General features: G+C 35.3%; 5 protein-coding genes and 1 long non-coding RNA gene across 7 annotated transcripts; all 6 read left to right on the forward strand.

Moving 5' to 3' along the window:
- The first annotated feature begins 410 nt into the window (after positions 1-410).
- On the forward strand, positions 411-5,037 carry LOC115924233. Its single transcript, XR_004064225.1, has 3 exons — positions 411-488; positions 1,140-1,286; positions 4,574-5,037. It is a non-coding gene; the product is annotated as an uncharacterized LOC115924233 (long non-coding RNA).
- A 5,423-nt stretch (positions 5,038-10,460) lies between these two features.
- LOC100893078 (titin) lies at positions 10,461-24,480 on the forward strand. 2 transcript variants are annotated; one of them, XM_030986204.1, is made up of 10 exons: positions 10,461-10,655; positions 15,043-15,148; positions 15,772-15,959; positions 16,524-16,692; positions 17,133-17,719; positions 18,239-18,337; positions 21,014-21,140; positions 21,552-21,635; positions 22,333-22,479; positions 23,504-24,480. In XM_030986204.1, the coding sequence occupies exons 2-10, from the start codon at positions 15,044-15,046 to the stop codon at positions 23,633-23,635; spliced, it is 1,638 nt and encodes a 545-aa protein (XP_030842064.1). In that variant the 5' UTR covers positions 10,461-10,655; position 15,043; the 3' UTR covers positions 23,636-24,480. The 2 variants fall into 2 exon arrangements, with proteins under 2 accessions (XP_030842064.1, XP_030842065.1); XM_030986205.1 differs by having other exon boundaries at positions 17,136-17,719.
- Positions 24,481-45,734: 21,254 nt separating this feature from the next.
- On the forward strand, positions 45,735-55,786 carry LOC115924234. The gene is made up of 10 exons (XM_030986206.1): positions 45,735-45,834; positions 46,307-46,510; positions 47,660-47,793; positions 48,437-48,703; positions 49,229-49,455; positions 50,023-50,458; positions 50,958-51,264; positions 51,867-52,080; positions 54,210-54,401; positions 55,272-55,786. Exons 1-10 carry the CDS (start codon positions 45,799-45,801, stop codon positions 55,745-55,747), a joined length of 2,493 nt encoding a protein of 830 aa, XP_030842066.1. The 5' UTR covers positions 45,735-45,798; the 3' UTR covers positions 55,748-55,786.
- Positions 55,787-67,482: 11,696 nt separating this feature from the next.
- LOC115924189 (translation initiation factor IF-2-like) lies at positions 67,483-76,302 on the forward strand. Its single transcript, XM_030986065.1, has 8 exons — positions 67,483-67,632; positions 67,687-68,022; positions 70,236-70,633; positions 71,556-71,654; positions 72,277-72,391; positions 72,709-72,792; positions 73,477-73,623; positions 74,239-76,302. Exons 1-8 carry the CDS (start codon positions 67,483-67,485, stop codon positions 74,332-74,334), a joined length of 1,425 nt encoding a protein of 474 aa, XP_030841925.1. The 3' UTR covers positions 74,335-76,302.
- Positions 76,303-85,993: 9,691 nt separating this feature from the next.
- Positions 85,994-91,674, forward strand: LOC100893001. The gene is made up of 5 exons (XM_030986066.1): positions 85,994-86,177; positions 87,868-87,970; positions 88,957-89,141; positions 89,942-90,104; positions 91,498-91,674. Exons 2-5 carry the CDS (start codon positions 87,869-87,871, stop codon positions 91,672-91,674), a joined length of 627 nt encoding a protein of 208 aa, XP_030841926.1. The 5' UTR covers positions 85,994-86,177; position 87,868.
- Positions 91,675-97,835: 6,161 nt separating this feature from the next.
- LOC115918664 lies at positions 97,836-101,060 on the forward strand. The gene is made up of 4 exons (XM_030986394.1): positions 97,836-98,183; positions 98,483-98,566; positions 99,155-99,262; positions 100,110-101,060. The coding sequence occupies exons 2-4, from the start codon at positions 98,486-98,488 to the stop codon at positions 100,290-100,292; spliced, it is 372 nt and encodes a 123-aa protein (XP_030842254.1). The 5' UTR covers positions 97,836-98,183; positions 98,483-98,485; the 3' UTR covers positions 100,293-101,060.
- The last annotated feature ends 7,644 nt before the right edge of the window (positions 101,061-108,704 follow it).

A 108,704-nucleotide genomic window follows, 5' to 3' on the forward strand; every position in this document is an offset into this window, starting at 1 on the left:
GGGGGGGGGTGGTCGAACCCCCCTCAATTTTTTTTTTGTGTGTTTGGAGGAAACCCCCCTCATTTTCTTTTCTTTTTAATAAGAAAAAAAGTAAATAAAAAAAAATATGTGCTAATGGGTGACCCAAAACAGGTGACCTTACCCCCCCCCCCCCACCAACGGAACGAAACATCTATCGGCCAATTTTTCAAATTTTCGGGACAAAAAAAAGTGCTCTTTTCTGATCGTTTCCACACCCTTTCTTTCACAATGTAAGGGCTTGACCAGAACTCAACCTTTTCTTTAAGGCTCTTCATAAACATTTTTTAATATAAATAATCTACTGCTAATTTCATATATCTTACAAGGATACCTTTATCATTATAATGACATATATGCTTGTATATTTTCTTCCAAATATTTAGATAGTTCTTACTATTGTACGGGGTGTTGTTTGTATTGCAAGAGCGGAAGGATGTGAACTGGTCATCAATATCAAAGGAACCCAGGTATATATCATACTTGAAATTATTGGATGTTATTTCGTACCATTAATGAATAAACATATATTGATAACATAAGTCGATATACAAAATACATAAGCAGGCGTAAATCTATTCATTGGATAAAATGGTATTATGTTTGTATATTCATCTATTTTTGTGATTCTAATATCATTATTTAATACAGCCTCTCTATCAATAAATGTTAATTCATATAGCTGCGTTGAATATCCATGTTATTAATTTGCAGTAATTATATTTTACTTTTCATCCTGATTATAACATGATTATAACCTTATCATGGTTATTGGAAATGAATTCGCTCATAAACGCCTCATTCAAGCTACACTGTTGCCCATTAAGCTGAATTGATGTTTTTATACCTCTTTCCATAAAACGATTATGACAATATGATTAATATTTTATGTCTTCTCAGGACCTTATTGAACAATCTCTATGACAGTTAAGATTAATCAATAAAGCTTCGAGAACATAAAAACTTTGCCTGTCAATAACAAACCATTTCACCGAAAGAGGTAAGAACAGTTATTCCAATTTGATGGGCTATTATGGGCAACAATGTATATTAGTTTTGACAAAATTTGATCATTTTATAGTTAAATTTCTTCAACCTTTTGTTTCCTCCATCGGTCATAGACGGTTAGACTGGACTCAATAGATTTGATTCGCAGAGCCTTTACATCGCCTTGTTATCTTCATTATGCTGAGATGCCAGAGTTATCCAACCTCACCATCACAGAGATTAACAACATCCCCGTGCCCATCGGCTCTCAAGCAAACCAGGTAATTTCAATATCCCGTTAACGGTATTAAATAAACGGAAATAAATTATATTCATTAAAATTGGGCAAACGGGGGAGGGGCGTAGTTTTGAAGATGCCCATAGAAGTTGTGTCGATGCCACATTTATCCTGCCTCATTGTTATTTGAACAAATGTGTTGGCACTCCGCCATCAGAAATAATATTGGTCAGAGATCTAGCAAAAGATTTTTGTTAACAATGAACTTTATAGGGAACTAAGCAAATAAACTTCATCCTTGATTGACTTAATCAACAAACAGATATATTTCACAAACACATTTTTGTCCCGTACACACTAAGAAAAAAAGGTGCGAGTATGCACCTTTAGGGGTGCAAACCGATGCAACACTGGCAGCATCTTTAGGGGTAAATCCTGCACCCTTTTTAAAGGTGCAATCCTGCACCCTTTAAAAGGGTGCCAGATTGGACATATTAGTACCCTTTATGGTTCAATCCTGCACCTTTAGGGGTGCAAACCGATGCAACACTAGCAGCACCTTTATGGGTTCAATCCTGCACCCTTTAAGAGTGTGCCAGATTGCACCTTTTAGGAGACATGTTAGTACCCTTAATGGTTCAATCCTGCTCCAGTACGGGTGCAAACTGATGCAATAGCAGCACATTTAGGGGTTCAATCCTGCACCCTTTAAAAGGTGCAATCTTGCACCCATCATCGAGGAATACTCGTAAAATTTGCACATACACAAATACATATTAAACATGCATGATGTTTCTTGGTTAGTAATCATATAATCAAAATATCTATTTATTGCTAAAACGTGAATGTAATTGTACCATGATCAGACAAATTAATCTATTGGTTAATGATTGCCGAAGGAAAATACAAATCACAAAATTGATGTACATTGTCATAATTTGCTTAACAAATCATGATAAATGTATTTTTATGAGAACACATGGAAAGAAATCATGAATATGCATGTCTAACGCCCCCGCCACGCCGTCTTCTATTATGATGAAATAATAGAATCGAGCTCCGAGTGAAATCAGGTTTTGTATTGGTCCGCTAGCTATATGACTTCCACTCGGGGGTGGGGTTAGTCTCAAATAGACCACTGTATCAGTGTATGATATTATATTATTAAAATATAAAATACAAAGAGACAAATCCATAAATAAAGTGCTTGGACACGATTTAGATTACGATGTCACTTGGCAATTATTTAATTAATATGAATGACAAATCTCATCCATCAAATCAGAATAATAGAAATAATACAACTTATATATATAAATGTTGCAATAAATATAATTGCAAAGTATTCTTAAGAGTTAAAGGGCGACTTATTTCTTACTTAATTAATTACAGCCTAATTGGGAAGGGAAGGGATAGGTTAAGGGAAATGAGGTTAGTAATTATGGCCACTTAGCTCGCTGATATTTCGATCGAGGACTTGACTTGGAAGGGATGCGACTGGGACGAACTTGGACGAGACTTGGAAGAACTTGACTTGGAGGAACTTGACTTGGCGGGAACAAATCTGGACAGGATATGGCAGGAGCGAAGCTGGACTTGACTTGGCGGGACTGGAACTTGACGGGTACGGGAACGAAGTTGGACGTGATTTTGGACTAAATTGGATACAGTTCTTTATAATGGTGAACAGACACTTTCCCAAATGACTGGAGCTGGAGTTGACGTTGAGTTGACTTTAAAATACGGAAGGTGTATTTTAGAATTTGCTCAACCTCTCGAAGTGTCTAAGTTGTCGTTCGACTTCTCTAAAGTCCAAATCTTAAAGTATATCGTATACTGGATATTTGAAGCACTGATGATTATTAAAGATGTATTAAGAGGAGAAGGGTTTCGGGTGAGGAGGTTCCAGGTGGGGGTTTCTAAGTGAGGATTTCATGCAGGGGATGGGGGTTTTATACCTAATTACATATTCACAATCTCGATTCTGAGATCTCCTCCTACAAAATATTCTTACCCTAAACTTAACTATTTCATTATTATTACTGTAGGTGACTGGGCGGGCATAATACTTGATGGACACTCAAACAGTGTTCCTGAACCATTAATCCTAACATTGTGATTGGGCGAAAGTAAAAATAAGAGGAAGGAGTAGAAAATACAAAAGCTCATTGGTCAATTGGGGATATTCCTGCTACCACTTCTTGCGATGACTCAGCTCTTTTACCAAGAAAACAAATGTCTTGTCTTCCAGCCCAAACTTGTATTTGTAGAGTGATAATTTATTTGCCTGTATACCACTATTTGCCTGTTTATAATCAGTCAACACAAACACTGGTTGAATATGGGCTTTGTCTACTACTTATCTATACTAAAAGTTATGACTGAAAGTCTTTCTCTACAAACATCCTATTCTTGGAATCTTTGGACCAGTGGAAAATGACCAGGTATCATCTCACTGTAGTTCGCTGACCTCAAGTAGGAAGAAAGATGATGAAATAGGAGAGGGAAAGAGAAAGAGAGAGAGAGAGAGAGGGTATCGTCTCACTGTAGTTTGCTGACCTCCAGTAGAGAGGATGATGCAATAAAAGAGAGAGAGATGCAATAAAAGAGAGAGAGAGAGAGAGAGAGAGAGAGAGAGAGAGGGGGGGGGGGTGTTTACCTGGTTTAAAGGGAGATATCTCTACTTCGCTACACATGCAATATGCAAACTTTTATTTTGCACCCTTTTTTGGTCGAAAGGGTTCATTTTTGTGGGAAGGGTTCAAAATCTTATATTGCACCCTTTTTTTTAACCCCTTTTCCTTAAATAGGGTTCATTTTTATGTAAAGGGTGCAAACTCTTATTTTGTACCCTTTTTTGCACCCTTTTTTCTTAGAGTGTATAGAAAAGAAAATGCAAAGAAAAACTTGCGGATTTAGAAATGTGAGTTCAGCTTGAAAATTGTCAAATTAACGGACTGTCATTGTTTACTTTCCTTCTTAAATGCATTTAATGTTATTCAATATAATTGGTGTTTGTCATTAGAGGAGGGGCGTGGGGTTATCACATACCCTTTACAAATGCTGTAGGTAATATTTGTAAAGATTTTTGTTCCATAATCTTTGTAAGCAATTGTTTTTACGATTTCTGGACAATGTTAAAAATTAGTCGGGAGATTCTATTTGAATATTGCAGGACGCTGTTTTTGGCCCTCGTCAGTTAATTTTTCAATGTCAAGACATTTGTTGCTTGCTTGTTGGAAAACTTTCGTAAAAGATGTTAGGCCCCATCTCATTCGCAAGGTTTGGCAGCGCCTCATGTGATTTTCTGGTTGATTTATTTTTCTGCAGATTGACAAAATTATGAAGGAAGCCCTGGAGACCTCAAGAGGAATAATAATACTTCGTGCTGTTCCACAATCGTTGCTGGACGATTTGGCCGAATAGGATGATTATATGCAGGAAGAGCAAGCACATGACATCTTGGATGAATAATATTGCACTATTAAAAATTCAATAAGATATTTCTTCGAAAACTAGAAGATCTTCATTCTAATCCCCAAAGATCTCCCCTCTTAAACTTGGAGATCTTTCTTCTACAGGAGATGTCTGTACATCAGGGAACAGCGTTTAAAGGTGAAATTCAGAGAAAATCACAAATATGTCAACTATTGTATCACTAGAAACTGGTAAACTAACAGAGGGCCATCGTACAAGTTATAGGTCAGCTACATATTGGGTTATTTATAAAAATACAAATACAACCACCTCCATAGCAGCTGGGATATACGAGAGACTCGCCGGAAAAATAACGATGTTTTAATGACGTCACTATATGGACCACTACTGGCCAAGCAGACGACATCCCATAAAGAATGAACATCATTGCAAAGCCATTATTTGTCAAATCAAAGAGTATCTCTTTGGTCAAATTATAATGAGTTTAGTGTATATACATGTAATGGCATGTCAAACCATTCAAAAGGGGATATGACCCGATTCTGATAACTAAAATCTTTAGCTTGTAAATACACAGGATAGGGGTTAATTAACAATCAAAGAAACCAGACTTTCAAATTGAAAAAAAAAAAAGCGGAATGATATTAAGGACGGCATTTGTTCCCTTTTGAAACGCCGAACATACCGAGGTGTGTGCAGCTGAATATACAACGGCGTCTTATTTTGTTTACAAGCGACAGATTCTTTTATTTTTGTATCGCTGCATTTGTCTTTAAAATAAAACCATGCGCGGGGTTAAGAGTGAGGCAATAGATTATACATTTAGCCAGACGGTAGTGAAGTACGAGAAAAGAGAAGATAAAACACAGGCACTGAAAATATGTGAGATGTCATGGGGCATCTTCTGCTTGTGCAAATCATGTCCATACTGTGATCTCACGCATCTCAGCTGCGTTCGGAGAGCTCTTCAGGTGCTATGCCGGGGCTGTATTTAGGCGTTTTGTAATTTATAATATTCATTAATTCGAATGTTTCCAAGCATTGAATTTTGATAACCTTGTCGAATCAAAGTTTCAACTTTTCAAAAATGAAAATAAAGTTAGTTTTTAAAATCAATGAATATCTGCTTTAACACTCGTATGCTGGTGTTCTATGGCAAGCTTTTGATGCCATGAAAGCTAAAGTAAAAATAGATTTGTAGAACGCATAGCATACGGAGCAGTGCCCTGTATTCATCAATGTCCGTTTCATCGCTGTGATACTATGCAGCGTGGTTGACTCAGCGCCTCTTCAGAGACATGCTGGATATAATGATTTCCCTTCTGTTTCTACGATCTTGGAGAACAAGCAACCCATCACTCAATATCTTGGAATCGGTTCAAGAGAAATATGAAGGGTTCTCATTTTGGCAATGAACATGGGTTGTTACAATTTTATAGCTTTTGTTTTTGTAGGGTTACATTGTTATTTTAGCGCCCCTATATAAACTTGATGGGGGACATTTTCAAAGGTAAAAACCAGTTATGGTCATGCAACTGCATTGTAAAAGAAACGTTGTGAAATCGATCATAAAAGGTTGATCATCTAGCATAGATGTACTGCAAGGTTCTGGAAGCATCAAAATGATAAGAAATTTGGCCCAGTCTTCATAAAGTTACAGCCCTGTACACAGACAGATGTATATGGGACTAAGCACACGTGCGCGACACGTGCGTTTTTATCTCTCACACACCAATAGATGAAGTAATTTACCAAATATATCAATTAGTAGGCGGGTTCCGGCAAATTTTTTATTATCATGTATTATTCAAAACATATTCTTTCATATGATTGGTAATAAGAGCTTTCATTTCATTTTTTGAAATTGGGGCGTTTCCATTTCTGGTCTTTACCTTTAAGCGCTATGTAATTGCTAAGAAATAATTTGCGAATGGTATTGTTTACAGTCCATTAGGTATCGTATAACCATGTAACTAAATAAGTAGACAAAGGAAAGTTTATGACTTTGTTGAGTAATTGGTGTTATTAATGAATATCAGATGTAATATACATGTTCAATAACACGCTATTGAAGGAAACCAGTGTAATTCACAAGCAGTGGAAAATTAGAAATAAAAAGCATCGAAAAATGAAAAAGAGGAAGTTATATCTTCGATCATGGTTTGACTTTAGTTGTAAAGAAAAATGACCAAAAAAAAAAAAACGACACTGAATAAGAGATTACAAGTTGGGATGGATTGAATAACTCTATAAACACGGTTGGAATTCTTTGGTTATATTGATTTGTTTTAAATGAACGATTAAACATAACACTTTGTCCTATTGAATGAAAAAAAAACTATGTCTCCATTCAGCTGAATAATTCCAATGGACTATATCGTCATATCATATGAATCGCGAATTGTATTGAGTGTTGAAGGCTTTTGTTTTTGTATGTTTATGGTTCGAAACATATATATTGTTAAATATCAGATGTATTGTACATTTTTAGTAATACTCTAGACGGAAACCAGGGTAATTCTAAAATAGAATCTTAGTCTTGATTGGCTAGGGGAGTGAAGGCAAATTTAAAACATAAAACCGGTTGAGAGGTTTTCACGAAAGATCTAAGTACTACTATGTGAGGAAAACTGGGTTTTCAACAAATTGTAAGTGTTTAGGAAATTATTGTGGATTATGTTTTCTCCCATATCCATGCTTAAACTAATACTCAAAGCATTTTAATGTTGTAGGTGTATTAAAAATGTGTGTAAAGAGACAATTCAGTCGGTGTTATCATTGGATTCTTAACATGCAAACAAGCCTGACATCACCCCGTATTTTCTCTATAAAGTACATTATGCATAGAAATGAGGGGGTCTATATTGGCATTTCCTTTTTTGTTTGTTCAAATGTTGTACATACCTAGATGATTAGATGTACCTGGATACCACAAATGCGATAATTTCGTTAATACAAAGATTGTTGAAATATTGAGCTGATTTCACGTGTGTACATAATTTTATCCCAGTTTTACGCTGATCTCATAACCTTATGCGTTAAAGGGTATTATATTATATTCAACGAGGCGTGTTAATCTTTCAACTCATGAAAATATTCGCACTATTGATCTCATAACCATTCATTATTGTAGATATGGCCTACTCTTCTTGTATTATTTACTGTACTACGTCTTCAGGAATAGTAAAGTATATATCATTTATTCATGTAGGTAGAGATGTAAAGATCATATTGAAAGTGAATGAATAATATACTGCATTTTAATACATTTAATGAAAACTTGTAATAACATTAAATGTTTACTTATCAATCATATAAGAACTGCATGAAGAAATACGTGATGAAACCTGTCCTCATAATGTAATTATTTTTCTACCATCACTTTAATAATTTTTTCACGGTTGTGAGTATTCTGTCTGGTGTATTCTTATATTGTTATTACAATAAAGACATATATATTCTTGAATGATTTTCCAAAATTGCCTTCGATAAATGACCATTTTGGTTTTAGCATAATTATAAAAGAAAATGCAAAGAGTTGAGAAATATACAAAAAAGTGCCTCGTTATAGGTAAGAATACCTGGCTAACACGGTGATGAATAAGAAAAAAAGTAATGGGAATAGTGTGTGTGTGTGCGTGTGTGCGTGTGTGTGTTGTGTGTGTGTGAGAGAGAGAGAGAGAGACAGAAAGAGAGAGAGATAGAGAGGGAGGGGAATATAAATAGAAAGAGAGAGAGAGATAGAGAGAGAGAGAGAGAGAGAGAGAGAGAGAGGAGATAGATAAAGAGAGAGAGAGAGAGAGCCATCCGCCCTCTCGTAGACACCTGTAAACATCCTGCCTGGACACAAGTCCACTTGGACTTGACAGGTGTTGAGCAAAGATCCCAGTTAAAGTCCTTCGATATGACATGAAGTAGTGGGACAAATTAGCATATTGATTATTTATTCATAATATGTATATCTGATACCCAACCAGTCAATACCTCTATATCATGGCCAATCTTGTGATCAATCAGGAAAAGAAAAAAAGATAATTGTATGATTAATGGCTGTCACGCTGAAGGAGGAGGGGGGCACCATAGCAGATTGTAATGTTTAATTTGATGTATTATTAATTTATTTTTGAATTCTTTATATATTATTATCATTATTATTATTATTATTATTATTATTATTATTATTTTTTTTTTTTGGGGGGGGGGGGGGGGAAGTGAGAAACTGCGATTACGATGAGCGTTTACGATGAGCGTTTCGAATCGCTCATTCTGCCTTCAAAATTGAGCTTAAACGCACCCTTAGACAGGCCTTGCGTGTATGGTGTATGTAATAGTTATCGCTTTTTAGGGACAATCATTGTCAAAATTCATGATGGAATGCAACACTCTTTATTGAGTTGCCGTCCATTCACGCGTTAACTATTCAACATGGATAATAGTCTTTACTATTTATGTCTCTTGCTTTATTTGAACGGAGAGCTGTTCAAATAAAGAAATGCGAACTATTGAAACAATTTCTGAAACGGCTTTCCAATATTCTGAATAAGGAAATGCTAGAAAATATCAGTCGATGTTCTAGGCACATGAATCGAAGCAGAAATCGTTTGAGAAGACCAAATGATTTAATTGAATTTAAGAATCATATACATGTAAAAGCGAAAATATAGAATAGAATATAGAATACATCAAATATACGTAATACAAAGAAAAATATTATATTTTCTGGACCAAAAAGAGGCAAATTTCTGATAAATTGGGCCCACACATAAAAATCACGCACACACACACGCACGCACAAACGCTCTCTCTCTCTCTCTCTCCCTCACCCCTCTCTCTCTCTCTCTCTCTCTATCTCTCTCTCTCTCCCCCTCTCTCTCTCTCTCTCTATCTCTCTCTCTCTCCCCCTCTCTCTCTCTCTCTCTCTCACGCACACACGCGCGCGCGAGCGCACACATGATAGGCCTACAGGTGACAGAAGGTTAAAAATTCCGTTACACAAAGAGGGTCATAATTCGAAAATGAAACAGAGTTTTATTTATATTTCCGAACCCTATTTTTTTTTGGAATGATATATTTCGCATTTTCGGAGCTTTGAACCCTTTCTTCATTTTCGAAACAATGAACCCCATTCAATATTCTGAATTCATGTCATTAATTGACCATAATGACATGAAATCAGCAAATTTAATGGGGTTCGTTGTTTCGAAAATGAAGAAAGGGTTCATAGCTCTGAAAATGCGAAATATACTTCAAGGCATGGCCGTACAGAGGAATATTTCCTGTTGGGAACCGGAGGAGATGCAATGAATTACTGAAAATTTGTTGCATTTTCTTTTTTTTTTTATTTTTTTTTATTTGTGCGGGCCGCCACCTACGCTAGCTCCACTGTGCACAGCCATGATTCAGTGACAAAGCAGTGGCCTCGTAACTGTGAGGCCCCTGGATCAAAACCGTGTCGATGCGCTATATTAGTGCCCTTTTGTGAGGAATTGACTGCGCACTGGATTATCGGTATTTACGCAATTTATATTATGTCAGGTCATTGAAAAGGTAATCATCTAACATAACAAAACAGAACACATTACAAGACTATTTTTAATAAATTTGTAACCCCCCCCCCCCCCACATTTTTCACCGATTTGGTAATGATTATCTTTGACTTGATGCCCTAGTATGAATGATTGTGACGTGCATGGATGCATTCATAATTTGTTTTTGTTGAAGTCGCACAATTTCGCAACATTACTTCCTCTTCTGATCTCACGCAGTAGCCATAGTCGGGAGTTCTTCTCACTTTTTGTTTGGAAGCCGCTATAACAAAACGATTCCTTTCTCAATATCCTGGATCACGTATCAATTACTTTGCGAATATTTTGGATTTGGGGGAAAATGATGGATGGTGACTTTCTTACATGCGAGGGATCTTGAAAAATTGGAATTAGACCCTTTTCTACTTAGAGTTTCTACTAAATATCAGGTAATCATTGTTTGTTTTCAACCGAGAAAATTGATATAAAAGCTGTACTATTACTCTATGATTCTTTATTATGTGTACTGAAATAGCCTACTATGAGATCATTATTATCATATTAGAGTGTAGATTCTCAAGTCACTTTTGGAAAGATGGAATAGGAATGACAGGTGTTGTAAACATGTTTTATTTTAAACCAGTACGTTTTGAGGAGATCTCATGAGAAAGGCTCAAATTAATTTAAAAGGGCTCTTTTTTAATACAAACTTCCATTTATTTGTACCCTTGGCCATGATACTCCTAAATTCTTTGCTATTCCATCATTATCATTTTTTTAAGTCGGATATCTCCCTCTTACAAATTTACAAGTAACATTAATCCCGTCATGACATTCTCTCCATTTCTTCCCGTTCTGTTCATTATTTCCTCCTCATCATTCAGAGCAACCTTATTTCTATTTCATTTTGTATTTTGTCTTTACCGTATCCTTCCGCAACATCTATTTGCTGGTCTTTTTGAATCACCAGATTTCAGAGAATGCATGCTTTTCACAACGAACATTTTCTCCATGTTTCGGTCCTTGTGCGATCGCCAATAGCTCCAGCATATATGGGGCGCCAGGTTGCACACCGGTACTACCGGGGCGCCACGGCGCAGTATAGTACTGTTGACGGCTGCACTACACTGCGAGCTTCATTTTCCGATGAATAAGCGTACATTTGTTTACAATATGGCGGCTTGGGCCTCAAGACACCATAAAATTCGAGCGAGAAATCCTGCACGCTAAACTAACTTCCAATGTTCCATTTCATTGGTTTAAGGTTTGAAAGTTCAAACACAATATTATGTGAAAGATATAACAGACAAAATAATCTATATTTTATAATTGATGTACTAATGATCATGTCATTATTTGTTCGGGGGAAATAAACATAATTGTTTCAGCTTTATGTCTTTGAAAAAATATTCGTTTGGTTATTAGAGATAAAATGTACAATGTTGATCATAGAGGTGATATATAAATTTTTTTACCCAAGTTTATGGAATGATTTTGCCAATGAATTATTCTTAATAGATTTAGATGATAGTATACATTCTCAGATTTTATTGGAAAATAGTTTGCAAGTATTTGTTTTACGTGACTGCTAAAACATGTGTGTGCTACTTTGCTTAGTAACTAGGGGACCTACGGCTTTAGGTCATAACTGACAGTAATGGGGATTAATGCCTCACACAAGGGCACTAATATAGCACATCGACACGGTTTTGATCCTGGGGCCTCACAGTTACGAGGCCACTGCTTTGCCACTGAATCATGACTGTGCATGCGCAGTGGGGCTAGCGTAGGTGGCAGCCCGCTCAAATGAAGAAAAAATAACACAAAGAAAATGCAACAAATTATCAGTAATTCATTGCATCTCCCCCCCCCCCCCGATCCCCAACAGAAATTTTCCTATGTACGGCCATGCCTTGAACCATAATGACATGAAATCAGCAAATTGAATGGGGTTCGTTGTTTCGAAAATGAAGAAAGGGCTCCGAAAATGCGAAATAGGCCTAGGTCTATATATGATTCCGAGAAAAAATAGGGTTCTGAAAATGAAATAAAACTTTCATTTTTGAATTATGAACCCCTTTGTGTTGAATTTTGAACCCTCTGTCACCTGTAGGCCTATCATGTGTGAGCGCGCGCGCGCACGCATGTGTGTGTGTGTCTGTGTACGTGTGAGAGAGAGAGTGTGTGTGTGGGGGTGTGTGTTTGCGTGTGTGCATGTGTGCGTATGCGTGTTTTTTTTTTATGTGTGGGCCCAATTTATAAGAAATTTGCTTCTTTTTGGTCCAGAAAATATAATATTACTCTTTGTATTACGTATGTTTTATGTATTCTATATTCTATTCTATACTTTTGCTTTTACATGTATATGGTTTTTAAATTCAATTAAATCATTTGGTCTTCTCAAACGATTTCTGCTTCGATTTATGTGCCTAAAACATTGGCTGATATTTTCTCACCATTTCGTAGGTCGGAATATTTGAAAGCTATTGCAGAAATTGTTACAAAGGTTCGCCTTTCCTTATTTGAACAGATCTCCGTTCAAATAAAGCAAGAGACTTTTTTTTTTATCGAAGAACAGAAAAAGAGACTATTATCCATTTTGAGTATTCAACGCGAGAATGGCGGCAACTCAATGAAGAGTGTTACATTCCATCATGAATTTTGACAATGATTGTCCCTGAATAGCGATAACTATGACATACACCATGCACGCAAGGTCTGTCTAATACAATAATGCACCTCCTCTTCCCCTTTAAAGGGCCCATGACATCGAAATACAAGTGTATACCTGTTGCTGTGCAGTCCTGCATACATCTCATATTTTGATACGTAAACTTCTGAATTTGTTTCATAGATTTTTAAAGATTTGTTGAAATAATTGTTTTTCAAACTTGCTATTAAGCTCCACCCCAAAAACCTGCAGATCTCAGATCTGCAGGTTTTTGGGGTGGAGCTTAGCAAGTTTGAATAAACAAATATTTAAAAAAAATAAAAAAATCTATGAAACAAATTCAGAAGTTTACATATCAAAATATAATATATGTATGCAGGACTCCACACCAACAGGAAAACACTTGTATTTCGATGTCATGGGCCCTTTTAGTTGTTTAATTCGTACTCAGATGAGGCAAAACCAGTATTCTTGACGGATACCATAGGTGATCTCATTTCTTCATTTTTGGAGAGCAGAGTGTCGTGTAAATGTGAAACGCTGTGATTTTGGAGGTTAAATTATTGATTAACAATTGCTTTTTAACTTGCGGCTAGATTAACATCCTGTAGCAGACAGTCTAAAAAAAATTAAGCAGGTATTTATATTTGGGTAGTTATGTTTTAGTGTTGTTTTATTAATTTGTTTTTGCTACTTTAAAGCCTATCTACACTAGTTTGGCCAGGGGGATTAGACCTCCCTGCGTGGTCATTGGCAGGTGGTTATCTTATCAAATCACCTCTCAATTGACATAAGGAAAGTAGAACAAGTTGGATCAATGGGCACCGCTTAGGAATTGTTGGCTATATAGAGGGCGCAGGTAGCTACAAGTAGTGCAGGCCCACTTTAATATGGCTATAAACCACTTCCAAGTTTTAGGCCTACTACGTGAATCCGACTAGATAATGGCTTTTACATTATTACAGATTTCATACTATAAACCTACTGCATAGATTTAGTTAACAAATTTCCTATAATATGTGTCTATTATTATGTTCATATTATTTATTTTTTGGTTTTTATTGAATTGTTTTGCTTTGCTTTTGCTTATAAGTCTGTGTTTGATTTTTCACTGACAAACATTGCCAGGCAAAGTGTTCGCGAATTCAAGGCGAAACTCTAAGATGAAGGTGCGCAAAGCTACCGGGGAAGAAGAATCCGATGGTATAAAGGGTCCCATATACAGCTGCGTTCCTTGTCAGATTAAATAAAAAAACATCATTAGAATTGTGGTCGGAATATTGAAATATCTCGCACATGTATATCTGGATAAAAATACAATAAACAATATACTTTACTTAACATGCCTTATTATTTTTCCTCTACTACATTACGATTAATATAAATTATTTATGCTTCGTTACTTGATCTAGATTCCTCATACATGTACACCCTGATTGCTAAATGTCTAAGTCTTATTCGGCGGGTTTTTTTTACCTTGAATGCTGTTGATTTTCAAATTCTAAAAAGTTGTGACAAGAATCATATTAGAATTATTATAAATGCAATCATTCTCAGTAATGGTCTAAACGAGAGGGAAACATGATTATATACGCTTTTGTTTTTATCGTGAAAGCTTTTTATTTTAAAATTCTAAAAAGTTGTGACGAGAAACGTATTGGAATTCTTATGAATGCAATCCTTATGATTAATGTTCTAAAAGAGAGGGAAACATGATTATATACGCTTTTATTTCAAATGTTTTGCCATATATTTGCCAAATAATTAACGAATGAAACGCGGCTATATCTATAAGAACATGGTCACAATTACGTACATAGTTTTATGAATTTCCCGATTATCTTTTTGCCCTAAATCGTTTCCTTCTCTTTTCCTAATTTTGGTTGCTTTTTAACTTCTCTTTGCCATTCATCTTTTCTTCTCCTTTACGTTTTTCCCCTCCTCCTCCTCCTCCTCCTCCTTCTTCTTCTTCTTCTTGTTCTTCTTCGTCTTCTTTCTTTTATTATTTTAATCCTTCTTCTCCTCTTTCTTCTTTCCCTCTTCTGCTTCTGCTTTTTCTTTTCTTTTTTCTATCTCGATCCCTTTTTCTTTCTCTTCTTTTCCCTCCTATTATTAAAAAGAAATAAAATGTATAACAAGAATTTTAAATTCCATCTAAAATCTAGAATGTCGGATGTTGGGGCAAACCAAGCTGAGATACCGATGGCCATCTTAAAAAGCTTCTATTCACACGGAAATGACGACAAGGCTTATTCAAGTGATGACTTCGAAGTAAGCTGCACTATCTTTCTTTCATATTTTCATCGTATTCGTTCTTTCTGAATTTCCATACTTTGATTTATACGATAAGAATTGTCCGTTAGCATACAGTTTGGTGTTAAGAGAACCTAAAAATAAACATTAACTCCATTTCAGAGTCATAACAGACTTAGATTATTTTTCATTCTATAATGTCTAATTTTACATGTATACTAATATCCATAACATCGGATGTGAGTAGCCGTATAAAAAATAAAGAAATATTGCTGTTACAATTTTTCTAATTTCAAACATTCTTCTGGAAGGCTTGCTTTTTTGAGAAATGCACTATTTTCGAGTACTTCTGTATGACAGAGAGGCAATGTGTTTGCAAGAAATGGAGATAATTCATCAACATTTTTTAAGAAAAGAAGATTTACAAGAAAAGTACATTAAAGAAGGCAACACCGTTTGAGAATATGTTTATATAAAAATGAAACAAAAAAATTATATATAGATTACTAGGTTTGGTTACTGCCTCATTAAAACAAATATTTTTCAACTATTGTGTAAAAAAAAAGAGCTTATTCGCGGTATTCCTTTAGATTGACAGCATTTTTGTTTTAAATAACTTTAATTTTTTTTTAATTTTATAGAGATATAAACGTAAAAATTATTGTAGTGAGTTACAAGGAGGTCGACTCAACTTCTACGAGAGTGGTGAACCTAATTACAATACGACTACCGCTGTGGTGAAGGTCGAGAAGAGAAGAGGAACTAACATACTCATTCTAAGATGTGGACCCGAAGGTCGTATGGTTATATTCTTGGAATTTGACTCCAAGTAAGAATCTCAGAGTATATAGCATTAACTTTCTTCTTCTTCTCCCACCCCTTTATTCTTCTCCTTTTCTTATCCTTCTTCTTCTTCTTCTTCTTCTGATCTTCTTCTGATCTTCTTCTTTTCTTCATTATCTTCCTTTTTCTTCTCCTTCTTCTTCTTCTCTTTTTCTTCTTCTTCTTTATCATCATCTTCTTCTTCTTCTTCATCTTTCCTTCCCCCTCGTTCGTTAGAGCAAAAGGATCTCCGCCAAATGAACTGGAGACAATTGTTCCAAAGATAAAGGGTTAGACTAGAGAGGATTTTGGGTTAGATTGTTTGTACAGGGTTACCTTTTAGACTTCAGTTAGCGTAGAAATTAACTCTGAGCTAAGTGCAGCGATATACATGTATACATTAAACGTTCGTATGTAAAGCTCTTTGAGAACCCATTCTAATTTGAATTTCGCTAGATGAAAGCATTGTTTTTATTTGTATTATTAAATCACACACAAATATCATAATATATAAACGTAACTTGATAAGCCAAGGGAGTATGTTGATTTTATGTGCAATCTTCCATTGTAGGCAATTAACGGACGAATGGCAGGAGGCACTCTGTCGATATACTGGCCAAACACATGTTCCTAACCCTGCCTTACGGAGAGTAAATTCTGAGCGACCAGCAGTAGCGAGAAGGAGGAACAGGAGCCGGGCAAGAAGTCGAACAACCCTTCCTGATATCATCGTTGAACAGGTGAGTGGAAGCAGGGTGGGGCCAGGATTTGACAAGCAAAAGAGAAATGAATGGTTATCAGATTTTATATTTTCCTTATGGGTTAAAAATTTGAAAGGGGTGGAAGTTTTTCTTTGAGTACTTAAAGATATTCTTTCTAATGAAATAGGGGCACGATGCGGGACAGTATTGACCCCAAACCACCAGCGATGAATATTAAAATAATTACGTTTGCCCAATGAGCTAGTCTTCTGACTCACAGTTCGTTTCATAATAATGAAGTGAAGACCTACTTTTCAGCGCATCTGATTTCAATGTTCACTAGATTTTCTTTCTATTCTGCTGTTCAAAACAATATGACAATCGATAACAATTCATAACTAATTTAAGTCAATTTCTCTGGAGATACATTTTTTAAGTACTTAAGACTAGATTTTTTTTTTAATGTGTCCCCTTTGAAGCAGGTTGATTCAGATCCCCAAGAAGCTCCTCTTGAAGCTCCTCAAGAAGCACCTCCAGCTCCTCTAGTAGCTCACTCGGAAACTCCCCAAGAAGCTCCTCTTGAGGCTTCTCAAGAAGCACCTCCAGCTCCTCTAGTAGCTCCCTCAGAAACTCCACATGAAGTTCCTCAAGAAGCACCTCCAGCTCCTCTAGTAGCTCACTCGGAAACTTCCCAAGAAGCTCCCCTTGAAGCTCTCCAAGAAGCTCCTCTTGAAGTTCCTCAAGAAGCACCTCCAGCTCCTCTGGTAGCTCCCTCGGGAACTCCCCAGGATGCTCCTCCTGAAGCTCCCCAAGAATCTCTCCAAGAAGCTCCTCTTGAAGTTCCTCAAGAAGCACCTTCAGCTCCTCTGATAGCTCCCTCCGAAACTCCCCAAGAAGCTCCTCTTGAAGCTCCTCCAGCTCCTCCGCTAGATTCCCAGGAAGGCCTCTCAGCTCCCCCTTCTCCACCGGGTTCACCCACCGAAGATCGGGTCATAAGCTTGACCAGTGACACGAGTGATACAGATTCCGGCCCTGACAGCTTGCGATCACGTGATGCTGATCTCAGGTTTGTAATTCTCATCATTATTCATATCATATGAAGTTTAGTGGTCATGCACATTTCGTATTAAATCAATCACTTTCTGGCACTGTTTCCGATAAATGCACAAAATAACAGTTCAACTCCATTTGATATGAAAACACGAGTAGTGTATGTGTATGTAGTACATAAATTTATAATTTTATTTATTATACATTTGCATTTTATGCAGGTACAATGCAGCGTTTAAAATATAGTGCAGTATTAAAGATCAAATATATTTATCTTTAGAAAACTAACAATATGTAGTTATCTATAGTGCAGTATCTATATAAATGCATAATACACAGGTCATATTGGTTCTTGTTTTATAATCTTGTAACAGATTGTGAAGGCCTATATTTAACTCGCTTACATCTTTTTGTTACCTCTCTTTCCTTCTCTTCGTTGTCCTCTGTGTATTCCTCACCCTTATAATACTGTCCTTCATCTTTATCATTGTTTATTGCATTTATCTATTCTCTCTCTCTCTCTCTCTCTCATCAGTCCAACGCTTACAGACTTGGCCAATAACTCGGAAGAGAAAGAGTTCAACCTTTCAGATCTGGAACAACTCAAAGTCAAGGACTATAAAGGCCATGTTATGTAAGTAAGACCCCTTTCATATGGGAATGACCCCCTATCAATACACGTTGTGGTTCTAGTTGTTATTGTGGTTGTTATTGGTGTTATTGGGGTTTGGTTTTTGTTTTATTTATATTATCAGCAGTAGGAGTAGCAGCAGCAGCCATAGTAGTAGTAGTAGTAGTAATAGTAGTTGTAGTAGTAGTAAATGATTTTGTTGTTATTGTTAATATTGTTGCAGTATTATCATCATCATAATAATACTAGTCATACGTATTACTCTTATCAAGACGAGGTTGAGTAACATTAAAAGTGAATATCAGTTTGTAACCTTATAATTCCCAATGGTTAATAACAATGTTACATGAAATTACACTTGAAATTGCTCTTGAAGTACTCTCACATTTGAAATATTATTTTTCAAAAACATTATATACATTTAATTCGTTATACAACTTATTTGTGCAGTTCTCTGAACCTACATTTAGCGAACAGTGTTTTCGTGCGTGATTTTCAGTAAATTTTATTCAATTTGTAATAAACATTTGTTATATTTATATTAAAAAAATAAAATAAAATCTCGTAATAATCTGTCATTCCTCTTAACTAGATCATTCACCATTGATAATAATGTCTTAACCAACTATGTAAGTTATTTGTTATGTTCATCGAAACGACCTTTTAAGAGAAAAAAAATATTTATAACCTCCATCGTCAAAAACTATCAGCTCCGGAATGCGTGACTTCTATCGAATGCCCAAGCAAATCCGGACATTTCTAAAATGTTAACCACCTTTACAGATATTGTACTTTCATTTTATTTTGATCATTCTAAAAAAATAACCGGGTTGATAAACAGTCTAATAGTAATACGGTCATCTTTTGGAATAGACCCACATTTCAGTTAATTAATTTTCTCTCCATTACCCCTACTTTTTAACTATATAATTCCGTATATATTATGGTTCCTCTATACCGTGCGCCCCCCAAACCATATAAAAACCTTCACCCCACATTTCAGTACCATTTAGCTGAAGAATAAGTAGCCGACATCTTGGACATTCCTTTTTACAACAAACGATATTTGAATATTCAATTTACATAATCCCTACCTGGGTATTAAGTAAATCAATGAGATGTTCAACTAATCTTACAATAATTGAAATGGGGGGTGAAGGATTTTATTCAAAGTCACAGATGTAAAAAATAACAGTTTGGTAACATGGAAATTACAACATGTACCATCACCCCGTCCTGACTTCCATAAACACACCACTGAGTCTACCAGGGAAAGTTACAATGCTACAATAAAAAATGCAATTCCTGTTCACTCATGCATAAAGGTTTGATTTAATAAACCATGAAATTCTCTCAGCAAATCATGAATGTATCATATCATCCTCAATTCCGTAAGCTCCAAAGGACTTACCTCTCACAAATTGGAAGGCTAATTCTTGCGCAACCTAATTTTCATATACACTGCAAAAACCAGGGTGTTAAATTTCTAACACTAGTATGGTTTTGAATTTTTTTTGTGCTCGGTGTTGAAAGTATCATCACGTGATTTCGTTTAAGGTGGTTGATTGGTCTAATAAGTTTTCACAAAGTGTACGCGCGCTTAATGATTACTTTACACGTGTTCACAGAAGAATATATTTACCATGATTTGTTAAGCAAATTATGACAATGCACATAAATTTTGTGATTTGTATTTTCCTTTGGCAATTATTGACCAATAGATTATTTATCCGATCTTGTTACAATTACATTAACGTTTTATCAATATATATTGATTATAAGATTACTAACCAAGAAACAACATGCATATTTATTATATATTCGTATACCAGCCTGTATCATGAGATTACTTCAAAATGATCTATGTGATGGAGTTAATGCAATGGAGATTAGAATATACCCATTGGTGGACAGTTGCCAACATCGATTATGAATTATCAGTTTACCACTGGTTATTCTACCCTGGTCGATAATGGTCGATAATAGGAAATATGGAATATGGGACCATTGGATCAACAAGAATATAAACACCAAAAGTGGAATTGAATTTTTTATGATTCCAGATATTGTTGTTAATCTACACCAGCAGCAGTTGTCAAATATTACCACCAAGAGTGGAATTGAATTTGTTATGATTCCAGATATTGGTGTTAATCTACACCAGTAGGAGTTGTCAAATATTAACACCAAAAGTGGAATTAAAATTATCTAATTCCAGAAAATGGTGTTAAGTATACACCAGAGGAGTTGTCCGATATAGATACCAAGAAAGTGTTAAATTGAACACCCTTGGTGTTAATTTTAACACTCTGGTTTTTGCAGTGTACCCTTTACAAAAGTGAGCAGTGCTCACCCAAGCATGAATTATTTCCGGACTTTTTGGTGTCATATGAAAGTTGAGTTTATGAGCTTTCCATATACAACTTTTACCCCAGAATCTTTTTTTTTTTATTCGGCAGCCATTTCAAAAGTGTATAGTTTCTTTGGGGGACGCACGGTAGATGTAATTGTATGAACAGTCTATGTTTGACAAGCCTCTGGCAACTTTTGTTTATGAAGTATGTATAAAATAGATATTATCTGTAATCATTGAAATTCTTTTGCAATTAGAACAGTGTTTTGCATATCTAATTAGGTTTTACACCTTCTTTTATTAAATTTATGCTTATGATTATAAAGTGTGGCGAAAGCAATTCCTCCGTGCCAGCTACATCTTGGAGACAAAATAGGGTTGAGGAATGACCAAGGTCGCCCTATGAACGCCCGAGAAATGACCAAGCTCATCCAAACATCGCCCGAACAGACGGTTCGTAATATATTGTCAACATTCGTCATGATTTTATGTTTAAATCTTAAACCACTTGTTCCTTCTATGTGCACGTTCTCATCCTACCTCTTGTTCTTCTTATACTTCTTCTGTATCTTTTTCATCTTCTTCTTCTTCTTCTTCCTCTTCCTCTTCTTCTTCTTCTTCTTCTTCTTCTTCAATTGCTAGATGTAAAGAGAAAGCGTCATTTCTTGAATAAACCCCTTTCTGTTATCCTTCGTCCCAAATAAGAAAAACAAATCGAAATGTTATTGCGTTTGTCGATGACTTTATGCTCTTCCTAGACGAATACATTCTAGTCATTTACTTGCCAATTTCATGTTTCTTACAAGGATACCAATATCAATATAATGACATATAGACCTGTTTATTTCCTTCTCTAATATTTAGAAAGTTTTTACCATTGTACGGGGCGCTGTATGCATTGTGAGAGAGGAAGAAAGTGAACTGGCCATCAATATCAAAAGATCCCAGGTATATCACACTTAAAATTATTGGATGTTACTTCGTACCGTGAATGAATAAACATAAGTTGATAAGTCAATATACAGAATACATAAACAGGCGTAAATCCGTTCATTGCCATAATATGGTATTATGGTGATTCCAAAATTATTGAATTACCACAGCCTCTCTTTGAATAAATGTGTCCTTTATTTAATTTATTTAGCTGCGTACAATATATATATATATATAACACTCATGAATTTGTAGCAATTATGTAACTTTTTATTCGTGATCGTCTTTTTCTATTCACTACTGAGAAGATAACTATTTAAGAAAGTCACGAATACATATAACCTTATCATGCTTAGTAGAAATGAATTTGCTTGTAAACGCGTCATTCAAGGTACACTGTAGCCCATTAAGCTGGAATATTTTTTTTATTTTTTTTTACCTCTTTCCATGAAATGATTGTAACAATATGATCAATATTTTATGTCTTCTCGGGACTTTATTGATCAATATCTGTGACTCTTTAGATTGAGCAATAAAGTTTCGAACAGATATAAACGTTGTCTGTCAAAAATATACCATTTCATTAAAAGAGGTACGAAAATGTTTCCAATTTGATGGGCTATCAAAGGCAACAATGTATATCAGTTTTGGTCAAATTTGATACTTTTATGATGACATTTATTCAACCTTTTGCTTCTTCCACCGGTTACAGAAGGATAGACTGGACACAGTAGATCTGATTCTCAGAGCCCTCACATCGCAATGTTCTCTCCCGTATTCTGAGATGCCAGAGAGATCCAACTTCACCATCACAGCGATTAACAACATCCCCGTGGACATCGGCTCTCAACCAGACCAGGTAATTTCAATATTTTCATAAGATGTTCGTTGTACTTGTTCACTATTCAATCATAAATCAGACTACTTTAACAACAAAACAATAACATTAATACCCATAAATCCGAAAAAAGAAAATGACCAACATCCCCACAAAAATCACCCGATACAACAGAATTTTATCCAAATATCCTGCGCGCGGGGGGAGGGGGGGGGGGAATCATTCGCTTATATGGTTAAAGGTAGACCGAAGTTTGTTTTGCCGTTGTTTTTTGTTTGTTTGCTTGCAATTTTTTCAATTTTTTTAAAAATAGTACTTTTATTTTCTAAATTCTGTTAACGGTATTAAATAGACAAATAAATAATATTCATAAAAAATAGTTTGATAAACGGTGGGCGTAATTTTGAAAATGCTTATAAAAGTGTTTTTGATGCCAAATATATCCTGCCTCGTCGTTATTTAAACAAAATATGTTTTGGCACTACACCATCAGAAATAAAATTTCATAAAGAACTAGCGAAAATAGCATATAAAAAAGACATTTAAAGGGAAATAAGCAGGCAAATTTCACCCTTCATTGACTTGTAAGTGAATCAACAGACAAAAATATCTCACAAACATATTCTTCGTCCCTGTTTTCCAAAAATGTAAAGTAAAACTTGCAGATTGATAAATGTGTGCTCTTGAGGACACCTTGACAATTTTTAGATTAATGGACTGTCAGTATTAACTTTCTTTCTTAAATGTGTTTCTTTAATTTGATTTTAATTGTGTTTGTCACTAGGGGAGGGGGTGGGGTTATCACGCACCCTATACAAATGCTGTAGGCCTATTTGTAAAAGAATATTTTTCATAATTTTTGTAATCAATTTATTGATATGTGGACAATCTTAAATTTGAAGGCAGCTGCTAAATAATTTCGCAACGTATAGACTTTATTGTTTGCTCAATGGAAAAATTTCAAAAAAGATGTCAGTAAATTGAGCCCCAATCTCATTTTTGGCAGCACCTTATTTTATTTGATGGTTGATTTCTTTGTCTGCAGATTGCAGAGAATATGAGAGAAGCCCTGAGGACATCCATACATCAAGAAACATCAAAGTATCTATTGCTTCATTTTGTTCCACAAGCGTTGCTGGACGCTTTGGCCAAAGAGTACGATGATACGATGATGTAAAATAAATTCTGTGGCAATGATTGTTATTCGTTTCATACAGAGCAATGCCCTGTATAAATCAATGCCCGTTTCATTGCTGTGAAACTATTCAGTGTGGGTGATTCATGGCCTCTCCGAAAAACCTGCTCGAGATCCATTCTGTTCCTGCAACTTCCTAGAACAAGCAACCTATAACACAACATCTTTGAAACATTTCAAGAAAAATATGAAGGGTTCTCATTTTGTCAGTGAACATGGATTATTACATATTTTTCTAATCGGCTTTCATTTGTGCAGGGTTATATAATTGTTTGGGGCTCCCCCATACTTGATGGAAGACATTTTGAAACGCTTTGTAATTGTAAAGATATAATTTCCGAATGGTATTGTTTAGATTCCATTAGGTACCTTGTAACCATGTTGAACCCAGCATATTTATAACGGGATTGGAAACAGACAGCAAAACATAAACTTAGAGAACATGGAACCCATGCACGAACTGCCAAATAAATAAAAAAGTGAAATCTTCTTACCTTTTGAGTAAGAAATCAGGCTAATTCACAAGCATTGGAAAATAAGAAATAAAAAGCATCGAAAAGTGAAAAAGAGGAAGTCATATCTCCGTTCATGGGTTGCCATTAGAATGCTGATTTGTAAAGAAAAAAAATGACCCACAAAGATAATTATGGAGTCTGAAAATTAGGGATGGATAGGATGACTTTATGAACACGGTTGGAATTTTTTGGTTGAATCGATTTAAACAATAAATAAATAAACAAACAAAATATGTTGTCTTATTGTATGAAAAAATCACTATACGTCTTCATTATCTGAATGATTCCAATGTACTATGTTGTTTTACTATATGAATCACGAATTGTATTGAGTGCTGCAGGCTTTTGTTACAGTATGTTTATACGTATTGTTAAATATCAGAAGTAATGTACAGTATTACATACTCTAGACGGAAACCAGGGTAATTCGCAAGCAGTGGAAAATAAGAAATAAAAGTTATTGAACAGTAAAAAAAGCGAAAGTTACAATCATTTTCAAAAGAGGAAATTAGTCGATTGGCTTACTGAAAATCAGCCAATCATTGGCTAGAGGAATGAATGCCAATTGAATACATTAAGCCATTTGAGATTTTTTTTTAGCGAAAATTCAAAGGAGTACTATGTGAGAAAAACAGGGTTTTCAACAAAATTATAAGTGTTTAGGAAATTGTTGGGAACTTTTTTCCTCTCATATTCATGGTAAAGCTAATACTTGAAGTAAGTCTCTATCTTTTTTATGCTGTAAGGTTTTCTTAATAAATGTATTTGAACAGGGTGTGTCGAGACTACATGTATATATATATATATATATATATATATATATATATCTAAAAATGTATTCAAAACTGGTGTGAGGAATTTATTTAGTATGTGTTATATATCTCAGATGTTTTCATACAATACTTTATATTTCGTATAAATAGTTGCAGGAAATGGCAGTTTTTATTGTTTAATAGATGTATTCACAGAGGTTGCGAGGATACTATTCAGTCGGTGTTATGTATCTAAAAAAGAAATTCTATACTTTTATAGATAGTCGCAAGAATTGAAAGGTTTTTTACAAATACAACGGTACAAAAGCCCTTATATTTACTCAAAAGATTATTCAGATCATGTTTTTAAAATTATATGGAGATACTGGTGTAAATAATCATTTTCTATTGATATGATAAGAATATTATGTCTATAAAGCTGTAGTAGACATTTTATATCTCATTCTGCCGAAGCTTCCTGTATTTCATTTTACTATCTGTCTGTCCAACTTCACGATCATGAGAAAACCACTTTAACGGTTGCTTAATTTTTATACTTTTCATCTCCTTCTTTCAGTATTATCATTGGATTCTAAACATGCAAACAAGCCTGACATTACCACACATTTTCTCTATAAAGTAGATTATGTATATATTATGAGGGGTCTATATTGGAGTGACGATTCTTTTTGATATATTGGCATTTTCCGTTTTTAGTTCAAACGTTTTACATTACTTAGATGAACATGTACCTGAATACCAATGATGCGATCATTTTGTTGATACAAAAATTGTTGAAATATGGAGCTGATTTCAGGTGTATACATACTTTTAAATCTAGTTTTACACAGATGTCATAACAATATGAGTTAAAGGGTACTATTCTTGTATTATTTACTGTACTTCTTCTTCAGGAATAGTAAAGTCTATATCATTTATACATGTACGCAGAGGTGTAAAGATCATATTGAAAGGAAATGAATGATATACTGCCTACCAATCTATGAAAAGAAAACTTGATCTAACATTAAATGTCTACTTATAATTCATATAAGAACTTCATGGAGGATTACGTGATAAAACCTATCCTCATACTGTAACAATTTGCATACCGTCACTCTAAAACCCATTTCATGGTTGTGAGTATTCTGTCTGGTATATTCTTATCTTGTAATTACAATAAAAGCGTATATATTCTTGAATAATTTTCCCAAATTGCCTTTAAAAAATTATTATTTTAGTGTTAGCATAATTATGTAAGAATGTTGATGGTAAAGTGCACAGAGCTGAGAAATATACATGTGCCTCGTCAGAAGAAGTTAAGAATAACTGGCTAACACCGTGATGATTAAGAAAAGAGTAGTGTGTTTGTGCGTGTGTGCGTGTGTGCGTGTATGTGTGTGAATGTGTGTGTGTGTGTGTATGGGAGAGAGAGAGAGAAAGAGAGGGGAATAGAGAGAGAGAGAGAAAGAGAGAGAGAGAAAGAGAAAGAGAGAAAGAGGGAAAGAGAGAGGGGGAAGAGAGAGAGAGAGAGAGAGACAGACAGACACATAGGAAGAAAGAGAGAAAGAAAGAACGGGAGAAAGAAAAGAAAGAAAGAAGAAAAGGAGAAAGAAAAGAAAGAAAGAAAAAAAGGAGAAAGAGGAGGATGAAGTCGCCTAAAATAACAACAGTAGCACAACAATGCAAATAAAACTCCTTTTGTATTTACATATCTCTTGATGTATTATGGCTTTCTTATTCTCAAAATAATTATTTAAAAAAAAAGGAATTTTATAAAGGAAATTCTAAAATAAGATTAGACGGGGGCGAGGGATGGAGACATCCCACTTCAACAAACAAAATACATACATTATACATACATACAAACAACGTTTTTTGTTTGTTCATCTATATCCAGGGTAATATTTTTTGTGAACAAATGGTTTCAAATTTCCAAAGTTCAATCACCTCTAGCGATGAGGTATGATACTGATTACTTAATCAAGGTCTGGTACATCCTCGATATGATGTCTGATTGAAAACGATTCCTTATGAAACACACAATTACTATTTTTGGACCATGGCTTCAATTCATTGGACTCAGAAAATCAGTGGTGTGCGTAAATATGTTATCCTCATAAGGCCACATTTTATCTACTTTATCTTCTTTATAATCGAACAATTTAAGTTGTTTAAAGCATAAGGGAAGTATATATATATATATATATATATGTGGATATGGAAAATGCGGATGCCAATAAATTAATATGTTTGCTTTTCCTACACCATCCGCCCTCTCGTAGATACCTGTAAACATCCTGCGTGGACACAAGTCCACTTGGACTTGACATGTGTTGTGCAAAGATCCCAGGTAAAGTCCTTCGATATGACATGAAGTATTGGGGGAAAATTAGCATATTGATTATTTATTCATACCCAACCAACTAATACCTCTATAATTATCATGGCCAATCTTGTGATTGATCAGGAAAAGACAATAATTGTATAATACTATTAATTAATGATTGTCACACTGAAAGAGGAGGGGGGGGGTACTTTAGCGGGTTGTAATGTTGATTTTTGTTTAAGGGAGGGGGGGGGGGGGGAGGAATTGGTGTGTACTAAATATTTGTTCAAAAGGCCAAGCATCGGTATTTACGCCATTCAGTTTATTTCAGATCATGGAAATAAAAATTCTGACGTAAAAGGTTGTCATCTAACATAATAAACTATATACAACGCATATCTAAGGAAACAAAACACATCACTTGAAGAAGAAAAAAAAATCGATTAAAGATATAATATTAATGAAAGAAAGGAAAAACAAGCATAAACAACAAGAGCGATAAAAATGAGCATTTCATACGAAATTTTTCTGGTTTTTCCCTCTGCGTTTTATATCTGCGACTCTTCCCCCTTTACAAATGGGCAGAGATTCCCCTTAGTATTTCAACAACAAAAACAAAAAAAATTAAAAATTGCCAACAAAAGAAAAACAAATATTCTATTTTTAAACAAAAACCTGTAACCCCATTGCACACTTCTTCGAGAATAGATTTTTTCTCCCCCCTAATCCGTCAAGTCAAGAGAACATTATTTTGATAAATATTTGGGAATTCCCTCACTTTTTAACCCATTTCGCAATGATTTTCTTTGATCCTACAATGAATACAATTTAAATGCATGAATGGTATCATAATTGTTTGTCTAAGTCGCACCATTTCGCATTACTTCCTCTTTTGACTTCACGCAGTAGCCATAGTCAGGAGTTTTTCTTACCACTTGTTTGGCAGCCAATTTAACGATACGATTCGTTCCTCAATCCTCCCCTTTCTCTCACATGGTGCATCCGCAAGCCTACTGTATATCATGGATCAGGTATCAATTTTGCGAATATTTTGATTTTTTGGGGGAAATAATGAGATGGTGATTTTCTTTCTTCGATTGTACATGCCAGGAATTTTGAAAATTGGAATAAGACCATTGTAATCATGGTTTGTTTCCAACCGAGAAAATTTCTATAAAAGTTGTATTTACTCTATGAATTTTTATTACGTGTACTTTCGTACTAGAATAGCCTACTATAGAAGATCATTATAATAATATTTCAGTGTTTTAGAGCGCGTAGCACTGCCGTAAAGTCTCAATACGCTTTGGGAAAGATGGAATAGGAATGACAGGTGCTATAAAATGTTTTTAAACCAGTACGTTTTAAGGAGAGCTTATGAGATTTAATTATTGTACTAATGAGATTGATCATAAGCATGTCATTAAAATTAATTGTTCGTCGGAAATAAACATAATTATTTTAGCTTTTAAAAAAATAAAATATTGTTTGGTTATTAGAGATAAAATCTTTGTGACATATTTTGAGAAATGGTAAGTGTATGTAATCACATTCCGCCCCTCGTGCAAACTCTGTACATGTTGTGCTGCTGTATTTGTTGTAACCTTATTAAAAAAAATTAAAACAAATTTCCATTTCTGAAATATAATAGTACTAAAAAATGCTTATACAACTAGGAGAAGCAAACAATGGAAGATGGTTGCTGTAAAGTAGTCCTTCGCATGATGCAAATAGATTATTGTGTGCTGATTTTGCTCTCCTGTAATTATACACTGGAGCAAATTCGTACAATATAATTTTTAAAAATATTTATTGATGATGTTACATTTAGAAGTAAAACAATAATGGCGGAGCGCCAAATGTGTCAAGTCTGACAAACATGAGCGCTATCATTATTTAGACAGTATGCGGGAGAGAATGTTAATCTACTGGGAGGGATGTGGAATACGTCACGCCAATGTACAAAATTTACAAACTGTATTTCAATCTGGTCATTATTTAAAAAAAGTTTCGTTTGGCCCGGGGAGTTGATTGTACTTGTACTTGCATTTTCCAAAAGAGCATCAAACATAATGTCCGAATGTCGAAAACCAACTGAATATGTTAAGTATTGGCTGAGATATGACCATCTAAATAAAAAGATGTCCCATCGGAACTCACTGTTATATTGCTCTGGCTCGTAATGTTATGAACCAGATCAATATAACGCTGAGTTTATTTAGGATATCTATTTATTCAGCCAATACTCAGCCAATACTTAACATATTCAATTGGTTTTCGACATTCGGACATTATTTTTTATGCTCTTTCGGAAAATTAACAAAAAAAAAATTGAGAAATTCCAAAAATAGATTTTTTGATGACGTCACACTTCACCACTCTATATAGAAAGTCCTTTGGCTCTAATCCATTTCGCTACATTGTTTAATTCGGTATTTACATTTTGTATCAGTTGATATGGGTCTTGATGAGAAAATAATATATTTGAATTGTCCGCAAACAATATATAAATTAATGTTTGCGATGATCTATAGAAGTCATTGCCATAGATGATAAAGAATAGTGGACCGATGATCGAACCCTGGGGTATCCCACAACTGACTTCTCTTCCACTAGATTTATGGTTATCAATTATAACAAATTGTTTTCTGTTTGTAAGATAGTCCCTGAACCAAAAGGCTTTTCCTCTAATTCCATAATGGTATAATTTATGTAGAAGTATTTTGTGATCTATTGTATTGAAGGCCTTGGAGAAGTCCAGGAATATACCTATTGTGTAAAAATTATCATCATATGCTTTTGCTACTTTTCGATTAGTGTTAAGAGTGCATGTGTTATATTGTGTTTCTCTCCGAAGCCATATTGCCATATTGCATATTCCATTGCACTCATAATATCGAAATTATCAATGAATATTATAAGTCTTTTATACATATTTTTTTCAAGTATCTTGGAGAAAGTTGTTAAGACAGAGATATTGGACGGTAATAACTGAGTTCGTTTGAATCACCCTTTTTAAATATAGGAATTACTTAGGCCGTTTTCATAGCGTCTTGCACAATCCCTGTTGATAGTGATACGTTAAATATATGTATTAGCGGAACATTCATGTCGGGGGAAATCTTTTTTCAAGAGAAAATTATTAATACCATCGAGTCCAGGACTTTTTATATATATTTTTTTTTATTTCTTTACAATGTCGATTACTTCCATCGAGTCAGTCGGCAAGAAATCTGATAATTATTATCTACACTATGAATCATTCGTGATAGTGAATTGCCTATGTTAACCACATAGTCATTAGATGACTCTAATTACTTGCTTATAGTCTGTTATGTTACTATTTATCCTTTTGAGTAGACTTCTTCTTTATTTGTATTTTTGTTGAGAACACGAATAATAACTTTCCATGTGGCATTCAAGTCGTATCTATTGGTATTTATTTGAGAATCAATTTTTTTTTTCATTCCTTAAAATGGTAGTAAGTATTTTTTGTATTTTGTGAATTTTACTCGAGTTTGAGGGGAATGATTATATTCATATTTGTAATACAGGCTGTTTTTCTTGTTGATACATTTTATTAGATATTAGGTTATCTGCGATCGGTGGTTTGTTTTATAGTTGGACTCTGTACGTTTTTGCTCTGGAATAACGTGTCAAACCGAGCTAAGAAGAGGGCCACTATAAAGAGATCATTCGGATATGATAGCAGTGCTAACTCAAGAGATCACTTCGAAGTAAGATTTACCATGTTTCTTTTATATACATTAAAAAAAAAAAAAAAATCAAGTATATGCGTCACCTGTACCTTGGAGGCGAAAAGCGAACTGAATCACTGTAACCCTTAGGTCTCTCCTCCCGGAATAACTGTTGTGCAGGTGGACCCCTACGCTTATGCGAATAGTGCAGCGTGTCCTTAAAGTGCAAAGGTGGCGACTCTCCTCTACATGGAGCCTCCATTTAACGTCCTATCCAAGGTACGGAGTGTTTCCCACCGTGACATAGCCTGCGTCTGTAAAACATGGAAGGGGCACGTGAACACACAATGCAGACTTCAGTCATCCGCCTGGGTTGGATTCGAACCCACGATCTTTGGTTCGAAGGCAGACGCTTTACCGACCGAGCCAAAGCGACTCCCAGTCTTTATGAATATCATACTTTATGAATTACGCTAAGAATTATCCGTAAGCAACAGTTTGGTGTTAAGAGAAGCCTAGAATAAAGATAAACTCCAAATCATCGTCATAACATACTCAGGTTACATTTTCGTTCTATAATGTCTAATTTTACATGTATACTTATGTCCATAAAATCGGATATGAGTAGCTGTAAACCCCAAAAAAGTATGGGGAAAAAAATGTCAAATTTTTATAATTTTATACATAATTCTAGAATGCTTGGACTTTTGAGAATTGCATTGTTTTCATGTACTTCTGTGTGAAAGATAATTCAAAATGTAAGCTAGAAACGGAGATAAATTATCTTCTTTTTTTAAAGAAAAGAAAAGTTACAAGAAATGTACCTTCATGAGAACGCAAAACTGTTTGAGAATATGTTAACCTAAAAATAAATTGAAAAATAAATAAATAAAGATTACTTGGTTTGTTTACTTGCTTTCACTTCCTCATTAAAACTAGTATTTTTTTCATCTAATTTTGCTAAACAAGAGACAGTGTTACTCTTAATTGACAGCACCTTTTCATAACTTTTAACACGTTTTGTAGAAGGCTAATGAAGAATACTGTGAGTTACAAGGAGGTCGACTCAACTTCTACGAGTTTAATAAACCTGGTGACAATACGACTACCACTGTGGTGCGAGTCAAGGAGAGAAGAGGAAATAACATACTCATTCTAAAATGTGGGCCCGGTGGTCGTGAGGTTTTATTCGTGGAATTTGACTCCAAGTAAGAATTTCAGAGTATATTGCATTAACGGTTCTAGGACACCTACCCCCTGGACAACCATCCACCGGATATAACCACCCCTAGGATAACCACCCTCTAGGACAACTACCCCCTAGGACACTTACCACCTAGGGCAACCACTCTCTAGGACGACCCCCGGGACAACTACCCCCGGACATGCAACTACCCCCCAGACAACTCCACCCTAGGACAACTACACAAGTTCAAGTTCAAGTTCAGGTTTTATTTCAATTCAAGTCCATAAAAAACATATAAGATACAGATTATATACAATATAGAAAACACAAAATACACACAAAATGGAAACATGTCTACAAATATATCGGAATTATAAAAAGTTAAACAGCAATAGAAATGAATTGGGGAAACTGCAAATAAAACCATAAGGTTCTGTCGAGGCAGCTCCCTGTTATTAAAAGATACATATACAAGTTCCAACAATTGGCTATAAAAAGTATAACAATAACAAAACAGTGTACAAAACATAGGAGACGTATTAACATGCAAATATTATTATAGATTTAAAAACAGATGAAGTATTTTTTTAGTTTAGATTTAAAAGAGTTTAAGAAAGCAGTATCACGTATATCTTTGGGGAGAGAATTCCATATTTTCGGGCCAGTGTGTCTAAAAGTAAATAAGGAATTTGTTGATGGACATTTTTCAATAAAATAGTTATCAGGATTTCTAGTATTATAATAATGAACATATTTTTTACATTTCATCATAGTGGTAAGATTAATCGGCAGTTTATCAGTTTTATGTTTAAAAACCATGAGTGATATACAATATTGATTCAATTGAAAAATATTTAAAAACTGTAGTTGTTGAAATAATGGTATTGAATGGGCATCGAAATCAGACATAAGACATATTCTTACAATACGTTTTTGTAATATATGCAGTCGTTGTAATCTCGTTGGGTATGTGTTGCCCCATACAACATTACAATACATTAAATACGGTAAAACCATTGTATTATACAATAAAATCAAAATATTTTGTGGCAAGATATGACGTAATTTGCTGATGACACCAATATTTCTTGAAATTTTGTTTGAAATGGTAAGTATATGAGCATTCCAAGTTAAATTTTGGTCAATAATTACACCTAAAAAGCTAGTGGGACAACTACCCCAGGACAACTACCACCGGACAACTACCCGCGGACAACTATCCTAAGGGGTAGTTTTCCTAGGGGGTAGTTGTCCGGGGGAAGTTGTCCGGGGGTAGTTGTCCTAGGGGGTAGTTGTCCTAGGGGTGGTTATCCGGGGGGGGTGAATGTCCAGGGGGTAATTGTCCGGATACGAGCATTAACATATTCTTCTTCTCCCATCCCTCTCTTCTTCCCCCATTCTTCTTCTTCCTTCTTCTTCTTCTTCTTCTTCTTCTTTCCCTTCTTCCTCTCTTTCAGCCTTTGCAGGGTACCAACCTGTTCAAACAAAGTATCTGAAAAAGAAAATTTCCGACTGTAGACGCTAATAGAAATAACAACCGATAATTTGCGTCGTCTCTTTAGTGGCATATGCATTACAAAACATTTAACATCGGATTAACAATGGTTTTGTGTTTATTCCATGGACATATATTATGCCCATACAATTTTAACAAGGGGTTTCCCCAGGCACCTAGGAGAAGTTTTTCACCTAAGCAACATAAAAAAATAATGAAAAATAAAATAAAACAGGCTCTCACATTTTTTTTAATTTTGTTTTTTTGTTTTTTTGTTGTTTTATTATTATTATTATTATTATTATTATTATTTTTTTTTTGGGGGGGGGCATTCTCTTTTTGTGAGAGAAGGCTCGAACTCTCAGAAAACATAGTTTGTATGATTAACAAGCCAAAGCCGATTTAGATTCGTTGAGCAATGAATACAATCATAGTGCGTGGTAGAAAATGATGGAATCTTATTTATTTGTATAATAGTGTACATAATATTACATTCGTATGTATAAAGCTCTTTGAGAACCCATTCTGAGTTAAACTTAAATTATGAAATCACAACAAATTTCATAATATACAAACGTAACTTGATAAGCCAAGGAGGAATGTTGATTTTATGTGCAATGTTCCATTGTAGGGGAGTAACAGACGAATGGCAGGATGCACTCTGTCGATATACTGGCCAAACAAATGTTCCTAACGGCCCTGCCTTACGGGGAGTGAGGCCTGAGATCAGACCGGGTCCCCCCCTTAGAGGCTTGCGACCACTCGATATCGGGTTTGTAATTCTTATCAGTATACATATAATGTTTATGGTCATGAACAAAACTTTAAAAAAGCATGTACGTTTCGCATTAAATAAATCACTTTCTTGCAATGTTTTTGATAAAGGCACGAAATAGCAGTTCAACTTCATTTAGAATGAAAACATAAGTAGTCATCGCACAGTTTATGTAGTACATAAATTGTAATCTAAATCATCGTACATTTGCATTTTCATGCCAGAACGATGTAGAGTATACAATATATTCCATTAATGATCAATAATATATTTTTGAAGAAAACTGACATAGTGTGGATATTTACATTGCAGTATATATATATACATGTATATATAAATTAATATTACCCACGTCATATTGGTTCTTGTTTTATAATCTTTTAACAGATTGTAAAGGCCTATAGGGTAACTCGCCTTTATCCGTTTGCTACCTCCTCTCTCTCTCTCTCATTCTTTGTCCTCTGTGTATTCCTCACCATTAATTTATCCTTGATCTTTATAATTGTTGATATTAATTATCTGTTCTCTCTCTCCCTCTCTCCCATTAGTCCAATGCTTGCAGAGTTCAACCTTTTAGATCTGCAAAACCTCAAAGTCATGGACTATAGAGGCAGTGTTATGTAAGTAAGGCCCCTTTCATACTGCACCAGAGTAGATCAAGTCCAACGTTACCTGGGTGAAAATGAAGTGTGAATGACCCCTATATATATATACGGTGTGGTTCGGTTGTTGTTGTGGTTGTTATTGGTGTTCTTGGTTTGTTTTTGTTGGTATTAATGTTATTATTAGCAGTAGGAGAAACAGCAGCAGCAGCAGCAATATAGTTGTACTATTTACATTTTTTTGTATATTGTTGTTGTAGTATTATCATCATCATCATCATTATTATAACAAGTCAACCCAAAGCGTAGCATCCCCTCGCAGGGTACAAATTGCCTATATACACCAGAACATTGGACTATGCTATAATATAGGATTTTCCGGCCAAATTCGCGTGTTTGTCATTCGAATTAATTTACTTTGCATTTAAGTTAGCGCAGATCGGCTTTGCTATGCCAATTATCATTCAATTTTTCAGTTTTTGTATTTAATTTAGGATTTTGGTCGAAGGGTTTCAATGATCTGTCATTCAATTTAGAAACTGCTCAACTAGCATTCAAATTAATATTCACTTGTCGAAGCGTAATTGTTATCATTCAAATTAACATCTGTCATTCGTATTCGTAATATTTTTATTCAAGTGAGGAATGTTAGGGGGAAGAATTGCAACAAACTTTTACAGTTTTTAAATAATGCAGTTAAAATGCATGATTTGCCAGTGGGGTCTAAGCTGTTATTCTATTTATTTATTTTCAGGACAATGCAGATGGGTGTAGTCAGACATGAAGTAAAGAAGGGGCGAAATCAAGGGATATGGCATTTCTGCACGGACATGTTCATATACCCGGGAAAGGTGGGGGTACCCTCAATCGCCCCTTTTTACTACAGACTCGGAATTTTACAAAAGTAATTCACATCGTCTCTTATACCCAGCACACCCCTCTGTTTTTCTTAAAGAGTTTCATAGTTTACTTGCCCGCCAGCAGATCGATGGCTAAAGACATGGCTAAATAATGAATCATGTTCAAATTGTTGACTCTAGTCCCTACCCCAGTCACAATATTGTACCCTTCTTCCATAATGAAATTATGATGAAATTATGATAAATTTATGATGAAACATAAGACAAACAACTTCCTTACATGAACATTTACAAAAATATTGAGACCATCAGGTCCGTAGATGGAAGTCGTTTTTTTCTTCTTAACAATCAAACTTAAATGCTGATGAATATCAGATAAATCTAATAAGTATAAGTGTATAAATGCAAGAAAATGAAATATGATGAAATGCACATGAAAAAACAATCTTGAAAGAAAAAGAATGAGCTATAAAAAGTGTGTAATAAACGAGAAATGTATATTGACCATCAATTTAAGTGCACAAAGTGCTAATTTGAATGCTACAAATGAATTAGAATGCTAAAAGTACACCGTCGCGTTGTCAGAAAATCGTGTTGCGCCAAATCGAATTACCAAATAGCGAAAGAAGCACATTGTTCATTAATTTGAATGAAATTATGTAGATTCTAACGAAAATTCCATAGATTTGAAAACTAGAAAAGGGAATATAAACCCGAGATATACCTGACTGCACTAAACCCGTCGAATTTGAACGCAAGACAAATTAATTTGAAGGACAAACTCGCGAATTTGGCCAGGAAATCCTATATTACTAGGCAAGGAAGTTAACCACATTTTCACATATATAATTTGGTGTTTTTGCATATTTAATGAGCTATGACCTTTCACCTTTGACATACTCAGAAATCGAACTTAGGCTGTACATGTACATGTATTTTGATACCATGTACCTTCATATTAAATTTCATTAAAATTCGTCAAACATTACTCAAGTTATCGAATGGAAACCAGATTCGCATATTTAATGAGCTATGACCTTTGACCTACATACTCCGATATCGAACTTAGGCTGTGTTTTGATACCATGAACCATCATATCAATTTCATTAAAATCCGTCAAACAATACTAAAGTTATGGATCGGAAACCAGATGTGCATATTTAATGAGCTATGACCTTTGACCTACATACTCGGAAAAGGAACTTAGGCTGTGTTTTGATACCATGTACCTTCATATCAAATTTCATTAAAATTTGTCAAACATTACTCAAGTTATCAAATGAAAACCAGATTCGCATATTTAATGAGCTATGACCTTTGACCTACATACTCGGAAACGGAACTCAGGCTGTGTTTTGATACCATGAACCTTCATATCAAATGTCATTAAAATCCGTCAAACAATACTAAAGTTATGGATCGGAAACCAGATTCGCATATTTAATGAGCTATGACTAGGCTGTGTTTTGATACCATGTACCTTCATATCAAATTTCATTAAAATTTGTCAAACATCACTCAAGTTATCAAATGAAAACCAGATTCACATATTTAATGAGCTATGACCTTTGACCTACATACTTGGAAATGGAACTTAGGCTGTGTTTTGATACCATGAACCTTCATATCAAATTTCATTAAAATCCGTCAAACAATACTAAAGTTATGGATCGGAAACCAGATTCGCATATTTAATGAGCTATGACTAGGCTGTGTTTTGATACCATGTACCTTCATATCAAATTTCATTAAAATTTGTCAAACATCACTAAAGTTATCAAATGAAAACCAGATTCGCATATTTAATGAGCTATGACCTTCGACCTACGTACTCCAAAATCGAACTTAGCCTGTATTTTGATATCATGTATTTTCATATCAAATTTCATTAAAATCCGTCAAACATTACTAAAGTTATCGGATCGGAAACCAGATGTGTATTTTTTCGCATATTTAATGAGCTATGACCTTTGACCTTTGACCTACGTACTCCAAATTCAAACTTAGCCTGTATTTTGATATCATGTACCTTCATATCAAATTTCATTAAAATCCGTCAAACATTACTGAAGTTATCGATCGGAAACCAAATTTGTTACGGACGGAAGGACGGAAGGAAGGACGGACGGCGGCGTTACTATATCCCCTCCAACTTCGTCGGCGAGGGGATACTAATCTTATTATTCTTATCGAGACGAGGTTGGGTTACGTTAAAAGTGAATATTAGTTAGTAAGTTTATTATTTCCAATTGTTAATAACAATGTAACATGAAATTAAACTTCAAATCGCTCTTGAAGTACTCTCACATTTCAAATATCAGTTTTTAAAAACATTAGGCCTATATACATTTAATTTATTATACAACTTATTTGTGTAACTCTGTGAATCTATAACTGTGCATAGTGTTTTTGTGTGTGATTTTCAGTAAGATTTATTCAGTTTTTTTATAAAGATTTGTTATATTAAAAAAAGATATTAACAAATCTCATAATAATCTGTCATTTCTCTTTACTAGATCATTAATCATTGATAATGATTTCATAACTAACTATGTTGGATATATTTTATGTTGATTGAAACGACCTTTAAAGATAGTCCTTTTTGTTCACGGTAATAGTTCTGTTCGAAATCAACATTTGTACACTGTACTCTATTGAAATCAGTAAGTACTTTGTTTATCTATTCTTAATATTATGGAAATCACTTACATGGACCATTGAAAAGATTATTTAAGAAAACGGAATGAGAGTGTGTCATAATCATTACCACGGTTACCATTTTAGGGTTAGTTAGATTCATAACGTTCGTTTGTCTAAGCTTTTTAGCGATGTAATTATATATATTTACACGGCAAATGGATACATAAAAAGATACTAACAATGCTTAGCAAACCACATTGAATAGTGTTTAATAATGCCCAAGCGAATCCGGGCATCTCTACAATATTTACCTCCTTTACAGTTATTGTACTTTCATTTTCATTTTGTTCGTAATTTGACAAAATGTTGCCAAACAGTCAAATAAGGTCACGTTTTGGAATAGGCACACATTTTAGTTAATGCATAATCTCTCCATATCCCCTGCGTTCTCAACTATATAATTCACCTGCTTTGCATTATAGTATCTCTATATATGTAATTTTACAAACATTCTATGTCTGGCAAGCCTCTTGCAAGCTTTTAGGCCCTCAAGAGCAACTTTTGTTCAAGAAGTATGTATAAAATGAGTTAAAAGATCTGTAATTATTAAATTTCTTTTGGAATTAGAATGGTGTTCGGCATAACTGATGAGGTTTTCACCTATTTTTGTTAAATTTATGCTTATGATTATGGAGTGTGAGGGAAGCAATTCCTCTTTGCCAGCTACATGTTGGAGACACAATATTGTTGAGGAATGCCCAAGGTCTCGCGATGAACGCCCGAGAATTGACCGAGTGCATCCGAACATCGGTTCGTATTATTTTGTCAACATTCGTCATGATTTTATGTTAAAATCTTAACCACTTGTTCCTTCTATGTGCATGTTCTCCTCCTCTTTTTATTTATTTTCTTGTTCTTGTTCTTGTTCTTGTTCTTGTTCTTTTCGTTCTTCTTTATTCATCGTCATCTCCCTCTTGTTCTTCCTCCTTCTCTACCCCTCTTGTTCCTCTTCTTGTTCTTCTTGTTCTCTTTCTTCTGGCTTTTTTTGTCAGTAGGTAGCTGATGTAGAGGAATATTTAGTGAAATTTGATGACGACGCAATAATACAAATTCTATATAGAATCAAAAATATAAAAGCTCAAATTTTATTCTAGACAGTCCATATTATGCCAAATGTAAGAGAAAGCTTCATTTCTGGAATAAACCACTCTCTTGTAAACTTCGTCCTTGAAAAAAAAAATTATTTTGCTGATGACTTAATGCTCTCCATTAACAATTACAAAAGAAATCTACCTGCCAATTTCATATATCCTACAAGGATAACTATATAATTATGATAAAATATAGGCTTGTATATTTCCTTCTCGAATATTTAGATAGTTCTTACTCTTGCACGAGGCGCTGTATGTACTGTAAAAGAGGAAGAAAATGAACTGGCCATCATTATCAAAGCATACAAGGTAATACAGAATACATTACCAGGTATCGTGTTTGTTTATAAATCTATCGTATTATGTGATTACAATCGTACTGGTTTACCACCGCCTTTCTGTGAATAAATGTGTTCTTTATTTTATTTATTTAGCTGCGATGAATATATAACATTCATTAATTTGTAGTAATTATTTTTTCCTCTTTATTAGTGATCGTCTTTTCTATTCATTATTTAGAAGATAACCATTGAGGAGAGGCATGCATAATTATAACCTTGTCATGCTTATTAGAAATTCATTTGCTTGTAAACGCCTCATTCAAGCTACACTGTTGACCATTAAGCTTGAATATCTTTTTCTTACCTCTTTCCATGAAATGATTTTGACAATATGATTAATATAGTCTTCTATAATATATAGTCTTCTCAGGACTTTATTGATCAATATCTATTACTCTTTAAGCAGGGCTCCCACTTAGCCGAGTTGGAGCCTCGAGTTGTGGCGAGCTGGCTCGATCTTATGGCAAGCCGTTTTATCATTAAAACATATTTCTTGATACCAAGAAATCAATTCTTGATATCAAAAAATAATTTTATGTTTTAAAGCAATGGTAATTCTTGATATCAGGAATTGAATTCGTGATATCAAGAATTTGATCTCGTGATATCAAGAATTCGATTTCGTGATATCAAGATATATGTTTTAATGATAAAACTGCTTGTCATAAGATCGCGCCAGCTCGCCACAACTCGTGGCTCCAACTCGGCTAAGTGGGAGCCCTGCTTTAGATTGATCAATAAAGTTCCGAGAAGATATAAACTTTGTCTGTCAATAATAAATCATTTCATTAAAAGGGGTAAGAAAAATTATTCCCATTTGATGGGCCATTATGGGCGACAATGTATATTAGTTTTGATAAAATTTGATCATTTTATGGTGACATTTCTTCAACCTTTCGCTTCCTCCACGGAACACAGACGGTTAAACTGGACACAGTAGATCTGATTCGCAGAGCCTTTACATCACATTGTTCTCTTCATTATGCTGAGAAGCCGGAGTTATCCAACCTCACCATCACAGAGATTAACAACATCCCCGTGGCCATCGGCTCTCATCCAGACCAGGTAATTTCAATATTCTCATAAGATGTTCGTTGCACTTGCACACCATTCAATCATACTTCATCAAGGTTAAATCAGACTACTTCAACAATAAACAATGAAATTAGTACCCGGTGGGCACAAATCTGAAGAAAAAAAAAATCACCAACTTCCCCACACAAATCGTCGCTGTTTTCACGAAGTGACGGTAGTGAAAAAAAATTGCATTCACTTTGCGTTACGATTTTCCTCACTACCGTCACTTCGTGAAAACAAGGACGAAATCACACAATACAACCAGAATTCAAATCAAAATATCCTGCGGTGGGGGAGGGGGTTCCACATCATTCTATAACACGGTTAAAAGTAGACTGAAATTTGTTTTTAAGTTAGTTTTTGTTTGTTAGCTTGCTCTTTTTCTTCCTTTTTTTAAATAGTATTTTTGTAATGTAAATTCTGTTAACGGTATTAAATAAACGAAAATAAATCATATTTATAACAAATAGTTTGGCAAACTGGGAGGGGGGCGTAGTTTTGAAGATGCCCATAACAGTTGTGTCGATTGGGCATATATCCTGCCTCATCATTATTTAACACATGTTTTGGCACTTTACCATCAGAAATATCACAAGATAAAAAACTGGCGAAAATAGCATGTTTACAAAGAACTAGCGAAAATAGCATGTACCAAAGAACTAGCGAAAATAGCATGACTTGTAACAAAGAACGGGCGAAAATAGCATGTCCCAAAATCCTAGCAAAAATAACAATGTGGGCTTTTTAGGACACTTCGAACATTTTGAGGTTAAAGGACTGTCATTGTTTACTGTCCTTCATAAATGCATTTATTTTAATTTTTTTTTTTTTTTTGTCATTAGGGGAGGGGGCGTTGGGATATCACGCACTCTCTACAAATGCTGTAGGCCTTTTTTATAGACTATTTTTATGATCTTTGTAAGCAATTGTTTTTACGATTTGTGGACAACTTTAAATTAGTCGGCAGATTCTATTATGTATATCGCGGGACGTTGTCTTGTACCCTCGTCAGATATGTCACAATATCGAGACTTGTATTGCCTGTTTATAGGGAAATTTTCGTAAAAGATGTAAGTGAATTGAGCCCCTATCCCATTTAAAAGGCTTGGCAGCGCCTCATGTTATTTTCTGGGTGATTTATTTGTCTGCAGATTGACAACATTATGAGAGAAGCCCTGGAGACCTCAGGAGGAGAGCTAACGCTTCATCTTGTTCCACAGTCGTTGCAGGACGCTATGGCCGAATAGGACGATGATACGCACGAAGAGAAGGACATTGAGGAAAACTAGAAGTCCACTATAAAAAAGCAGAAGATCTTTCTTCGAAAATCAGAAGATATTCCCTCTTAAACTTGAAGATCTTTCTTCTACAGGAGCTGTCTGTACATCAAAGAACATTATATCGACTTTTGTTTAAATAAACAAACAAGCAAAACCTTTGTCCTATTGAATGAAAAGAAAAATGTCTTTATTTATCTGAATGATTTCAATGAAGTTTATCGTCATATCATAGGAATTGCGAATTGTATTGAGTGTTGCAGGCTTTTGCTATAGTATCTTTACGGTTCGGATCGTATGTATTGTTAAATATCAGATGTAATGTACATTTTCAGTTATACTTCAGACGGAAACCAGGGTAATTAGGAAGCAGTGGAAAAAAGGAAATAAAAGGCATTGAAAAGTTAAAAAGTGAAATCAGGTTCCGCCTACAAAGACGACATGCAGTTTGATACAAATAGAAAACATAATCTTGATTGGCTATTGCATGGAGAGAATGCCAATTAAATACATAAGCCGGTTGAGAGTTTTTCACGAAAGATCAAAGGACTGCTATGTGAGAAAAGCTGGATTTTTAACAAATTCTAAGTGTTTTTGAAATTATTGGGGAATTCTTTTGCCATATCCATGCTTCAGCTAATACTTGAAGTAAATCTCTAACCTTTATTCAACGTACATTCTTATGTTGTATGATTTTTTAAAAATAAATAAATGTATTAAAAAAGGGTGTAAGGAGACTACATATATATATAAATGTATTCAAAATGGGTGTGAGGAGACTATTTAGTCGACGTTATTTATCTCAGATGTTTTCATCTAATACTTTGATAAATAGTTACAGAATATTGCATTTTCTATTTGTATATAAATGTATTCAAAAAAGGTGTGAGGATACTTTTTAGTCGGTGATATGAATCTAAGATTGTTTAAATCCTATTATTTTATAGAAAATGACATTTTTTAACGATTACTATGATACGGGAGCCCTCGTATTACCTCAACAGATTATTCAGATCATGTTTTTAAAAATATATGGAGATATTGGTGTAAAGAGTAATTATCTATTGATAAGAATATGTTGTTTAAAAATCTGTAGTAGACATTTTATATCTCATTCTGCTGGAGCTTTCTGTATTTCATTTTACTCTCAGTCTGTCCTATTTCACGATCATTAGAAAACCAGTATAAAGATTGATTAATTTTCATACTTTTCATCTTCTTCTTTTAGTATTATTATTGGATTCTTAACAGGCAAAAAATCCTGACATCACCACGTATTTTCTCTCTGAAGTAAACTATGTATAGATATGAGGGGTCTTTATTGGATTGATGATTCGTTTAGATATATCAGTTTTTTTCCCTTTTTTGTTCAAATGTTGAACATTACTTAAATGAACATGTACCTGGATACCACAAATGCGATAATATTGTTGATACAAGGATTGCCGGAACATTGAGCTGATTTCAGGTGTATACATACTTTTATCCTTGTTTTACACCGATGTCATAATCTTATGTACTATTATCGTATTATTTAATGTACTACTTCTTCAGGAATAGTAAAGTCTACATCATTTATACATATAGGCAGTGGTGTAAAGATCATATTGAAAGTGAATGAATGATATACTTCATATTAATCTATGGAATGAAAACATTACATGTCTACTTATCAATCATAAAAGAACTGCATGAAGAAATACATGATGAAAACCTATCCTCATAATGTAATTATTATGCCTACCATCACTTTAATATCTTTTTCGCGTTTGTGGGTATTCTGTCTGGTTTATTCGCATATTGTTATTACAATAAAGACGAATATATTCTATAAATATTTCCCTAAATTGTCTTTGAAAAAATGACTGTTTTGGTGTTACCATATGAAAGAATGTTGATGGTAAAGTGCACAGAAATGAGAAATGTACATATGCCTCGTTATAGGTAAGAATGACTGGCTTAGAAGGTGATGAATAAGGAAAAAAATGGTGGGAAGATTGTGTGTGCGAGAGAGAGAGAGAGAGAGAGAGTGATAGAGAGAGAAAGAAATAGATAAAAAGACAGGAAGGAGAAGAGAAGAGAGAGACAGAGACAGAGGGATAGAGAAAGAAATAAAGAAAGAAAGAACAGCAGAAGAAAAAGAAGAAAAAGAAGAAAAGGAGGAGGAGGAGGAGGAGAAAGCCGCCTAAAATTACAACAATAGTACATTTTAGTTCGAACTCCATCTGGTTGACTCTTAACAATGCAGATAAATACCCTATTGTATACACATATGATCTTGATGTATTGTGGCTTTTTGTTTTCACATCTCCTTTTTTAAATCTTAAAAGAATTATTTAAAAAAAGGGAATTTGATAAAAGAAATTCATAAAGAAGATTAGGCGGGGGTGAGGGATGGAGACATCCCATGTCAACAAACAAAATACATACATAATATATACATACAAAAACACATTTTGGTTTGTACATTTTTATTCAGGGCATTATAGTAATTCTTATGAGTTACTTGTATACTCGTCCAAATTTCCAAAGTTCAATCACCTCTAGCGATGAGGTATGCTACTGTATATTTAATCAAGGTTTGGTACATCCTCGATATGATGTCTGATTGAAAACTATTCCTTATGAAACACACAATAGACTATATTTGGACCATGGCTTCTATCCTTTGGACTCAGAAAAATAGTGGTGTGCGTAAATATGTTATCCTCACAAGTCATGACATTTAATCTTCTTTATCTTCTTTATAATCGAACAATTTAAGTTGGTTAAACCTGAGGAAGTATATCATTACTAGTGGAACCCGTGGAAATGAAAGTCTATTGGGATTAGGATGAGTTTGACTGCAACAATTAGATTGGAAAGGCAAAAATAATCCCTATCTGGACTGACAAATTTGTAGAATTTTGTTGCAAAATGCAATAAATCCATTTTGGTGAATTCTAGATATTTGTGTTTAAAAGTTGCTGCTTAAAGCTAAACTTTAGTACTGGTAATGCGATTGCATTGTGAAAGAAAAGGTGTGAAAGGATCAGAAACAGTTTATCATGTAGTATGTAAGTATTGGTGTGCACTGCAAGGTTCTGGAGTCATCAAAATCATAATAAATTTGACCGAGTCTTGGTAAAGTAACAAACACTCACATAGAAAGCTATATATGGGACAACACACATGGTGTCGGGGAGCGTTATTTTTTTATGCGGCACAGATTGGGGCATGGTGCGTGTTAAACCTATGGGAAGTACGTTCTTCCCCTTCTGAATAGTGTCTGCACGCCGAGACTAGTCATGTTTCAACTTTCGACGAATCGACACACGTACATCATGACATACACGCTGTCGAGGGCTAGGGTCGCGGAGAATTGCGCCACTTTTCGAAGTCAATTGCGCTGCCGCTCTATCGCATAGCACTGCGAAGAAGTTTGAATATCCATCGCGAACTATGTCATGATGTGTTTGGATAACGTTCCTCTTCGTTTAAGGGTAAGTTTTATTGACTAATTATTGTGATATTCTCCTTATTGACGTGCTGCCTTCTCTTCAGATTTCCAATTTCATTTTAATTGTTGATGTAATGATTTTCCATACGGTACGTGGATTACATGTAACACTATTAAAACAGACTCACTCTAGCCTAGTCTAGGCCTAACTAAGTTAGAGTAGGCCTACTACTAGCAGCTAGCGTGAGGGTGACACACATCAATGCCAATGAATGGGGTTTTGTAATAACGGCACTCAAAGAATTATGCCGACACTTCATCCCAAATTGTCCGTTAATTAGCTAAACTCTAGGCCCTAGGTGTAGTGTAACCTATTTTTGTTATAAATTTGTTCATAGGCCTAGCCCTAGGGCTAAGTTTATAGATTCATAATCAATTACTTCTTCATTTCTTGTCTGCGTTTGTGTGTGTTTGTAAATTGTAATCATTTTATTCTTTGACTTTTGCACATGCAGGCAATATTGCCAGACGATCTAGTTCAGGACATACATGTATGTTCCTTCAATGATGATGATGGTCCCAACTTTTCGGCAACCTTTCGCCTGAAGACGAAAACAATTGATAGTTGGCAGCAGTGGCTTTCGGCTTTTCAAGAGACTAAAGTCACATGGAGGGTAAAAACAACCATGCCAGCATGTGGTCGATCTGTGATATTCAAGGTAGGACACCAACCATGTCCATTTCATTAGATTGAATTAATTATACTTTTTACCATTACCATCCTGTTGTATTTATTTATGTCTTACTATTCCTGAACAACAACTTTTTTGTTTTTTGTTTACTGTTCTTGCATTCTTTGATATGTTTAATGTCACTACATTGTTATTTATCTGTGACCAGTGAGCAACAAATTTCCATGTAATGGACAATAAGATAGATAGATAGATAGAAATGGTTAGTAAAAAGATCATCGCAGCCAATGGCTGAATTGCGATCCATTTCACAAGGTTATAATTGCAATTCAAATTGAAATAACACAAAATATGACATAAATCAATAATCAAACATATAGACATTTCATAAAAATTCATTGATTGTATTCATTTTTGTTAAAAAAAGAAAGAGATAGGGAGAGGTGTAGGAGAGGGAGAGTTGGAGTGATGACAAAGAGAGAGGAGAGAAAGAGAGAAAGGAAGAGAGAGAAGGGGGACCAAAGAGAGAGACGGAAAGAGAGAGAGAGAGAGAGAGAGAGTGAGAGTTGAAGAGAGGAAGAGACAGACGAAGGGTACCCTATCATTACAGATGAGGGGAGATGGCAAGAAATATTCAGTAATGCAGAAAATTGAGATAAAAACTATCAAAATTCATTCACATAGTTCAATCATGGACTGTGAAATTCTAAAAATACAATTTATATATAAGTAAAAGGTCAACTATAGGCAATCCATACTTCTTAAGGCAACAAAACATAAACAACTTCCTATTACACCTTTTTGTGAGATCGGATACATGACTATCCCACTTTAGGTTTGATTGTAAAATTATTATTAAATCAATTCAGTTCAATTTATTAAATTCATTTTTGTCAAATATTATGAACTTAAATGTTATGTTTTATGTTGTATGTTATGTGATATAGGTTATGTGTAATATGTTATTTAAATACTGTTGTGTCAAATACTTATAATATTGTAAAAAGGTTATTGTAATTGATTGTCTTGGTTATTGAAAATGAAATGTAATTGTAAAGCTAATGGAAACAAATGCTTCTTTTTTCATGTTTCACTTGTCCTGTGTATCTTTCGATATGAAGTCATTTTTTGTATTAGCGATTGCATAAATTTTGTATTTTTATTTTGACTCTTCAGAAACAGTACAGATGCCAGCACGGGCAACAAAGAAACAAACAGTACTCACATTTCCACCAAAAAAACACAAATTGTGTATCAACTATGACAGTGACCATCAGGAAAACCGAGTATTCAAGGAAAAGGCAGAGCAGGTGGGTAAAACTCTAGCATTGCATATTCATTTTTACAGAGGGTCTAATTACAATGATTATCCTGTTTAATATCAATATATGACTGATTCAGTTCTATTTTATCAGTCGGAGGGGGTGGGGTGTAAAATCTTGCCTTCAGGGTGCCGTTGCATAAAACTTGCTATTATAGTAACTTTGCTATTATAGAAACTTTTCATGGAATACTGGATTTTGATTGGCTCTTGAGCAACGTTACCATGGTAGTTACCTAAATGAAAGCATACCTAAATCATACCTCAATGAAAGCCCTACATAAAGTCTGGGTGGGAAAAAGCAACAAACTTAATATTTGATTTAATAAATTGATTTGTTTCTGATGTGTTTCCAGCAATGAGTATTACAATACTGTAGTGGACAAATTTACCTTAAATATTAATTCTGCGAAAAGGGATTAAAAAACTTTTTAACAGAGAGTGGGATGTTTATTGAGAAGTGAATACCGGTAAGCTATATCTGACCATATCTGACTATACATTACCATTCTATACTTTAAAAAAAATGGGGAAAAAATGAAAATAAAAAATAAACATTCTATGCTAATGATTACCATTTTTTTTCTTCTTTTCTTTTCATTTTTTTTTTCTTTTTTTTCTTCTGCATACAGGAGTTTAGATACCCACATGCCGGAATGGCCAACTCAAGTGGTGATAGCCTGGAACCACAACCATGTATTGGACATCCCCGCCTCACTCAAATACAGGGATGTGGGTGAGGATGCAGTGAAGAACCTTCAAGAACTGTTCGAGCAGGGGCATTCTCCACAAACCGCTCTCACCATATTGCATAGTGATATGCAAGTTGATGACCCTGAGGGATATATCACAAAATCTGCCGACAGGGCTGTGTGTCCAGACCTCCAATTTTGTTATAGGTAAACAATTTTTCCTATCATCATCATCATTACCATTCATTATTAAATGTTACCATTAATGATAACGCAGTTGATAAAATATCTGATTTAAAATGTATAATACAAATAAAAAGGAATAAATATTTCTCTTTGCTCAAATTTATTTCAAAATGTTTGTTCCAGTTGTAATTCCATTTAATTTCAAATGTCAAATACATTCAATTAAGACCAAGTATTGCACATAACGGCACACAGTGGAGGTGCCTTGGTCAAGTGGTCTAAGGCCCTTGACTGGAGATGCGAGAATCAGGGTTCTCTCCCTGGCATGGCACTTGATTTAACTCAAATACTCAAGTAAATAAAATTACAATTATTGCAGGTTCTCTGTGACACTGTTGTACAGAAGTTGATATGTCCAAGGATACTATCTGGCTCATGACATATATTGAAATGCTTCCTGATGGTCTTTCCTTATCGGTTGCCTGAGAAATTTGGAATAATGAATGATATGTGAGTTTGTGTATTGTGTTTTTTTCTACAATGCAGACTGTACTACCACATTTTTAAACAAAAATATGGAGCTGGGAATGGACAAGAGATGATTGATGCCATTGAAGAGAGAGTGTTCGCCCCATACAACGCTGAGATGGGAATGAAGTGTGTGTCCATGACCAAAGAAGATGACCACATCATCATAGCCATTTGCACACCAATGATGAGGAGGGTACACACAACAAGACAGAGTGGAGAGATGGTTTTTATAGATTCAACAGGTATTTCAGGCCTAGTATTATTATTACAATGATATGCTTACAAGTAATTTGAAAAGTAAGATATATTCTTTTGCCGACATGTAACCTTTTTAGGTGGCTTTGATCTTCATGACTCCAGCCAAATTGTAACAGAATATGGTAAAAAAAATTCTTTCCAAATTGACTTGAATTGCAATGGAAATCAACATTAATTTTTTCTCACTGGATGTAAAGTGGAATAAATGAGGTATACATAATTATGTATTATTATTATTATTAATAATGTAGTGAACAAAATACAATACAGTAAATCCTAACAGTCAATAGTGGGTCTGGCTTATCATGCTTATGAAAAATGGATACCTCTTGCGAGGTTGGATGCTTTATTACAATCACCATTTCATACTTAGTGTCAGTGGTCATTATCTATAGAGCCTGCTGGAGAAAGATCTCATCTTGTGCAAACTTGGCCCACATTATACATGTAATACTATAACTCTAATGCAATTCATGCAGTACAAAATTGTTGATCATGTTATGTGGGTCTGTACATTAACTGTTGTAATGACTTCAGAACTCATTTTGCAGGTAATATTGATCGCCATGGTAGCCGATTATTCATACTCTTGACACACAACAGTGCTGGTGGTCTACCTCTGGGTATTATGATAACGTCATGTGAACAGCAGAGTGTGATAGAGAAGGGTTTGAACCTTCTCACTGAGGTGATGCCTCCTGATTGCTTCAATGGTAGAGGAGCTGCTGGGCCGAACATCTTCATCACCGATGATTGCACAGCTGAGCGGACAGCACTGCGGAATGTCTACCCCTCCTCCACCTTGCTGTTGTGCATATTCCACGTCCTTCAAGCAGCATGGCGCTGGTTGTGGGATAGCAAGCATGGAATTCCCAAAGGTTCAAGACAACCCTTGTTCCAGAACATCAAGCGCATAATGTATGCATCTACCCCCGAAGAAGCTGCCACAATACACTCAGATGCTTCTGAAGACCCTCTTACATTAAGGTATTACAGTTTGACTTCAAATATTGGCCTAATCATAATCCATGGAAAGAATAGAAACAAAATATATGTAAGCAGAAGTGTTCTGATTGTATTTCAATGAAACCATGATGCATTATATGATGTAGTGATGAATTTATTAGATTTCAGATTTTTTGGAGTAAAGAGGTGAAAGGTCACACATCTGTTTTGATATAATTTCAGCTAATTACAGTGACAAACTGCAAACTTATATGATATTTCAGCCAAATTCGGGGCACTTGTATACTATGATGCAACACAAAAACTGATTGAGACTAAGGTCTGTTATATCTTAGGAACCTTTATCATGAGATTGAGTAAATTCATGCATAAGGCATACATTTGCCTGTACAGTGCAACATTTTTCATACCAATAGAAACTGTCAGAACACATTTGAAATGGACATTAGAATTGCACACACAACAGTGCCTTAATTGTTTGTAAATTTGCTCATTCATCTTCTAATTTCATTGTCTACAGATATCCGAAGTACCTAGAATACCTGAACGCATTGTATGAGAGGCGAGCCTTTTGGGCACTGTCATTCCGATCATCCCTTCTTGTCCGCGGAAACAATACGAATAATTACGCGGAAGCTGCGATGAGGGTGCTAAAAGATAACATTCTTCACAGGACCAAAGCCTTCAACATCCCTCAACTAGTGCACTTCATCTTGTCTCGCCTTGGACCGCATTATCAGAGAAAACTTGTTGCTGTTGCAAACCAGAGACCCATGATATCTACTCGAATGAAGCCTACAAGCTGCAAAAAGGAAGATATCTCAAAGGTATAAAGTTATATACTTTGGCATGATATCAAAGGTGTTGATTTTGTACCTGCACCTTGAATGGCATAAGATTTGATCCAAAAATTCAAAATTGTGATTTATATGTTGTAAACTTTTAGAAATGTAAACGATAAATCATTTGAAAAATTGGGCCATTAATCACATTATATTTTGTAATATTAATGTAATTTTCAAATACTGGTATGCAGTAGCTTTTATGTTCTAATTTTGAATTTGGTAGACTCCAACCGTATCACAGATTGCTTTACAATTATCTAACTGCACTGGTGTGAGTTTTTGACCTTGTACGCTTTGATCAGCAGGTATTCATTTTCAAAAGGTGATAAATGAATTACACCTGGTAGTCAGACTATTTTTATGAGTTGTATAAAAATCAAATTCAGTGAGCAAGGCGTCGCAGTATTGCATGTTGCATTAATGATTTATGTGAATCTTTACATTATAAATGATTTTAGATTATTTGGTCAATAAGTTCATGTCAGGGTGTGCAAATAATGGACACAATTATTTACAAAATGATTGCTTGATCCTTCCAAGTGCTAATTTCATGCTACTTTTGCACATTTTTAATATCACTTCAGACTGGAGAGATGACATATGAAGTGAAAAGTAGTGATGGCTCCAGTTCCTATTGTGTGGATATGAGTGTGGGAGTGTGTTCCTGCCCTGCTGGCGTAACTGGAGATGCGTGCAAACACCAAGCTGCCATTCACTACCATCTCAAGGTTGCAAGTGATAATTTCCTACCCAGTACACCAGAAGAGCGAGCTATCATGCTTAACATAGCAACTGGAGGTGAGTTTTTTTTTAATGTGAAATTTATAGTACTCATGCATGTAATGAAGCTACTTTCCCCTTTGTTATAACTTGTTGAACTATAAGAGGATTATAACACACATTTTCCATACAGGGAGCCAAACATGCAAGCCTATATACCTTAATTAGGCTTTCATCGAAAGGGTGCGGCGCGGTGTGGTGTGCTCAACGCACCCATTCGATAAAAGCGGGGGGGGGGGGGGGGGGGGGGGGGCTTTTCTCGAAAGGGTGCGTCGACTAGTCTTTCGCATCAGTCGTTTAAAATGAGGATCTGGGTCACAAGGTAATGGAATGGTCTTGATTACAGATCGAGTGGTCTCTTTCGTTATTACTATGTTGATGGGGGAGACAGAGAGAAGGGAAAGGGAAAGGGAAGATAAAAGGAAAGGAAGAAGAATAAGAAAAGAGGGGCTCTTGCCTCCCCCCCCCCCGCCAAAAAAATAAATAAGAGAGAGAGAGAGAAGGAAAGGGAAAGAGAAGATAAAAGGAAAGGAAGAAGAATAAGAAAAGAGGGGCTCTTGCCTCCCCCCCCCCCCCCCCGCCAAAAAAATAAATAAGAGAGAGAGAGAGAAGGAAAGGGAAAGAGAAGATAAAAGGAAAGAAAGAAGAGGAAGAAGAAGAAAAGAGGGAAATGGGGGCAAAGGGCTCTTGCCTCCTTTCTTTTCTTTCTTTTCCTTTCTTTCCTATTCTCCCTCTTTTTTGTTTTTCTTTTTCTTTCTTTTCTTTCCCTTTCCCTCTCTTTTTTCCCCTCCCCCTTTTCTCTTTTTTCCCGACGGCAGCGCAATTTTACCAACAATATCCTGACAAATGTCACACCCCCACACCCCCTTTTGGAGACGCCCCTACCTACGCCACTGTTGGCGACCACAAGGCTATCAATACAAATTAAGACATATTAATGAAGATTCTTTTTTAATGTTGCAGAGAGTATTTTCTCTATGAACTTGTTTAATGGAAGGACAATAAATAATATTAAAAACATGATTACTATAGCGGTATAATGATGAGAGAGATGATTTAAGTCATACTTTTTTAATATCTCTTATTTATTTTTTGGCGGGGGGTGGGAGGGAGGAGGCAAGAGCCCTTCACCTTCCCACGTTTCCCTCTTTCCTTCTTATTCCTCTTCTTTCTTTCCTTTTATATTTTCTTTCCCTTTCCCTTCTCTCTCTCTCTCTTATTTATTTTTGGCGGGGGGGGGGGGGGGGGGAGGCAAGAGCCTTCGCCCTTCCCCGTTTCCCTCTTCCTTCTTATTCTTCTTTCTTTCCTTTTATCTTCCCTTTCCCCTTCCCCTTTCCCTTCTCTCTGTCTCCCCCATTAACATAGTAATAACGAAAGAGACCACTCAATCTGTAATCAAGACCATTCCATTTTATTTAATACATTTTCGATATACTTAAATTGGCAACTATTACCTTCTGTCCCAGATCCTCATTTTAAACGACTGATGCGAAAGACTAGTCGACGCACCCTTCGAGAAAAGCCTCCCCGCTTTTATCGAAAGGGTGTGTTAAAACGGTACTCCGCTCTCAACGCATCCTTTCGAGAAAAGCCCCCCCCCCCCCCCTCTTTTATCGAATGGGTGCGTTGAGCACACCACACCGCGCCGCACCGCACCCTTTCGATGAAAGCCCTACCATTATGCTCGAATTATAACTTGATCAGTAATTATGTTTATGTAAAGTTCTTGTATTGTACCTCTACATTGTTTCTTTCCTTCCTTCCATCTCTTTTTCTTTCTTTATTTGACTTGCTTGTTTTTTTTTTAAATCCCTCTATTCAATATTTGTTTTTGATCTTCTTCTTTCTTTTTCTTTTGTCTTCTTTTTTTTTGGTCTTTTCTTTTCCCTTCTTCTTCTTTCTTCCTTCTTTCTTCTTCCCTTTTTTTTCTTCTTCTCCTTCCCTCTTCATTCCATCATTGTTGTTTTTCTTTTCTTCTTCTTTTTCTTCTTCTTCTTCTTCTTCTTCTTCTTCTTCTTCTTCTTCTTCTTCTTCTTCTTTTCTTCTTCTTCTTTTTAGGTTTATATATATATATATATATATATTTAGAAGTATTTGTTTCTGTTTCATGAAATATAACAAGAACCATTAAATTTCTTTGATTATAGGTGATGCTGCTGCCCTACCACATAACTGGCTAGGTGCACTTCAAGACGATGGTATTGCTCCCCTTGAGGTTGAGGGAACCACTGACCAGCCAGATGAACAACTGGAAGAAAGACCACAGAGAGACTCCCTTGAGGTTGAGGAAACCACTGACCAGCCAGATGAACATCTGGAAGAACCTATTTCCTCACAAGGTTAGTTTTCTGTTGCATTTAATGAAATAGTAGTTGTCAAAATTGTTCCAAGTAATTAACTAATGTCTAAGGAAGGAATGATTCAATTTTGAGTTCATATCTAGATTTTAAGTATATTGTCATTGTTAAGATTTCACTCATTTTCTGGAAAAATGACAGTGACTAGATGGAAGCAGTATGTCTTTTATTCATTTATGTATTAATTTCTTCATGCCTTCCCTAATCTTCGTAATTTATTTAATTTTTTTTTTGGAGGGGGGAGGGGGAAGTAGGTAGTTATAATACTCCATCTGTACACAATTAGTTACCTCTTGATGCATGCCCCCAGACAGTACACTTACTCTCCCTCCCATATTAGCAACATATTGACTCGTTCCCAGATGAATCACCTCTAAAAACTATACCTCCCCTACAAATTTATTTGATGAACATCCCTGAAAAAAAATCAGTTACATGCATTTTTTCCTTATCCCTAGGTAGTTGTCAGCTGAAAAATATATAGGAAAGATCTGGACATAAATCCCTACACTGTTTATACATTCTGTTTGATAAAGAATATATAGGAAAGATCTGGACATAAATCCCTACACTGTTTATACATTCTGTTTGATAAAGAACCAGTACAGCTGTCCCCATCCCATAAGCATGTAGTTTATTTGGGTTTGTTCTCCCATTTTGATTTCTTCAAAAGACACAAAGTGGATGAAGATAGTCATATGAAGTTACTGTAAGAAATGGGATAAATTTGCACTTTCCTTTTTGCCTGTATTGAAAGGAGGTAGTTGTTCTGGGGGGAGGGGGGCAGGGGAGGGTAATTGATGCATGTTGTAACAAAATAATCTGATTATCATCATTTTCATTTTTCCACAGATGGTGACACGTCACAAGAATGTGCAAATCTGGCAGTGATGTTCGACACACTGAAGAGAAAGCTGGAAAATAATCCAGAGACATTCAAGGAGCCAGTCAATGCCATGTACCATACTTTCCAAAAGATGACTGATAATAATATGGTGTCAGCCATGTTCATGTTTGGAAAGTATGGGACAACTAACTTGGCTCCCCGCAGGTTCCTTGGTTCATCATTAGGATCACACGGACCAAACATTGGTGTACAACCAACTGCGATTGCACGACGGAAAGCTGCAATGGGGGGAAGGAGACGTCTGACATCTGGCAGACCAACCAAAGATGCTGCTGTAGCTGAACATGGCTACTCTAGGACGAGGTCAGAGCGTGTGCTGGGCGTGCATCAAACAAAGAGATCCAGAGTTGCCGCTCCTCACTCGCTGAGTCATGCTACAAGCATGAATGTAGCTTTGGGGAAAACGCACAGTGCGCAATAAAAGTGTAATTGGCAAATTAAGTACACTCAACTAAAAAAAGAAGAAAGTAAATTCACTTTCCCATTCAGATTTTTTACAGAAGCTTCAATGAAAATTCAATGCAGCATTATAGCATGTATCAAATTAAAGGAAATGTTATGGCCATTTAAGCTAGTAGGTGAACCAAAAGAAAAACTCTAGGAATGAGTGAGCACATTTGATTGATTATTTTTCTTCCAAGGTACAAAAGTAAAAATTGCAAAAATTGACAGTTTGTCATTCATTGTAAATGCCCTTCTACAACAGTGGGAACGATAGATCAAACTTACACATTGAGAAACTTGGCTAAAATCACACAATTGAGCCTTTATTCTCTGTTTCTACTTCCAACCCCCCCCCCCCCCCCCTTACCCTACAGCCTGCCCCTCCCCTCACCATTAAAAAGAACAGAAAAAAGAGAGAAGCTTTTGCTATATCCAAATTTCAAATATGTTTTTAATGCCACTTGTAAGTGGGTCCAATGGTCTCGTTACCAAAATGTTTGTGGACAGTGCACTGTTATAAATGCAACATATTCCCTACATGTTCATTTTATTTTATTCCCACAGTGTATACTTGGGTTAATTATGAAAATTTGATTTTCCTCCTGTCATGCTTTAAGATAGACCTGTGATATATATTAATGCTCTGACAATTTGAAATGATTTTATTTCTGAGAAATTGTAACTATGAATTGTCATAGTAAAATATGGGTCAGGCCACATTATAAATAACAATACAGGTATGACATTGAAAGATTGATGAAAAAATTATGTGATGGCCCCAAACTACTCTGTATAACTGGCTTTAAATCTCCATCTGTTCAGTTACCAGTTGCATCAAAACGTTGGAATTGATAAGATTACCATTATTTGCATATTTTCATGAATTTAAAGTGAGGCTTTAAAAATCTGTGCACTCAGTAATTTTAAAATGCCTACACAGCTGTAAAGTTTTAAAACTTGCCACTAAGTATTCTAATGTGTAATAATTGTTATGCCTCCGTTACGAAGTAGCAGGAGGCATTATGTTTTCGGTTTGTCCGTCCATCCGTACGTCCCATTCTCGTGATCGCGTTATCTGAAGAACCGATTGATGGATTCCTGCCAAACTTTGGTCATGTATGTATCTTGCAGAGCCGATGAACTGATTAGATTTCGGGGTCACAACGCCAAAGGTCAAAGGTCACAGGGCTCATTATGTATGCAAAAACAGCTCGTGATCGCGTTATCTCAAGAACCGATTGATTGATTCCTGCCAAACTTGGGTCATGTATGTTACTTGCAGAGCTGATGAACTGATCAGATTTTAGGGTCATGAGGTCAAGGTCAAAGGTTATGCGGCTCATTATGTATGCAAAAATAGCTTGTGATCGCATTATCATTAGTACAGATTGATGGATTCCTGCCAAACTTAGATCATGTATGTATCTTGCAGAGCCAATGAACTGAGTAGATTCTTGGGTCATGAGGTCAAAGGTCAAATGTCATGGGCTCATTATGTATGCAATAATAGCTTGTGAACGCACTCTCATTAGAACTGACAGATGGATTACTCTTTAACTCAGGACGTCTTGCAGAGCCAATGAACTGAGTAGATTTTAGAGTCATGAGGTCAAAGATTAAAGGGTCATATATGTATATGAGAAATTGCTTGTAATCACAATATTCTGAGAACCTGTTAATGGATTACAATGAAACTTAAATTTGAAAAATTTCTTCTGTTTTGGTTTGTAAACTGCTATGACGGAGGCATCATTTTCGACTGCGCGCAGTCGAAGTTCCATCTAGTTAGACATACATGTATGACCTATCCTGAAACTATAAGGTTCATAAATGAACTTATTAATCACTTTTGTAAATGGTACGGCTTTTAGCGATTCATCCTTGTTTTAAATGAAACTTTTAGATATTCATCAACTTGACTTACAGTGTTTGTCAGATGAGCAAAAGAGCATACTTGTATGGGGTTGTTTCCTCAAGTGATCTGTATTATAAATCACAGCCTATGATATCATTAACAGTCAAATCAGTTGGAATGTTTAAGACAAAATCTTAAAACTTCATACTGTTTGGTTTATAATTATTATTATTATTATTATTATTGATAATATTTGAAGTAGTAGTAGTAGTAGTAATACCATTTTCATTATTATTATCAATATTATTGTTGATATCGTTCTTGTTATTACTGTTCTATTAATATTACAATTGTTCCTATATTTGTTTTTAAATTTCATCATTTCCGATTTATGATAATTACTTAATTCCTTTTTTATTTATTATTATTAATCGTATCAGACATCTGAGCGGGGCAATTTTTAAATGTTATTGCCCTCAAGGTTTAATTTGTATCATTTCTTCAAAATATAAGATCACTGCTAGCTATAGCCTTGCAATTTGGCAAATGGGGTTTGCATGGCACTCATTCGTGCGATTATACGAAGACATAATTAATGTCAGACAGTACAAGAACGACAATTAAAGGAAACACAAGAGTCAGATTTTTGTTATAGTGTTTTATGTCAATGAACAAGAGTGAGCATAAGAGAGAGAGAGAGAGAATGTGTGTATGTGTGTGAGCGAGAGAGGGAGAAAGATGGGGTGGGGGGGGGGGGGGGGGTGGGAGAGGAGTGGATGGATGGCGGTGGGGAACTTTTGCAAGGAGTAGTTGGGCATCATGCCATCTGAAAGACCATTAATTATTTTCCTTTTCCATGTGAAAAACGAAATAAACAAAACATTAGCCTAAACAAATTCTTGATAACATGAGCCCCTTCTGTTTCATAGGAAAGAATAAGACAATTAATAGTATTCATAACAGAATTTTTTTTATTTTTTATTTTTTTTATTGGACATTGTGCTGTCATAAAACATGAAATAATGAATTACATAGCTGTCTGATGATGAACCTTAATTTACATTTTTATAAGATCCAACCCATTGACAGAAATTCAATTACAGTATCGTTCAAAACTTTTATCAAACAAGTAATGCAGCATGGCCAACATGATGCATGATGTATTTGAAAGGTGTTGTGGAAATGTCACACCATACTCAGGGATACCCTGCTATACTCTTGCATTACAGCCTTACAGGCATAACATATTTTGTAATACATACACACAACCAAAGCAATTAAAAAAGCATCGTGATATTGAAATACTTGTACACTGTTTAACATGTACTGTGTGTGCATGCGTGCATAGTATGTAGCGCTACTTCATCACGCACACGACCACTATTAGTCTGTAAATCAAGACCCCTTTAAAAAAAAAGCCCCAATCTGTGCCGCATAAAAAAATAACGCTGTCGGGGATGGTACTACCTTGGTTTCCTTGTCTTTCTATGCTCATTACTCAGCCAGTATACATTTTCTTCTAAAATTGTTTGGCACATGTCATTTATTTGTAATCTTGAACATTCAGTGTAAGTTTCGTTTGATTCTGTGAGAATTATTATTTTTTTTTTACCAGTACTGGAGTTTATCTTTAATCAGAATAGAAATAATAAGGGAAATGTTGCTCCTGACGATAACTTGCAAATAACAGCTTCATAATTATGTCAGACGTGCTGTATCATTGAAGAAGATTTATTTTTGAATTATATACTTTTGTGGCCTTAGTTCAAAATCATTTAAAATGGCAATTTATTATTTTGCCACAAATTGCCGATCAAACTTCCTTTGTGTAGTCAGTCCCGTACCCAACTTCTCGTGTTAGCCGGGATTTCACGCCTTGTCGGCTTTTTGTTAGCTCGACTTGTTTACGGATTTTTGTGCATACCTCCTTTCGTCTACTCCTTTGTCCGCAGTGACCTTTATTTCACTACCCGGTTAGAAAGCCTTTTTCTTTCACCTAATTTGTAGTCGTCTTCTTATTACTAATAGGGACTTTTAGATTTGCGTGGAATGATACGTGTGACGTCCATTCAAGGCAGTGCATTAAAAGGACGTCGATCGCTGGTTTCTAGCTGGTGCAGTGCATGGTAGATACATGTACACGAGCCGGGGTATACTTTTTTTACATCAGGGCAGAGGACGAGTGAGAATTTGGGAATAATTTGATGATTTTATGCATTTATATCCCATTTAAACAAGCAAAATACTTTTTTTTTAAAATCATTACACATTTTCTTCTTTAAAAATCGGTAAAAAAAAAAAAAAGTATATATATCAAAAAGCCGAACGTAGATTTTAAGTTTTTTGGGTCGGTCGCAAAGGGCAATACAACATCTTTTTTGTAACGCCTTGTAGAACCAACTGATTTCTGGGGAATAAATACGGACGCCTGGTATAAAGCTATATTTGTTCATGGATCACTGGTACTGAATGGGTGGTATTTGCGAGCACTTCCGGCGATATAAGTCTGTTTGTATACAGGCGGCCTTTGGGCGTAGCAGACTGCAAGCCATCCAGGTTGTATTTGTCAATGGCGCTTGTTATGGAAAATCATATTTTGCAGCCAAACGGCAGGCTTTCGCGAAATACGAACCCGGCGAGGCACAGCTTCGGCACCTCAGGTACACGTACGTTCCCTCATAGGGCGCGTTCCGAGGAGCGGCGGCAAAAAAGTTTACGGCGTCGAAAGGCCCCAAAACCTCCTGCTATTTTTTATATAGAATTCGGATTTGGATATGGAAAAATGTGGGTGCCAATACATTAATATATTTCCTTTAAATCCCACGCAATCCGCCCACTCGTAGACACCAGTCCCTTAAACATCCTGCGTGGACACAAGCCCCGGACACAAGCCCACCTAACATGACAAGTGTTGTGCAAGGATCCCAGGTAAAGTCCTTGGACATACAGGAAGTAGTGGGAAAAAAATTAGCCAAACTAGTGATCAATCAGGAAAAGAAAGTCATTGTATGATTAATCATTATGGCTGAAGGAGGAGGGGGCACCATAGCAGATTGTAATGTTTATTTGTAATGTTTTACTTTGTTTTTTTCGGGGGGAGGGGAGCGGGAAATTGGTGTGCACTGGATCATCGGTATTTACACAATCCAGCTTATTTCAGGTCCTTAAAATAACCATTCTGACGTAAAAGATTATCATCAAACAAAATAAACTATAAACAAGGCATATGTATCAACTCAGAACACATTACTTTAACAAATAAATCTATTAATGAGAGATATTGATGAAAGAAAGGGAAAACACGCATAATAAACAAGAGCGATGATAATTATAAGCATTTTATATGAAAATTGCCTGGTATTTCCCTCCGCGTTTTATATCTGCGACTCTTCCCCCTTCACAAAATGGCAGAGATTCCTCTTAGCATTTACGATTAAAAAACGCCACCAAAAGAAAAATAAATATTCAAAAAATACCCCTGTAACCCAATTGCAAACTTCTATGACAATAGAATTTTCTTCCCCAATATATATGGGGGATTCCCCTAACTTTTCATCGATTTCGCAATGATTTTCTTTGATCTGATGCCCTAGTATGAATACATGTGAGATGCATGAATGCTTTCATAATTGTTTGTTTAAGTCGCACAGTTTCGCAACATTACTTCCTCTTTTGACTTCACGCAGTAGCCATAGTCAGGAGTTCTTCTCACTTTTTGTTTGGCAGCCGATTTAACAATACGATACATGGATCAAATATCAATTTTGCTTATATTTTGCATTTTGGGGAAAATTATGAGATCTTGACTTTCTTTCTTCGATTGTACATGCCAGGGATTTTGAAGCATTGGAATTAGGACCTTGTCTACAAAGAGTTTGTAACAAATATCAGGTAATCATGGTTTGTTTCCATTCCACAAAATTTATATTAAAGTTATATCTACTCTATGAATTTTCATTATGTGTACTATTGTACTGGAATAGCCTACTCGAAGATCATTATAATCATATTACAGTGTTTTAGAGCGCGTACCACTGCCGCAAAGTCTCAGTGCAGTTTGGAAAAGATGGAATAGGAATGACAGGTGCTGTTAATTTTTTTTTTAAACCAGTACGTTTTGAGGAGAGCTTATGAGATTTAATCTTTGTACTAATGAGATTGATCATAAGCATGTCATTAAAATGAGTTGTTCGTGGGGAAAAAAGATAATTATTGTAACTTTTAATCTTTCTTTTTGTTAACATTTGTTTCGGTTTTAGAGATAAGTCATCCAATGAGATATGGTAACGGTGATGGTGATCACATTCTGCCCTTAAAGGTAATACAAGTTTTGGTATGGGGTCCTGAATTTGGTTCAAATGAACATATTAGAGGCATATGCGATCCTACAATAATCAATGATCGTTGTTGCGGTTGAAATCGAGTGATGAAATTGTGAATAATAATAAACTCATTATGTATAGCCCCCTCACGAGATAGATATTACTTAAGCTTCAAAACAATGTTTCTCGACTGAAATCGACCGATTTTCTTTTCCCGTATGAAAATTATATTTAAAAACTGCACATTCCGAGATTTTCATGGTCGCAGCTACCATTGTATGGCCGTAGGTGATATTTGAAATTTATCGGGAGCACCGACGAATTTGATATTTTAATTTCTCGAAATCCTTAGCGTTTTAGAGCCAATTTTTTTTCAAAGTTGCTTATTCTAACACTAGGTTTCACAATGGTAATGCAAATTTTATATTTGTTAATCAAATCCTGTTGAAATATTACCAAAAGTTTGTATTACCTTCAAGTGCGCAAACTCTATTATGCTGCTATATGTTTGTAACCTTATTCAGAAAATGAAAACAACTTTCTACTTCTGAAATGTATTGATAATAAAAAGTGATTATGCAACTAGGAAAAGCAACAATGGAAGATGGTGGTAAAGATCAGTATTGGAAACGCCCCAATTTCAAAAAATGAAATGGAAGCTCTTATTACCAATCATGTGAAAGAATATGTTTTGACTAATATATGATGATAAAATTTTGCCGGGAAACCGCCTACTAATTGATATATTTAGTAAATTAGTTTATCTATTGGTGTGTGAGAGATAAACGCACGTGTCGCGCACGTGTGTGAAGTCCAATATACATCTTTCTGTGTGCAGTGCTTGTAACTTTACGAAGACTTGGCCAAATTTCTTATCATTTTGATGATTCCAGAACCTTGCAGTGCACACCAATACTTATATGCTAGATGATCAACATTTTCTGATCGATTCCACAACCTTTCTTTCACAATGCAGTCGCCTGACCATAACTGGCCTTTATCTTTAATGTAATCTTCTGCATGATGCAAATATATTATTGTGCTCAGGTACTGAGTTTTTGTGCTGTATTTGCTTTCCTGTAATTATAACTCTTGAGCAAATTCGTACAATATAATAACTTTCATTTATTGATGATTTTACATTGAGAAGTAAATAAATATTTAGAAAGTAAGCAGGAGAGAATGTCAGTCTACTGGAATACGTCTTGCCAATGAAATATATATATACCGTATTTCAATCTTGCCATTATTTAAAAAAAAAAGGTTTCGGTGGGCGCGGGTGTTGATTTTCATTTCAGAGGTAACTAGCTTTGAGGGCGAAGTCATGTAGCCTACTATATTGCCCAGGTGTTATCAATATGAATGTATCGAGGGCAATATGGTCTCTTCTAAACCGTGATAATGAGTTTTTGTTAATAATCATTATTGTTTTACTTTTTTTTTAATGATTAGTATTACATACATTATAGGCACATTGAGGCTTTAATCAGTGCTGATGTGCAAATTTTGATCTGTAAATATTGAATTATATACTTCGCATTGGTTTCTGTATAACTTCTAGTTAGGCACTTTATATCGCAACGGTCACTCGTTCAGTTTTTATGCAATATTACTTTCAGGACAAAAAATGACGTAGAATTTTTTTTTGATTAGATGTACACTCTTATTTCCACGGCGTCAAATTTCACTCTAAATGGCGTCAGCTGGGAGTCAACTCTATTCCTAGTTAAAGTGACACGGATTCCGAATCAATTTGACTCGGATTGCGTGGCATCAGCTGAGAATTGATTATTACCATCAATCTTGGATAACCTGTGAAACCAGTCGATAAAGGTGCTTAAAAGACCAAATAATTACTTTATTTATCACCAGCATCGGTTAACGGATAAAAAAACTCGTTGCTTGGACAAGTGGTTATTTGGTCATAAACACTTGATTTACAGAGGTAAGTGGAATCACGTTACTCCAGTCGCGTGACAAATTGGTGCTTTTTAGGTTAGATGAAAAACGTGAACAGGAGTACCTTTTTTGTTTAAATGAATTCACATGTCGATAACGTTTAAATCTAGTTCAAAAGGCAACATACTTTAAAATCACTTAAAATGCACTCCCGAATGAGGTTATTTTTTAGTGTTCTATGTATTGGGCTGTCTACTCAAATTATCTCCTTTTCCTTCCATACTTCTTTTCTTTTTTAACTCCTTCTTACCTTTCATCTCTTCTTCTTTATATTCTGTTTCTCCCAGACTCCCCTTCCTCCTCCTTCTCCTTCTTCTGCTCCTACTTCTTCTTTTTTTTTGTCTTCTTCTTCTTCTCCTCCCTTTCTTCTTCTTCTTCTTCTTCTTCTTCTTCTTCTTCTCCTCCTTCTATTTTTCTTCTTTTTGTTTTTCTTGTTCTTGTTCTTGTTCTTCATCTTCGTTGTCGTCGTATTCTTCTTCTTTCCTTTTAAAAAAACTCATTCTTGTTGTTCTTCTTGTGCTTGTTCTTTTTGTTCTTATTCTTGTTCTCTTTTTTTCTTTATCTTCATTTTCGTCGTCGTATTTGTATTCTTTCCATCTTTTTTCATTATTCTGGCTCATTCATATTGTCCTTTTGTCATAACGTCCACCTCTATTTCTTCCTCTTCGTTTTCCTCCTCTTACTCAGAAGAAAAAAAAAGGGATAACATAAATCATAAATTCCTTTTAAAAATCTAGAATGGCGGATTTGGTGACAAAGCGAGCTGAGATGAGTGCCCTGGTAAAGAAATTCCAATCATACAGAAATGACAGCATGGCTTACTCAAGAGATCACTTCGAAGTAAGAATTACTATCTTTCTTTTCATGTACACTTTTCCTTAACAAAATTATCATTAAGTATTGTCGTCATCTGTACCTGGGAGGCGAAAAGGAAACTGAATCACTGTAACCCTCAGGTCTCTCCTCCCGGAATATTGATTGCGGGTGTGCAAGTGGACCACTACAATGTGGTTCCCCCTACTCTCATACGAATAGTGCACTGGGCTCTTAACGTGCAAAGCTGGTGCTTCTCCTCTACACAGGGCCTCCATTTAACGTCCTATCTGAGGGACGTAGTGTTTTCCACTGGAAGATAGCCTGCATTTTTGAAACAGGGCAGAGGTACGTTAACACAACGCACCCGCCTGGGTTGGATTCGAACCCACGATCTATGGTTCGAAGGCAGACGCTTTACCTGAGCCAACGCGACTCCTTCTTTGCATACATTTTTTCTTTATAGTATTCTCTCTTTTTAAATATGATACTTTAATAGTTAACAATAAGAATCATCCGTAAGCATATAGTTCGGTGTTAAGAGAACCCTAGAATAAACATTATCAGCGTCATAACAGACTTAGATTACCTTTTCATTCCACAAAATAATGTCTAATTTTGCATGTGTACTGATGTCCATCAAATCGGATATTAGTAGCAGTATAAAAGAATAGTATAAACAATAAAAAGATATTTATGATAAAATGTTATTATTTTATACATAATTCTGAAGTGCTTGCACTTTTTAGAATTGCAGTAATTTTAGTAACAAGAAAAGTACCTTCATAAGAACGCAAAACTGTTTGAGAAGATGTTCACCTAAGAATTAAATAGAGAATTAAATGAATACAAATTACTTGGTTTAATTACTTGCTCTCACTCCCTCATTAAAACAAGTATTTTTGTTCAATTATGCTAAACAAGAGAGCTTATTTGTAGTGTTTCTCTTAATTGAAAGCACATTTTTTTTCATAACGTTAACTCGTTTTTTAAAGAAAAATAAACGTGAAGAGTGCTGTGAGTTACAGGGAAATCGACTAAACTTCTTCGAGAGTGTCAAACCTGATCACAATACGACTACCACTGTGGTGGAAGTCGAGAAGAGAAGAGGAACTAACATACTCATTCTAAGATGTGGACCCGGTGGTCGTACGGTTATATTCTTGGAATTTGACTCGAAGTAAGTAAGAGTTTATAGCATTATCATCTTCTTCTTCTCCCATCCCTTCTTCTCCTTTTCCCACCGCCATTGTTCTACTTCTTCTTCTTCGTTTCCAGCCTATTTAGAGTACCAATCTGTTTAAAGAAAGTATCTGAAAAAGAAAATCTCCGCCTCTAAATGCTAATAGAAATGAAAAACGTTGATTTGCGCGGTCTCTTTAGTGACATATGAATTACAGCAAAAAACAATAGATGGGCAATGTTTTATACTTAAGCGGATTAACAATAGTTGTGTGTTTATTCCATGGCCTATTAAGCCGATACAAGCTTTATCTAGGGGGTTTCCCCAGGCACCTAGGAGAAATGTTCACAAAGCAACAATAACGAAAAAGAAAAAATGAAAGAAAAAAGGCTCTCACATTTTTCAATGAACACAATCATAGTCAGTGGTAGAATATGATGAAATTGTATCTATTTGTATAATAATGTACTTATAAAGAGCTCTTTAAAAACCCATTCTAAGTTGAACTTCGCTGGACGAAAGCATTATAGTTATTTTTTAATCACCAAAAAATATCATAATTTAGAAACATATTTTGATAAGCCAAGGGGGAATGTTGATTTTAATATGTGCAATGTTCCATTGTAGGAGAGTAACAGACGAATGGCAAGAGGCACTCTGTCGATATACTGGCCAAACACATGTTCCTAACCCTGCCTTACCAAGAATAAAGTCTGAGCTATTGCCACCAGCTGTAGTGAGAAGGAAGAGGGACAAAAAAGCTCGATCAAACTTTCCTGATATCGTCGTTGAACAGGTCAGTGTAAGCAGGGGTGAGGCCAGGATTTTGTACATAGAACGGGGGAGGGGGCACAATTCAGAAATGAAAATTGGTTAAAAAAGAAAAATCTTTGACAATCAAAACTAAATTATTAGTTAGCAGATTAGACAGTTTCCTTATGAGTTAAAAATTTGAAAAGGATGGAAGCATTTTTCTTTGTGCAATCAAGATATACGATATTCTTCCTAAAGGAAATAGGGGCATGCTGCGGGCCAGTATTGCTCCAAAGAGTCCAAACCAAGCAGCGATGAATGTTAAAATAACAGGTTTGCCCAATGAGCTAGTCCTCTTGACTCACAGTTTGTTTCATAATTATTATAGTGAAAACCTAGTTTTCAGCTCATCTGATTTCAATGTTCGCTAGATTCTTTCTATTCTGCTGGTAAGAACAACATGACAATCACTAACAATTCAGACTTAATTCAAGTCAATTTCTCTGGAGTTAGTACTTCGTTCGTTCGTGCAAAGAATATCAGGGAGTACATCATCTAGATAGGAAGATCCTTATGAAGCCAACAGATTGTCTCATCATCGAGCTCACGAAGTCCGGAAGCGCCGTGGGGGGGATTTGTAGATCGGACAATCATCAATGACGTGATCCATAGTTTGGATCTCTCCACAGTCGCAGTTTGGTGATGATTCAGCTCCAATTTTATGTAGGAAATATTGTGTACGGCCAACTCCAGTTCTGATACGGTTTAGGTTGACCCAGGCTTTTCTTGGGAGGTCGCTGCCACTTGGTTTTGCACAGGGTTTTGGGATGAACTCTTTCAGGTTGGTAGTGGACAAGTTCCACTGGTCTGACCAGCGTTTTGCTATCCAAGTGGCTAAGGTGGAGGAGGGCTTCTCAGGCCGCAGCTCAGCAGCCTGTGTTGCAAAGTGTCTTCTAGGGAGACGCTGTCCTTCAAAGGTAGTACTTAAGACTAGATTGAAAAAAATATTGAATGTGTTCCCTTTGAAACAGGTTGATTCAGATTCTGAAGATTCTGAAGTTGAAGTTTGCTCGGAAACTCCGGAAGAAGCTCCTCTTGAAGCTCCCCAAGAAGCTCCTCTTGAATCTCACCGAGAAGCTCCTCCGATAGCTCCCTCGGAAACTCCCCAACAAGCTCCTCTTGAAGCTCCTCCAGCTCCTCCGCTAGCTCACCCGGAAGGACCCTCAGCTCCTCCAGCTCGACCACTAGCTCCCCACTCTCCACCGGGTTCACCGAGCGAAGAGCGAGTCCCCAGCTTTACCAGTGAGACGAGCGAGACAGATTCCCGCCATGGCAGCTTGCGATCACGTGATGCTGATCTCACGTTTGTAATTCTTATCAGTATAGGCCTACATATGAAGTTCAGTGGTCATGAACAATACTTTAAAAATACATGTGCATTTCGCATTGGATAAATCACTTTCTTTCAATGTTTCTGATGAATGTACAAAATAATAGTTGAACTTCATTTAAAATGAAAACATAAGTAAATATCGCACAGTGCATGCAGAAATATAATTCATTATATACAGTTGCATTTCCACGTAAATACAATGTAGAGTATATATGTAGAGTATACAATATAATCTAGTATTAATGATCAATTATATATTTTTTGTAGAAAACTGACATTATGTGAATATCTATACTGCGGTATCTATATAAATTAACATTACTCACGTCATATTGGTTCTTGTTTTATAATCTTGTATAGGTACTATGGCCCATTTGCAGCCAGCATCAAATTCTGTAGAACTTTGCAGGAATTATGAATATTTCACGTATGCCCTATCTATATATGAAATTTAAACGTTAACAGTGTCCTATTATTCAAATTATGCAAGGAAACCCGTTTTTCTTACTGTCTAGCTTTTTTCTTTGGTAATAACATAGATAAAAACGAGCTCTAAAGTCGTTTCGACAACTGATGCTCGTTTTTCTCCACTAAAAGACTTTTTCGAGCCGTCTCGTTTTGAGGGAAGTTCTTTAGTATCCTTTTTTCAAATACAGTTGGAATTTATCATTTTCATTTTTTGACCTGCAAATGAGACATGGTACCTTTAACAGATTGTAAAGGCCTACCGTATATGTAACTCGCCTTCATCTGTTTGTTACCACCTCTCTCTCTCTCTTGTTTTTGTCCTCTTTGTATACCTTACCCATGTATTATCCGTTATCTTTATAATTGTTTATTTTATTTATCTGTTCTCTCTCTCTCTCTCTCTCTCTTATTAGTCCAACACTTGCAGACTTAGCCAAGAACTCGGTAGAGAAAGAGTTCAACCTTTCAGATCTGCAACAACTCAAAGTCGAGGACTGTAGAGGCGATGTTATGTAAGTAAGGCCCCTTTCATACTGCACCAGAGCAGATCAAGTCCAAGGTTACCTAAATAAAAATGAAGTTTGAATGACCCCTTTAAATACACGTTGTGGTTCTGGTTGTTGTTGTGGTTGTTATTGTTGTTATTGTTTTTTGTATTATTATTATTATTAGCAGTAGGAGTGTAGGCAGCAGCAGCAGCCGCAATATTATTAGTACATTGAGTAGTAGTTGCTCTCGTTGTTGTTCTTGTTTATTGTTGTTGTAGTTTTATCATCATCATAATAATAATAATAATCATAGGAATTATATATATAACGACGAGGATGAGTTACAAGTGAACATTAGTTTGTAAGCTAACATTTCCAATTGTTAATAACAATGTTACATGAAATTAAACTTAAAATTGCTCTTGAAGTACTCTCAAATTTAAAATATTAGTTTTCGAAAATATTACATACATTTGTGCAGTTCTGTGAAACTATATTTGTGTTTTTGTGTTTGATTATTCAATTTGTTATAAAGGTTTGTTATAATTAGAAATGTATATAGGCCTATATATATATTATATAGTTCGGCATACCTAATTAGGTTTTACACATTTTTTTTTGGTTCAATTTATGCTTATGATTATGGAGTGTGAAGGATGTAATTCCTCTTGGGCAGCTATATGTTGGAGACAAAATATTGTTGAGGAATGCCCGAGGCCTAGCGATGAACGCCAGAGAATTGATCGAGCACATCCGAACATCGGTTCGTAATATTTGTCAACATTCGTCATGATTTTATGCTTAAATCTTAAGCCACAAATTAATAGTTAGCAGATTAGACAGTTTCCTTATGGGTTGGGAATTTGAAAGGGATGGAAGCATTTTTCTTTGTGTACTCAAGATATACGATATTCTTTCTAATGGAGGCAGGGGCATGCTACGGGCCAGTAATGCCCCCCAACTCACCAGCGATGAATATTAAAATAACAGGTTTGCCCATTGGGCTAGTCCTCCGGACTCAGATTTCGTTTCATAATTATGAAGTGAAGACTTACTTTTCAGCGCATCTGAATTCAATGTTCGCTAGATTCTGTCTATTATGCCCTCCAGAAAAAACATGAGATCAATACAAATTCATAGTTAATTGAAGTCAATTTCTCTGGAGATAATTTTTTTTAAAATACCGAAGACTAGATTGAAAAAATTAATAAATGTGTTCCCTTTGAAGCAGGTTGATTCAGATTCTGAACAGGATGAAACTCCACCTGAAGGTCTCGAAGAAACTCTTCCAGCTCCTCCGGTAACTACCCCGGAAACTCCCCAAGAAGCTCCTCTCGAAGCTCCCCAAGAATCTCCTCTTGATGGTCGCCAAGTAGCTCTTCCAGCTCTTCTGGTAACTACGCCGGAAACTCCCCAAGAAGCTCCTCTCGAAGCTCCCCAAGAAGCTCCTCTTGAAGGTCGCCCGGAAGTTCCTCCAGCTCGACCAGTAGCTACCCCTTCTGCACCGGGTTCACCGATCGAAGAGCGAGTCCCAAGCCTTACCATTGGGACGAATGAGACAGACGATTGTGATGATGCACAAAATGATTCCGGTCCTGGACGCTTGCGATCACGTAATGTTGATCTCAGGTTTGTAATTCTTATCAGTATACATATGGAGTTCAGTGGTCATGAACAATACTTTAAAAATACATGTGCATTTCGCAATGAATAAATCACTTTCTTTCAATGTTTCTGATAAATGTACAAAATAATAGTTCAACCTCATTTAAAATTAAAACATAAGTACATATCGCACAGTGTATGTAGAAATATAATTCATTATGTACAGTTGCATTTCCATGTAAGTACAATGTAGAGTATACAATGTAGTCTAGTATTATTGATCAATTATATATTTTTGTAGAAAACTGACATTATGTGGATATCTATACTGCGGTATCTAAATAAATTAACATTACTCACGTCATATTGTTTCTTGTTTTATAATCTGTTAAATGTACTATGGCCCATTTGCAGCCAGCATCAAATTCTGTAGAACTTTGCAGGAATTATGAATATTTGACGTATGTCCTATCTATGAAATTTAAACGTGAACAGTGTCCTATTATTCAAATTATGCAAGGAAACCCGTTTTTCTTACTGTCTGACTTTTTTTCTTTGGTAATAACATATATACATGTAGATACAATGAGCTGTAAAGTCGTTTCGACAACTGATGCTCGTTTTTTCTCCACTAAATACTTTTTCAAGCCGTCTCGTTTTGAGGGAAGTTCTTAATTAGTATCCTTTTTCAAATGCAGTTGGAATTTATCATTTTTAGTTTTTGGTCTGCAAATGAGACATGGTACCTTTAACAGATTGTAAAGGCCTATATGTAACTCGCCTTCATCTGTTTGTTACCACTTCTCTCTCTCTCTCTCTCTCTCTCTCTCTCTCTCTCTTTTTTGTCCTCTTTGTATACCTTACCCATATATTATCCTTTATCTTTATAATTGTTTATTTTATTTATCTGTCCTCTCTCTCTCTCTCTCTCTCTCTCTCTTATTAGTCCAACGCTTGCAGACTTAGCCAAGAACTCGGTAGAGAATGAGTTTAACCTTTCAGATCTTGAACAACTCAAAGTCAGGGATTTTACAGGCGATGTTATGTAAGTAAGGCCCCTTTCATACTGCACCAGAGCAGATCAAGTCCAAGGTTACCTAAATAAAACCGAAGTGTGAATGACCCCTTTAAACACACGTTGTGGTTCTGGTTGTTGTTGTGGTTGTTATATGTTGTTATTGTTTTTTGTATTATTATTATTATTAGCAGTAGGAGTGTAGGCAGCAGCAGCCGCAATATTATTAGTACATTGAGTAGTAGTAGTTGCTCTCGTTGTTGTTCTTGTTTATTGTTGTTGTAGTTTTATCATCATCATAATAATAATAATAATCATAGGAATTATATATAAAGACGAGGATGAGTTTCAAGTGAATATTTGTTTGTAAGCATATCATTTCCAATTGTTAATAACAATGTTACATGAAATTAAACTTAAAATCGCTCTTGAAGTACTCTCACATTTAAAATATTAGTTTTCAAAAATATTATATACATAATACATTCGTGTAGTTCTGCAAACCTATATTTGTGATTTTGTGTTTGATTATTCAATTTGTTATAAAGGTTTGTTATAATTAGAAATATTTATATATAGATATTATATAGTTCGGCATACCTAATTAGGTTTTATACATTTTTTTGTTCAATTTATGCTTTTAATTATGGAGTGTGAAGGATGAATTTCCTCTTCGGCAGCTACATGTTGGAGACAAAATATTGTTGAGGAATGCCCGAGGCCTAGCGATGAACGCCAGAGAATTGATCGAGCACATCCGAACATCGGTTAGAAATATTTTGTCAGCATTCGTCATGATTTTATGTTTAAATCTTAAATCACTTGTTCATTCTATGTGCATGTTCTCCTTTTCATCTTCCTACCCCATTTTCTTCTTGTTCTTGTTTTTCTTGTTCTAGTTCTTCTTCTTCTTGCTCTACTTCTACTTCCACTATTACAAATAAGAGAAATGTTATTATTTTGCTGATTACTGAATGCTCTTTATAAACAAATATCTTTTTTAATAATCTACTTGCCTATTTCAAGGATACCTATATCATTATAATGACATATAGGCTTGAATATTTCCTTCTCAAATATTTAGATAGTTCTTACTCTTGAACGAGGCGCTGTATGTACTGCAAGAGAGGAAGGAAATGAACTGGCCATCAATATAAAAGGATCCCAGGTATGTATATATCATACTTGAAATTATTGGATGTTACTTCCTACCATGAATGAATAAACGTCAGTTAATAAGTCGATATACAGAATCAATAACCAGGTATCATATTTGTTTATACATCTATTTTACAATGTGATTACAAGAGTACTGGTTTAAACTACAGCCTCTATGTGAATAAATGTGTTCTTTATTTTATTTATTTAGCTACGATGAATATACAACATTCATTAATTTGTATTAATTATATTTTACTTTTTAATCGAGATCGTCTTTTTTATTTACTACTGAGAAGATAACCACTGAGAAGAGGCATGAGTAGTTATAATCTTACTGCTTATTAGAAATGAATTTGCTTAGAAACGCCTCATTAAAGCTACACTGATGCCACTTAAGCTGACATAATCTTGTCTTACTTCTCATGAAATGATTGTGACAATATGATAACATGTTTATGTCTTCCCAGGACTGTAGTGATCAATCTCTATGACTCGTTAGGTTGATCAATGAAGTTCTGAGAACATATCAACTTTATGAGTCAATAATAAAACATTTCATTAAAAGATGTAATACAAAAAAAAAAATCAATTTGATGGGCCATTATGGGCAACAATGTTTATTAGTTTTGACCAAATTTGATCCTTTCATGGTGGCATTTTTTCAACCTTTTGCTTCCTCGACGTAACACAGACGGTTAGACTGGACACAGTAGATCTGATTCGCAGAGCCTGTACGTCGCATTGTTCTCTCCCTAATGCTGAGATGCCAGAGATATCCAACCTCACCATCACAGAGATTAACAACATCCCCGTCGCCATCGGCTCTCAACCAGACCAGGTAATTTCGATATTATCATAAGATATTCGTTGCACTATCAAGGATAAATCAGACTACCACTTCAACAACAAAAAGATATATACATTTACTACCCGCTGGGCATAAATCCGAGAATGAAAATCACCAAGATCCCAAAACAAATCACCCAACACAACCCATAATTCACATCCAAATATCCTGTGATGAAGAGGGGGGGGGGGCACATCATTATGTTAAAAGGTTTAAACTTAACTATCCCTTTAGTGGACTGTCAGTGTTTACTTTCCTTCTAAAAATGAATTTATTCTAATTTAATTTTGTTTTAGGGGAGAGGGTTTGGGGTTGCCACGCGCCATCTACAAAATGAAATAGGCCTTTTTTGTTAAGGCTATCTTTTAAAATCTTCGTAAGTGATTGTTTTTCCGATTTTGGGACAATTTTAAATTAGTTGGCAAATCCTATATGAATATCGCGGGACGCTTTTTTGGACCACTTTCAGTTAATTTCACAATATCAAGACTTTCATTGTTTTCTTATTGGAAAATTTTCGTAGAAGTTGTCAGTGAATTGACCCCCGGCCCCTTCAAAATGTTCTGGCAGTGCCTTATTTTTTCTGGTTGGTTTATTTGTCTGTAGATTGCAGGGAGTATGAGAGAAGCCCTGGAGACCTCAGGAGGAAATTTAACGCTTCATCTTGTTCCACAGTCGTTGCTAGACGCTTTGGCCGAATAGGACGATGATACACACGAAGAGCAAGCACGTGATATAGTGGATGAATAGCATTCCACTTTTAAAAATCAATCAGATCCTTCTTCGAAAACTAGAAGATCTTCATTCTAATCCCAGAAGATCTTCCCTCTCAAACTTGGAGATCTTTCTTCTAAAGTTAGAAGATCTTTCTTCTACAGGAGCTGTCTGTACACCAGGGAACAACGTTTAGCACTCGTATGCTGGTGTTCTATGGCAAGCGTTTAATGCCATGAAAGTTAAAAAATTGATTTGTAGATAGCATAGCATACGGAGCAATGCCCTATATGTTGACTCAGCGCCTCTCCAAGAGACATGCTGGATATAATGATTTCCCTTCTGTTTCTGCGATCTTGGAGAACAAGCAACCCATCACTCAACATCTTAGAATCGGTTCAAGAGAAATACGAAGGGTTCTCAATTTGGCAATGAATATGGTTTGTTACAATTTTTGTTTAGCTTTGATTTTTGTAGGGTTGCATTGTTATTTTAGCGCCCCTATATAAACTTGATGGCGGACATGTTTAAGCGCTATGTAATTGCAAAGAAATAATTTGCGAATGGTATTGTTTAGAGTCCATAAGGCATCTTGTAACCATGTAACCAAATAAGTAGACAAGGGAAAGTTTATAACTTTGTTGAGTAATTGGTATTATTAATGAATATCAGATGTAATATACATGTTCAATAACACGCTATTTAAGGAAACCAGTGTAATTCACAAGCAGTGGAAAATTAGAAATAAAAAGCATCGAAAAATGAAATAGAGGAAGTTATATCTTCGATCATGGTTTGACTTTAGTTGTAAAGAAAAATGACCAACAAAAAAAACCCGACACTGATTAAGAGATTACAAGTTGGGATGAATTGAATAACTCTATAAACACGGTTGGAATTCTTTGGTTATACTGATTTGTTTTAAATGAACAGTTTAACATAACACTTTGTCCTATTGAATGAAAAAAACTATGTCTCCATTCAGCTGAATAATTCCAATGGACTATATCGTCATATCATATGAATCGCGAATTGTATTGAGTGTTGAAGGCTTTGTTTTTGTATGTTTATGGTTCGGAACATATGTATTGTTAAATATCAGATGTAATGTACATTTTTAATAATACTCTAGACGGAAACCAGGGTAATTCTCAAATAGAATCTTAGTCTTGATTGGCTAGGGGAGTGAAGGCAAATTTAAAACATAAAGCCGGTTGAGAGGTTTTCACGAAAGATCTAAGTACTACTATGTGAGGAAAACTGGGTTTTCAACAAATTGTAAGTGTTTAGGAAATTATTGGGGATTATGTTTTCTCCCATATCCATGCTTAAACTAATACTCAAAGCATTTTAATGTTGTAGGTGTATTCAAAATGGGTGTAAAGAGACTATTCAGTCGGTGTTATCATTGGATTCTTAACATGCAAACAAGCCTGACATCACCCCGTATTTTCTCTATAAAGTTCATTATGCATAGGAATGAGGGGGTCTATATTGGCATTTCCTTTTTTGTTTGTTCAAATGTTGTACATAATTAGATGATTAGATGTACCTGGATACCACAAATGTGATAATTTTGTTGATACAAAGGTTGTGGAGATATTGAGCTGATTTCAGGTGTGTACATACTTCTTTCCTAGTTTAACACAAATGTCATAACAATATGTGTTAAAGAGTACTATTCTTGTATTATTTACTGTACTTCTTCTTCAGGAATAGTAAAGTCTATATCATTTATACATGTACGCAGAGGTGTAAAGATCATATTGAAAGGGAATGAATGATATACTGCCTATCAATTTATGGAAAGAAAACTTGATCTAACCTTAAATGTCTACTTATAATTCATATAAGAACTTCACACTGTAATAATTTGCATACCGTCACTCTAAAACCCTTTTCATGGTTTTGAGTATTCTGTCTATTATATTCTTATCTTGTAATTACAATAAAAGCGTATATATTCTAGAATAATTTTCCTAAATTGCCTTTAAAAATGATTATTTTGGTGTTAGCATAATTATGTAAGAATTTTGATGGTAATGTACACAGAGCTGAGAAATAAACATGTGCCTCGTTAGAATAAGGTAAGAATAACTGGCTAACACGGTGATGATTAAAGATGAAGTTGAGTTCTGGTCATGCGATTGCATTGTGAAAGATACGGTGTGGAATCGATCAGAAAAGGTTGATCATCTAGCATATAAGAATTTGTGTGTATTGCAAGGTTCTGGAATCATCAAAATGATAAGAAATTTGGCCAAGTCTTGGTAAAGTTACAAACACTGTACACAGAAAGATGTATATGGGACTACACGAACACGTGGCGTAAAAAGCCGCCCCCCGATTTTTACGATGTTACATGCATATTTAGAATATGAAGGCATTTGAAGAGCCATGCTTTTCAGTGAACGTGTCTTATCTGATGTTCTTCCACACTTGCATAATAAGAATGAGTAACGCTCACAAATTATCTTTCACCTCTTCCCAGAACTCAACCTTCTCTTTAAGAAAAGAGTAGTGGGAATAGTGTGTTTGTGCGTGTGTGCGTTTGTGTGAATGTGTGTGTGTGTGTGAGAGAGAGAGAAAGAGAGAGAGAGAGAAAGAGAGGGGAATAGAGAGAGAGAGAGAAAGAGAGAAAGAGAGAGAGAAAGAGAAAGAGAGAAAGGGGAGAGAGAGAGAGAGAGGGGAAGAGAGAGAGAGACAGACAGACACATAGGAAGAAAGAGAGAAAGAAAGAACGGAAGAAAGAAAAGAAAGAAAGAAGAAAAGGAGAAAGAGGAGGATGAAGTCGCCTAAAATTACAACAGTAGCACAACAATGCAAATAAAAACTCCTTTTGTATTTACATAATTATCATCTTGATGTATTATGGCTTTTTTATTCTCAAAATAATTATTACAAAAAAAAGGAATTTTATAAAGGAAATTCTTAAATAAGATTAGGCGAGGGCGAGGGATGGAGACATCCCACTTCAACAAACAAAATACATACATTATACATACAAACAAACAACGTTTTTTGTTTGTACATCTATATTCAGGGCAATACTTTTTGTCAACAAATGATTTCAAATTTCCAAAGTTCAATTACCTCTAGCGATGAGGTATGCTACTGTATATTTAATCACGGTCTGGTACATCCTCGATATGATGTCTGGTTGAAAACGATTCCTTATGAAACACACAATAGACTATTTTTAGACCATGGCTTCTATCCTTTGGACTTAGAAAAATCATTGGTGTGCGTAAATATGTAATCCTCGCAAGTCACGACATGTATGTTTATTATCTTCCTATAATCGAACAATTTACGTCAGTCAAACCACAAGGAAAGTATATATAAACAATGATGATGAAAATTGTGTGCCAATAAATTGATATGTTTGGTTTTCCTACACAATCCGCCCACTCGTAGACACCTCTAAATATCCTGCCTGCATGGACAGGTGTTGTGCAAAGATTCCAGGTAAAGTCCTTCGATATACAAAGCTAGGGTTATAATTTCCAAAGCTCTTATAAAGATGTTATTTCATAACGTATTATGCGCTATATTATTATTACATGAAGACAGTAGTGGGAAAAATCAGCATATTGATTATTTATTCACATGTGTATATGTAATACCCAACCAGTCAATACCTTTACATCATGGCCAATCTTGTGATAAATCAGGAAACAAAAAAAGTGGCCGAGCGGGCCTTGGCCCACTCCCCTGGCAACAAAAAAAAAGTTAAAAAAGAAAAAAAATTGTTACCAGAAATTTACCTTATTTTGTTGTTGCTAACATAATTAACTATAAACAAGGTATATCTTACAAAATATAAAACATCACTTAAAAAAAATTAACGATAGATATTTATGAAAGAAAGGGAAAACAAGCATAAAAAACAAAAGCGATGATATGCGCAATTTTCGGGTCTTTCCCTCCGCGTTTTATATCTGCGACTCTTGCTCCTTCACACAATGGCAGAGTTTTCCCCTATTATTTACGATTAAAAAATGCCAACAAAAGAAAAATAAATATTCGATAAAGTACCCCTCTAACCCATTGCAAACCTCTATGTCAATAGACTTTTCCTTCACTACTGATCCGTTAAACGAAAACAAGAATATTTTTAATATTTTGAGAATCCCCTAATTTTCTACCGATTTCACAATGATTTTCTTTGATTTGATCCCCTGGCAGGAATACATTGCTTCGAAAAGCCTGACCAAGTAGACTATCATTGTAAGAACTTTAGACCGTTAATGAAGGACAAAAATAAAACTTCGTTTAGATACGAGGCGATAAACCGCTGCGGTTTATTTTTACTTTTTTATATTACCTTACGCTTTAAACATTATATATCATTATGAATAATCTACACACATTTGTTAATGGTTGGGCTATTTCATATACACCTACCCCATTTTAACCCTACCCCTCCCTGCTCAGAAAACATGAAATTCTCTCACATAATATTTTCGATTGTTGTGTGAAAATAGTTTCTTTCAGAAACAATGTGTTGAACTCATGCATTCATAATTGTTTTTTCCTCACGTTATTTCATGCAGTGGCATGAGTTTTTCTCACTACTAAGTTGTTTGGCATCCGATATAGCAATACGATTCCTTCCTCAACATCATGGATCAGGTATCAACTTTGCGAATAGTTTGCATTTTGGGGGAAATTATGTGATTTTCTTTCTTCGATTGTTCATACCAGGGATTTTGAAAAATTGGAATTATAACCTTGTCTAAAATTAATACTATTGAGGCTACATATTAAATATATTAATTCTCCCCCCCCCCCCACCCGCTCACTGCACGTGAATACTTCTTCTTGTAAACTACCGTACATTCTGTCTTTTTTTTTTTTTTAGGTTACTACTGTTCCCTAACCACAACCTACCATCATGATCATACTTACTTCTTTAATTGCGAGAGCAATAGTACCAACTAAAGGTGAAATTATGGAAGAAATATATCCACTAAACATTATTCTGATTGTTCTTATGACGGTTGCTCTAGTAATGATTCCTTTCATCATTTATAAAATAATCTATTTGGCACAATCTAAGCTCATGAGTCGTAGGATAACGAAAAGAAAAGGAGTTGCAGAAACAACATATGTGTAAGTGGGAGGGCGTGCATGTTTAGCTGATGAACATAAACCTAGAAAACAAATAAAACGGTTTGATACTGTGATCTGATGATGAGCTAAATATGATTCCTTGCTTTTCATAATAAAACATTTGTAGAAGTTGCGTAGCTTGAATTAAAGGTCCCCATTACTGTCCTCCTTTTGAGGAATTTTGCAAAGGCTGAGACAATTTTTCAAAAAATGGCCTCATATTTACTCAAAAGATTAGTCAGAAGACGTTTTTAAAAGTATATGGAGATACTGGGGTCAAGAATGACTATCATTTGATAAAAGTATTAAGTATATAAAGCTGTAGTAGACATTTTATATCACATTCTGCTGGAGCTTTCTGTATTTCATTTACTCTCTGTCTGTCCAACTGATTAATTTTCATTGTATTGAGGATTCCAGGCTTTTGTTATATTATGTTTACTGTTTGGAAAATATGTATTGTTGAATATCAGATGTAATGTACATTTTCAGTAATATTCCTAAACGGAAACTAGGGTAGTTTGCAAGGTATTAAAAAAATAAAAATGAAAAAATGAAAATTACAATCATTTTCAGAACAGGCATTTAGTCGATTGGCTGACTGAAAACCCGCCAATCAGGATCTGCTTACACAGACGATGGTTTGATACAAATAGAAACTTCATTTTGATTGGCAAGGGGAGTGAATGCCGATTGAATACATACAGCGGATTAAGAGTTTTCACAAAAGATCAAAGAACTGCTATGTGAGAAAAGCTGGGTTTTCAACAACTTGTTAACTGTTTTGGGAAACTATTGCGGAATTTAATCCCATATCCATGCTAAAGCTAATCCTTAAAGTAAATCTCTATCCTTTAATCAACATAGAATTTGTTACGTTGTAGGTTTGCTTTAATACATGTATTCAACAGGGTGTGAGGAGACTATATATTCGGTAGGTGTTATTTATCTCAGATGTTTTCACTTAATACTTTGATAAATAGTTGCAGGAAATAGCAGTTTCTGTTTTTAAATAAATGTATTTTTTTAAAGTGTGTGAGGAGACTATTCAGTCGGTGATATGTATCTAATATTTTTTGTTATCCTAGAATTCTATAGATAGTCGCAGGAAAAGACAGTGTTTTACAAATACAATGATACGAAAGCCCTCATATTTACACAAAAGATTATTCAGATCATGTTTTTAAAATTCTATGGAGATACTGGTGTAAAGAATTATTTTCTATTGATAGAAATATTTTGTATATAAAGTTGTAGTAGACTTTTTATATCTCATTCTGCCGGAGCTTTCTGTAATTCATTTTACTCTCGGTCTGTCCAATTTCACGATCATTAGAAAACCACTGTAAAGATCTATTGATTTTCATCTTCTTCTTTCAGTATTATCATTGGATTCTTAACATGCAAACAAGCCTGACATCACCCCTATAAAATATATTATGCATAGAAATGAGGGGGTCTATATTGGTATTTCCTTTTGTTTTGTTCAAATGTTGTACATACCTAGATGATTAGATGTACCTGGATACCACAAGTGTGATAGTTTTGTTGATACACAGATTGTTGAAGTATTGAGCTGATTTCACGTGTGTACATAATTTTATTCTAGTTTAACACAAATGTCATAATCTTATGTCTTAAAGAGTACTATTTTTGTATTATTTACTGTACTACTTCTTCAGGAATAGTAAAGTCTATGTCATTTATACATGTAGGCAGGGGTGTAAAGATCATATTGAAAGTGAATGAATGATATACTTCATATTAATCTATGGAATGAAAACTTGTTAACAAATTAAATGTCTACTTATAATTCATATAAGAACTGCATGGAGAATTACGTGATAAAACCTATCCTCATTTTGTAATAATTTGCATACCGTCACTCTAAAACCCTTTTCACGGTTGTGAGTATTCTGTCTGGCATATTCTTATCTTGTAATTACAATAAAAGCGTATTATATTCTTGAATAATTTTCCTAAATTGCCTTTAAAAAATGATTATTTTGGTGTTAGCATATGTAAGAATGTTAATGGTAAAGTGCACAGAGATGACAAATGTATATGTGCCTCGTTAGAATAAGGTAAGAATAACTGTCTAACACCGTGATGATTAAGAAAAAAGTAGTGGGAATAGTGTGTATGTGTGTGTGTGTGCGTATGTACGTGTGCGTGTGTGTGGGTGTATGTGGGTGCGTGTTCTTTTAAGTGCGTGTGTGTGTGTGTGTGTGTGAGAGAGAGGGGGGAATAGAGAGAGAAAGAGAGAGAGAGAGAGAAAGAGAAAGAGAGAAAGGGGGAGAGAGAGAGAGAAAGAGAGAGGAAAGAGAGACAGACAGATATACAGGAAGTAAGAGAGAAAAAAAAAGAACGGGAGAAAGAAAAAAAAAAGAAAGAAAGAAGAAAAGGAGAAAAAAAAAAGTTTTTTGTTTGTACATCTATATTCAGGGCAATACTTTTTGTCAACAAATGATTTCAAATTTCCAAAGTTCAATTACCTCTAGCGATGAGGTATGCTACTGTATATTTAGTCACGGTCTGGTACATCCTCGATAATATGTTTGGTTGAAAAAGATTCCTTATGAAACACACAATAGACTATTTTTGGACCATGGCTTCTATCCTTCATTGGTGTGCGTAAATATGTAATCCTCACAAGTCACGACATGCATGTTCTTTATCTTCCGTATAATCGAACAATTTACGTCAGTCAAACCACAAGGGAAGTATATATATAAACAATGATGATGAAAATTATGTGCCAATAAATTGATTTGTTTGGTTTTCCTACACAATCCGCCCACTCGTAGACACCTCTAAATATCCTGCCTGCATGGACTGGTGCTGCGCAAAGATTCCAGGTAAAGTCCTTCGATATACAAAGCTAGGGTAATAATTTCCAAAGCTCTTATAAAGATGTTATTTCATAACGTATTATGCGCTATATTATTATTACATGAAGACAGTAGTGGGAAAAAATCAGCATATTGATTATTTATTCACATGTGTATATGCGATACCCAACCAGTCAATACCTAAAAAAAGTTTAAAAAAAAAAAAATTGTTACCAGAAATTTATCTTTTTTTGTTGTTGCTAACATAATTAACTATAAACAAGGTATATCTTACAAAATATAACACATCACTAAAAAAAAAAATTAACGATAGATATTTATGAAAGAAAGGGAAAACAAGCATGAAAAACAAAAGCGATGACATGCGCAATTTAAAAGAACATTTTCGGTTCTTTCCCTCCGCGTTTTATATCTGCGACTCTTGCCCCTTCACACAATGGCAGAGATTTTCCTATTATTTACGATTAAATATGCCAACAAAAGAAAAACAAATATTCAATAAAGTACCCCTCTAACCCCATTGCAAACCTCTATGTCAATAGACTTTTCCTTCACTACTGATCCGTTAAATGAACACAAGAGTATTTTTAATATTTTAATATTTTCTACCGATTTCACAATTATTTTCTTTGATTTGATCCCCTGGCAGGAATAAATCGCGTTGATAAGCATGACCAAGTAGGATATCATTGTAAGAATTTCAGACCGTAAATGAGGGACAAATTAGATGAAACCTCGTTCAGATACGAGGCAATAGGCCTACAGCGCTGCGGTCTATTTTCAGTTTTTTTTATATAACCTTACGCTTTACACATCATTATGATTACTCTACACATATTTTGTAATGGTTGGGCAATTTCACATCCACCGACCATAATATGGTAGGTATTATAATAATATATATACATATATTATATATAATAATATGGTAGGTTAACATATTATGTTAACACCCCCCCCCCCCCCCATTTAATTAGATGGACTTGCGCAAATCTTCTGTAATTTCTGCTACGTTATCGGACCCAACTGCTCTTCCATCTTTAATTCTGTGCAAAATTACTCTCTTAAAAAAAAGAGAGTGAATTTTCACTCTATTTTCACTTTCTTGGGAGTGACGTCCGTGATCACTTTTTTTAGGAGTGAAAATCGATTGATTTTAGAGTGCTCTCTAAGAAGAAAAGAGTGAATGTTTACTCTATTTTCACTACATTTTCACTCTCCAGTGGAGTGACGTCCGTGATCACTCGATTTTTTGTTTAGAGAGTATGCCATCCTTATTTCATCTTCTATGATAGAAGGTCCATCCATGGGTTTCTCTTTAGCAGGTCTAAATGATAATTCAGCCTGATTAGATCACATTATGGAATAAAGTAATTGCTTTTTTACTACTTGTATTAAAGCTGTCTTTTTTTAAAATTCATTTTGTATCGTTGGTAATGATTTCAGATATTTTATACATAGATTATCATAAATCCAGGTGCTAAGCTAACATAGTTAAACGAGAATACCACAAGATATGTTTATGAATTAATAATCTCATAAAGGATACCAGTTTTATTGATCATCTTTCTCTTTTTGCAAGATCAGGTAATTCTCTGTCGAGCATAATTTGGTGCGAGGGGCGGGGAGGGGCTGCAGCTTAAAAACAAGCTGTCCCTCGCCATGGCTGTTTGAGGAATACTGGTTATCTGACGAGTTGTCGGTAGAGTTTGATACAAAAACGCCCTCGTGTTCTAGAATTTCTCTATACACTCTTAATGTCAGCGAGTAAATTGTGCCGAGTAAAACAAGTTGAGTAACAAAATGAGCAATTCAGTACTCAAGCTGGAGTAAGACCTTGATTTTAGTGGTACTCGTCACCCGAGTAATTTGTTACCTTCGATAAAGAGTAAATCAATGACTCAACATTGAGTACGAATTTCGTTTGTATCAATTTTGAGTAAACTACGGTTGGGTATTACGCTGCGGCAGGTGATAAATAAATCAACATTGATCTCTTACCCGAATTTACCTCGGGTGCGAGTGAAAGTTGGATCGATGGAAAGTGCAACTAGCTGTCAATATGCATGTGACACCTGTTCTACACATTTTTACATAATAGCAGCTGTATGTTCCTTTGTCTACCTAAGGAACTGGATATTTTGTACTCTTTCATTGTCCGTCATGTGCATGTCTCGTGCATAGTGACACGACATTTGCTCCTGCGACAATTGCTCCGGGCTTTATTTCGTCTAAGATGTAGGGTTAGGGTTAGGGTTTCAATAGGGTTTTATGTTAGGTTTAGGGTTAGGTTTAGGGTAGGGTATAGTGTTGAATCCAGGGTTGAAGTTAGCCATTCGATTAGTGTATGAAATTTACAGCGGAGCAATTGTCGCCGGAGCAAATGTCATGGAATCCTCGTGCATGCATGTGCGCGTGCAGAAAGATGCGAAAGAACTGAGATACACTCTTAGAAAAAAGGGTGCAAAAAAGGGTGCAAAATAAGAGTTTGCACCCTTTACATAAAAATGAACCCTATTGAAGGAAAAGGGGTTAAAAAAAGGGTGCAATATAAGATTTTGCACCCTTCCCACAAAAATGAACCCTATCGACCAAAAGAGGGTGCAAAATAAAAGTTTGCATATTGCATGCATATTCATGATTACTTTCCACGTGTTCACATAAAAATACATTTATCATGATTTGTTAAGCAAATTATGACAATGCACATCAATTTTTTGATTTTGTATTTTCCTTTGGCAATCATTAACCAATATATTATTTTGTCTGATCATGTTACAATTACATTCACGTTTTAGCAATAGATATATTGATTATATGATTACTAACCAAGAAACATCATGCATGTTTAATATGTATTTGTGTACGAGCAAATTTTACCAGTATTCCTCGATGATGGGTGCAGGATTGCACCTTTTAAAGGGTGCAGGATTGAACCCCTAAAGGTGCTGCTATTGCAGCGGTTTGCACCCCTAATGGAGTAAAAACATGTACTTAACTTAGTACATGTTTTTACTCAATATTGATTGAGCAACTAAGCGTTACCCAGAAAACAAAAAAATCGCTCAAACAATTTGAGTCAAAACATGTACTCGTTAATTGAGTAAAATTTGGCTCAACTCGTTTACGTTTCTACCCAGTACTGAGTAAAAAAGGAAACCGCTAAACAAAGAGTAAATATTGAGTAAAGGTTGACTCATTCAAACTGAGTAGAGATTTAGTCTTTTATTGAGTAATATTTTTACTCAACAGATGGGTAGATTTGTTACTCAACACATGCTGAGTAAAGTTTACTCAAAAGTCGGGTGGTTTCCTTTTGACCACCCAAAAGAGTAACATTTTGACTCAAATTGAGCAGTTTTTTTTAGAGTGTACAATTGATGTGTTTATGTACTTTGTTATTATGGGCCAAAGGTTCTAGTTCTCTTAATTTCATGAAATCTAAATAAAGCAAAATAACTTATTTTTAAAGAAACACAATAGTGAAGACTATTATTCTACTTTTCAACGCGTGAATGGACAGTAGCCCACATCATGAATAGCGATAACTATTCCATGCAAACAAGGACTGTCAAATAACATTGTCGCACTTCCTCTTCCCCTTTAAGCCGCAGGGTTAGATTTTGCAAAACCAGCATTCTAGAGTAATATGATTCATAAGGTGTTTCAGTATCGTCGTATAAACACATTGGATTTAATACGGATACCATAGGTGATCGTTTTTGTTGTGCTTTGGAGCTGTGCGTCATGTACATTGTAAAATGTGAAACGCTGTGATTTCGGAAGTTAGTTATTGATTACATTGGTTTCAAACTTGCGGCTGGATTTAACACCTTGTATCAACTGTTTTTAAAGATCGATCAGGTATTTATATTTTTGTAGTTGTATTTTTGTGTTGTATTATTCTTTCGTTTTAGCTCCTTTTTTATATGGCTAAAAACCATTTAAAATTTAGGTCTATTTCGTGAATTCGCCTAAATAACGACTTCTATTTTTTAACAGATTTAATTGTATGTACTTACTGCATAGATTTAATTGACAATTTTTCCTATTTTTCTCTATTATTATGTTAATTAATTTATTTATTTGTCTCTATTGAAATGTTTTGCTTTCCGTTGCTTCGGTATTCTGTGTTTGATTTCACTGTAATGTGTTGTTAAAGACTTGTAAGTTATCGGCAAAGTGTTCGGGAATTCAAGGCGAAACTCGGAGATGAATGTGCGCCAAGCTGCCGGGGTAGAAGAACCCGATGGTAGGGTCACACACAACCGCGATCTGGCGTTCATTAGAATTGTGGTCGGAGTATTGAAATATCTCGCACATTTATATTTTGATGCAAGTACAATATACAATATATTGTATTTAACATGCCTTATTTGATTTCCTCTTTCTACATTATTATTATTATTTATTTATTTATTATTATTATTTTTTTTTTTTTTGGGGGGGGGGGGTGGGGTTCCAATTTTTCAGGAAATATTTTGCGCCGACTCAGCCAGCCGCTGAATAAGCGGGGGGATGAAGCAATTTGTTAGGAAATATTAAGCGGTGGCTTAAAAAACAATAAAAAAAGTGGAAGGATTTACCATCATAACTACATGTACTTGAAAAATGTACTAAAATTATGATAAAATAGATTTCTTTTTATGTCTCACACAAAGTTTAACCCCTCTCTCTCTCTCTCCGTCCATCTCTCTATCTCTGTCTCTCTCTTCCATTCCAAGTTTTTTAATCTTCTGGCTCAATTCTTCTTCATTGATTTACTTTTCTCATTCCGCGTTCTACTTCTACAAACAAATATTCTTTTTTACCCCTCCTCCTCTTCCTCTTCCTTCTCGTGCATAATCTTTTTCATCATTATCTTCTTCTTCCTTTTCTTCTTGTTCTTCTTTTTCTTCCCCTTCTTTTCTTCTTCTTTTTCTTCTTTTACTTCTCCCCTTCTTTTCTTCTTCTTTTTCTTCTTTTACTTCTCCTCCTTCTTCTCCTTCTAACTTCTCCTCCTTCTCTCTTCTTCTTTTTCTTCTTTTACTTCTCCTCCTTCTTCTCCTTCCAACTTCTCCTCCTTCTCTCTTCTTCTTTTTCTTCTTTTACTTCTCCTCCTTCTTCTCCTTCTAACTTCTCCTCCTTCTCTCTTCTTCTTTTTCTTCTCCTAATTCTCCTCCTCTTTCTCTTCCTCTTTCTCCTCCTCTCCTGAATTTCTTCTTCTTCTTCTTCTTCTTCATCTTCTCCTTCTCCTGTCTTCTCCTTCTTTTTCTTCTTTTCTCCTCCATTTTTTCATCGTCTTCTTTTCTTTTTCTTTTTCTTCTTCTTCTTCTTATTCCTCTTCTTCTCCTCCTCTTTCTTCCACTCCTTTTTGTTCTTCTTGTTCTTGTTCATGTTCTTCATCTTTGTTGCCGTCGTTTTTTCCTTCCCTCCCCCTTCTAATTATTCCTCTTGTGCTTGTACTTTTTGTTCCATTTTGTCTTGTTCTTGCTCTCCTTTTCCTGTTTTCTTATTTTTACTAAAAAGAAAAAAAAATGGTTAACATAAATTTTAAATTCCATCTAAAATCTAGAATGGCGGATTTTGTGACAAACCGAGCTGAGATGAGTGCCCTGGTAAAGAAATTCCAATCATACGGAAATGACAGCATGGCTTACTCAAGAGATCACTTCGAAGTAAGAATTACTATCTTTTTTCATATAAATTTTTTCTTAAAAAAAAAAAATATCATTACGTACTGGCGTCACCTGTACCTGAATCACTGTAACCCTCATGTCTCTCCTGCCGGAATAATAGATTGGGGGTTGTGCAGTGGTCCCTATATACTCTTATACGAATACTGTGGTGGGTTCTTAACGTGCTAAGGTGGTGACTCTTCCCTACATGGGGCATCCATTTAACGTCCTATCCGAGGGACGAAGTGATTTCCACTGTAACACAGCCTGCGTCTATGAAACTGACACAACTCAGACTTCACTCATCCGCCTGGGTTGGATTCGAACCCACGATCTTTGGTTCAAGGCAGACACTTTACCTGAGCTAACGCGACTCCTCCTTTGCATACATTTTTTAAAATCGTATTTTTCTGTTTCTGAATATCTTAATTTGATGAATTACGATAAGAATTATCCGTCAGCGATGGTTCGGTGTTAAGAGAACCCTAGAACACTAAGTCCAAGTCAGCGTCATAAAAGACTTAGGTTACTACATGTATACTAATCATGATGTCCATAAAATCGGATGTGAGTAGCAGTATAAAAGAATAGTATGAACAATAAAGAAATATTCATATTAACATTTTATCATTTCATACATAATTCTAAAATATTTGCACTTTTTAGAATTGCATTATTTATGATAAAGAATTCAAACTGTAGGCTAGAAATGGAGATAAATGATCAAATTTTGTTAAAGGAAAGAAAGTTACAAGAAAAGTACCTTCATAAGAACGCAAAACTGTTTAAGAATATGTTAACCTAAAAATAAATATGAAAAATAGGTAGATAAAGATTACTTGGTTTAGTTACTTGCCTTCACTCCCTCATTAAAACAAGTATTTTTTTTTCAAGTAATTATGTTAAACAAGAGAGCTTATTCGCAGTATTAATGCTAATAAATATTGAAAACACCTTTTTTCATAACTTATGATTTTTTTTTAAAGAAAAATAAACGTGAAGAACGCTGTGAGTTACAGGGAGGTCGACTAAACTTCTTCGAGAGTGTCACACCTGATCACAATACGACTACCACTGTGGTGGAAATCGAGAAGAGAAGAGGAACTAACATACTCATTCTAAGATGTGGACCCGGTGGTCGTACGGTTATATTCTTGGAATTTGACTCCAAGTAAGTATTTCAGATTAATCTTCTTCTTTTTCCCCTTTTCTTCTCCTTCTTCTTCTTCTTCTTCTTTTTCTTCTTCTTCAACTTCTTCTTCTTCTTCTTCTTCTTCTTCTTCTTCTTCTTCTTCTTCTTCTTCCCCTTTTCTTCTTCTTCTTCTTCTTCTTCTTTAGTCTATGCATGATACCAACCTTTTCAAACAAAGTATTTGAAAAAGAAAATCTCAAAATCTAAACGCTAATAGAAATGAAAAATATTAATTTGTGCGGTCTCTTTAGTGGCATATGCATCACAAAGAAATAAAGATAAGCAATGTTTAACTTAAGCGGATTAACAAGGCTGTGTTTATTATATTGACATGTATTATGCCCACACAAGCTTTTATCAAGGGGGCTTCCCCAGGCACCTAGGAGAAATTGTTCACCTAAGCAACAATACAACGAAAGATAGTAAAAAAAAATTTAATAAAACAAGGTCTCACAATTTGAGAATCTTTCACTATATTTGAGAGAAAGGCCCAACTCTCATAAAAAGTATTTTATATGACTGACAAGTCAAAGCCGATCTAGATTCGTTGATCAATCAATATAATCATAGTGCTATAAAATGATGACATTTTATCTATACTTCTATAATGATTTACATGTATATTATAGAGCTCTTTGAGAACCCATTTGGAGTTGAACTTCACTATGAAAAAAAGCATTATTATTATTATTAAATCACCCCAAAAATATCATAATTTAGAAACGTAACTTGATAAGCTAACGGGGAATGTTGATTTTATGTGCATTGTTTTATTGTAGGAGATTAACAGACGAATGGCAGGAGGCACTCTGTCAATATACTGGGCAGACACATGTTCCTAACCCTGCCGTACGAAGAGTGAGGTCTGAGCTACCAGCTGTAGTGCGGAGGAGGAGATTGAAAAAAACTCGATCAACCTTTCCTGATGTCGTCGATGAACAGGTCAGTTTAAGCAGGGGTGGGGCCAGGATTTTGAACACAGAACGGGGAATGGGGCACAATTCAGAAAAGAAAATGTGTAAAAACCCAAAAAGGTATAGACTTATACATGGAATACTTCGCTCAAAAAATCTTTGGAAAGCAAAAAGGAATAAATGGTGAGCAGATTTTATAGTTTCCTTATGGGGTAGAAGCATTTTTCTTATCGTACTTAAGATTTACGATATTCTTTCTAAAGAAAGTAGGGGCATGCTGCGGACCAGTATTGCCCCCAACCCACCAGCGATGAATATTAAAATAGTAGGATTGCTCAATGAGCTAGTCCTCTTGACTCACAGGTCGTTTCATAATTAGTGAAGACCTACTTTTCAGCGCATCTGATGTCAATGTTCGCTAAATTCTTTCTATTCTGCAGGTCAGAACAAAATGACTATTAATAACAATTTAGAATTAATTAAAGTCAATTTTTCTTGATATTCATATTTTAGGTATACTTAAAAGTGTACGAGGGAGGCATAAAGCAAGAATAATGTACAATTTCTCAGTACGATATGAACATCGCCATTTTCTTGATAACGTGACGTAGTAAGCGAAGTCGTTTACCAAGTAAATGTATTCAAATTTATGGATGCTTCCTTCGCAGGTGTGTGTTGTGATGAAGCATTTAACACATGCTATTATCATTTGTATTACAATAATATTGTCAGAACGCAAATTGCATAAATAAGTTCGTGGTCATCTTGGATGAAGGTTTCTTATTTTTAAATAGGGACTTTTAGATTTGCACGACGAGAATGTGGACTGCCACATGTGACATCCTTTTAAGGCAATGTGACGTCCTTAGGCACTGCCGGGCACTGCCAGTGCCTTAAAAAGACGTCACATTGCCTTAAAAGGATGTCACACATAGCAGTTCACGTTCTCGTCGAGTAAATCTAAAAGTCCCTAATGAAATAGATTTGTCAACAGACACTGCTATATTTAAGCATTTTTAAATGAATTAGTTACAGTTGCTCCCCTGTTATACAGTTTTCACCAAATACAATTTCTATCTTCTCAGCTATGATTTTTCCTCTTTAGTTTGAAAAGTAAAGGTTTTGTTATTGAACTAAAAAGTATTTTCAACTAAAGCTTAGTGCATGGTACATGTAAAAGTTCAGCTGGTACGTCACATTTTCAAGAAAATGGCTGCGCCCATGTCATGCTAAAAGTAATCACATCATGCCAAGAATATCTTGATTTATATATCTCTTGTATATTTTCGTAAGGAATATTGTACATCAAATGACAGGAATACGTACATCTCATTTTTCAGAATACTTACACTTATTATTTGGGGAAAGGTTTCCTTTAAAACTAGATTGAAAAATTATCAAATGTGTTCACTTCGAATCAGGTTGATTCAGTTTCCTCTGAATCGGAATCGGATTCAGATTCTGAACAAGTTGAAGTTTCCTCGCAGTCGGAATCGGAATCTCCCCAAGAAGCTCCTCCAAATTCCAGCCATGACAGCTTGCTTAATGCTGATCTCAGGTTTGTAATTCTTATCAATATTCATTTAGTGGTCATGTAAATTTCATATTAAATTAATAAGTTTCTGGTACTGTTTCCGATAAATGCACAAAATAACAGTTCAACTCCATTTGATATGAAAACATATCGCACAGTGTATGTAGTACATAAATTTTAATAATAATTCATTATACATTTTCATTTTCATGCAAGTACAATGCAGAGTATATAATATAGTCCAGTATCAATGATCAATAATATATTTTTTGAGAAAACTGACATTATGTAGATATCTATAGTGCAGTATCTATATAAATACATATTACACACGTCACATTTGTTTTTGTTTTATAATCTTTTAACAGATTGTAAAAGCCTACATTTAACTCGCCTCCATCTGTTTGATACCCCTCTCTCTCTCTCTCTCTCTCTCTCCCTCTCTTTCTTGGTCCTCAGTGTATTCCACACCCTTGAATTGTCCTTGATCTTTATAATTGTCCATTTCATTTACCTCTCTCTCTCTCTCTCTCTCTTACAGGAACTCGGTACAGAAAATGTTCAACCTTTCAGATCTGCAACAACTCAAAGTCAAAGGCTGTGGAGGCGATGTTATGTAAGTAAGACCCATTCCATACTGTACCAGAGCAGTTCAAGTCCAAGGTTATCTTAATAAAACTAAATTCTATAAACACACGGAGTGGTTCTGGTTGTTGTTGTGTTTGTTATTGGTGTTTTTTGTTGTTGGTATTTTTAAAAATTATATTAAAAAAACGACATTATTCAAAAATATCATAATAACCTGTCATTCCTTTTTACTAGATCATTAATCATTGATAGTAATTACATAGCTAACTATGTCAGATATTTGTTATGTTGATTAAAAAGAACTTTCAAGATAGTTCTTTTTATTCACGGTAATAGTCCTGTTCGAAATCGACATTTGTACACTGAAACTATATTGAAAACAAGTATTTTGTTGATCTATTCTGAATATTATGGAAATCACTTACATGGACCATTAGAAAGATCATTTAAGAAAACGGAATGATATCATAATCATTAACACGGTTATCATGTAACCTTATAATTCAGTATTTTTACTCTCTCGTTTCTCAGAGTTATTCCGATATACTTAAAGCTTTACAGATATGATATTAGCGCGGCCGGCCATCGGTTTCAGGCAAACTATGCACCCAAGCAAATCCGGGCATTTCTAAAATGTTACCTCCCTTAAAGTTATTGTACACTCATTTCCATTTTGTTCATAATTTGACAAATGTTTCCGAATTGACAAAAAGTCCAATACGTTTACCTTTTGTAATATAGACCCATACTTTAGTTAATGCATTTTCTCTTTATAACCCCTGCATTCTAAACTAAATAATTCTCTTGCTATGCATTATGGTATCTCTGTAGATGTAATTTTACAGACATTCTATTTCTGGCAAGGCTCTGGCAAGCTTTTAAGCCCTCACGAGCACCGTTTGCTCAAGAAGTATGTATACAATATTAGTTAAAAGATCTAATCTGTAATAACTGAATTTCTTTTGGATTTAATATTGTGTTCGGTATACCTAATTAAGTTTTACACCTTTTAATTTTTTTATTTATGCTTATGATAATGAAGTGTGACGGAAGCAATTCCTCGTTGCCAGCTACGTGTTGGAGATAAAATAGTGTTTAGAAATGGCCGAGGTCTCCCGATGAACGCCCAGGAATTTACCGAGCACATCCAAACGGTTCGTAATATATTTTCAACATTCGTCATAATGTTATGTTTAAATCTTAAACCACTTGTTCTTTCTTTGTGCATGTTATCCTCTTCTTCTCCTTCTTTCTCCTCCTCCTCCTCATTTTCCTCCTCCTTCTTCTCCTTTCCTGGCTTCTGATGTAGAGGAACATGTAGAGAAATTGCTTTATTCAAATTTGATGATGACGCAATAATGTTAATTCTATATAGAAGCAGAAATATTAAAGATCAGATTTTATTCTAGTTCATATTATGCCAAATGTATCATTTATCGAAAAAACACTTTCTTGTAAACTTCGTCCAAAATGAAGAAGAACAAAAAATCACTAACCCTTTCCCTAGCCCTAACCCCATTTCTCAAATAAACCAGTCCTTTTTTTCTCTCTTTTTTTTTAAACGCGATTTTTTTTTTTCTTTCTTGCTGATGACTTAATGCTCTTCATAATCTACTGACAATTTCATATATCTTACAAGTATACCTATATCATTATAATGACATATAATCTTGTATATTTCCTTCTCAAATATTTAGATAGTTCTTACTATTGTACGAGGCGCTGTATGTACTGAAAGAGAGAAAGAAAATGAACTGACCATCAATATCAAAGGATCCCAGGTATGTATATATCATACTTGAAACTATTAGACGTTACTTCGTACCATAAATGAATAAACATAAGTTGATAAGTCGATATACAGATCCATAAACAGGCGTAAATCCAGTCATTGGATAAATATGGTATTTTGTATGTTTATACATCTACTTTATAATGTAATTCCAATAACACTTCTTTAATTAATGTATATATAACACTCATTAATGTGTAGTAATTATATTTTACTTTTTATTCGTGATCGTCTTTTCTTTCCACTACTGAGAAGATCAACATCGAGGAGAGGCATGAATAATTAAAACCTTATCGTGCTTATCAGAAATGAATTTGCTTATAAACGCCTCATTCAAGCTGCTATACTGTTGCTAATTAAGCCGGAATAATGTTTTATTTCCTCTTACCATGAAATAATTGTGACAATATAATTAATATTTCATATCTTCTGAGGATTGTATTGATCAATCTCAATGACTCTTTAGATACTCCTAGAATCTACTCCTAGAAGAAAAAAGAATCTAAGGAAATAGATATACTTACTCTGTGTAAAATAGCAACGAATAACAAATAGAACCCCCATATTATTCTTAATAGATTTTAGAACCAATGAACTCCGGTGAAGTTCCCAATAGTCCAGACGGTGAGCTCGAACCACCATTAAAGATAAACTTTAGTAATGGTAATGCGATTGCATTGTGAAATAAAAGGTGTGGAAAGGATCAGAAACAGTTGATCATGTAGCATGTGAGTATTGGTGTGCACTGCAAGGTTCTAGAGTCATCAAAATCATAATAAATTTACCGAGTCTTGGTAAAGTAACACGCACTGTACACAGAAAGCTATATATGGGACAACACGCATGGTGTCGGGGCTAGTACTACCTTGATTTCCTTGTCTTTCTATGCTCATTACTCCGCCAGTATACATTTTCTTCCAAAATTGTTTGGCACATGACATTTATTTGTAAACTTGAACATTCGGTGTAAGTTTCGTTTGATTCTGTGAGAATTCATTTTCTTTTTTTTTGACCAGAACTCAAGTTTATCTTTAAGCGGTACGGCCTCCGGGAGCGAGTCGCCTAGTAGCTTGAACGATGATAGCGGGTCGGATATCTCGCCATTCAGCAGTTTGAAATCAACTTGGTAAAAATACAAACTTTGTTCAACGAGCATTTAGGATATGCGATTTTGAACTCACTGTTCTCACATTCTGCATGTAATCGTTTTGTTTTTAATCGTCATTTATTAGATAGGATACGCAGGCTATTATGGATAATACATGCACCATTAGGAGCAATAAGACAAATTAACTGTTTGGAATATTGGGAAAATTTTGGAATTTCGAAACAGATACTTATGAAATTCATGCAAACGACTCTGAGTGCAGCATGATTCGACCACTATTCAAAATATTTTAATCCCAACGAATTTTCATGTAATCGTGTTAATCTATCAATCCAACTATCTGTATACCTATATATCTGTATATGTTCGTCTCTTTCTCTCTCTCTTTCTCTATCTCTCTCTCCACCTACCTATCTATCTACATGTTTATCTATGATATCTGTGATGTCTACCTATATACATGTATCTCTATATCTTTCTCTCTCTCTCTTTTTCTCTCTCTCTATTTCTCTCTCTCTCTCTCCACATATCTATCTACCTATCCATCTTTGTCTCTCTGTCTCTGTCTGTCTCTCTCTCTCTCTCTCCCTCACTCACCCATTCCTTCATAGTCTTGTAATTATTTTAAATCATAGTCACGTTAAGGCGTATAATCTGCATTGACCAAGTATATTTTATAATTCGTTATGCTTTAATTTTCTCTTTTCATTAGTTCTATGACTGACATATTTTATGACTGCCCTAAAGATCTTTTGAATCAACATCAATTCAAGGAATATAAACGCGAGATCGTGTAAGTAATAATTTTCTTCATTCGATCTTTGTTTCTAAATGCAAATATATCTATTCACCATTTTATGTTCTTACCGCAACTTGAGTTTAAAATTATCTCTTTTTGACGTTCCTGGCACGAGCTTCGCTTTGAAGGTTTTCAATATATATATATATATATATATATATATATTATGTTGAAAGATTTGGAGCATAATTATGTTCCACAGCAAACTGCACTAATATTTTTTAAATCAATAATTCAATGTAAGTTTGATTACTGTAGTTTAATTTGGGGAATGCCGGGAAAGGAAGTTTAGAAAGTTTGCAAAAATTGCAGAATAGGGCAATTCGGTGCTATTCCAAGTTGAATGTAGGTTTCATAGCCGCGATTTATTTCTTTGTTTAAAAACAGAAAATCTATCAGAACAGAGAAATAAACATTTGTTATGTATTTTGAATAAACAATTTCAAGAGATGATATATCTGGTAGGTTTAGAAAGTGTTTAGTTATAAAAAGTAATATTACTTTAGCTTGAGAAATGCACATAAAGCCATAAGAACTGCCATAAACACATATGAATTTCAAGAAAAGGAGCTTATGTTAAAAAGGTATTCAATCTTGGAATCAGTAACCTATGAATGTACACATTTATGTCTTTCTCTGTATTCAAATCACGGGTGAAATAAATATTAATTTTGTGAAATGCAATTTTTTTAGTTTTACGATATTTTAAATAGTAGATCGTATTTATATTTCGTACGCTTAAATAAGTATTTATATATTAAACTAAATCATGTGTCTTTCTTTGTATTGAAAACACGGGCAATGTAAATAGTAACTTCATGAATTTTTTTTTTACTATTTGAGCTTTACAATATTGTAAATAGAAGATAATATTTATATTTCGACGCTTAAATATAAAGTTTTAAAAGAAAAACGTTGATTAGAAAGAATGATTGCTGATGGGGGGGGGGGGGGGGGGGGGGGGGGTGGGTGGTAGTATCTTGGTTTTTTTATTTTCATTTTTCTTCTTTATGCTTATGTTCTTTGTTAGTTTTTGATATTTGTGTGTTATGATATGCGTTATCTTATAATTGTACATGTACATTTATTGTGCACGGCCTGCGGTAGAAAAGACTTTTTTGTCCATGTCCATTTGACGGTTTTGCTTAAAACTGTTTTTTTTTTTTTTTAAATATTTTGCTTGCATAGTTCGACTTTTGTATAATTCATTCCTGCTCTATATTTCTTTCATCAAAGTAAATATCACAATTGGCGTGTTTTGTATAAAAAGGGAAATTTTCAAAAAAAATGGTAAACTGAGTTTTCTATAGAAATCCATGCCTTTGTGGCAATTTTGTTCGAAATTTGGAGCAATAGTTCCTCTTTTTTAGAATAATGACCTTATTTTCATTTTTTTTTCTTTTGCGAGATTCAATGGCTAATCTTGTTATTGTTGCAATACTGATGTGAACAATTTCGTAAACATTACCTCATATACATGTATCTAACTTGACATTCAAGATTTTTTTTCGTCTTGACTTATTTGTGGGTGATATCAATCATTACGATTCAGTTTTTAAATTCTCCTTATAATTGGAATGTTGCATTTCTATGCTAGACACTTTTTTTCTTCACTCATTAAATATTTGTAGCTTTTATCTCTTTTGTAATCTAGAGGGAAATTCCTCCTCCCCCCCCCCCGAAAAAAAAAAGAAAGAAGGGGGAATGCGGCAAAAATGAATTCAGAGGAAAAACAAGGATACTTGATCATTTTGATAAATTATCACATCGAATTTATATTTGATCAGAATTTTTTTTCCACTTTTGATCTTTTTTAAATTTCTTTATGGTATTTATTTGGCGAAGGAAAAAAGGGATTCATTATTATTATTGGTTATGCGATATCGAGTTAATTGCTTGACTACCTAGGATAAGAATTAAAACAAAGCTCAGGAATGAGAGGGGGGTGGTTAAGAATTTCCGGAATATACCGACTTTATCCCTTTTTTGGTTTAGTCTCGTTCTAAAGGGCAGTCCCCTCCCCCTTGCTTCTAATCTGGATACGCTTTTCATCGCTTCCATCGTTTTCGTCCAGCCATTATTTACACAACATGGATTCTTTGGTATTTTCAAAAAGGGAATCTTATTTCATTTTCTCTCAGTGTGACCCAATCGGTGCCCGATAGCAAATTGCACCCTGGAGACACCATCGCCTTGAGAACTGGTGAGGGGACTACTGGTGAAGGGACTACTTTCAAGGACGCTGAACAATTCAGAGAGTACATCAAAAAAACTGTAGCACCAACGGTTTGTAGAACTTTTCACTATGCGATGAAATCTTGAAATTGATCATTCGTGTTGTAATTGTTAATCTCTTTGTAACATAATAATATAGTAAACTCATATGCAATTTCAATACCCTTCAATACTGCCGTTGAGATATTGTTTTATTAAAATAAATAGTTGATATGTTAGGCTATTTAAATGGCCCATGTGTGATTGTTTATAGTCTTTACCATACAGTTGTGTTTTTGTCTATTTATTCCTCATAGTAACACTGTTTCACAAGAGTATACTTATAGTATATTTTTTTCTTCATGTATCAGATAATGTTGGCTGTTACACCAGGTGTCGGAATCACGATGAAAGATGGAGACCAAAAACTGACCATCGATATTACAGGACAAAAGGTATTATCAATAGTCTTCTTTTACATACTTATTGTTTGGTTCATAGTAGGCCTATTCATAACTATTCTGTCTTTGTAAATAGGTCTGCTTATCATTGCCGTCCATATTGTCTGTATCATGATGATTGCTTATGTTGCTGCGATGTCACATGATTGTGAAGTTCCATTTACCCTGGGCTTTTTTGGTTTGTTTGTGATTATTTTCTAGAGTCAGTCAATTTGTTACTCGTATTTACTGTATAATCATCCTATCCTATCAACTCCTAGAAAGCTTCTTTCACAATGCAATCACGTGACCGGAACCTCATTTAGGCTGGCGGGCACAGCCACCCTCTCCCTTTCGAAACCCCAACCCCCAAAATGCCCTTCTCTTCTAAGGTGAAGCCCCTTTCTGGCAAGGAATTTTAGGATTAAAAAAGAAGAAGGGGGGAGCTGAAAAAATGATATCCTCTTTATAGTTTGGCATCAAATTTTTCGTGTTTCGCCCACTTTTTTGCAAAAATCCCTGATCCACCCCTGTCCATAACCACCATCTATGTAATCATAAATTACACTGTTATTGTATTTTTTTGTTCACCACTGAAATCAGACACAGAGACCTGACGCAATGGAAGCTGTCTTGAAAGCCTGCATTCAGAAGCTTGCTATCGCAGAGATCAACGGCGCACCAATACCAGTAGGAACCCAGGAACACCAGGTAATTTTTAATATTTTTTATCACCTCTATTTCATCAATCGAAAATCTATAAAATACAGTAACATATTGAGCCAGGGGCGTCAATCTATTGCACGATTGATTTGGGGTGAAGTGGCAAAACTGGCAAATAATTATTCGTTATAATACATAAGATGGTTCTTATCAATCTGTTTCAGGGCCTTTTTTTAAAACTCTAAACCCTGAAAGTTTATTAAAAGGACATAAACTATCATGCATTGTCCATCCATCCCTCATTTTAAAAAGATTTGTTGAATAAGCATGTATATTCGTGAAATTCAATTGTTTTTGATAGTCATGTAATTTTTTTTCTTCAGATGATTAGCGTAGAAAATTCAAGAAACACTATTGGGTTGGTTTAATGGGTGTAAAGGCATCATTTTAATTTACTAATGCATGTACATTAGCATTACAGACCTTGTCAACAATATACACTAACTAAATGCACAGGTGCGTAAGAGGAAGTATATTAACATTAGATGTATTTCATCATACATTTTACAAATATAGAATGATGATGTCAGCTCTACTGACTTTTTGTTGATCAAAGATTGGAAACGCGCAGTAGAATTTTCTAAAAGATTAACAGTCAACACAATTCATTGTTACATGCTATATGAAAGGGAAGTCATCGAGAGAAATTCATTTTGCTTTGAGCGCGATCACTCACCAGTGAAAACCACACACTTAAATCAACAGGTGTGAATCAAATTTGGGCTTTATAATTATGGAATCATTGCCGCATATTTCTTTTTATAGATATATATGCCATGACATATTTTGACTTTAATTACTGTTAATACTTTTTGTGTGACTGGTCTATTGGTAGGTTGCGCAGATATTGGGAGAGGCCCTGAGAGGAGATTCAACTGAATGTCACCTTCACCTCATTCCGAGGTCGTTGATGAGGGCCGAATCCGATGACCAAGAGACCAGGCCTATTAATGTCGAAGATAGTTCTAGTGTCTCTGGCAACACAAATACCACTGATCATGAGGAAACGGAGTGCTGACATTATAACTATCATCAGCTGCATCACAAGGCAAAGACAATAGTTTGCTATTTTTGTTAATTCAAATTATTATCCAAAATGTGGGAATTTGACAGTCCCCTCCACAAGTGAATGAAAAGAATAACCACAAAACACAATCCTGAGTTATTATTAACCAATAATTAACCAACTGGATTTCCATTGTGGTGGCAAGAAGATTGGGACAATTAGAAATTATTTCTATGGCACGTCAAAAAAAAAAAAACCTGTTTGATAGCTTCCGTGTCGTCTAAGTGCAGGACACCTTTCTCAGACGTGTACTAGAAGATTTAATTTAGTTGCCAATAGACACTGAAAGTTGTCTGTAGGGAAATAAATGCAATACGTTTCATAAAACTCATTATGATAATTGATATCATCCTGATGAAATTGTATTGTAAGAGTGTGATGACTTCTTTCTCAGAAGGAATAAATAATTATCTCTGAAATCATGCATGTGGTTAGAATTTTTGAAGATGCATGTGATGCATCGAAACAAAAATATATATGGCTGAAAAACGAAAGCCCATATAACTCTTTATTCATAACATGACTGAGTAGAATTTTTACCATGTATTTATATTTGAAAAAATAATTTTGTTTTTTTGATCAAATATGAACCTTGATCGACCTCTAGATACGGAAGACTGAAGGGGAATCCCCATGAGATAATGACGTCATGGTGGGACTTGTTAATTCTTGTAAAAATTGATTGATTTTTTTTTTCAACTCTCAGTTTTGTAAATACAGTCAAACCTGTCTATAGCGACCGCCCAGGGAAGCACTAAAAAATGGTCTTTGTAGAAAGTTCCTTTAGTACATGTTTAGATGAGAAACCATTTTCAGGGAAACAAAAAATGTAGACAGGTGGTCACTAAAGCAGGTTCGACTGTACGAATAAATTACATCGTTAGGAATTTGACTTTGAAATCATTCACCATAGTTTTCACTTTGTTTCATCATTCCACTGGTTATGAAGGATGAAGGAATAATATGTATGACCCATGATGTCATTGTGGTGTAATTGTATTCTTACATTTAAGTGCCCGTCCTTATTCAAATCATTTTGTTACTCTCTATGCAACTGATTAAAAAAAATAGGTGTTTTAAATCATTATTCGAATCCTAGTTGTGTCAGCGGGTCTGACATTTATATATATTTTATTACTTCTAGGAATTCTGTTCGCTTTTGTTATTTTTAATTTTTAATTTATTTATTTATGTTTTCCTTTCCGGTTTAGTGATACATTATTCCCACCTGTTTAAAGTTTCAAAATGAGGAAATGAATATCCATTTTAAAAATATATATTTGTCTGCACTCCTCAGGCTTCTTTACTGGATGAAGTCAAAATAATAAAGATTCAAACATAAAGTTACATTACGTTTCTTGTTGTTGTTGTTGTTTTGGTTTATAGGCGTTTATCATTCAGAAGTATATTCAGAAGTATAATAGTTACCAGTCTCATTTTGTACAGAAATAACAATTTATTTCACTGCTACTCAATAACAAATTTTCTATACATACCAGACAATTTATGCTATATCATAATGATACGTGTACTACATCAATAGATCTGGCGGTAATTTTAAAGGTAGAATAGAGGCAATTTTTCTAAGATATTTCGCACTTTTTAAATTAGTTCACCATTAGTTAGTTATTTCTTTTAGCATGAAATGGAGAAGAAAAAAGAAGAAAATCAGCAACGGCATTATTGTTCAGGTTCATGGTCTAACTCTTACCTCTTTAGATCAGCAACATGTAACTGGAAATTGATTTATGATAACGAGTATTATTGTTCTTGGTATATTGGTATACTACAAATTGTGATTTTGTTACATTAAATATTTGTATATTGTTCTATTCATGTAAAATTATTCGATCATTATCATTCTTTTGTGTCTGTCAGAATTACTGGAAGTTGTCCATGAATACAGGGACTTTTTGTGATATGAGCTATAGTATTATTATTATTATGATGATGTAAATTATTTTTATTATTATTATTATTATTATTATTAGTATTAGTATTATTATAAATCTTGCAAACTCCTGCATGGCCTTTCAGACATCTCGAATAATAGAAAGGTTGTTTTGTCTAGCCACGTTTATATTATAGCCTTTTTTGCCCTTTTGCCAAAACAGCAAAAAAAAAAACCAAAAAAAAAATCAACTTTGGCACAAAAATCCTACGGGATTACATACCATACCGCACTATTATATATCGTGACCAGATTTACTTTCGTTTTATATCATTCATTGATACATGATTAAGGCCCGATCGGGAAAACAAATAAGATGCAAATAAATGATATGATGAAATATAAACATTATATTCTAGTGCTTCCCCCTGTCAAAAACCGGAACTATAGTATACGATTTGTGTGAAAATATGCCTTTGTTTGCAATGTATTCAACGGGTTCAAAGTCTGGAGAGAACAAAAACTTGTAAACTTTGACTTTTGTTCACCATCTCACCATGCTATCCCTTGATACTTTAGTCACACCAGTGAGACCGACATCGGACCGACAGCACACCAAACAAGAATTTACGTTGAAAGACAATAGTCGTTCTGGAATCGGTTTGGCGGTGTGACTGAGGTATGAGTGGTGGGTGAAATCACAACCAAACATAATGTAAAGAACAAACAGAATGATCGAGGGAATATGCAAGGGGGTTTCCCTTTGACTTCTTTGGAAAGGGGGGGGGGGGGGAGGAGAGTAAATACGCATATGCTAGAGTCATTGTCTAGTTATCACAATAGGCATATGACAAATGACTTTGCATGATTTTCTTCAGTTAAAGACCAGAGGCATTGTTTGAGGCAAAAGAGTAAACCTGCCTGCCGAGGAATGTGGGTAGCGCCGTTGAGAGTTTGGACAACTCAATGTTGGAATATTGCTTTGTTTGGAAAGCAAAACAAAAAAGTACGCCATGTTGTGAACAACTGAAACCCAGTTGTAGAAACTGTAATGGCTCTGGATGTGGTATGATCTCTCTCACCATGCTGTTCGTGAAAATGTCAGAATTCGCGAACCTTTCATCAACACAGATCCATAGAATTTGCTGATAAGTGGAAGGATGGAACATGTTTTTACCCCAATCGCTAATTTAATCCAGATAATTGGGAGGGGGGATCACTAATGTATAGTCTCTCAGAGATGGAGGTAATGACATTTTAGGCGGTTATATCCCCGAAACGAACAAACAAAACAAACAAACCAACAAGAAAATATAGAGAGTGGTAATAATGAACTATATAGAACTACATGCTTTTGATGGTACTAACATAATTTGCTGTCGATTTTCTCAACTTGAGAACATTTTGCTGTCCAGGGTGCAGTTGTCATCATCATATACCATTATTACTAATTCTTTCATCTCGCATTGTTGAACATGAAAGAAGAAAAAGGGGCAGGGAGATTTGTTTCCTCAGATCAAATCCCGCCCCCCCCCCCACTCAATGTTATTTAGGGTACGCATATGCTCGTTCCCTCTTTTTGAAAGCACCCCCCTATCTGAGGACTGCCAATATTTCCGAACCCCCCTTTCGCGGGCATTTTGCGGGCTTTTCTTGCCCTGGAGACCCCCCTAAATCAGGAAAAATGCTCAATGTACCCCCCTAAATTCGGAATAATTTCTCAGGAGTCCAAGAGATGAGAGAAAAAAAAGAAAAAACACACCCTTTTTTAAAGAAATCTCCAGGTGAAAAGTCAATACACACCCCCTTTTTTTTACAATTCTCGGGCCGGACTTTGTCGCACGAAAAGTACCCCTTATCGGACATTTTGGCAACACGCATGCGGTCATTCCGACCTCTGAGTGGGGGGGGGGGGGGGGGCCGGGGATCAAATAATAAAGGTTTACTCTTCGTAAGGTATTTACCCAAACGTTGTCATTATTTCCTCCCCTCCCTCCCTCTTACCTCCAAGGAATACAGGTAATACTCAACTTGAACGTTATATGGAAACTATCAAACAGCCCTAATTGTTTTACCTCACCATCTTACACCCTGTGCATTGTAGCCCATTTTACCCAACTGTAATTTTTACAGTGCACATTATGATGATTATCATCCTAATATTAAATTTTTAAAAAAAATTGCAACATTGTTCACGCCTTGACAGCTTAGCAAAACAGCATTAAATGGTTTCATTCATACAGGGGGTGATTTTCCTGGTTGTCATTTTAGCACCCCTCCCCCTTTCCCCTCCCTCCTCTATCTCTATCTCTCTCTTTCTTTTCTCTCTCTCTCCTCTCTCTTTCCTCCCTCTATTATCTCTTTGTGTCCCATGCGGTGATTGACTAAGCCCTGATGGTAGGCCAGTTCTAACTTCAACATTGAAAAGTTCAAGCTAGAACTGCCTCGTGAAAATCAAACTTTAATTTTTTTTTTAAATATAATTATCTTCCTTCTATAAACCATTCCAGGGAGCCTTCAGAAAACTTGACAGAGTCCAATGAATATTCTAAACCTGCGAAATACTATCACCATTTCATCATTTATTCCTTAGTATATTCCCATCATGCTTTATTTATTGTGCAAATCATTATAGAATTTGTATAAAAGGAAAAACAATATAATTATATACATGTATTTGCTCCCATCCATTATACCCATTATTTATGTGGTATTAGTACCTACCATAAACCACTTTGGCCAATGCGAACCATTTGCAAACGATTAGATCGGAAGAATATATGCCCATCTCAACTTAGATAAGAACTGTCAAAAAATCCTGATTTCGTTGATTTCGCAATAGTAAATCTCATTTTTGTTCGTCTCTCTGTCCCGTCTCTCTCTCCAATGATTTCTAAATTGCGCAATCTTCTTTTGGAATATCCCTTTTTATCTTTAAAATGATTACTCATTGAAAACTGATTTTCTCGATTCTTCTCAGAGAATGCGTTACACTGCTGACTCTAAACTCAGATGATAATAAATTCAAAAGCATTATTTTAAAACCTACGTACGAAGTGTGGTATAGACAAACACAGACCTTGGCTTCCGCGAAACTAACGTGTCATGATATCATGTGTCATTTGATGTATCTAGAGGAAACGTCCATCCCTCCTCTTCTTTCTCTCTCCAATGATTTCCAAAATTGCGCAATCATATTTTGGAAATCCCTTTTTATTTAAATGATTGCTCATTGATCACTGATTTTCTCTATTCTTCTTCTCAGATGAGAATGCATTCCATTGCTGCCTCTAAATTCAGATGATAATAATTCATAAGCATCTTTGACAATATTTGAGTCAGGTCGAATGCTGTTTATTTAGTGTGATTTCCAAACCTATATACCGGCACTCCAGTACGTAGTGTTGGTATACAAACACAGACCTTGTCCTTCCGCGAAACTGACGTATCATGATATCATGTGTCATATTTGCTGTATCTAGAGGAAACGAATGTATGTAAAAAAAAAAAAAAAAAAAAAAGAGAAAAAAAAGTCATGACCGGATTCAAGAGTTGATCATTCAGATCTACATAGATTTGTTATATCCAGGGGTTTCAGGGGATGCTTCCCTCCCCACCAAACAGAATCTGGTATATGTTTAATATGTGTACATAGTTTTGGTAAAACAAGGAATATGCCCCCCCCCTCCCATGTTTTTGACCCAGCGGAAATCAGACCCCAAGAAGCACCTGACAATGAGGAAACAATCTTTGATATCTTATTTTTGGGGTGAGGAGAATTAATTTTGAAGTAAAAGAAAAAAATAAAGAAATGTGATGACCATAACTTTTCGTTTGTTTTTGTTTTTAATATATTTTCAATGATTTTCGTTGGTTACCGTTGTTTCTTGTTTTTGTATTACTTTTTCAAAATAATTTCAGACTACCCCCCCCCCCTTCCCCCTAGCTCCTACTCAACTCGCCAGGCGCGGATCCAGGATTTCTTAGGGGGGGGGCCCAATTTGAAATTATGCGAGCCAAATATTGGTACGTAACGATGACCAACAGTGACGTAATGCGGAGGGGGGGGGGGTCGGTGCAGAGAGGGGCGAGTTTTCCCCCACCCTCCTCCACGAAACGCGGAAGCTTTGACGTTTCATTAAATTATTAGAGAAGAAGACGATTCGTTGTACCGTTCTCGACTCAAAATCTTCGTCTGAATTTAGTTTTTCCGCTCCCGCGCGAAGCGCGAAAAATTTAACGATTTATTAATTATTAGAGAAAGAAGACGATTCGTTGTAGAGTTCTCGACTCTTAATCCTTGTCGTATTCAGCCCCCCCCCCGTCCTGCGCGAAGCGCGGAAGCTTTTACGTTTTATTAAATTATTAGCGAAAGAAGACGATTCATTGTAGAGTTCTCGACTCTTAATCCTTGTCTAAATTCAGCCCCCCTCCCCCTCCTGCGCGAAGCGCGGTAGCTTTGACGCTTCATTAAACTATTAAAGAAAGAAGACGATTCGTTGTACCGTTCTCGACACTTAATCCGCGTCTGAATTTAGTTTTTCCCCCTCACGAGCGAAGCGCGGAAGCTTTTACGTTTCATTAAATCATTAGAGAAAGAAGACGACTCGTTGTACCGTTCTCGACTCTTAATCCTCGTCTAAATTCAGTACCCCCCCCTCCCCCTCCTGCGCGAAGCGCGGAAGCCTTGAAGTTTCATTAAAACTATTAAAGAAATAATACGATTCGTTGTAGAGTTCTCGACTCTTAATCCTCATCTGAATTCAGGCCCCCCCCCCAAGCTTTTAAGTTTTATAAGATTATGAGAGAAAGAAGACGATTCGTTGTAGAGTTCTCGACTCTTAATCCTCGTCTGAATTTAGGTTCCCCCCTCACGAGCGAAGCGCGGAAGCTTTTACGTTTCATTAAATCATTAGAGAAAGAAGACGACTCATTGTACCGTTCTCGACTCTTAATCCTCGTCTAAATTCAGTACCCCCTCCCCCTCCTGCGCGAAGCGCGGAAGCCTTGAAGTTTCATTAAAACTATTAAAGAAATAATACGATTCGTTGTAGAGTTCTCGACTCTTAATCCTCATCTGAATTCAGGCCCCCCCCCCAAGCTTTTCAGTTTTTATAAGATTATGAGAGAAAGAAGACGATTCGTTGTAGAGTTCTCGACTCTTATCCTCGTCTGAATTCAGGTTCCCCCCCCCCCTCCCGCGCGAAGCGCTGAAGCTTTTACGTTTCATTAAATCATTAGAGAAAGAAGACGATTCGTTGTACCGTTCTCGACTCTTAATCCTCGTCTAAATTCAGTTCCCCCCTCCCCCTCCTGCGCGAAGCGCGGAAGCTTTTACGTGTCATTAAATCATTAGAGAAAGAAGACGATTCGTTGTACCGTTCTCGACTCTTAATCCTCGTCTGAATTCAGGTTCCCCCCCCCCTCCCCGCGCGAAGCGCGGAAGCTTTTAAGTTTCATAAGATTATGAGAGAAAGAAGACGATTGGCTGTACAGTTCTCGAATCTTAATCCTCGTCTGAATTCAGGTCCCCCCCCTCCCGCGCGAAGCGCGGAAGCTTTTAAGTTTCATAAGATTATGAGAGAAAGAAGACGATTGGCTGTACAGTTCTCGAATCTTAATCCTCGTCTGAATTCAGGTTCCCCCCCCCCCCCCGCGCGGAAGCTTTTAATTTTCATTAAATCAATAGAGAAAAAAGAAAATTCGTTGTACCGTTCTCGAAAATAATCCTCGTCGGAATTTAGTTCCCCCTCCAACCTCGCGCAAAACGCGGAAGCTTTTACGTTTCATTAAGATTATTATTACCGTTCTCGCCTCTGAATCCTCGTCTGAATTCAGGTTCCCCCCTCCGCGCAAAAGCTTTGACGTTTCATAAGATTAGAGAGAAAGAAGACGATTCACTGTACCGTTCTCGATTCTTAATCCTTGTCTGAATTCAGTCCCCCCCCCCCCCTCCCCTCCTGCGCGAAGCTTTGACGTTTCATTAAATATTAGAGAAAGAAGACGATGCGTTGTACCGTTCTCTATACTCTTAATCCTTGTCTGAATTTCAAAAATGTTCTTTGTCTGCTCCTTTTACTTTCTACGTCCTCTTCCGATTTGGAGGACTGCCCCCCCCCCCCCCCCTGGCTGGCTACGCGCCTGCGGTCAGATAAACACATTTTGATAACTTGTCCGGCTCCGGAAGCTCAGGGGTTTTAGGCGTTTTAATTAAGGTCAGATGACCATTTTTTTTTAATGCCTATTATTTTGTGACACTGGCAGTTCACTATTTGGCGTGGGGTCCAGGGGGCGGATCCCCCCAAAGCGGGGTTTTAGGCATTAAATTACCGTCAGATGAGCATCTAAGGGCCCGCCGTAGCGCCCTATATAGGTGGAATCCAGGGGGCAGAGCCCCGGAAGCTTAAGGGTTTTAGGCATTTAATCACGGTCAGATGAGCATATTTTTATGACTCATTTTTTACACTGGCAGT

Source organism: Strongylocentrotus purpuratus, unplaced genomic scaffold (assembly GCF_000002235.5).
Source record: "Strongylocentrotus purpuratus isolate Spur 01 unplaced genomic scaffold, Spur_5.0 spur5_scaffold_15, whole genome shotgun sequence".
Lineage (NCBI taxonomy): Eukaryota > Metazoa > Echinodermata > Echinoidea > Camarodonta > Strongylocentrotidae > Strongylocentrotus > Strongylocentrotus purpuratus.

What these genes read in the sequence shown, in the direction of transcription:
- LOC115918664 (XM_030986394.1), top strand. Translation starts at nt 98,486, where the DNA reads ATGTTGGCTGTTACACCAGGTGTCGGAATCACGATGAAAGATGGAGAC. An exon ending in TCGATATTACAGGACAAAAG is followed by an intron (nt 98,567 to 99,154) that starts GTATTATCAATA and finishes CACTGAAATCAG; the next exon opens with ACACAGAGACCTGACGCAAT. An exon ending in TAGGAACCCAGGAACACCAG is followed by an intron (nt 99,263 to 100,109) that starts GTAATTTTTAAT and finishes GTCTATTGGTAG; the next exon opens with GTTGCGCAGATATTGGGAGA.
- LOC100893078 (XM_030986204.1), top strand. Translation starts at nt 15,044, where the DNA reads ATGTCGGATGTTGGGGCAAACCAAGCTGAGATACCGATGGCCATCTTA. An exon ending in TTCTTGGAATTTGACTCCAA is followed by an intron (nt 15,960 to 16,523) that starts GTAAGAATCTCA and finishes CTTCCATTGTAG; the next exon opens with GCAATTAACGGACGAATGGC. An exon ending in TCACGTGATGCTGATCTCAG is followed by an intron (nt 17,720 to 18,238) that starts GTTTGTAATTCT and finishes CTCTCTCATCAG; the next exon opens with TCCAACGCTTACAGACTTGG.
- LOC115924189 (XM_030986065.1), top strand. Translation starts at nt 67,483, where the DNA reads ATGAACTCTTTCAGGTTGGTAGTGGACAAGTTCCACTGGTCTGACCAG. An exon ending in GGAGACGCTGTCCTTCAAAG is followed by an intron (nt 67,633 to 67,686) that starts GTAGTACTTAAG and finishes CCTTTGAAACAG; the next exon opens with GTTGATTCAGATTCTGAAGA. An exon ending in TCAATATAAAAGGATCCCAG is followed by an intron (nt 72,793 to 73,476) that starts GTATGTATATAT and finishes GACGTAACACAG; the next exon opens with ACGGTTAGACTGGACACAGT.
- LOC115924234 (XM_030986206.1), top strand. Translation starts at nt 45,799, where the DNA reads ATGATGTGTTTGGATAACGTTCCTCTTCGTTTAAGG. An exon ending in ACGTTCCTCTTCGTTTAAGG is followed by an intron (nt 45,835 to 46,306) that starts GTAAGTTTTATT and finishes TTGCACATGCAG; the next exon opens with GCAATATTGCCAGACGATCT. An exon ending in GGTTTTTATAGATTCAACAG is followed by an intron (nt 49,456 to 50,022) that starts GTATTTCAGGCC and finishes CTCATTTTGCAG; the next exon opens with GTAATATTGATCGCCATGGT.
- LOC100893001 (XM_030986066.1), top strand. Translation starts at nt 87,869, where the DNA reads ATGGCGGATTTTGTGACAAACCGAGCTGAGATGAGTGCCCTGGTAAAG. An exon ending in TTCTTGGAATTTGACTCCAA is followed by an intron (nt 89,142 to 89,941) that starts GTAAGTATTTCA and finishes GTTTTATTGTAG; the next exon opens with GAGATTAACAGACGAATGGC. An exon ending in CTGATGTCGTCGATGAACAG is followed by an intron (nt 90,105 to 91,497) that starts GTCAGTTTAAGC and finishes ACTTCGAATCAG; the next exon opens with GTTGATTCAGTTTCCTCTGA.